We start from the raw sequence: 101448 nt of genomic DNA on the forward strand, positions 1-101448 counted from the left end.
GTTTAAGAGACCATCAAACGAGCAGATTCCACATCGAAGCGATAATTAACACACTACACATGCTGAATACACAGACTAAATGATTGCTGTGCATTAACAAAGCGCTGTATTAACGTGTTACATCAAAGCAACGCCAATTGCCTGTTTATTTGTCCAGGCATCTAATGTAGGCAGCCTATACACTTCTTGTGCTACATAAAGACATATTTTGTCAATATAAGCACTAACTTGGAAGTGCCAAATTAAATAGACAATCTTAAAACTGTGTTTCAAGCACCACTTACAAAGAGCTCCAAGCGTCCAAGGGTAATACATTATTTACTGGGCAATAGTAGTCTGTTTCTGAGAATGCTCCCACACTACCAAACAAAAGCAAACAATAAGACGAGCTAACACAATTCCAGAAGAAGGTTTCCCGACGGGAAAACACGGAAACGACGATTTCCTGAGCTATCTTAAAAATAACCAACAGATGAGCTGTTAAGTATCTTGGTAAAGAAGTAAACGTGCAATTTCTAGGATATGTTCTTTTCTTGAATTCTCTACCAGAACAAACACCGTTAGTTAATTTTAACAACTTTTACCATTAGGCCTACATTTATATTAATCGTATTGCACGTGCATAACTAGGCTAATAAACAATTTGATGGAAACATATTAAACCATTTCTAATAAAGACATTTGTTTATAACTATGTAGGCTATAACTTGTTTTGTTTTATAACTTGAAATAGTTTTCCTGACATTTAAATATTTAAACTAATTTTCATTATCAATTTAAACATCTCAACCTAAACGTTCCCAAAGAGTCTTGACACTCCGTAAATTAAAAACAAACAACGCTTCACACCTTAAAGATAAACTCTGAGCAACTTCTCAGCTCTTTGAAATCACAGGGTCATATCGATGTTTATTCAGTTGCACGCGAATAATCTCACGGTCCGTGGGTCCCTCGGAGCCTATAGCGTGATCAAACAAAGTAGCTTCCCTGACGAGAACACACACACCTGCTGCTGGCCTCCTTACACACACATGCAACAGTCAAGTATGTGCATTTCTCCAGTTTTTGTCAAACTTTACGCATCGCTTCTGAGCAGATCATAATAGCTGTTATAACTTCTGTTTTGTGGTTAACACTGTTCACTATGTATAACAATAAAGGAATTGTGGAGTTCAGCGCGCGCAGGGCCGAGCAGGATATACGAGCACAGTTTCGGCGTTACATCAGTACTTCATCAGCGCTGCATTGTTAAAGCTGACAGTGACTAATACACGCGAGACTGTATCATGCGGGCTCGTCAAAAAACCACACGTCTGTGACAGAAGAGTTTGCCAACATTCCCATTAGTCTTACACAGGCCACCTGAGAACCGTAGGCAGCGACCAGAAGTAACCTCGAGGTCTATAAGAGGAATCAGAAATAAACTGAAATGCAGATTGACGTTGGTTCTCACTTCTGTCTTTAACTCGTACGAAGGAAAGTTCACAACATTACACGATAAACGTCTGGAAAAGGTGATTTTAAAAATAAATTCCTTAAGATTTAAAATTCTGCTACAATAAAGGGTTATTAAATAACATTGTGCTAAAACTAGTGTTGTGGGATGTGTCTCCAATGTGTTTAGTTTAGGACAGCTCAGTGTGTGTGTGTGAAGGAGAGTGAGTGAGTGCGCGTGTCCGAGGCGCGCCCCTCCCCCGTCTGATCCCCGCGAAGCAGCGGATGAGAGTGTGTGAGAGTGACACGGTGACCAGTACAGGTAGTTAGCGAGTCCATGTGCAGTGTATTTCAGTGCAGCTAGAAAAATAAAGCACCTAAACTCTTCGGCAAGACAGCCTCTTTGTTTTTATATGCTACCATCACACTAAACAGCGTGAAGTTTAGGGAGTTAACCCCGGGAGGAGAACTTCCGGCCCTGGAGAAGACGGATCTCCCCTGTGTCTCCCAACCACGGTTAGGAAACAGAAACAGGAAAGGTTAACACTGGCGACCACGAAGGGACATTCACGTTGTTAAACTGGTGAGCAATGAAAATAAAAGGACAATATAAAGTAAAGCCGAGTGACTGTAATACAACTGTAATAGTGGCGTGGCTAAACTAATATAACATGGCGGCCGCTCGTTATCCCTTTGATGTTTACGGACGAGAAACTAACTACTCAAACCCGTTCATGTCGCTAACCAATGTTGAGGACAACAGTCAAGGTACTGTGAAAGCTTATGAACGCAAGGCTGAGAGAAAACACGAACATTATAACCCATTCCTGTGTGATGAAAGTTGCACTAACACACTTGCAAATGGAGAAGATCTGTTCGCGCCGTTCGACAGCCCCGCCCATTTTTCGCCCACAAATCCCTTTTGCAGAGGCAACAGTCAAAGCCACGGCTCCGTGGGAAGGCCAGACATGCACATTTTCACATATCCCGCTCCAGACATGCCATTTAAGGGGCACTATGAAGTTACAAATCCCTTTGCCAATGCTCACATGGGAAGTTTTGTACAAAGCACACCAGCTATATCCAAACCTGAAGCCGTTACGCTTCCTATGCCCTATTCTTTTATTAATCCCGACATGACTGTGAAACATGGACATTTCCCACTGCGCCAGCCCTGTCCCTCATCTCCAACACATAAGAGCCGCTCTGCGTCCCGTCAGCCTCCTCTGTCGGACAGTGATGAGGACTATAACCCCAAAGAGAGAGTCCCCACTCTCCGTCCCGGCCAGTACGACGGCAGCACACCGTGGAGAGAGTTTCTGCACAGGTTTGAGAGCTGCGCAGAGGCAAATCACTGGTCAGTCAAAACAATGGCCATTCAGCTGAAATTCTGCCTCACCGGAGCTGCAGGCGCCATCGTCCACAGAAACCCTCGTTCGTCTAAATGGGACTACCGCCGCCTGCTGGAGGAACTCGAAATTGCTTATGGCCCTTCTTCAGATCATGCAGCGGCTGTAGCAGTAGAGCTGAGGCAAAGAGTGCGTAAATCTGGTGAGGCGCTTCATGTGTTCAGAGATGACATTTATGGAAAAGTAGCTATAGCTTATGGTGATTGGTCAGAGGCTGAGCAAGACGCTATAGCTGTTGAAGTTTTCACAAACGGCCTGGGTGATGCAGAGCTAGTTCAAAGACTATTAGAAAAACGTCCAGCTACATTAGCCAAAGCTTACGAGATAGCTCACCGTCATGACACTACCAAGAGAGCTGCTTCCTATGTCACCAGCATCATGCAGCCAGGGGCCCGCAACCTCACTGAACGCAGGCCCCGGGCTGCTGTTGTCAGAGAAAGAGACAAAAATGAGACTGTGACTACCACTACCTCTGCAGTTAGCCCATCACTCAATCACTTTGTCCCACGCACATCTGCAAAAACACTAAAGCAGCACAAGAACTTTAAAAAGGGTGACATTCGCTGCTATAACTGTAATGGTTGGGGTCACAAACAGAGCCAGTGCTCGTCCCCTCAAAGAAATACAAAGACTTTCTTTTCAAGCGCCGCCAAAGAAAGCCCGCTGACCACTGTGTTCCACCTTAAAAGCCAGCATCGTGAAATGAACATTCACATGCGCATATCTGAGCTGGAGGTATGTGCAGTCCTGGACAGTGGAGCGCGGAGGAGCGTGCTGCCCCTTCACCAATACAACGCCATTCACCAAGACGTGAGACCACCGCTTCAGTCATCCACCGTAGAGACTTTGCTCGGGGTGGGACCAGGAGACGTGCCAGTGCTCGGTGAGGCCAAGATACCGGTCAGTATCAACAACCGTCAAGTTGAAGTGGACTTCCTTGTAGCGGATATAGAGGGCAATGAGGTGCTGCTTGGCCATCCTTTCCTCACCCAAGCTGAGGCCCGCCTTGATTTCGGTAAGCACCGCATAATTCTGTTTGGGGAAGAAGTGCCCTACTTTCACCCAGAAACTGTTCCAAAGTCACACGCTGTAAGAGTGGCCAGAACTGTTGTGGTTGAAGCGGGACAAGAGTACCTTGTCAAGGGCAACGTGCACTTTTGCAGAGAAGCTCAGGGAGACATGATGCTGAGCCCCACAAAAGGCTTCGTTGAAAAGCACAAAGTACTCATTGCCAGAGCCCTAGTCAATGCACAGCCCACCAACATCGTTCCATTACGCCTCTTTAACCCTGGCAACAAGGCTGTGACTATTAAAGAAGGTGCCATTGCAGGCCTCCTCCAGCCAGCTGAAGCTCTGCCCTCGTCCAGTGTCCCCACAGCGGCAGACTTTCTAGCCAGCCCCCCTGCAGTCCCAGAGCACCTCCGGGAGCTCTATTCCCAGAGTTCCACTGACTTTAATGACAATGAAAAACTTGAACTATCTAACCTGTTGTGTGCCTATGAAAGTGTTTTTTCTAGGGGACCTGGTGATCTGGGCCGGACCAGTCTTGTGCAGCATGACATCATAACCCGGCCGGGACCTCCAGTGAAGCAGCCTCCTCGTCGCATGGCTGGGGAAAAGCAGCGAAGTGCAGAACGGCAGATCAGTGAGGGCCTCCAGAGCGGCATCGCCACACGCAGCCACAGCAGTTGGGCCTCACCGATCGTTATGGTGCGTAAAAAGGATGGGACTTATCGCCTTTGTATAGACTACAGGGCACTTAACAACCACACCATCACCGATGCGTACCCGCTACCCCGCATCCAAGACACGCTGGATACTCTCGCCACCGCCAAATGGTTCAGTACTTTGGATCTTGCTGCAGGTTATTGGCAAGTTGAGCTAACACCAAGGGCCCGCCGTGCAGCCGCCTTTTGCACCCGCAATGGGCTATTTGAATGGAACGTTATGCCGTTCGGCTTATGTAATGCGCCGGCGACGTTCCAACGCCTTATGGACCGTGTCCTTGCCGGCATGCAGTGGGAGACCTGCCTCGTCTATCTGGACGACATCATCGTGCTGGCCAAGGATGTGCCTGAGATGTTGCAGCGACTGAGCCAAGTGTTCCAGAGACTCAAACAGGCAAATCTCAAACTGAAACCAGCCAAATGCTGCCTGTTCCGCCGTCAAGTTGTCTATCTAGGTCATATTGTGTCCGAGCACGGTGTGGCCACTGACCCCAATAAAGTCAACAAAGTCCAAGCTTGGCCCACTCCCACATCAGTCCAAGAGGTCAGACGTTTCATTGGCCTCGCCTCCTACTATCGCAGGTTTGTGAAAGACTTTGCCTCCATTGCCGAACCGTTACATAACCTGACAAAGAAGAATGCACACTTCCAGTGGCACGCTGAACACCAAGCCGCCTTCGACACGCTCAAGCACCACCTCATCACAGCCCCTGTCTTAGGCTATCCACTGGACCATGGTGAAATGATCCTGGACACCGATGCCAGCGACTCAGGTATCGGCGCTGTTCTGTCGCAAATGCAGGGTGGCACAGAACGGGTGTTGGCGTACGGTAGCCGTAAACTAGCCAAAGCTGAACAGAACTATTGCACTACGAGACGGGAGCTGCTAGCCATTGTCGATTTCACATCCCATTTTCGGCAATACCTACTTGGAAGGCCTTTCAAGGTACGAACCGACCACAGCAGCTTGCGCTGGCTCACGCGAATGAAAGAGCCGGAAGGTCAGTTAGCCCGGTGGCTTGAGAAGCTAGCGGAGTACGAGTTCGAGATCATCCATCGCCCAGGTCGCTTGCACACAAATGCTGACAGTCTCTCCCGCAGGCCCTGCCGCCAGTCCTGTCCTTGTAATCTGCAGGACCCTTTCTCGCAGCGGAGAACCACAAGTCACCAAGCAATTCAGTGTGATTTGGACTCTGACACCAGCTCCCTATTGCTGAGTCCGGTGGGGGTAAGCGCTGTCAATGTTACCAACACAGACACTTTAAAACAAACAGAGATTATTTATGTGACAAACACAAACGAGACCAGACTGTTTCTTGGCTGGACTATGGAGGAGTTGCGCCAGGCTCAAGCTGCTGATACAGACATTGCACCAATCAGAGCTTGGTTAGAGGTCAGCAGTGAGCGGCCCCCGTGGGTCACAGTCTCCCCATGCAGCCCAGCTACCAAAACGTACTGGAGTCAATGGAGAAGACTGTACTTCAGAGATGGAGTACTGGTACGCCGCTTTTACTGTTTAGACGACACACAGTTCTATCCTCAAATTGTTCTTCCTCGCAAAATGCAACCCGATGTGATGCGCCAAATGCATGAAGGGCCAGTAGGTGGACATTTTGGTATTGAAAGGACTGTGGCCAGACTTCAAACCAGATACTACTGGTACCACATGAGAGAAGATGTGGCCCTCTGGTGCCGGACTTGTACAAACTGCGCATGCAGAGCCAGACCCCACAAGACTCCACAAGCACCCATGGGAACTGTCAGAGTTGGAGCCCCCATGGAGCGCATTGCACTGGACATTATGGGCCCACTCAATGAGACAGAACGTAAAAACAGTTATATACTCGTAATACAGGAGTATTTCACAAAATGGACTGAAGCGTTCCCAATCCCTGACGAAAAGGCTGTGACAGTGGCAAACGTGGTAGCAACTGAATGGGTATGTCGCTTTGGAATGCCTCACTGTCTGCACAGCGACCAAGGGCGCAACTTTGAATCAGAGGTATTCCAAGAAATGTGCCGTTTGTTTGGCATCGACAAAACCCACACTACACCATTCAGACCGCAGTCCGACGGCCAAGTTGAACGTTTTAACGCCACCCTCCAAAAGATCCTGGCCTCCACTGCAGAACACTGTCACTGGGATTGGGACCTGATGATCCCATATGCAGTGATGGCCTACAGAGCAACCAAGCACAGCGCTACTGGTTTCACCCCCAACTTCATGATGTTCGGCCGTGAAATAAGCGAGCCAGTGGACCTTGTGGCTGGTTTGCCTCCGGACTCAGATCATGCACCTTCCGCCCCTGAGTATGTGCAACAAATGCGTGAGCGGTTGGAACTAGCTCACAACATCACCCGAGAAGCTCTCGGTGAGTCAGTCACGCGTGCAAAAAGACAATACGACAAAAACGCTTGCCACACACAGTACAAAGTCGGCGACGCGGTGTGGTATCTCATCAAAGGAACACGTCATGTCAAAAACAAAGTCAAAAAGTTCCTCCCCTCCTACGAAGGACCTTACTTTGTTATGGGACATTTAGACGATCTAGTCTACCGGATCCAAAAGGGCCCCAGAACTAAGGTCAAAGTCGTCCACCATGATCAACTCAAATGCTACCGCAGCCGTGAGCCTCTGGACAATGCCTGGGTCCTGGACCAATCCCAGAACTGGACGCCTTCTGAGATCCTGCCACCAGCTGTGGATGGGCACCCAGCGGACCGGGAGGATCTCGGCCTGGACAGCCTCTACTCTACTGCCTCGAGTGATGGTTCCAGCGACTCCCGGCCGTCCACTCCACCTGCTGCTAATTCTCACATGATCGGGTCTCTTCCATCCACTCCTTCCCATGTGATACTTGATCATGGTGGGGGTGCGGTGGAAGAGCCTCACCACCAGTCTCTGCGCGAACCTCGACCCCAACGTCAGCGCCGAGGACCGTCCCGGTATGGGGACTGGGTCACTGAGTGAGTCACCTATGACAGTTCATATTTGCACTAGAGACTTTACAGTTCACGTTTTTGGACTCTAGTCTAGTTTGTTCTATATTATTTTTTTTCTACAAAAAGCACTTTTGTTTTCACGTTCAAAAAAAAAAAAAAAAAAAAAAAAAAAAAAAAAAGGAGAAGAGTTTTTCAATGCTTTTACATGCTTGCACTTTATTGCATCCAATGTATGTTTTGATTATTACTGTATTAGTCAGACAGTATTACCTCTGGTCACCGAAGAATAGGATTTAAAAGGTGATGTACTCTTATGTTTTATTAGAGACTATTGCATTTCCGTTGATGTTTCACTCTTGTGTTCACTGTTGAATGAGCTTTAGAACTTTTAGCACTGCTTAGGCACTTGTTAAATTAGTATAACCTACCCATTTAGATTTACATACTATTTGGGACACAGCTATCTCTTCACATTTTAGGCCTACAGATATAGAGAGTGTGTGCTAAGTACATTTAGATGGAATGGAATTAGTGTTAATTGCCAGTCCATGGTGGGGGTAGTGTTGTGGGATGTGTCTCCAATGTGTTTAGTTTAGGACAGCTCAGTGTGTGTGTGTGAAGGAGAGTGAGTGAGTGCGCGTGTCCGAGGCGCGCCCCTCCCCCGTCTGATCCCCGCGAAGCAGCGGATGAGAGTGTGTGAGAGTGACACGGTGACCAGTACAGGTAGTTAGCGAGTCCATGTGCAGTGTATTTCAGTGCAGCTAGAAAAATAAAGCACCTAAACTCTTCGGCAAGACAGCCTCTTTGTTTTTATATGCTACCATCACACTAAACAGCGTGAAGTTTAGGGAGTTAACCCCGGGAGGAGAACTTCCGGCCCTGGAGAAGACGGATCTCCCCTGTGTCTCCCAACCACGGTTAGGAAACAGAAACAGGAAAGGTTAACACTAGCATAAACTAAATTTCAACTTTTTTTTTTTAATTGTTGGGATGTAACTGTGGTTTAAAAAAGATCATGACACTACAAAGTGTTCATTAGAAAGATATATACATGCAGATATTTCTATAAACACGTTTTCAGTTATCATTTGCTTACTGTATAAAAGCATTGTAACATACAATTAAAACTGTTCATTAGTAACTTTAAAATTTAAAATAAAAAATAATTTATACTTGTCCTTGAAGAGTTCACACAACCTGAACGTTTTTCATCTTAATTAAAGGCAGTTATAATGGTAACCAGTTTACCTTTTTCTTGAAATGAGCCCACTATTCCTTTTAATGAGTACTGTTTCTTGGGATTATGGTGCTGCAAATGATTTATAGGACAATTATAATATTAATTTAATGTTTAATTGGAATCTTCACAATCTGCATGACTTTGAATTTTATAGTAACTAAATCTACAAAATGGCAGTAGTTTTCTTTTTTTCTTTTTCCACAGTTTAGATTTTACTGTAATTGTCCATTCAATAAAATGTCTGGTGTGTTGCACAATATATGCATAGTTAAAATAATGGGTAAAAATTAAACAAGAGTGCAGCAAATTCCCAGAAAAGAACATTAAGGGTCTAAAACTATTTTGTGGTTTGCAGAGAGCACAAGAGACATGATTCAGCCAATGTTGTGTTCATGGGATTTATTGGTCAACACACTAAATGTCCCAGTTCACAAGGAAAAGGGTAATTTACCACAATACAAGAACACCCTCAAGCAAACACACTCATACACACACACACACACACACACACACACACACATACAAACTCGCTCGCATACACACCCTAACTAGTCTTACCTGTGATTCCCGATTTCCTTAAGGTACCAACAGAGCACTAGACATTACAAGACTTTGTAACACTGTAACCTTTTTTTCACTGAAATGTTTGTATTGTGAATGCTAAAGTTCTGGTCACACATATGTTCTACGTTTCAAAATGAGCGATTTGAGTAAAGTGTATCAAAAAGGACAAATATGATCTAGGTTACAATGCTATAAACGCAGCTAATATCAGGTGATTATGGGATTATGTATTAAGCAGCATTTAAGGAACTATATGCTTTGAGGTGTTCAGTCTGCAGTCTAAAAAATACAAAATACTCACACTCCCACACATACGTTCACTAATAAGCATAAAACAAAAAGTCTGCCAATTTACATTTTGTTTTTAAAAACATTTTTGTGTATGCTGATGCTTTGAATGAAAGTACAGTAGTTAAACTGGGGTTGTACCATTCAAGCTCCCAAACCACTGACATATATTGACCAACCAACCACGCACACTCATATACACAAATATTTACACTTATTCATTCTTATTTGCTTGCCATTGAAAAGGGAAAAAAAAATCTAAAGGTGCATCCAACATAATAATGTCAAATATCAATACAACACACTGAAAAAAAAAAAAAAAAGAATCAAAGATGGCAAGCTGATCTGTAAGTCTGTGGTGGTGCTGCAAGTCCGGTTATGAAGCGTGAGGATTCCAATTTTTTTTTTCCTTTCCTGGGTTTATGAATACCAATTTATGTGGGCAGAGCGCACAGGGCAGACCTCTCTTTGAGACTCCGATTCACTTCAACATGAAGCACTCATCAGAAGAGAAGAGAAGAGAAGAGAAGAGAAGAGAAGAGAAGAGAAGAGAAGAGAAGAGAAGAGAAGAGAAGAGAAGAGAAGAGAAGAGAAGTCATTCTGTAGCTTTGAGAGTGAAGGAGAGGCGAGGTCGGGACTTGCCCTTCCCCAATATCATCCTCTGTTCCTCTTTCTGTTGTTTCTGCCTCTCCTGCTGTAACTTCATGCGTTCCTCGTGGATCTTTCTTTGTTCTTCTACTATACGTAGCTGATCCTCAGCCTGAAACAAACACATGAGCAAAAGTGACTTTTTCAATCAGCCAAGGCATAAATAGGTTCATTTTAGGTCATTTGATACACTAATACATGAAAATGTACCTTAATTAACAAGCATTAATGAAAAAACAATGTTCATTGTATTTGATCCAACCATATAGATTAAAAAAATGGGGGCAAGGTTGGCACTGCCAAGCATCCATTTTGAAACATTTCAGAGAGGACAGGTACCACTATGCAAGTGCAAGTGCAAAAAAAATAAAATAAAATAAACCCTCCAGTGTTCACAATGACTTAAAGCAAAAACATTTTCTGTCCATTTTGAGGGAGAGCTACTTTACGGACACACAAAAGCCTATAATTGTAATGACTTTGAAATGAATAAGCACAAAAAGCACGAAGTATCACCACAAATGTTTTATCAAAAATGAGAAATAAAAACTTCTTCAAGAGCTTTTAATTATCAGTGGACATAATCTTCAATATGAATCCACTGGCTTGTAAACTCATTTCAGCGTTCCCACCAATTTTGATCAATGAATCCATTCCATGACCATTCCAGATTAGAGCTAAAATTGGATAAGGATTCATAGAAACTGCACTCACAAAGATCTATTTAAAACAAATTGAATATTTAAGAGAATATTATTATTCCCTAAAGAAATTTCCAAGTATTATTTGATTTTCAGGCCTGCATATCAACATTTCCTGATATTTCCGGGTAGAGGTGTATATATACACCGGTATTGGCGGTAATCCTGATATAAAAAAATTATATCATGAATACCACACTAAATAACATTGAAAATATTTCAACACCTGTCAAACCATCTGTTTGACACTTCAATATAGTAGGTGGCGGTATTGCATATTAACGTTATTCATAAAACTGAAGGAAAAAATCTATATATTTTTCAAAATTTCTATAGAAATTGCAATATTTTATATTTACATAAATAGCCTAATGAAAATACTTTTTGTGTGGACAACCAATTCTGAGAGAGCATATAGAATTATACTAATTAACTATTACATTTAAATATTTTTGTTTCATGTACATATTTTTCTTTTATGTTTAGGAGTACATTCATTTTTGTTTTGTTGTGTTTGGCTTTTGTTTCTCATCTTCTAAAACGAGACATATGTTTTGTTGTCAAAATAAAGCAAATAAATACGTACCAGTTTAGCTTGAGCATCAGCAATCTTTCGGTTGTTTTCTTCCAAAATTCTCTCCAGCTCTGCTCGTTTGGATTTTTCTTCCTCCTAAAGGGGTGACACGGTGACATGTTAGGGCGGGCAGACAAATCCACTGAAATAGGTCCCCATAAACCCAGTTGCACACTCAAACACGTCTACACTCGCACAAACAGGTACCAGCCAGCGACACTCGCACAATCTTTCATGTACTTACACACGCTCTCCACATTTCACATTCCGAACTGCAGCATCAAATGTCTGAAGCTAACCTCTATGTATGCAACAATAAGCAAAAAAAACCCACCCACGAATGTATTCAGGCACACCTTTAATCCCCGCCACGTTTAAATATATATATATATATATACACATCCAAACATCCATTTATGCATTCATTAGGATCCATACAGAACAGGTATGTAAAAGATAACACATCGACAACTAACGAAGAATCTCATTCGTTTGCAGATGAAAAAATAAAATAAAAAAAATCAATCAGTTCGTTCTCTCTCTATTTTTTTATTTATTTATCAGCATCCATAAGCAAGAAGTTTCAAAAGAAAATGAGAGAGACAAAGAAAGATTAACTTAAATAAAGGAGAGAGTGAATAGTAGTGGCTCACCAATGCTCGTATACCTACGCCTTTCTCCTTTGACTGTGTACTGTACCTACACAACTGCTGATTAAAGGGGTGAGTATTTACTGCCTGGTCCCGTGTGTCCCGTCCTGGACAGCGCAGCACCTCCCCTTTAAAAATTTCTGAGCTACTAGCACGAGCTAGTGCTCTTACACAGCAACACCACATGCAGTATATAGCACAGTCCAAGAAATGAATTATGGTAATCATACAACATTACCGTGTGGGGACGTCAGGCTATTAACGTTAAAGGATGTTAAAGACTGCAAAAACACAAAGGTGGGATCATTCGTTAGATGTGTTTGTTTGAAAACAAAAACAGTGATGTGTTTGCGTCTAAGCTCAATGGCACAGTAACGTTGAGTGTGGATGTAGAAGTGTGTGTGTCTGTGTGTGTGTACCCGCACGCCAGCACTCCTGAGGAAAAGAAAATTGTGAGGACACAGAAGTACATTTAAAACACTGCACTTTTAATGACGTCAAAACGGAAGAGTCAAAGGAAAAATGAAGATAGAAATCAAAAAAAAAAAAAAATCAGCAATTAATAAATTTAAAACACAGACGACAGAAATGGATGAGCAATAAAGAGAGGGGTGAGCGTTTTGTGATTGATGGTGCAAATGAAGACCAAATCATGTGCAAACGCTAAATGTAGAACAATACAGATTCATTTAATGGTTCAGTACCAGGGCTACAAATGATGGGGACAAATCTAAAACGTACAGAAGGAGGGCACATATCTAACCCTATTAGTGCTGAGCCGCTGAATTTTGTGTGTGCTTGTGGAATGGAATTAGTTTCTTTTTCATAACTCGTTGCATCTTTACAATTAGAGCACAGTAACCCTCCTTTATGGTATGGGTGGAATTACAAGCTATGGATTTAGCAAATTAACTAGTTTAAGTGTGGTCTAGTGGCCGCAAAAGGTCTTGTGTGTTTGTAACATCCAAAAACCACATTACGGTAGTAAAGTGTAGTATGGTAAGCTATCAAAGTGTATTATGGTGGAAAAAACAAAAAAGGCCAGTTTAGAATGCCGAGTGACCTTTTTAAGAAAAGCGTTTTATTGAAGACAAACAGTTTCATACATTGGGGACAGTAAAATGATAAAAGACATGGAGTAAAGAGAGTAAAATAAAAGGGGAGAGAAAACATGGGAAACATTATATTGGTCCCTTACAGCCGTGGCAAAACGTTCACTTGAAACCCCTGAGAGTGCACTAGAGGTGTGTGAGATTCAATAAAATCACATTAAAGCATTACAGAAAAAGCACAGAGCTTGTCTATCAACAGAGTAAACGAGACCTTAAATGTCCTTAAATATTAGTGTTCCCTAGCAACTTGACTGAACTTCTCTAAGCATCACATCACACCTTGAAAATGTTGCATTCTGTAATTTATTTCATTCCCCACCCAATCAATGGAGCTTACATCCATCAGCTACCCTGCATCTCCTGCTCTGTCTCGGGGGAAAACGAGTGTCAGGTTGTGCCACGGCTGAGGGTGTGCGGTTTGCGGTTGCTCTCCGCTGTGTTCCGAACGACCGAGCGTTACCTCTCTGGTTTTCTGGGCGTTCAGTTCCGCCTGCCTCTGCCTCTCTAGCTCCTGCAAAAGCTGTGCCTCCATGATGCGTTTGGCCTCCTCCACCCTCCGCAAGACCTCATGCTCGATCTCGTCACGTCGCTTCTCAAGCTCCTCCTCCACCCGCCTCGCCACAAGCTCCTCCACACGCCTCGCCGTCTCCTCCTCAATCAGACGCTCCTCGATCTCCTGCTGACGGCTGTGGAGGAAACAAGAAAGAGAGGATCAAACATGGCAGACCCTTAAATTATACTCAATGATACATGTAGAGCGAAGAACAACTCATACAAGAAGAGGTCCAAGTTGGGCCAGAAGTCCCTTGTCCTGACAACATTTGACTGGCCCCCATTTAATTTTTTTTAATGCAAAATGGACAAGTTCAAAAATATAATATTTATATTTAAAATAATACATAAAAATAAAATATTTTTAAATTAATATTTACTTTAAAATGTAATATATTTATTTAATTATTTTTGCAGAAAAGGGTTAATGTGAAAAACTTTAAATTTTGCAATTGTATTTAGCTTTTTGGAATATAAATACATATATATGTATATATAAATAAAAATATATACACATACATATATATATATATTATTTATATAAATATTAGGGCTGTCAAACGATTAATCGCATCCAAAATAAAAGTTTGTTTTTACATAATTTATGTCTGTGTACGGAGTATAATTATTTTCTATATATAAATACACACACATGCATGTATATATTTAAGAAATATTTGCATGTATATACTGTGTATATATATATTTATATTATATATAATGTATATTATATATAAATATTTTATATATAAATAACACATTTTCTTAAATATATATATGCATGTGTGTGTATTTATATATAGAAAATAATTATACTCCGTACACAGACATAAATTATGTAAACACAAACTTTTATTTTGGATGTGATTAATCGTTTGACAGCCCTAATATATATATATATATATATATATATATATATATATATATATATAAATACAAATATTTTCACACATATCTAACATACATTTTTATTTTAACAATTGATTTCTTTTCAAAGAAAATGAGCAATTATACAATTATAATTATACAATGAAACTCCAAGATAGTCATAAAAACGAACATTTTTAACATGCAAAATTATAGACAGCAAAACAAACTGATTAATTTTCAACCAAATCTTACTGATGCTACCAAGCCTATAAATCATTAATGTAATTTCACTAAAACGTAATTTATGTTAGCCGCTTTGATAACCTTTACCTAGCAGACAAATTAAAAAAGATAAGCACATTTCACAACCAAATGTCAAAGAAATGCATTTCACAAAATGCATTGCTGAGCCCAGAAGAGGCAGATGATATTGTCCTGTCATCTATAATTCTGAAATTAAACATGATGTGCACGCTGACATCATAAACCCATAAAGGAAAGTATGCCCCTCAAAGGGAAGGCCAAGATTACAAAAGCATGTTTTACCTTTATTTACACTTTAAGCATGACTAAACCATTAGAGGAGAGCAAGCTGTCACACCTGGCCTTAAGAAGAAACACAAAAACACAGACACAATACTGAACCAAGTGACCATTACATTGCCCAAAGCCAAAACAAAAATTAAACAACAGCAGCCATCTTTTGATTTGATTTCAGTGTCATGAAACTCGATCCAGGGCCTCTCTTTGAGTTTAAAACACCCTGAATGTGGTTACAGTGCACTCTGGGTGAAGATCAGGCCTGGGGCTGCAGCACTTCTCTTCCTGTTCTTTCACTACATTCCCCCTTCCTTCCACAAACCTCTTAACATTATACTGGTGGTCTCCAATCACAAAAGAGAGATGTCAACAATCTGTGATAGTTACAAAAGCATATCAGCTTACACAGGCAGCAGATTTCAGTGATGAGATGACCTGATGTGTGACAGCTGCCTATGAGAGTCCATGGAGTGATGAAAGTTCAGTGAATACAGATAGGTAACATGAAACGTCACCTTTTTTGCACACTAGATCAGTATATTAGGTTCTTATAAATATTAAACAACAAAGAGTTGCTACTTGAAACATGAAACAACTGAACTGAAGTGATAGTGCTGCCCAACCAAGTGACACTTCATACATGTTTAAGTGAGTAAGGCCACGTCTGGTACATAGACAGTAACTTACACACACACACACACACACGTATATATATTTATATATGCAATAATAGTCATCTTACATCTTCCTCTGCCTTTCTATCTCTGCTCTCCTCTCGTCCTCTTCTCTCCTCTGTTTCTCATCGTTGCTTCTCTTGCTTAATGTCCGGCCGAACATGTCGGTTCGGTCGGGTGGTGAGCCACCCCTGTCCCTCCTGCTGCCGGATCTCGAGCGGGACCGTCTGCTCCTCTTCAACTCCTTCGATCTGCTCCTTTTCTTGTTGGATTTGGACTTGGACTTGGAGCGGCTCCGTCTGCGGCTGTGTTTAGAGTGTTTGGACCGGGACGAGCTGCGGCTCCGGGAGCGACCCATATTCTGCACGAATAAATCCGACTGACACTACTAAATAGGGTCTTATGAATGCAGTAACATCTACAACGACCTCGTGTAATATTATATTACGGTTACCTGTATAATTGTTTATTATAAGCTCGTTTAATAAGGATGTTCGTTGCTTTCTGCTCCAGTGAATCTGCGGAATCAAACAATATGGCGACCGCCTCAGTCTTCCTTTTCCCAGAATGCATCAGTTAGTTCGGGTCTTTTCGGATATCTCCGGGCTGATACCGAATGAGGAGGAACACACGACGAGCCTGGGGTGTCTACCGTCTGCGGAAGCACAAAGCTAATCTGAGGTATCTTCAAAACGCTGTCAGTGACTGCAAAGTAGTTTCAAACACTGCATACTGCAATGCAGCAGTATTTTAGTATTACACAATACATCCTACAATACAGTTGAGGTTGTCTACATATCTTAGTAAATCAAAAGGTAATACAGGTTGTGTGCTATGAATACAGGAAAAAATGGTAACCGTCCACAGTATTATACTGTCCACATTCTGTAACAGAAATTGCGGAGCCCCGCACATTAATATGCAATAATATTCGTTCCCCCCTTTTACAGTCTATGGTTCCCTCACTAAATCGTGCGGACGTTTTACGAATTTGTTACCTCGATTTATAAATCGTGCACACGATATAGCAAATCAAGGGAACAAAATTGTAAATCGTACGCACGATTTAGCCTAGTATTTTTTCCTATTTGTTTTCATGTGCTGCAGGCCCAGGGATAGTTTTGTAGGCCAAAACCCGGAAATGGGTTAGCACTTCCGTTTTCACCTTCCCAAAAATTATTACACTATGCATTATGTTCTCAACCGTGTAGAATGAACAAGTTATTTTGTAATTCCGATAGCCTCCGTTGAGTGCATGAAGTGTCCAACACTTGATTTTGTCGTTTAATTTAGTGCATCGTCTTGGTAATTAAAGTTCACTTTTTCGTATTTGGAATTTTCAGTGTGAGCTCTTTTTAAAGTATACAATAAAACTGAATATCAATAAAACTGAAATATACAATAAAACATAGAATATCATATCATATATGTATGAAAATTCTATCACATCTAGGGAGTTTTTAAATGGATTTTGGTGTAAATGCCTGAAATATGGTCTGTGGTTAACACAAGCGCAAAGTATCTTCACATTTTATTCTATGACATAAAATAAATCAGTAAACCCCATGTCATTTATTTAAAGCTTTTACTTTTTTTTTTTTTAAAAAAGGTGGTTGCCAACAAGTGGCCAATGGGACTATAGAGGCGAACATCATCAAGCCGAACAGGTAAGCTTATCTACTCACTATTCTGGGTTTACTTCCTCATTGTGTTGATAATTGTGTCTTTTCAAACTATTCTAACTAACTAGACTACGTTAGCTTTATACTTTTGGTGATTGTATAACTTCAAAATTCATAAACGTTGGATTGTGTTTTTGCAGATGAAACCAGGGTGATGCTAACTTCTGGGTTGGCCCACAAAAATATGTAATCAGCAGTTCTCTATAGCAGAGATTTTCAACCATCCTCCTGGATTCCCATAATCCTGCAAATTCACAAATCCTTTCCCGTGGCCTCTTGGGATAGGAAAGTGTCCATCGAATGCACAGGAGTAGGAAGTCATCCAGGTACTTTTCACCTACTCTCACATACTGATTTTAGCCTGCTATATATAGTAAGGAAGTAGGCACATTCAAACACATTGTGGGTCTCCAGGAACAGGGTTGAAGACCTCTGCTCTATAGTATGAATATTATTTATATAAGCCGTTGAGTGTAACAGTGGGTAGTATATTTTATCCACCTTATTTTTAACGTAAGAGCAGGCGCAGGCATTTGTAAATTGAATGTGGCTTCCGGTGTCATCCACCCCTTCTAGGCGTATACAAAACAGCTCATTATGCTGCTTGGTCATGTAAACTAGTATTTTTGCCACATTATTTTAATGTATTGTCATAATTAGAAACACACAGGTTTGTAGCACTTTTTTTTTACGTTTACTGCACTTTGTTATTCTTTTAGTTGTTTTGAATAAATCAGAAATCTTGCATATTCACAAAAAATAACTTCCTTCCATGTTAGAATATAAGATGGATGCTGTTTATTTTTAAAAAGTAGTGAAATTGTAGGCATTATTCCACACTAAACAGTAGTGTGCAATCATATGACCTCATCACATTGTGCATTTAATTCAGTGAGGGACATTTCAGTTACCATCCTGGAAATAAAAATGGCATTTTAATTACATTTTACTGAAAATTGTCTTTTGACATAAGGCAATCAAATAACTAAAGAAAAAGATCACGGTAGATATTACGAACTACACAGTTCATCCATCACAGTGGAGATGATAGGCTAAGTCAAGCAAATTACTATAGTATACTGCACAATTTGGAAAATGTAGGAAGAGTAGTATGGTAGTATGCTATTCTGAACATAGCCACTTTCCAGATGTTAAGAGTTTGAAATGGCAGGTTAGCAAGCTATTCTCTAATGGGCAGGTCAGAACGAAATCTACAGACCTTTTTGCATTGTCTGCTCTGATTTTTGGGGAGGCTGTGTGGCTATAAACATTGTAAAATGTGTCAAATGGAGCTGAGAGTTCCACGCTTTTATTGGTAGCTGAAATCATAAATTTCATAAATTAGCCAGAATAAAAAAGACAAGCATGCAAGTGGTGCAATGTGTGGAACTTTGTGAATGACAAGAATGCAGAGCTTTTTGTAGAGTTAATTGGGAGCAGATTCTGTTTGGGCCTTCTAATGGGTGATTTGATGGGTGATCTGTGCACATGAGAACAACAGCTTAGTTGCAACAACAACCTGGTTAGGTCTACCATACGTTCCAGAAAAGAATAATAATTTTCTTGGCTTGTTGTTTTTGACTAAGTCTTTCTTGTTCCACTCTACTTGTCCTTTTTTGTTGTTTTCCTCGAGAGATAAGCTTATCCTAGCTCTATATGAAGACCAATTCATAACTTTATTTTTGTCAGGCCCATTTGCTGACAGAATGGTCATTCTAAGTTTAGGTTCAATCCCATTCGAACTCCAGGGGAGCATTGTGACAGGCAGTTGCTTATTCTGAAAAACTACAGGCTAAAAATATTTAGCCAGGGCTATTTTAAAACACACATGAGCAAAGCCATGGTGACTCTGTTAGGAAATCCAGTCAAGATAAGAGCGAGAGAAATGACTTTCTCTCATATTTTGGCATGCCAAGAAATTAAATTGGGTTTGAAATTTTGAATCATTCAAATTTTGTGCATTAAAATTAAGAAAGAAATAATACAGGGGGAAAAAAGTAATGTTTTATTTTCTCAATAATGCTAGTTTATTTATAGCTCTAACGTAACGTACCAGTTTAGTGTTTTGATTAATCTTGATTTTTCGAAATGTTGCGCTTGTGTGCTTTTCTTGGGCAAGCCGGAGTGCAGACCAAAAGTCAGGATTTGTGCTAAATAATAATAAAAAAATTGCTTTCTATCTCACCAAACCCTCCTCTCTGAACACTAGGAAAATACGGCACAAGTCGCATGAGATCATTCTTTGATGCATCTGCATCTTTTTTTAAAAGCTGGTCACTATTCACTGCCATTATATTCTAAAATGGCATTATATTATATTCTCCTTTTGTAGTCTGACAAAGATAGAAGGTCATACTCCATTAGAAAAACACCAGGGTGAGTAAATAATGACTGCATTTTTATTTTTGGACTATCCCTTTAAGTAGTACTGTGCTGGACAGATATCTACAGCAAAATAAACAATATAGCAAAATCTCTATAAATTGATTTTTTTTTATTATCACCATGATCTTTACCGCCCAGCCCTTCTTCTTTTGTGTTCCAAAACACGAAGAAAGGCATACAGGCTTGTGTGAACTGTCCTTTATATATTTAGGCACTTGATTTTATGGCTGAAGCTCGGTTTCCAGGTCATGGGTCACACATACGGTGCCCTCCACTAATACTGGCACCCGTTGTAAATATGAGCAAAGGAGGCTGTGGAAATAAATCTGCATTGTTTGATCTTTCATTAAAAAAATTCACAAAATTCGAACCTTTCATTGAAGTAAAGATCCAACCACTGCAAGATCCAACCACAGCCCATTATAAGATTTCTAGCAGAGGCCGTCAGGTTTTGATTTTTTAACTGTTAGTATTTGCTAGAATCCATGATACCATGTATCTGAACAAGATGTCCAGGACCTCCAGCAAAAAAATACGCCCACAACATTAAAGATCCAGCAGTATATATAGGTGGTGTTTTTTATGCCTGTTAGCACCAAACCCATCTAGTATGTTTGCTGCCAAAAAGCTCTTTTTTTTGTTTCATATGACCATAGAATCCGGTCCCTTTGGAAGTTCCAGTTGTGTCTGACAACTGAATATGCTGGAGTTTGTTTTTGGATGAGCGAGGAGGATTTTTCTTGAACCCCCCCAAACAACTTGTGATGAACATTTTCAAAAGACTCAACTAATCTCTGCAATTCTCGAGCTGTGATCATTCGAGAGTCTTTGGTCACTCAAACTTTCCTCTTCACCGTGCATTAAGACGATATACAGTAGACAAATGTCCTCTTCCAGGCAGATTTGTAACATCTTCAGTTGATTGGAATTTCTTAATTATTGCCCTGATGGTGGAAATGGGGATTTTCAATGCGTTAGATATTTTCTTGCAGCCACTTTCTACTCAACACTCTTTTGCTGCACATCAGAACTATATTTTTTGGTTTTACTCGTTGTGATGAATGATTAAGGGAATTTGGCCTTTGTGTTTCCTCATATTTATACTCCTGTGGAACAGGAAGTCATGGCCGGACAATTTCATGCTCCTAGTCACCCTGGTGTTAAAAAACGTAAATATGAATGAGAATAATATACTTTAATAATATACTAATTTCTAGAGGTGCCAATAATTGTGGCCAACATGCATTGGAGAAAAACATTTATTTTATAATAGTTTCTACCCACGTCCAATTGTTTTACTTCAATGAAAGGCTAGAATTCTTTTAATGAGAGATTTAAACTGCAGATTTATTTTCACAGCCTCCTTTGTTTATATACCATGGGTGTTAATATTAGAGGAGGGCACTGTAGCTTTGTGCCTTTAACATATTGCCAATTACCATCAGTAAGATGAGGCAATAGTATCCGCTATATTGGACAAACCTTCACACTCAGTGTTACCAACATAACCTCAACACACTCTTCTTGTATTGAGCTAGTCCCTTTGTTCCTTCATCATTCAGTGAGGTGTGTTGTAGTTGAAGAAAATTTGTTCAGTAAGAACGAGAGAAAGTTTTCATGAGTTAGTTCGGTGTTCATGGTCATCACTGTGTGACAGAATAAGGCACAAAGTTGCTTAGATGAATAATCCAGGAAAAGTGGGAGAATGCTGTCAGTTTAGGCTGAATTTGAGATGCAACTGCAGATTTTGGGAAGTTTGCTGTTGAAGTGAAGTTTTTGGCTTGTAGTTCAGAAAAGCTAATAGAAAGATAGAGCATTTTCACTTCCTGAAAAGCAACGTAGTAATAGCGGTAGATGTTAGGGATTTGCTTTTACTTGAGGAAGAAGCCAACTTTTTGGTGTTAAATTCATGAACACAAGCAAACTGATGACTGTTGTTTGCCAGAGGAAGTCAATCAGTATTATATGTGTCAGACATGATCAATAAGCATCAAACTAAATGACTTACTTCCCAGCTGCTACACTAAGAATCACTGCATTTCCTTCCAGTGGAATAACGTCACACAAAAGACAGACGTCACTGCTACCTTAGGCCAGACCACTCTTTCAATCAAGCCATTTTACAATTCTCAAACATATTAACCTCATCTTTAAATGATTAGTTGAGCAGGATAATACCACTGCTTTTTCCCGCTCTCCCAACATGAATGGCCTTCATGCTACTCGAGTTAATGAAAAGTCGCTGCGCTCTTTCTTCCCCCTTTTTTATTCGTTTGATCAAAGATGGCCTCTCCTCTCTGGCTAACCTCTCCTCTCAGTTGGCCGTAGCCTCTGTCTCTTGAGGGTGAGGGCACTTAACAAACACAGGATCCCACCGCTGGGGCACATTGTCATGTTGATGTCCCAAGGGCCCCTACACAAAGGGCCATTGAGGAGAGGAAAGGAGAGAAAGAGCTGAGACAGAGAGAGAGAGGGAGAACAAGGCTCTCAGGAGGAATTTCTTTAACCCGTCATGCAGCGTGTGTGTGTGTGTGTGTTGAGCGGGGGAGGGTCATATACCGGCTATAGCTCCAGTGTTGTTGGTCACTGGACTGATCTTGGTCACCGACTTCTTAAAGTCTCCTGGGGTTGGTTCCGCAAAGAGTCACCTTACTGTGTGTCTGTGTGTGTGGTTTCATGGAAATTCAAGAAGCTTTTCAGGCTGACATGCTTCAGTTGTTTGTTAACTCTAGATATATCATTCCTTTAGGCACCACTAAAACTGTATACCTGACCTACATTGGATAACAATTTACATCACTTTTTTTTTTATTTCTCATACTTAGTGATTTGAACAAACTTCTCACCCTAAGAATTAAAATTTGTCACATATACACATCGTGCTGTTATGTTTGCCTGTTTTAGGACCTGCCCCAAATGGTGTGTTCTGATCTGATTTATGCTTGAGGTCTCACACAAGTTGTTGAATGTGGAATCTGACCTTATTGTGTCCCATTTTACATTTTAGGTTGAAGGGTGGCTACGGGTCGAGCTAGATATCAATTTACTGATTTAATTCTAATTTGAAAGCTCTTTTTTGAGAGTCAATTCTGATTTTGATTTGCTTCGATTAGGTGCTGATTCATTTGAGCAAATTTCAGTTGCAATGTATTTTATGTTGCTTGTATATAAAAGTATATACTGTATACAAAGCATACTGTGTACGAATGTACATGTATATATATTTATTTATTTATTTATTTATTTATTTATTTATTTATTTATTTATTTATTTATTTATTGTTCTTTTGAACTTATGTATTCATAAAAGAATCCTGAAAAAAAGAATAATTTTCCACAAAAAATATTGAGCAGCAATACTGTTTTCAACATAATAATAATAATTGTTTTTGAGATCCAAATTAGCATAGTATAATGATTTCTGAAGGATCATGTGACACTGAAGACTTGAGTAATGGCTGCTGAAAATTCAGCTTTGTATCACAGGAATGAATTACATTTTTAAAATATATTAAAATACAAAACTGTTATTTTAAATTTTAATAATATTTCACAATATTACTGTTTTTTACTGTATTTTATATCAAATAAATGCAGCCTTAGTGAGCATAAGAATCTTAACTTAACTTAAATTAACTAATCTTTTGAATGGAATTGTACACATTATTTTCTAAATGTATTTTATTAACGGTTTTCAGTACAGAGACAGAGATTTGCAGGTGGGATCTTTGGCCAGTATAAGCAACCATTCCAACACCCCTAGGGGCCGTTCACACAGAACGCGTTTTTTCATTCCAACGCGCTATTTTCCATTGTTTTTCAATGTAAACACGTGCTAGACGGATGTGTATGACTGTTGCGCTCGCGTCTTGTGTCTATTGTAGCGTCTCGTGCATGACACTGCGTTCTAAAACTCAGCGCTCAAGTTAAAATCAGTTCAACTTTTAAAAAACGCATCTCAAGACCTTGCCTTTTTCCCCATTCCACTGCCCGCGTCTCACGTTTTTGCTTTTTGTGGACGAGCTCTTAGACCCACATAGAAACACACCAAAGCCACTCAGAATATCTTAGCAACCACATAATAACCACCCACAACATCATAGAGTTGTGGCAATGGGTTTTGCATGTACAAGAGCTACAAACTTTCATAAAAAATTTAAGAATCTAGTTAAAGTGCTTCCCCAATTACTAGCAGCAGCAAACAAGACAATCCCCACATCCTCTATTGTTCGGCCAAACAGAGTGCCCAGTCAACCCCTCAGTGGTTTAGCCAATGTTGTTATGTTTCAAACAAACAGATTGCAATTCTGTTTGGTGCAGCTAGTGACACACTTCCCTTCATAAGTGTTCAAAGTTTAAATATGGATCCAATCCATTAAATCCATTAGACGTGGACCCAAAGCCTCTGTCATTGTAGAACGAAGAGAGTTAGAGAGCTCTCTGTCAAAGAGCATTGAGCTCTAAGACCCTCTTTCATAATAAACGGCTATATGGGATGGAAGGCTGTGACAGGCCAAGCAAAGAGGTGAAAGGTCATTTCTGCAGTATTCGATTGACCTTAAAGGTGGACACAGATGAAATGTACAGGTCTGTCTCATTCACTCTGTTCCTTCTCTTGTTTCTTCTCTTGTTTCTCTTGGTAAGAGGGAAGAATAGGTTAGATTCCTCTGTTTATTAAAAAAAAACAAGTTATTTAACCCTTCTCTCTTTCCTTTTCCCTTTTTTTAATTGTTTAATCTCAACGAAAAGATCCTTGAGAAAAGAAAACGGCAGGCAGTGAGACTTTGGCAACACAGGAAAAAGAGCCTGAGAAAGTCCCTGCAGGAAAAGAGCCACATCCATCACGGCTCCAGACCTCCTCTCCTCATCTCACTCTCTGTCCCATTCTCTCTTTACCTGATCTAGAAACAATGGCCATTTCCTGCTACTGAGTCTTGAGACTGGAAGCTGGAATGACAGAATGAATAATCATGAGAGAGAGAGCGAGCGTGAGAGACTGTTCTGCAAGGAAAGAAACAAGAGGCTCTAAAGCTGACGTCACCTTTGTGTATGTGTGAGCTCACACACATGTGCTTCCATGCATTACTTACATATGTTTTGATGGTCAGAATAATTTATTAACAGAACTGTACAAACATCCTCACGACAGACCACACAATGAAAAGCATGGATAATTTATAGTGTTCTGGATATATCCTGAACTTTCCACGGCCATGAAAGGCTTTTGAAATTGTGTTTTACACTCCTGGAAAAGATTTTTTGTTTCAAGTTGTTTAAACAAATCAATTGATCTGATTCACAAATTTGTTTTAATGATTTTGTTGTGTGCCAGTTGGATTTAAAGTGATTTCTAAAAGTCCTTGTCCATTTATCACAAATGTACAGACCACATAAAGTAAAATTTGCAATCTTTTTATTTGAAATCTTTAGGAATCAAGTAGTGCGAGAAGTAAGTGTGGGAAGTGTGCACAAAAAAACTTGCATGGTTTGCACTTACATGCATGGGAAAACTTTTGCGTTGCCATGGGTAAAAGTAGACATAAACCAGATAACGGTAACAAATGACCACAGAAGTTTGTCTTGCATTTGCAAACATTTTCATGTGAGCATATGGAAGTGTCACTGTTTTTTCCCCTCACTTTAGGGGCTCCTATACAAATGACTGGAAAGATCATATATGTTCATTAGTCGCAGCATTTCAAACGGAAATAGTCTTACTTACTCTTCGTTAGTTGTGTTCCACAAGAAAACTATTTGAATGTATGTACTTCTACAAATATTAGATAATACATACTGTAAAGTAGATAGCCATCGCCAAAAGAGTTTGTAAAGGACTCTGGACACTGGAAAACTGGGTGTGGACAATGAATACTGTGATGCAATATCAAACTCTTTTTAAATGCCTGTTAGCCTCATTCTCTGCATCCTTAAAGACCCCCTTAGGACCCTGCCACACTCTTTGTACAACAAACACACACGCACAATGAAAGTTCCTCATGTTTGACTGATGCCCTGCATCACAGTTAGATGTGATTGATACATTATATCCATCACCTCGGCTGTCCGGCGCACAGTTTGCCATTGCCTTCTCAGTCTCCTCTCCCTTTTTCATGCGGCGTGTGCGTGTGACTGTCACTAAACCACCCTTTTGTTTCTCACCTCGTCCGTCTCACTGACGCTCAATGAATCAGGGTTTTAAAGTGGGCTGGGGTTTGCATTTGCACATGCATGCCCGCTCATGTCAAACACTCATATGAATATCGTTATGATCTGAGAAGCAGTTTGAAGCTGTGTATCTGTAGGTGTATGTGTGCTGTTGTCTTGAGGTAATAGTGTCACAAACATTTTATTGTCCATTTTTTTCTTCTCCAAAGCATGAAGGTTTTGCTCAGGGAGGATCATACTATAGTTCTGATAAGAAAATGGTGAAAGATTTAGGTTTATTGTATCACTTGAAACTAAATTGTAAATTTGTAAATTGATTTGAACCATTCTCTCAATGAAAATAAGGTACCAATAGGCTATATGTGCATATTTGATCTTCTCTGGGATAATAATATGCTATAATTATATGTGTGTGTTAGGGGTTGCACAGACTAGTCGACTTGACGACTTTAATGCTCTGCCATTGACGCTTTAAGCTTGACGACTACTAGTTGATCATGGCCTATAAATGGTGCAACTGGATAAGAAATCATTGAAGTCCACTTTTACACTCTGTTTCCAACAGTCAAAATGACGAATAAATGCATACCCAGAGAGCGTTCAAAAAGATATGTTTGATTATACCATCTGGATGCTCAAAACGGATTGGGTGAATGCACGTTTTAAACAACTTATTTTACACGTAAGTTAATCGCCTTTCTAAACGAATGCGCTGCTGCATTGTAACGCACACACATGCAGACAGTAGCTCGCACAATACATGCAGATCGCGTGCACACAAAACATTCAGTAGCTCAGAAATTTATTGTCAACATTGTTCTGTGATTTATCAATAAAATAGCTTAAACACTGAGAAGTTCTAGAATACATTTCTTAGTAACTAAAACCCACAGCTTCACTATCAGTAGAGAGATGCTGTCCGGTAGAATTAATTCACACGCAATCGTGTGTGTGTTTAAATGCCTATACCATATTTTGGGGAAGCTAAATCTGACAAACTCTCCCAAATCCTCCTTTTGGGGATGTCCTCATTTGTAAAAATGGTATAAAAATAAATGAATAACTTAATTGTAAAAATGAGGAAAGTAGCTAGCTAGCTTTATATAAAATCCAATAGAAGTCTATGGAATGTCCCCATTTAGCAAAGTAAATGTGTGTGGTTGTGTGTTTGTGTTTCAGTAGACAATAAGGGCTGAAGTACATGGCGAAAATAATTAATTAAACAAGAATTTATCCTATCATTATTTTGAACATAAATGAATCTTTCTAATGTTTTACATGATTAAAAAAAAAAAAAAAAAAACTAATTGTCAAAACTTAACTCTGCTGTATGTGTCTATGTATGCAAGCTCAACTGGTCCCTGAGTGAGCCGCTCATGCCGTGGTCTAGTTATTGACCGCTGGGGTCAGGTGTGATTGACAGCTCTATTAAGGCTGAGAGTCAATGTGACACTTACATTCTAAATGGAGGAGTGAGAAGTTTCACCTTCTATCACCTCACAGTGACACGGAGCTGCTTAGCGCTGACACTCTCCGCCACACTCTTTTGATCACTTTAAAGGATGCCCTTTAACCCACCGCTCTGACACCAACTCTGTATTATACACGCTCACAAACAGCAGAGCAGCCATAAGTAATACATCTATAAAAAGATTCATTAAAGATATTTAATACAGCAATCATTCTGAAGAGTGCAATAGTGGACACATTTCTATCCTGTAAGACCACATGAACTGAAGAGCTGACAGATTCGAAAAGCTGAAAAGCAAAAAAAAAGGGTGTAAAACTGTGAGCTGAGTGTCTCTTTCAAGTGTACGATTTAACAGCGACCAAGTGAATTATTTTCACAGATTTTGATCATACATCATAGCTTAAAGAACATACAGGTCAAAGGACAGTGCCAACATGATGGATGTAGTATGTCTGGGAATGTATTTGTCCTACTATAATGCATTACGGAGCCCTGCACATGACACACAGGGGGACAACAAGATATATTGAACTCAAATTAAGGACTTGTTCCTAAAACTTACCTCGTTTTAGTTAAATTGGCTACAATTTAACTAAATTCAAACAAGGGAATAAATTAGTACTATATAACCATGATTTAACTAAATAAAGTGAAGCAATGAATTGCTGGGCTCCGTACTGCAGACCTTAAGAACATACTTCAACGGTCAAGAAGTACTTTTTTCTTTGTACATACTCTGAAAACTTGATTTTGATATGCTTATTAGCCAAGTGCAGCAGGTCAAAATAGAAAGCAACAGAGGCATTTGGTGAAGACAGCTTGTGTTTAGGGATTCGAGTTTGGTGTATAAGAAGTGAGATACTTTGGCTGATATTTTTGAGTAGTTTGAGTGTGTGAGCACCTCTGACCTTCCAGACCTTCAGTATGTAGGTGGCAATTCATGGGGTGAGACAGCTGCTGCCGGTGTGTGTGTGTGTGTGGGTGTGTGTGTGTGTGTGTTTATTTCTTTCTTGCGAACCTACATATACAACTCTAGCATTCCAGCCCTACCACAGATACACACACATGCATGGACAAACACATCAATCTAAACTAGAAGTGGGTGGTAATAGTGACTTGATGTTGACCCGAATGTGACCCTCAGTCACTCTCTCCTCCCTAAACTGGGCTCATTTGCGTAGGATGCTCCCACCCCTCGTTCCCATGTATCTGCAGCAGATAACAGTTTTATCTCTTCCAGTGCTACGCACACATACTACATCTACACCTGTTCAACCTAATGTGCCATGCTAAAATGAGACCCATCTGACAACAACAACAATAGAGATTAGACAAATTCAAACACAAATTATAGATGAGTTTTTGTGTGTGTTGAATTTATCAGGATCCCCTGTTGCCCTCAGTAACTTAACACCCTCAAACCCTGCATTTTCTTAAAAAAATAATTAATGATAATTATGATTATCATCAATAGATGACATTCCTGTGTTGTGTGTAGCTCAGTCAGTTGCTCACGTTCCCCATCTGCCTGTCACACACTCTCACACACTCTCATCACAGGTGATCTCTGCCATCTGTTGCCACCAGTCAAAGTTGATAAGATATGCAAAGTACAGAAATGGCAACACACTGACACTCATTCACACACATATATTCAACATGAGGGCCTTGAGGACAGACTGAAAGGGTAGTGTGCGATTAAGTTGTACAATATCTATATTGTGGCATGTTAGTTGATTAAAATAAGACTAAATAATATAGCCTACTTGATTGCTGTTTCCTATAAGAAAATGTTCTGTTTTCTGTTGGCTGAGCCCAAAAAAATAAATAATCTAACATAGCATTTTGCAGTATAAAGCCAGCTATAACCAGGGACACCTTAAGATAACTAAAGGACCCTGGGCTACAGCATTACAGTAGGCCCTCTACCCCAGATAAAAAAAAAAAAAAAAAAAGCTTTCCTGTTGAAATTTATCGTCGATAACATTTAACATTTACAACACTATGTATGCTGCGTAAAAATATAAGACAAATATAGGTGAATATTCAAATTCACTCTTTGCCAGTAGGTGGCGCATGTGGAACAGCAGACTTATAGCGGTTACGCAAACAAAGCATAAATGCTTTTATAAACACTACTTATAGGCATTATATGGAGGTAATATGAAAAGAAAATGCCATCAAAACCTTACTGGACGAAATGCGCGTTTACTGGTACCGCTTCATGATACAAACACCATAAATTATACAAAATGTTTGTTATCTATCAGCAGTATATCAAAACAATAACTTGGCATAAATGTGGGCAATTTGGTGATTGCAAACTGCTCTATAGACGCAAGCACGTAGAATGCACAACAGCACTGCGTCTTTATTTTGAAACATGCAGTGCTAATTAAATCATAGCCTTTTAAAGTTTAATTATTAAAACATCCAGAAATTAAAATTGGACCCAAGACTTTAAAGCGGCACCAATGGAACACAGTGACTCAACCCGCACTCTTGCACTGAATGACGTAACAGAAAACTATAGTTGTCCAGTCCGGGTCCCGTTCACACAGCGGGGCTTTACCGAAAATGTTATTGGCCATTTTAAATTAGAAAATTTATGGGCATGAGTTCATTTATAGAATGCTGTTGTCACTGCTGCAAACTCCCATATATGCAAAGAATTATTAAAAAATATATATAATTTTCGTGCAGACAGTAAGCCTCTTCCCAGTGTAGGCCCCTGGGCTTCAGCCCATGGAAGCCCGTGCTTTAAAGGAGAACTCCGTTCAATTTTAACATTGAGCTAATTTTTTTGTAAATTTGGAAGTAGGGCTGTTGCGGTGACGGATTTTTTCCACCGGTTAATCGGCGTGTAAAAAAACCGGTAATCCCGGTGTCACCGGGGTTGCGTGTCGGGGATTTCGGGTGGCCGAAAATGCGGACGTGCACACGTCTCAATTTATTTTCACTTTAATTAGCGGCAATTCAGTAGCATTTGTTTGAATTAATCATGGGTTAATTTATTTTATTCTTAATAAAAATACACAAAACAATAAGACACTCGCTTGTATTACACACATCTTTATTGCAAAATGAATAATAACTTAACACACCATGTAAAAACTAAACAAAGGCACTTATGAAACACCTTTAAAGTGCATTTATTAACAAAACGAACCACTGCACACATCGTGCAAGTATCAAACAAGAAATTATATTAAAAAAATCACTATTCGTTAAATAAACTGCCTGCCTTTTTCAGCAAAAAAAAAAAAACAACAACACCGCACAACCATCGAATATGAAACGAACGAACATCAAAAACTTCGTTAAATAAGGTAGCCTACCCGAATAATCACTGGACACTTAAGTGCAAAAAAAAAACTAATATAAAAATTATACTCACGTTTGCATTTCTCTTTGAAACCAGATCTTCCGCCATCCTTTGCCAGTTAGCTCGCCTCACTCTCCTCAAATGATAAATGAAATCGGACACCTGCTGCTTTACTGCGGCGCTCGTTCCGCTTACGCTAAATTACGAAGGCACGTAGTCACTAACTGAATTAAGTGCTTTATTACTATAGGCTAAAACTTCAACACGATGGGGACGGTGCCGGTGGTCAAGTGCTATGACCGGTAGGTGGGTTAAACACCGTGTATCACCGGTAACACCGACTATCGCAACAAGCCTAATTTGGAGTGCTGTCAATACAGAGAACAACGACAAAAATCGGTGTTGCCTACCGATAATGCCTAGTAATCGTTTGTCGAGTTCACGCGCATGATCATAGGTACTAAACCAATGCGCGTGAACTCGACAATCGATTACTATGGACTTTGACCGAAAACAGGATGTAAATACAGGTATGAGCGCTGGCTAAATAAATATAATTTTTATTCATATCTTTCACATCTACTGCAGTCAGATTGACCCGCGTTCACTCCGAAGGAATCACTCACATGACCTGTGCACTTGTAATGACACATCAAGGATGTTAAGAGGCTAAAAGCAGGTTTAAAACTTGCCCCATTGAAGTCAACAGGGTGCAAATTTTAAAAAGAGGATAACTCGGTGTAGGCAACACCGATTTTTGTCAATGTTCTCTGTACTGACAGCACTCCAAATGTACAAAAAAATGAGCTCAATGTTAAAATTGACCGGAATTCTCCTTTAATGCACCCCTGGCTATAACAGGCTAAATAGATGTAAGAAATAAATATGCAATAACAAATAATTCCAATAAAGAGATTATTTCTGCAATTTGGTATGCAAATATCACATTGACTTCATTACCAGTTACATTTTGAACATTAAGGGGTCGTTCAAACATAACGTGTTTTTGAATTGCACCCCTAAGACTAAACATTACATTCAGGCAGTTCAAGTTGAATTAATTGCAGAAAATGTTGACAAAGATTATTAAAAATGTAATGTTTGAGGAACCTCACAAGCACTGTAGTAAATTGTTTGTTGTTTGAGATCTTTATTTCGGAAACAGACTGTCAAATTTTTAATCAATTTGATTTGTGTTAGAAGATTTGCGACTGTTAAGCTGCAGTCTTGCTGAACTTTACTGACCTGAGGAAACTGTCCAGTGTAAAATGGATGTGTCAGTACTATTTAATGAGTTCTTGTTAAGCACTGAACCAGTTGTGCGTGTTTACGTTGTGGCAGCAATTCCGGGCTTTCTGCTCGAACGTCACAAGGAAAGCCCCTGCACAAAGGTGGCTTTTATTTTCATTATTAAACATTTTTAAATACTGAGACACAATTGCATAACAGACTTTATTTTTATTTTTTGCAGGAATATTTTTGTATACCTTCCCCATTTTATGCATCGTTCCAAGTAAGCACATGTGCTACGATGTCTGTTAAAGGGTGCATCATTTAGAAAAGTGTTATTATAAACATCTGATGAACATCTTAAAAAGGTTGTTTTTGTTTCATTACATACCCCAAAAAGTTCTGTTACTTTTTTCAGATGAAAACATAAAAACAGAATAGACGCCTAGGTGACTTATGCATGTAAAATTGTATGCTTCTACTTAAAACTTCATAAGATAGATCTACCTAACACATTCAAAGGTTCCTCCAGCAATCAATCCAAAGAACTTGTATGACTGCTACACACACACACACACACACACACACACACACACACACACACACACACACACACACACACACACACACACACACACACACACACACACACACACACACACACACACACACACACACACACACACACACACACACTCATCTATTGTTTCATTTTTGCTATTGTTTACAGCTGCTTTGTGTCTCATGGTGGGAATCTCTTGTACATAGAATAGAGAGTTGGGAAAAATTACTGGAAGGAAAAGAGTCTTCTGTCATTTTGTGTGACCATCATACGGTCCATGTGCTTATTTAATTACTGGATGCAAGCCAGAAAGACAAATGGAGAATCACAGTTTGAGAGAAAGACAGAGGTGTGATGTGATGTGATGATAATAGCATGCACAACAAACAAGAGACAGAAACAAGCGAACACACAATTACATCGCCTGAGACGGCAACACTCTCTCTCACACACAAACACACGCAGAACAATAGTCACAGATTTAGAATGCTGTGGGAAAAAGAATACAAACGTACTGTCCATCCAGCACACACACGTCACACGGTATATCCTCCCCACCCATTACATCACCCACCATCACTCCAGAGTCACTGTCCTGTCTTAAAAAGATATGCCAAAGCTATGGGCTGCAAGTGCAGTCTCCAAAACTTTGGATAATCACAAAGACACATATCACACTGTATCACAGTCAGCTCTAACAGAAATTCACATTTTGCATATATTTTATAGCAGCATTTGTTTGCTGCATGGCCTAGGTCTCACATCAGTTCATTTATGCAGATTTCTATATTTCTAAATTATGATATTAGGAGTTGGTCAAATTTTGATGTGCTGTGCATTGTTTTGAAAGTGTTATGATAGTGAAAACTGGACAGAATCCCCAAATGTGTTTTTGTCAGCCTGTGTTGGGAGGGTCAAGCAGTGTTATATGTGATTCAGGAAGGTCGGTGTGTGCTAAAATAGCCCGTCCTTTGTGGTTTAAAGGAAGTTATACAAAAGGAGGGACCTGAGAACTGACAGTGAAGTCAGAACAGACAATGACACCCACGTAATATTGACCAAAACCTGCAAATCTGCATGGAAATGCATGACATGACAACACTTGTACTTTTTGTGTAGAGCAACAATCTTCATCTGTGTGTCCAAGTATATATAACACAATGTGTAATTGAATGCATAATATGATTTCAGTTGAATTAAGAAGCTATTAAATGAAATGTAAAATATGGAAAGAATTGTTAGTTTGTTTGACAGAAAAAAGTGTCTGTAAGATTATAAGTGTGTGTTAGTGTCGGTAAGATTTTCTTTAACGTTTTTGGAAAAAGTGTCATGCTGACCATGGCTGCATTTATTTGATCTAAAATACAATAAAACAGTAACATTGTGAAATAATAAAAAAAGTACTTTGTTCATGTAATGGCCAAGCTGGATGTTTGTGCTACAGCTGCAGCACAAGTGTCACACACAAAAGTCACTGAGAACACCCATTTATCAATATATGATGGTGAAAGATCCTTTGGTAATTCATTTATGATTCAGTATTAGACATTTAACAAAAGTAAAGTCATTTACATGCATTATACGGTGAAATTGTTTTTCAGTTGAAGCTTGACTAGCAAAATCCATCCATAAATAACAAAATAACATTCCAGCCTGGCTTGACACTTCCATGTTGAACTAGTTTTATTAACCAGTATGAGTCAGCACACAAATATAGTAACAGATTCAAATATGAACATGGTTCTCAAAACGCTGCCCTCTTCCACTTTCCTTCATTGCAAGGCTTCTGTCATTCACACCCCCACTGTGATGTCACCATCTGTAGCCCTAGACCTGTCTGCCACCAGTGTGTGTGTGAGTGAATGCACCATCTGTCCTCTACGGTCTTCCCCTTTATGCTGTTATATATGCTGCTTGTGAGTATATCACTAGCACACCTCACACACATGCATCTCACACCATTAACACTCTCCATTTCATTCATGTACTCAAGGCATGAAACCCTTGAGACAGTATTACATTTCTCTAATCATGTACATATGAGCCATTAGTCGAGCGCTCATGTTCCTATTGATTCCTTTGAGCATATGTCCATGCAACGTTTCATTCCGTCTTTACAAAGTGTCAGTTTGAGTTCACTGTGTGTATAACCATGATTTATGTGCGTCTTGCTATATTGAAAGCCACTTTCAAAACAAGCATCTTTCTGTTGGTCAGTACACAAATTCATGTGACCAACTTGAACATGAGTGAAATTATTTAACATTACAAATTATTTAAGGGAATTTAGGCATTTTAGAATTATAATGTACAGTATGAAAATGGATAGGCCTATTCATTTTGAGATTTGCTAAATATTACATTTTATAGTGTTATTAAATTATTAATGCTTTTAAAGATTAACTTTAAGTCAGTGTTAGATGATGAGAAACATAATCTAAGTAGAAAAGTAGTAGAAATAAGCATGCACAATTAAATATCCAGTATCGACTGACGCGATAAATCTTTAAAAGAAAAACCTATAATATTTACCGATAGCCGAGATGATGCTGATGGTTTGTTTTTATTAGTATGTATTTGTTATCATGTCATTAGTTTAGCAACATGTGAATCATTTTTATGAGGTTTCATTTCCGTTATGCTGCTTTAGAAGGCACTTGTCTATGAATAGGCAATAGACAATGAGGTGGATATATTCATTAAGGTAGGAGGACTTAAAAGTTCACAACACAGAGACACACGGCTGTGACCTTTTGATTAGTTTCCCACACTCTACTGTACATCAATCACCTCTGCAAGTCTTAAGTGTGAAAACAGACACTGTAATAATTGAAAAGTGAAATCTGAAAGACAGCTCAACAACAAATGGCTGATCAAGGAGATGCCTGTTGATGGTTGATCAAGAAATGTGTATTTGTATCTTACAGGGTGCCGGACACTGTTTTCTGTTTCTGCATGCGTTAAAGTTAAACTCCTGTATAATAGCCAATACGATAATAACCCTTAACAGTGTGTCTGAGGATGCCACATCAAACATCAATACGCCCACAGCAGGCAATCTTGGCATTAAAATGTTAAAATGTGTGTTCTGTGAACTTAAGTGTCAACCCTGCTTTGGGTTAAGGGACCTAAATTAGCAGTGACACCTGTTGTCGGTTTTTTAAACTGCAGCAGGTCTAAACTGGTCTGGAGAGTTTTTCACCTAGAAATCGCTAGTAAATTCTTACAAAAGAGAGCACATTGAAACATTGAAGTAGAAAGACTGAAATAGTATTTTCTTGTAAAACATACACCAATAATCTGTTTTATTTACAACTTTTTTTTTATTTTTATATTGTACGCTGGAGCTGTGCCATAGCAAATCTCAAATATAACAGTTCATTTCAGAGGATTATTGGGGCGGTCAATCTTAGTCATTAGAGTTTGTATTGAGCGGATTCGCCATGTCCGTTTCTAAATCAAATGGTAATATCCCGTTCCTTTTCCAAAAGCTTAATGAACTCTAAGAACACTGTCAGTGAACAGAAAGCATTACCCTTGAGAACGCAAGAGAGGATGTATATTAGTGTGGGTGTGTTTCTAACTTTGCCTTTTACGTTTATTCATTTAGCAGATGCTTTATTAAGACATTTTTTTTATGGTGTGCTTTGAGGACACATCTGCTAAAAAAAAGTCAGCTATATCTGAAGGAACAGTTTTGGGAACATCATAAAAATTGAAAATGGTATACTAAATAATGTCTTTTATTTAGTGTTCTCATAAATATGGCAAAAAAAAAAATCTATAGAAGTCACTGGTATGTCCCTATATAGAGAGTTAAGTAAGCGTGTGTGACTGTGTGGGAAGTGAGCCGTGAGTTTTTCCGTGGTGTTTTCTCAGCTCCAGTCATTACCACTGCGGAAATGCTAATGGCTGTTTGAATAAGAGCAGGTTCGAGGGGGCACTGGGGGCTCAAGGCTTTGTTTGACTTGCTGATCCTGTCTGGCCGGCGGCTCTCAGACGCTGTTGTTTTTAAATTACGTAGGGGATATTGCTGGCCAGGCAAAGATATACAAGTGGAAGCCCAATGCTTTTAAAAACCACGGGAAAAATGCTGAACGTTACAAATTATAAACCCTTGTCTTCAGCTCGCCTCTCGCCACAAATGATTTATGTTTGAAATAATATTGCTACAAATCACTTCTGCGAGGCCTCCGATGGGCCAGCCTGTTTTTGGATTTAGGAGTAATGATGGATTAGACAACGTCTCGGGTCCTGTTACACTATAGAAACCTTGCATGCGGAGACACTACACTTTTTAAACGTATAAAACCTGTAAACACATGATATCACTGTTGTTTATCAGGCGTTTTAATGCTTTAACATTCCTTTAAAAATTTATTAAAATCATGTATGAGAGCATGCTACTGATTATGAGGTGTATTAAATGGCATTGTGAATGTGTGCCAATGCTTTAAGGGGATAATTACAAAATTAAATAAAAGTAAATAATGACATGAATAAAATTAAATTTAAAATTGAATAAAGTTATAAATTAAATTTAAATTAAATAATAAAAAAAAATTAAATATAATTAAAATTAAATTAAATTAAAAACACAATTAAGCCCTATAGTGACTTTTATTTTATAGACACAAAAGTTGAAATATGCACCAAAATATCTTTGTTTTTGGTGTGTTTCACAGAAGAAAGTCATACAAATTTGGAATGATGTGAGGGTGAATAAATTAGAGAATTTTTACTTTTGAGTGAACTATCCCTTTAAATATACTTATATAGCTTTGCAATGTATTATACACACAGACTTAAAAAGTGCTACCAAAATGAAATTTGCCCTCCTGCTTTCTCACGGATTATTATGACCATAAACTTTAATATCTTCTTAAAGGGCGCAGAGTATTTCATTAGAGTGGAATGTCCAGCTACTCAACGGAAGAGCGCTCTCACTAACATGATAAAGGATGTGTTTTGGACAAACCGACTCAGCCGAGCAGAACCACGTACATACCTAATTATCTCTCGCCGCACCATTACATCCAGGAATCTAAACAAAAGAGGTGAAATATGCATCATCAGATGGCATTAGAAGGACAATAGCATATTTATGGGCTCTGCCAGAAAACGCACAAGCAGCTTATATAGCCTATATTTGAACATAAATAGTTACTTATCAGATGGATTGAATTTTCATACAAATTAGACATAGTTGAGTTGATTAAACCTAAATTATGCAAAGCAGTATCTACTGAAGACCATAATTACACTTACCATATAAACAGATGAAGAGTAGTATTTGGTAATGTTAAGTTAAAATACAATGCAATTTTTTAAATAACTGAGACTATTAGACTAACAAACTGAGAACTTAAGAAAGGTTGATAAGATCCAATATTCCTCCCTCTCTGTATAACTCTCTCATTCATCTTTGGCTGAACAGTGAAAAACATTTTATTACCATCTAAAAGTCACAAAACTGCTGTAACACAGCACTGCAAATAGCTTTTACAGGAACGTAAAATGTGTTTGTGTGTGTTTTCACCTTACAACCCACACACACAGTGCCCAAACTAGTGCAAATGGACACTCACTATTTTACTGCGGAGATTTATTGCCCTTCTTATTTCTCTTTCTCTGGTTGGGTTGGGAAACATCTGGAGGTTACAATGGCTTCCACAAACTCCACCAAATCCTTAACCCACAAACACACATGCACTAATTACAGCGAGTGACATTGCCAGTGCTGTTGTCAGTTCTTTTTAATGGGGCAGTTGTGGATGTCACAATTTATAACATCATCAAAATGGAACCAGCATATCCTGCCCAGCCCAAGACACCATGCAGGGATTCAAAGTTATATGATTTTAATTTTTCTACAGACATTACTGTAATAGAGAGTTGTGATTCTAGTTTAATACAATGGTTTCATTTGTTTTATTTGGTCAAAATCCTGAAACTTTGTTCATTTCCAGTTTTGGCATTTATTTGGCATACTTTTAAGATGTAGCCTAAGGTTTCTCACCAAAGGTTACAGCTTTGCATTTTGTTTAATAAGGATTTATCATTATCAAGAACAGTAATTAGAGTTTTTTTTTTTTTTTTAATCTGATACATCAGGGGAAGTTCACTAAGCTTGATTTGCATTTAATTGCCTGCACTGTCTGCATTGTTTTAGCGCCTGCTTCACTAACTGGATTATGCACATTAGGTAATGCTAACACGCTCACAAAATCTGTTTTGGTGCAAAGGTGTTGTTTAGTGATAGGAACACTGAAATACTATATGCACAAAAGTGGCACAAATGTTAAGTGCCTTATTTGTCAGTTTGTTGCAGCATAACTCCAGAGAATTGAAAGTTGAGATCTACACTCTCACAAATGTGTATTTCTGTTCCTCTCCTCCGTTTCTCCTCCAGTCACGTTGACTCTATAAGTGAGATGGATGGTTATGATTATTCACAGAGAACACAGGAAGAACAGATCTCTCCATTGGTGTGCCGACTGCCAGTGGCTATCCTAAACAGATCTGAAATTGAGAACTGTGGTTTCATTCTGTTCAGACATTGGCCTGGGAGAAAAAGTGAAAAAAAAAAAACAGAGAGAAAAGCGAGATCAAGGTTTGATTGCTGAGTGGTAACATCCACAGGTTAAGCTCTGCCCTCTAACATAACAGACCAAACCTAATCATGGCGAGATCATCTGTTTTTCAAAGCACAACAGCACCGTTACAGATTTCAATCAGCACTTGGGGAAACCAGCAACACAAAACAGCCTTTTTGATTAAGACTGATTCATCAGATTGAGGAAATATGAGGGTTCTGTTAAGAATGAGATTCTAAGCAGAAAATCCTGTTTCATACTAATTTGGAGAGCAGTTCCAAAAGTTGTATCACCACTTCCATCTCTCTCTCTCACTCTCTCTCTAACTCTGAACTGAGCTGCCTCGCTGTCTTCTATCTACTTGAAACTACCTTCTAAGGTTCTAAGCATCCTAACTGAAATAGAACCTCAAAAACAGGCCTATATTTAATCAAAATTATGTACGTTTTTTGAGGTAAATTTGAGGAATTCTTCAAAATGTAGTTAATCATGGTAAAATATGTTAAAATGCTCTGTGAGTGCTCTTAAAGGGATGGTTCGGAGTAATTTCAACCTAGGGTCCTTTGCACAATGACCTCGAGCCAAACACCCCCCCCCCAGAAGCTTTTTTCCCTTGGTCAAACGTGTGCGTGTGTTTGAACAGGCACAAAGAGAGAGAAGATGAGGAAGACATAACTTTGGTTCTAAAATTTAGGGAGCTGCCTACAAGATATAAAACAAGATATTAAAGACATCACAGATGTTCTCCCAACACAAAAGCTGTTCAAAAAGGTTGACAATAACATTAAACTGCCTTTTAAGATAACTTTTACCAAGGCAGCATCATATCCTTCATTCAAGGAAAAGGTAATCCCACTGCAACAAGTTAAGTAAAATAATTTATTGCATCCCTATTTAATTTAAAAGATATATATATATATACAGATATATATATATAAAGATATATACACCCAAAGTCTTGTGTGCTTGATTATTAAATATTTTGGATAATCAGATTATGCTTACATATTTATATTTACACTTTTTTTTTCCAACCATGCAATACATTATTTTACTTAACTTGTTGCAGTGGGATTACCTTTTCCTTGAAGGAAGGATATGATGCTGCCTTGGTGAAAGTTATCTCTTAAAAGGCAGTTAAATGTTATTGTCAACCTTTTTGAACAGCTTTTGTGTTGGGAGAACATCTGTGATGTCTTTAATATCTTGTTTTATATCTTGTAGGCAGCTCCCTAAATTTTAGAACCAAAGTTATGTCTTCCTCATCTTCTCTCTCTTTGTGCCTGTTCAAACACACGCACACACTACTGAACATCCACGTTAACCTTTGACCTCTGAGGTCATCTGATAGAGTTCAGTTTGATCCTCTAATTGTGACACTTGGCATACTCTCTCATGCCTGATCACACTCTTTCTGTCTGAGTCTCTTCCTTTCTCACAAACAAGCACAAACACACACGCTGAGCTCACTGACCTTTTCTGACATACAGTTCCCTATGGGTTCAGTTTATCCTCTAATCTTCGGTTTAGAAAAATCGGATGTGTAATATGGTATAACAGGTCATAGTTAATGGACTGTGTGGATAACATGAACGACCCCAAAGGGCTTCTCAGTTTGCAAAACTACCAGGGTCTTGCAAATTAATGCCAATGCGGTGATGTTGACGTGACATTAATCTTACCCAATGACCTGAAATAACGTTCATGAAGATCGCTATGCAAACGTCCGGTCCTGCTGTCTACCGCGCTACACACACACAAAAAGACACGTGGTGTCCAGATTACCCTCAGACAAACACACAATGTTTGATAGGCACAAACAAACGCTTTATGTTCACGGCATTCACTCGTTCTGTGCTTTATCTTCCTTGTTTTTCTTGCCAGATCATGTTTATTTGCCCGGGTGTGAGGTGAAAGCATGTCTGGTTCTCACTGTGCTGTTGTGCTTTCTTCAGGTCAGCCACATTTTGCTGCTGAGAGCTTGAGCTGATGTCCACTCCGCCATGCCGCTCACTATTGTTCTAGTGGGAAAAAGTTCACAGATTTCATAATCTACCGGAATCATCCACTCTGAAACGGGTTACATGAGAACAGGCTGCTGTTTTGGTGCTCACAGTTTAAGGTTTGGAGGTATTTGTTGGGTAAATGTTTTCTTTGGCCCAGCTATAAAACATGTCAAAAGACTGTCTGGATGTTTTACTTTATATCGATAGACATCCTCAGCCTTGAGGTGTTAACAATGTCTTGTTGTGTGTGTAGGGAGATTGGCTTCTATTAAAGCTTGTTGTGTTAACCGTTGTACGTGGCTGTTTAACACTACGCCGTTAAGACATTAATGCATCTAAACAACAACAGATTTAGCCACAAGGGAATCCTGGAAGACATTATCCGCATGTGCTCCAAATCCTAGTGAACTTCCTTGCTGTTTGCTGCCTATATAGGCAGCGTTATAACCTTCATGGAGTTATAACCTACTTGTTTCAGAACATTCAGAGAACATTCAAAAGTATTGTTCCCATAAATGTTTGCAAAATGATCAAATGGAATGTTCCCTTTACATTCACATAACCACCAAAAAAGTTTTTTAAATATTACAATAAATATTTGTCTCGCTAAATCTTATTTTATTGAATTTATACACTCACCTAAAGGATTATTAGGAACACCATACTAATACTGTGTTTGACCCCCTTTCGCCTTCAGAACTGCCTTAATTTTACGTGGCATTGATTCAACAAGGTGCTGAAAGCATTCTTTAGAAATGTTGGCCCATATTGATAGGATAGCATCTTGTAGTAGATGGAGATTTGTGGGATGCACATCTGGAAGTAGCCATCAGAGGATGGGTACATGGTGGTCATAAAGGGATGGACATGGTCAGAAACAATGCTCAGGTAGGCCGTGGCATTTAAACGATGCCCAATTGGCACTAAGGGGCCTACAGTGTGCCAAGAAAACATCCCCCACACCATTACACCACCACCACCAGCCTGCACAGTGGTAACAAGGCATGATGGATCCATGTTCTCATTCTGTTTACACCAATTTCTGACTCTACCATCTGAATGTCTCAACAGAAATCGAGACTCATCAGACCAGGCAACATTTTTCCAGTCTTCAACTGTCCAATTTTGGTGAGCTCGTGCAAATTGTAGCCTCTTTTTCCTATTTGTAGTGGAGATGAGTGGTACCCGGTGGGGTCTTCTGCTGTTGTAGCCCATCCGCCTCAAGGTTGTGCGTGTTGTGGCTTCACAAATGCTTTGCTGCATACCGCGGTTGTAACGAGTGGTTATTTCAGTCAAAGTTGCTCTTCTATCAGCTTGAATCAGTCGACCCATTCTCCTCTGACCTCTTGCATCAACGAGGCATTTTTGCCCACAGGACTGCCGCATACTGGATGTTTTTCCCTTTTCACACCATTCTTTGTAAACCCTAGAAATGGTTGTGCGTGAAAATCCCAGTAACTAAGCAGATTGTGAAATACTCAGACCGGCCCGTCTGGCACCAACAACCATGCCACGCTCAATTGCTTAAATCACCTTTCTTTCCCATTCTGACATTCAGTTTGGAGTTCAGGAGATTGTCTTGACCAGGACCACACCCCTAAATGCATTGAAGCAACTGCCATGTGATTGGTTGATTAGATAATTGCATTAATGAGAAATTGAACAGGTGTTCCTAATAATCCTTTAGGTGAGTGTATATTTTTAATAAGCTTGCTGCATTCTGTAATTGCCTTAAACACAACATAATCAGCTGTTGTTAGTTTTTTTTTAAAGCTGCATGAACGCCTGAAAGTTTTGTTATAGTTTATTTTTTGATTGACAGAAGAATAACCAGTCCTTATCAAACTGCAAGCATAACATGATCAAAAATGCTTCTGACTGCCTCCAGATGTGGAGGAATCTCAGTATACTGGACCTTGTTTACATCTGCATTTAGTATTGTCTCATTTTGAATGGATTGCCTGAATCAGTGGTGTAAACAGGACTTAAGAGTCCTGCTTTGTCTTAGAGGTTTGTTCTAATGTGTGTGGTCCTGGTAAACCCTACGTTATGGGGACAAAATGTCCCCACAAGGATGGCAAAATCTGAAATCCTTGTTGGGAAATTTTGTTCCCCATGAGGAAAAGATATAAGGGAATACAATATACAGTTTGTACAATATAAAAAACATTACTTCTATGGAGAGTCCCCGCAAAGATAGTAAACTAGACACACTATTGTGTGTGTGTGTGTGTGTGTGTGTGTGTGTGTGTGTGTGTGTGTGTGGACACAGAAAAGCCAACTCACGCATTGCTGCCAGGTGACACACATCTGTGTGTTTACGACATCTCCTCAGGAGGTCACAGAGATTAATGAACCTGAAATAACTCCTGTTAGCAGGTGAGAGAGAGGGAAAGGGTTTCCAGGTGTGAAATGGAGGAGGAAAAGAATAGAAGGACAGACGGAGAGATAGAGGAGAGTGCTTGTCATTGATTAAATGAATTAGTATAGAGCTGACTGAGCTTACACTCCACTCCTTGTTTTATGCTGTGTGTGGGAGTTTAACTTCTCTCCTAAAAAAGTTAGCTAAGTATGACAAAAACATAATTTTAAAATAAATTTGAGTGAATATATGCACTATTGTTTAATAGTTTGGGGTTGGTAAGATTGAATGCTCACTTAAGCTGAATTTTATTTGATCAAAAATACAGTAAAACAGTTACACTGTGAAATATCATTACAACTTAAAATATAAGTTTACATTTTATATTTTAAAGTGTAATTTATTCCTGATGGCAAAGCTGAATTTCCAGCATCATTACTCCAGTCTTCAGTGTCACATGATCTTTCAGAAATCATTCTAATATGCTGATTTGGTTCTCAAGAAACATTTATTATTATCATCAATATTGAAAACAGTTGTGCTAAATATTTTTGTGGAATTTTCCATCTATTTTTCCTTTTTTTTAAATGGTTTTATGGCAGTTGTAAAGTAATAATATCAATGTATTAATTCATAATATTATTACTGTTGATTTCTCACCATGTTTTTTTTTTTTTTTTTTTGGTGTTTTTAAAATTTTATTTTTAAACTTTACAATTTCCCTAGATTTAGTGTATTACTATTGCCCCATCACAATAATGGTCTTCTATATTTAATATCACTAACCTTGAACCATTCTTTACCGCTAAAAATATTCTTAAAGCTGAAGTGTGTAATTTCTGTGCCACCATACTCTATTTACACTCTCTTGGGAAATCAGCCTACCAGTTGCCTTCTTACAGTTGTCTCTACACATTAAGCAGGGATAGGAGAAATTCTTTTAACATCCAAAAACTTGCTCACTTCAGCTTTAAATCTTCAGTCATTCATCACAAACAGGTTTTTAGAAGAGTTGGCCAATCAAAATGGAGTTTCCACATGCATTTCTAGCATTACAGTGCACAAGAAAATTGCACTTAAAAATCCTCTCCTCTCGGTTCACTTTTAATTCTTTCTTCACCCTCTCTCCATCTCTAAATCCCATGACCTGGAGCAGAGTGCAGGGATGAAACAGACTCAAAACACTGACTGGCTCTCTGTGTCAATTAAATACTTGTGCGCTGAAAGAAAGAGAGGTCGAAAAACAGAATTGATTGACACTTTAGAGTTAATCCCCATATCAACGACTCCTGGAGAGATGGGATACACTTAGAGCACAGGGGATCACCGACGGGAAAGAGAGAGAGTGAAATGAGGGAAGGAAAGGAGAGAAAATGGGGGAAGGGATCAGAATACATTATGGACACATACACAGGCTTAGACTCATCCATCCATCTTTATTCCCTCCTTTTCTCTGTCCAGGCTTCAGGGGGGATGTACGCTGCTGTCCGTGCCTGAGGTGAAGGCCCCTCGCTGGGCAGAGGATGCAGCAGCAGTGGGCTTGGAGGTCTGGTGGTGTTGCTGCTGGTGTCCTGCTGAACAAAAGGTCTATGAGTGAAACACACAACAGCATTTTAATGAGCCACAGTCTGTTAATATTTTAACACTCAGTTAGGACTCTTCCAGACAGCGGGGCAGCAGGGAATGGAAAGGAAGGTGCTTGGAGAGATGGATAAGTGCAATAAAATGAGCTCTGAACTGCATGAGATGAGTTTTTGAGGTTTAATCACAATAGATGTCCTAAAGGGTTCAGTCTCTGAGACTAACTGATGTGTGTGTAGTGTCTCATTTGTTTCTAAATATTGCTGGTTTCATTGCGGAATCCTCAGAAATAGAAATTGAACACATCTACAAAATTAAATTCATCTAAAGTTTGCATGTGGAGGAGAGAAAATGAACTGGAATTAGAATCAGGCTAGGCTAGAATTACAAGTAGAAATAGTCAGAAAGAAAGAAGAGAAGGAAGAAGAAAGGTAAAATACTTGTTTGTCTCTAAAGGGATTAGTAGAGGAAATCACTTACCCATCAGCCCCTGCGTGGTAGAGTGAACATCCACCGGTGTGGAACGCTGCTCTTGAGACACACCCACCAAAGAGGATCATGGGATACTAAATCCACAACAATGATGAATCAAGCAGAGTCAAATTTGAATGAATATATATATATATATATATATATATATATATATATATATATATATATATATATATATATATATATATATATAATTTTTTTTTTTTTTTTCTGGACTGGAAAAGGCTGTTTCTAAATTTTATATGTTACCAGTTAAGTTTTTCTTTCTTTCTTTCTTTCTTTCTTTCTTTCTTTCTTTCTTTCTTTCTTTCTTTCTTTCTTTCTTTCTTTCTTTCTTTCTTTCTTTCTTTCTTTCTTTGCAATATAATTTAATATAAATTAACAAAATAAATTACTATTAACATTATTATTATTATTGGCTTTTTTAAAATCTTATATAGGACAGTGGAGGCAGAAAATTAAGGGAAAAGGTCGGGATATCGACTTTTTTCCTCACAAGCCTGTAAACTTTCCACCAGTGCTGCAATTGGGCTACTTTTACACTGTTGCAGCGGGTTGTTGTTTAAGTCTGCGAGTTGAAACGACCCACCCCCCGGTACGAGATTGGGTTAGTTTTGGCCTCAGTTGGGCTAGTTTTGATTAGCAATTGGGTTGGTTTTGTTATGCAGACCTGGCAAACCTGCTTTCCACAGCACAGACTCATCCTTCATTTTAAATATATTTGATAAAATTATATTAAAATAAAAAAAAGATCATGAGCAACAAGTTGTTGCATTAATGGCTCTTCGCTGCTCCAGACTTTCTCTTGATTGACAACACACCAGCATTAGTATTGAAGCTCTTTCAGAAGTGAAATATTTATCTTGGTCTTGTCTGTAATCCATCCCTCTGGTTTTTGTTGTCTTCAGGTTAAAGTTGAGATGCCTCTTTTGTCCTCACATGTCACAACACTGTTAACCAGCAGCTGCTGCAGAAAGGCCTCATGGGAATGCCTTCCCTATACCTGTGCTAAAAGCTTTTCCTTCAGGTGTGTGTGTGTGTGTGTTAACCTTTGACAGCACTGGGGTTCAGATGCGTTAACACTGACTCTCTCACTGTGTTTGAAAATAGTTAAAGCGAAGGAGAAGAAAGGAAAGAAAGGAAAAAAGAGGAAAAACAGAGAGGAAATCAAGGGGACAGACCCTTGGGCAGACGCTTTTTTCCCTCCGTTCAAAGGAGCCGCCGGATCAGCCGGAGACTTCAAGTGAAACCTGATAATGTTAGTGGTCAGAGAAACATTTACAGGTGGCATACACATTACTCTCTGTTGCTTGATTCCCCCCAACCCAACCCCCCGAACCCCCCGCCCTTTCTCCTTCTCCGAGACAGAAAATCTCAAACACCTTTTCTTTCCCTCGGGAAGACTTTGTTCTGAAGTGCTCTGGGATCATTGTTGTGGCTCTCCTTCAAGCGTGTTTCATTTTTAAACAGTTTCCTCTCTGTGATGCTCTCAGATATGCTCCTCTCTCTGAGAAGGCCGATAAACAGACAAACTATTTAACCGGCGAAAGACAAGGGATTTTTAGTGTGATCGCAAGTCAAAGCCATATGTTCTCCTCTCTCTTTCTCTCCCCCTCGCTAATGAGTGTATTTCTCAGCTCCTCTGCGGATTAGGCATGCAAAGAAAGAGTGAAGGAAAGAAAAGATCCAATTGAGAGACGGCGAGGTCCGCCGAGCTCAATGGGAGAGAAAAGCGGGTGAGAAAAAGGGGGCGAGAGGTAGAATGGCATGATCTGCAGGGGGCAGACCCTCACTCCAGGACCTTCCTCTCTTTCTGTCATCTCTTTTTCCCCCTGTCCTCCTCCGTTCTGCCTTTGGGATTCAAATGCCGTCTCATTAGTTTTTATTGGATTGAAATGTTTCGCGAGGTCCGCGTTCACGAAGGGTTTGGTGGTGGGATTCGAGAGGCTAAGAGTGCACCAAATAAGTTGTATCCTTTTGCCTTTCTTTCGCTCGGCTTTTCACAAGCTCATTCCCATCCCTCCTTCTGCGCCCGCTAATTGTGCTGTCGTCTTCACGCTTCAATTTGCGGTGAAACCGCTTAGAAGTTAAAATAAAGGAGCCGTTTTCTCTCTCTACACACTTCAGTCCTCTGTTTGTGCTTTTTTGAGTGCAAATTGATGTGTTTGACTCTCATGAGAGACGAAAGGAATGGAGACTCGTTTTAAATATTTATTCATGTCCAGCTTATAAAGCTTACAAAATGCAGTGCTATATAGAATTATATATGCATGTCAATTATTTTACTCGCCAAAAACGGAACAGCAAGTGCCAATAATTTCACTTCACCAAAATTTGAAATGGAGACAAATATTACATCCATGAAGTTTTAATTATTTTTAGCCAGTTGATATTCATGCCCCCCCTTTTTTTAAACGAAATAATGTCCTTCTCTTAATGTTCTTTGCTTACAGGGTCAGTCTCCTGCTATTGTGTTGTTTCCTGTGCTGGCTCCTGTTATCAATGGAGATCTGCCTCTGTAGCTTTCTACAGCCTGGGACAAAAACACAAAGAGCCACTACACACACACACCTACACACACACACACCTACACACAAGCACACTTTCCTAGGCTTACCCCAGTTCAAAGTAAATTAGGCATATGTGTCTGAGACTTCTTACTGTTCTCAAATCTGATTTTCTTATGGGTGTTTCAGCTATTGCCCTTGGACTTTTAGGAAATAAACTCACTATTAGTGAGTATATTAGTGACTATATACAAATCACTATTTAATAAATAACAGTGTGACAAAGTTAAAAATACAGGCATCTCAAGAGTATGATGTATTGTGTTTACTAACATTATGGATATGATGGAAATGACTGTGATGGAAATTTGTTTTCGATTATTTAAAGGTTGTGATTCATACTTTCTTGATGGATTTTCATATTTTAGGATAAGGGTAAAATGATATAAGGTGCATATATAATAGAATAATAGCAAATGTTGAAGTTGGGTTTCCATGGGGACTTTCCACAGACATAATGATTTTATACTGTACAAACTGTATATTCTATCCCCTAAACCTATCCATCATAGAAAACTTTCTGCATTTTTACATTAAAAAACAAACAAACAAACAAAAAACACCATTAGCATGATTTATTAGCATTTTTTTTTCATGGGGACCAAAAATGTCCCCAAAAGAGCAAAGGTCTCTGGTATTGCCATCATTGTAAGGATATTTTGTCCCCATAATGTAGGGAATACATGACACACACACACACACACACACACACACACACACACACACACACACACACACACACACACACACACAGACAGTCATTTAAAAACAAATGCTAACAAAAGTGCCTTGAGTTGAAGAAACCCCCATATGATGAAATACTAATATAGAACGTATTGTACATACTATATTGATCTCTGTAATGCCTTTCCATTATAAATGTCCATATGTGAGCTCAGTGTGGGCACGGGTAAGACATGGACAAAGGCCTTTTTCTTACAAAGATAACAAACACACACACGAATACACACAAAGATAACACCCCTCCCCTGCCAAACTGCCCCTCGACCTCCCCTCTCGCCCCCAAATCTACTCTCATTGTCACTAATCCCATCCCAAGATGTTATCAGCTGTGTGTGTGTGTGCCTTATCTTCTGCATTGGTTATCTTAGAATAGGTCAAAACAGCAGAGTGCTGCTACCGGTAACTTTCACCTCAGGTTAAACTCAAGCGTGCTTGCAAGCGGACAGACACACACATTGAATCACCCCAGCAAAGTGTTCTGATTCTTTCCGAAAATTGCGCCTGATCTCTGCGGCATTCATCAGACCACCATTATGACGTTACATCGCACTCGTTCTCTGGGATTAAACCCTGAGAACTGATTACTTTTTTTTTGTTCTGTCGTCCACTCACCCTTGTTTTCTTTTCTTTCTTTCTCTGGCTAATAAGGATGACATGACCTAATCTAGGATCAGCGCTCTTACTGCACAGTTTTCTTGACCCCCTCTCTTCTTTTAGTCTTTCGCCTCATTTTCTTTCCTTCCCCCAACATCCTCTTAATCAGCTCACTTTCCCTTGTTCTTCTACTCACCCATCCACTTTTCTATATAGTTTGTCTCTTTCAATTCCCTCACTATTCAAACAATATAATTGGTCATATGCTAGGCTAACATGTGAATTAGCTAATTGGCCTTTGCTGTTCTGTCTCATGTTCGTCCATCCGTTCTTTTATCGTTCTTTGTTACGTCTCAGTCACCCTGTGTGAGAAACTGAGCGCTTGCTGAAAGCACGCTAACTCTGTTTTGTTTCTCTGTAATGAATTAGTGTATGTCTAGGAGCGACGGTATATCCTGACTCTTGTTATTCAACTCTCATTTTGTTATTTTTCTCCTGTGTAGCGTGTGATTGAAAGCGCTAGCTTTCCTCCCTCTCATGTGAACGAGGGATGACAGAGAACTACATGAACCTTGCTGGCGGGAGGAAGGAAAATTAGACAAATACGGTGGACAAATACACAGAGCAGGTGTTGAACGAAAACAGTCATTAATATAATGCCACGTGTTTGATTTGGCTTATGAATATGAGGTATACTCAACTTGAAAGAATACACTGCCACAGCATCTAACATCTGTATCAAATAGTAGCCATATCGTTCAAATCATACTCAAATATTAGTTAGTCAATGTGTATGTGAGTTTAAACAATTTAAAACAATGAAACAAATGTGATGACGTTGCTTTGGATCATTTGTCGGAACTTCCAGCTATAAGAGAAAATATAGAAACAATTGCCTCCTTTTTTTTCTTCTCGTTTTGTGTCTTTGGCGCTCTTCTTGACATTGTAACACATATTTATGTGAATTCTGAATATGTCAAACATTCATTGTTTATGTCTACATTTGTTTCAAAGTGTAAACTTTACACACCCAGAAACAATTCCTGCAGATCTTTTAACAAAAGAGAGATTTTTTTAATCTTCAGCTTGCATGTTCTGATAGAGCGATATCAGATCAACTGCACATGCAACAGATGGACTGTATTGTGCTTGTTGTAAATATTTGCAGGGTCGTATGAGTATGAGAGAATGTGCATTTTAATAGTGAAATCAGATTAGGCATAGATCACAACACACACACACACACACACACACACACACACACACACACACACACACACACACACACACACACACACACACACACACACACACACATTTTTCCTGAGGGCTGATGTAAGAGCAGGTGGAGTGATATACTTCACTTTGTTGTCATGAAACACAACCCTTCCCCCAGGCCACACAGATAAAGAACCGCACACACAAGTATTGCTTTAAGATCACCAGATATATTTGTGCTATAAAACAATTATTGGTAGCACAATCATTTAGTCATGACCAAATTTTATTTAATGTAACTAGTAGTTGGTGAGCTTTTAATCGGCCTTTGTTTTCTATTTTATTTTAAAATGTGTGTGAATAAACTTGTGACAATGAAGCTGAAACAGTAATAGTCAGAAATCATTGTAATATACTGATTTGGTGCTCACAACACTTCTTAATTCGGCTTAGTATTTTTCTGGAAACTGATCAACTTTTTTCTTTCCTCAATAGAAAGTTCAAAAGAACAGCATTTATTTATAATTGTAATTATATAAAAATCTTTACTAAACAACACTTGCTCATCCTAAACTAAATCTCATTGTGTGATTTCATATCTTACAATTTGAGACTATATTTCTCATAGTCTTTATTTCCCAGTTATTTAGAATTGCCTATATTCTTCAGAATTGAAAATGGTGCACAATGACATTTTAAATCAAAGCTTCACTGTTTAAAACAAATGTAAAACTTAAGTTCAGTTGCTGCCTTGCATTTTTTAAGCATAGCCTAATCAAATTGGTAATTGGTAAGTAATTTAAGCTTAAATTATTTTAAACTGACTTTTAAAACATTGAATCTTGTATATCTTAAAAAATGAAGTTGAACCTTGATATGTTGATGAGTAATGGAAAAACATGTTGCCGTGACTCATTGAGCTGCTCGAAGATGTTCAATAGGCCAATGATTCAATATGATGTTTAATTGATTCATTTCTACATTCTCTAACTAGAGGATTATTTCTGGCATACACTCACCCATAATGGATGAGATTGCAGAAGGAGAGAGACACACCGAATTTCACACATACAGGCAGTGCATGAAGTAATGCATTTTTAGCAGGGTATTAATTGACTGAAGCAGCCCTAAACTACATTAGTTAGTGTAATGTTGGTTTAGTAAAATGTCTGTTGATGTTACTGGAATATGTGACTCCAGGTGGTGCTGTACAGTCATTTCAGATTATATATATAAGTAAGTCTCTGGAAAAGTTTTAGGGCAGGTGAATGTGTCATACAGAGTTTATGCTTAAGTTTAGCAAACATTCAGTCAGCTTTGACGTGTGGGTTGTCAAATAATGTAATAGAATAGCATAATGTGGTTTCAATTGAGATATTTAGATTCACTAAACCGTGTGTCTACGGTTCCCTTAGGGTTGGCTGATGGGTCTAAATGAACTGTGGGCCGTGTGGATGTTCTTTTATGTTGACCGGTTTGTCTCATTCCGTTCATTCCTGTGATTAGCAATGCTAGCCAGGAGCCGTGTAGCTACAATGCGTTTCTCACGCGCAGACAAGCGGCCTATTGCTCTGTCCCTCTATTTCTTCTCTCCTTTTCTTTGACGCCCTCCTTCGCTTGGCAGGAGGGTCAGAAAAAAGGAGATTCACACTTTCATTCTCCCGTTCTTTTCCTTTCCTCCCCCTCGTTCCTGAACATTCCTGCCGGTGGGACAACATTCCATGGCTTTGTTTAGGGTCAGGACGGGCTCAGAGATGTTTAATGATGGGGTTAGCCAACATTTCTCCTTTCTTTTATGAGAGACTGGGAGAGGGAATCTGAAATGTGCAATCATGTGTTGTTGTTACTTAAGGACACAGTTTCTGAACGGGATTAGATTACACACACACACACACTAGCACATATCAGCAGGCTTTAACTGAGGTATCGGTGAAAAAGGCAAATATAGTCTCACATACACACACCCCAACACACACTCTATTGCCGGAGGGATGCAGGTGTGAAAAGCAATAAAGCACTGTAAGAAACCGGGAGGTCTGGGCATTTGGGGGAATACTCCGGGTTCAGAACATTGATAGTACTTTGTCGTAGTTATCACCTTATTTGGGCTAAATATGCAACTTTTAGACCTAAACTAAATCCACCAGAAACACATAAATGTATAAGACATTTCCAATTAACACCAGTAAAGTCAACAAATCTGATGACTCTCACATGAAACATGCAAGGATAGAGAACAAAAGCTTCACATTTCAGCTTTTAAACTCTCCAAAATGCTTTTAACTTGTATTGAAACCAGGAATATTCCTTTTATTCAATAATAAGAAATTTATATTGATAAAAGATTGATCTTTTCCTCACACTGAGCTAACATATACAGTGCTATGCATAAGTTTAGACACCCATGCTAAAGTTGACTAAAAAGAGGAATAAGAAAATCATCTTTTGGAAATTGAACTTAATGCCTTAATTGAAAAAATTAGGAAAAATCCAACCTTTAAGGACACCAATTTTCTTTGTGAATGAATAATGTATCGTAAATAAATAAATGTTCTTCCTTAAAATACAGGGTGCATAAGTCTGGACACCCCTATGTTAAATTCCCATAGAGCCAGGCAGATTTTTATTTTTAAAGGCCAGTTACTTCATGGATCCAGGATACTATGCATCCTGATAAAGTTCCCTTGGCCTTTGGAATTAAAATAGCCCCACATCATCACATAACCTTCACCATACCTAGAGATTGGCATGGTTTTATTTCAGTTAGCCTAAAAGCTAGTTTGATTTGCATTGAGAGATGATCTTATGGAAAGTACTCCATGCCAATCTCTAGGTATAGTGAAGGGTATGTGATGATGTGGGGCTATTTTAATTCCAAAGAACATTTATTTATTTACGATACATTATTCATTCACAAAGAAAATTGGTGTCCTTAAAGGTTGGATTTTTCCTAATTTTTTTAATTAAGGCATTAAGTTCAATTTCCAAAAGATGATTTTTTATTCCTCTTTTTAGTCAACTTTAGCACGGGTGTCTAAACTTATGCATAGCACTGTATTCTCTGAAAATATTTTGCACAAATCATATGGACTAATGTAATGCTTTTTGTTTTGCCATTTTTGGACCTCCATCTGTCCCTATTCACTTTCAGTAACAGTCAGTACAATTTTTTTATAAGAAATAAATCAATACTTTTTTAAGTTGATCAAAAGGGGATCAAAAGTAAATGCGTTTTACAATCATGTTACAAAAATATATATATATTTAAGAAAAAATGCTGTTCTTTTAATATTTCTATTCAATAAATATCAACATTTCCACAAAAATATTAAGCAGCACAACTATTTGCAATGTTTCTAATTTCAATGATAATAATATGAAATGTTTCTTGAGCAGCAAATCAGCATATTAGAATGATTTCTGAAGGATCATGTGACTCTGGAGACTGGAGTAATGATGCTGAAAATTCAGCTTTGCCATCACAGGAATAAACTACATAAAAAAATAGTTATATATAGTTATATAATAATTATATATATATATATATATATATATATAATATATATATATATATATATAATTATTTTCATTTTATATTGTAATAATGTTTCTCTATATTATTTTTCTTACTGATCAAATAAATACAGTCCTGAGCATGGGAGGCTTCTCTCAAAAACATTAAACAATCTTACCGACCGCAAACTTTTGAATTGTGGTGGTGAACATTCGACTGAACATCATCTTAGGTGTTCCATCAACTTCAAAGAATATTCCTTTTGGGCTGAAGTGTGCTTTTAAATAGCAATTATTAGTACACATCACACACAGTTATTATACAAAAAGAAGAACAGCCAACAACATCATTATGTCATGCCTGGATCTGCTCGGTTTCCTGTTTTGTGCATTACAGCATTAGTTGGTTCTCATGGCTGACCTTCTTGAGTAAGGCTCAAACACACGCACACCTAAAATCAGACTTGGCTTGACCTTAAAGTGAAAAGAGTCATTCTCTTCAGGTGTTTAGATGCACAATAATAGATTACACACTTAAATACACACCTCTCATAGCTTTGCCATTTGTGATAAGGCAAAGAATGTCCTTTAATCTGCTAAAAGTCCATTGAGTGAGTGAGAAAATGCCTGTGTGTTTTTTCTCTCTGCAGTAATTCAAAAGCACGTGGAGTTTCACACAATATCTAACTTCCTGTCGCTGTGGCATTAATGCAGGAGCCCAACGGTGCAACAGCAGGACCCACAATAACAATCAGGCATGCGAGAGACAGCTCTTCTCAGTTCACATACCACCTGTGTGCGTGTGTGTGTGTGTGTGTGACCCTAAAAGCTCTCCACTGAGTCATTATAGGTGCAAAAGATTTCTGTGTTTGCTCACTGTAACACATGATAGTGTATCAGCAACCAATGCTTGAAATTCTCCCAGGTCGTTCATTGCAGATCTACAGCATTGTTTCCTTCGCTTGCATAAAATGGTCAGATAATGATAACGAATGGAGGTGTGCTGAGACGAGAATGTGAGAAAGTAGATCAATGGACGGTTGCGACCCTCAAATATTGATGAGACGAGACTCAAAGAGAAATATTTAACATCATCAATAATCAGTAAGCGCATAGTTAATGTTATCTGTATGAATGTTTTTTTGCTGACCTGATTTTGTCCACTGGACCTGAACTTTGAAGAAAAAATATAGATGGTCTGTGCCTTTTAAAGTATTGATTTTTAAGATCAAAGCTTTTAAATGTTAAAGACTAAAAAAAAAAAAATTAAAGCTTATATCAGATATTTAGGAGCATTTTTTATTTTATTATTAATCTATTTGATGTGTAAATTGTGATTCATGATAAACTGATCTGTAATATATTTGCCATCACATAACTCTCATGTGATCTTAGTAACTCCTACATTATTTTAAAGCCCTAACACACTCTGTCCCGCCTGTACTTTACTCTATTTTTTACACACACACACACACACACACACACACACACACACGCACACAGAGTAAGCTACAAGAAAAATGGCCATAAACTTTAAATCTTTACTTTCACTACTGAGACCTCTTGTACTGGCCCTAAATTATTGTATAAGGCCGACTTAATAACTCAACTCTACAGGGAAGATTTTTAGTGGTGTACTTTGCTGGTCAGCATGAACTTTTCTCCAGTTCCACATTTGCTCATTGTGCAGATTTTAGTGAGACACAAATCTACTGGACGACTGACCACTGCCCCAGGTGGTTTATGGGATGCAGGTGGGATAATCAGGTTTAACGCCTCAAACACACTCACACACCTGGTCATGTGCTGCCCTACCCTGGCACAAAGAAACCCTTTTTTGTTAAAGCTGTAGTTATCAATAGACCCAGCGAGAGCAGTTGTCACAAATAGTTTTGAAACTATTCTTTTCAACCACACACAGTATCATTATTTCTGTTGCAAATTCAAATTATCACAGAAGTACTGGTATAAAAATTTATAGTTCGGATATAAACACTGATATCTACGATAGCAATCAAAATAAGAGTTAATCACCTTAATCACCGTTAATCAGTAACTTGAAAGACACTTCAAATAAAGATTATATCAATTACATTGTTACAACAGTAGGTGATGACAAGTTACTCTTATAAAATGCATTTGTCATTTAATCATTAATTCAAGAGATTCGTTCAAAAAACACTGATTCATCCAGTAATGCAACAAGTCATTGAATCATTCATTCAAACCAAATTTTCATAATAATTAAAACTCATTCAAATTAATAAAATATTATAAAATAGACTGCAGCAATTAACATTTTGTCAGTACCTCTAGTAAGTTACGTTTTTTTTAGTTGTCTGTTCAGAATTGTGATCTCTATTTTAAAACAAAATTGGTTATTCTCAATCTATCCAATCGTGCAGCTATATGTGTATGAATCTAAATCTAATACAACTATATAGATATATTTAGTGTACTTTTTTTTTTTTTGTAGTAAAAATTGCAAATACCATAAAAATGAATAGAAAATAAAACGCTAACACATTTAAGAGTCTTTGGTCCTATTTTGTACATTTTTACAAAATGGCAGAAATTGTAATAGCTAGAGTATATTTTATATAAGCAGAATATGTCACTAAAACACACCTGTCGCTACACGGACCGCATTCTGCACTCAAGGCAGTCCTGAGGTCAGAGATGTGGCCTGGCAGGTGTTGTATATGCTCTGAAGCATGGCATGATGGCACTTATATGCAGGCACCTCAAGAACTGAGTAGCGGGGTAATTTTCTCAATCCCACAACCCCATCTTCACTTTATTGTTTGCTGTCACCTCTCATACTGTCACTATCAATTCAAAATGGCATAGTAAAATGTATATATGATGGGTCATTGGACAACTACAGTTTCCCAGCCTTTCTTTTCCATGCAATGTTTCCTGGATGTGTGAGGAAAGTGGGGTTGTTTCCGGGCCACTCAGAGGGGTGTCTGCATGAAACTCTTCCATCTTTGCTTTTCCCATGTCCCTTTACTCACATACCAGTTCTATTCTCTTGTCTGTTACATGAAAAACTGCATCACATTATTTGACAGGACATAAAGGTAATGTTTGTTTTAGGTTGATTTTCTTAATCATTTATTTTTTGTTTCTTTATTAAAGTTAGTAAAGTTAGTTAATTATATTAATTATAAAGCTTGGAATAGCAATCAATAATAGAAGTGGTCTAAATATATACCCTTTACTCAATTTGGAAGCGGTCGCATCGTCATCATAGTGCGGGTGATTTGTTGTTGTTGCATCAGTGGCCAATGAGCTGCGGTTCAACATTCAAATACCAGTAGTGTTGCTGTTAGCAGTCTGGAGCGCACTTTCAGAAACCCTCCCTCTTCCCCAGCTCCACCTGTATAGATCTGTTATTGGAGGTTATTTCATGTATGTTATATGCTCATGTCTTAGATGCTCACAGCAAAATGTCTGTGAATGTATTGGCAGTGGCAAGTCTCTGTGTTTTTTGCTCTTAAGCAGCAGCAGCGTAGCAGATCTATTCCGCCAAGACCAAATACATTCACATTGTCATATCTTTACCATGCCAATATCTCAGAGAGTTGTCATGACAGATCAAAATGTGGCTGCTGTTTGTTTGCTGGCAACCTGTGCAATCAGAGCAATCAGAGCTCTCTAAGTTGTTTACATTGATTATCATTGTGCTTGGGACATTAAAGGGTTAGTTCACCCAAAAATGAAAATTCCCAAAAATAAATTTCACGTAGTAAAACAGCGCAGCGCATCTGTGTTGTACGTCACACGTAGGCTCACTATTGGCCGACGCTGGTCATGTGTGTGATGCGTGTGACGTATAACACAGACGCGCTGCGCTAAAACACTACGTGAAAAGACTCGAGGCCCAGAGAGAAGGAAATGAATAGTGGAATAAAGTCATTATTTTTTATTTATTTTTTTGCGCACAAAAAGTATTCTCGTCGCTTTATAAACTTAAGATTGAGCCACTGTAGTCACTTGGACTATATTAACGATGTCTTTAATGCATTTTCTGGGCCAGCAATTTATAATGTCTTAGAAGCCTATGGAGGAGTGAGCCAGCTCTCAGATTTCATCAAAAATATCTTAATTTGTGTTCCGAAGATGAACGAAGGTCTTACGGGGTTGGAACAACATGAGGGTGAGTAATTACTGACAGAATTTTCATTTTTGGGTGAATTAACCCTTTAAGTAATTTAACGCCCTTTGCAAACTCTGCTTTGGCTGTGCTGTTCTTGTGTTTTGGAGGAGGCATGGCTTTGGAGTTGCTCCGAAGGCTAGCTAGCTTGCTATTCTAGCCTCTCTGAAATTGCCTACCCTAACTTTAATGATAAAATGCTCACCCTGTTGGAAACTGTAACAAGGAGTTTACATATCTTTATCTTGAAATCACGTTGACCTTGTGCCTCATTCATGAAACACGAGCAGAATGTATTTGTGTGTAAACTGTTTGTGTAAAACCATTCTTATGTAAAATATTACATTCAGTTAATTTACAGAGAGTCCCACTCTGTCTAAATGGCTCTCGGTTTGAAGAAAAATATTTTTCAGTTAGTTTGTGTGAGGCCTAACTTTTACCCGATTGACCTTAATAAATTAGACAGACATATTCCCTGGCTTGGCTTTTTGACAAATAATAGATAACAGTGTATACAATTTAATAGAAAAAACACAATAAAACCCTTACAAAAAGTAATGAGGGGGCACCATGGTACAGTGATAGTATTAGATTGTGTTTTTTTCCAATCAGTGTTATTTTTTTATTTATGTATTTTTGTTATTTTGTCTGTTGTCTTTGTTTTTTGCTGAATAAATGTAGTCTAAAAGTGCTTTCCATTGGACCGTCAGTGGACTGCGAAGTGGACTTCACAGGGTTTCGCCATCTTAAGTGAGATTCCAATCCAAAGGAGCGAACATTTTCAGTTCGAAGAGTATTGTGAACAGCATAGGGAATAAGGGAACACCGATACATCACTTCACGATAGTGGAGAGGACAAATCACCCAACTGTCATTGCGCACCGCGTCACCAGTCAGAACTAACTATGGAGCTGTTGAAAGAGTTTTTAAAAAAAACAAAAAACTTTGAGTGTTTACAATGCGGCTGCACGTGGCAAGGAAAGCGCATGAGATGAGTTCGCTGTAGTTCAATTATTAAGTCCCTGGATTAAGAATACATACGCACATAGGTTACCAAATCAGAATTTATTTTTACAGTACAGCTTCAAATCTGTTAATAGTCAATTAATAGCGGTATTATATACAAGTAATAAACATAAGTTTTGATTATATTTATTAGATAGGCCTACATAATGTGTTTTGTATATGTATTTTATATGTATTTTAAATTTGATAGTAAAGTAAATTACAATATTTATTTGTTATATCATGACATAAATATATCAAAATATCATAAACTTCGTTGCCTAATTTTTTTTGCATTTTATGTACTTTATTTTTAGTCCATTAACTCTGATTGATTGCATAATTTTAGTCAAGTAAAATACTTTTTTAAACAATTTAGAATTTCTTTAGCAAAAAATTATTAATATTTCTTTACTTAATTTAATCTATCAACATAAATACGTAATATGTGAAAATGCTTTTTTTAAACCTGAAGAGCGACAACATTAACACTGTTTCACTTTTTTCATTGCATATGCAGGCAAATATGCAGTCCACACTTAGCTCCATGTTTTTGGTCATATGATAGCCGAATAAAGCCCTTTTAAGTAGATAATAATATCTTTTTACCTCCTGTCCTGTCTGTCAGACAATGATTAGAGAACGGCTTTGTTTGCTCGCTCATAATGAAAGAAAAAAAAAAGGAGTCCTAAGAACATGAGGTCAGAGGCCAAAGCTGTCGGGGGGTCAGAGGCAGAAGTTTGCTTCTGTGACAAGATGAGCTGTATTGAGGAGATTTGACCTTCTGTGACCTTGCTGTCACACTGGACGTCTACTAGAGTGGGCACTGCGGCTTCAATGGACTCCAACCTGAGCACATATATTTGTGTTTTTGTATCACACTTTCTCCTTTCATGTTAAAGCGAAGAGAGAGACTCAACAGAGTGACTCAGAGTAATAGTGAACCTGACAAGGCAGGATATTAACAAGTACACATTTACGATCTCAGACTTGCACATATAAAATTCACACACACACACACACACACACACACACACACACACACACACACACACACACACACACACACACACACACACACACACACACACACACACACACACACCAATATAAATCCATTTTGCCCATCTGTCTGTTTGTGGAAAGGTAGAGAGAGTAGTCGTGTGTTCTGGCCTTTGCTGCCCTCTAGTGGATAACCAGTATCACACTGTCAGTCTGACGATGGTTTCACACCTTGAATATTTGAAACATTTTACTTTGTAATCTGGCCTATAGTTTTACACATTTACTTTTGATCAAATTGAATGCATTTCTCTGTCACTGCATAGAGATTTTTGAAGCAGAACATTATTCTCAATATATTCATGCATATTTATGTTACGTTGCTAATGGGCGGCATTAAATATGTGAGTTTTGTGAACAAGAGTTTCTCACGCCATACCTCATAGTTATGTCTGTACTCACTGAGGGCTCCATTTCCTGCTATTGAAATAACAGTTCTCTTCATTTCTGCTGCCTTATAAGCCCTTAAACACACACACACCACTGATGATTCAACATAACCTCACGCAAATCTGTCCATAGCCTAGTAGCCTAGATTTAATGCTTTGGCATGATTTATAAAGACAATATTGAAGACCACTTCAAATGCCCTCACAACTCAGTTTGGACATTTTCAAACTCATTTAAAAGAACTTCTATGTGAATATATTAAAAAATGTAATTTATTCCTGCAAAGCTGAATTTACAGCGGTCATCCAGTCTGCAGTATCACACGATCTTTCAGAAATCATTCTAATACGCTGATATGATGCTCAAGAAAGATTTATTATTATTATTAGCGATGCTAAAAACAGTTGTGCAGCTCAATATTTTTAGGATTCTTTGATGAATAGAAAGTTCAAAAGAACAGCGTTTCCAAAAGTTTCCAAATTGCTGTCACATTTGGTTAATCCATCCTTGTTTAATAGAAGTATTAAGATATTCTACAACTATATAAGTAAGATACAACTTGGCTCATATTAAAAGGAACAGTTTTCGGTTTAGGATTTGGGTAAGCGTTTGAGCTTTATGAATATATGTTTAGGAGATTTTACGGTCTTGTACAAATTATTATTACTTGAGCCCTTTATTTTCCATCCCATCCCTCTGTTTCTCTACCCCTTCTTCCACTCAATCTCTCTCTCTCTTTCTCTTTGTCTGATCAAAGAGCCCCAGTTCTGTCAATGTGAGGTGCTGTTTGGGATTAACACACCTCCGGTTCAGGGTTTAATCTAGACACAGACATGGGAACCGAGCGCACTGGCCATATGTCCCGGCGGAGACACGGAAAGAGGTCGGACCACACCACCGGGCCTCGGCCTTAGACCTAAACACCTCTCAAGATATTCATGATGAAAGGTGTTCTCTGAAACCGCGCTCTTTTTATTTGCTCACAGCTTTGTCTCAAAAGTTGCTTGTTTATCGACGGGCTTAAAGATTCTGTCCACCTGTCGTTGTTAAAGAGAAAGAAAAAAGGCTCTTCTCTTTCTCTGTCTTTTACCCGTCCACTCTCTCTAAGATGAAGTGACAGAGCAAACATACATCACACAGCAGTGGAGTTTGAGTGTGACCGGGCCGGCTATTCACCCTGTGTGTTTCATAAACACTGGATTAACCCCACTCACACACAGCACCTCACTCACAGGGTGACGCCCCTGCGGCCGTAATACAATCTGACATTGTTTGTGAACTCCAGCACATTCCTGTCTCTAATTCTCTAAAAACTGTCCCGCACCTCCTGCACACTGAAACATTAGCTCATGTCCACGCTTTCATTCTTTAAAGAGCCAATATGATTAATACACGTCTTAATAACGATTTAGATAGATTTAGATAAATGGGCCAAAAAAAATGAAATCCAGATTCAAAATAAGTGAAATAGGGCAAGCATCACCAAACTTATTATTAATCTGTTATCTCTAAATTGCATGTCTTCTATTTTAGCTCTCATCCAGTTCTTTGCCAATAAAATAACCAGAGTATCATTGAGACCCCCCTCCCCCCCTAAAGCAGGGTCTATCAGCCTTTTTTTTTCCATATGCTTATGTTCAATACTACTTTACTGCACTATGTTTACTCTACATTACTCTACCTCACATGCTTAGGCTGTTTACTGCAATCCTGCATGAGCAAATTTTAGGAAGCCTCTCTATATCACGTCATCATGTCATGATTAATCGAATTTCCTTGATAATTTAAGATAAAATTACAATTTTATAACCAGCTATCATGTAAATTTTCTTCCCCAGTCCAATCAGAGACATTATCTGGTCTGGTCTTAACAGTGTGCCCTTCTTAATTTATTATAGATTGATTTTTAATAAAAATATTAATAGTAAAACCAGAAAATTTTAAAAAGACTTAGGCCTATATATAAAAGGCTATGGTTTAAAAGGTGAGATTTTCATTCTGTGAGAGTGTCATCTAGTGGCTGAATTAAGGTTCTGCATGTGAATGTTGTGGACTGTGGATTTGTCCAGCTCTAGTAAACCTTACTATTATATCTTGCTTTAATCCATTTATTAGTTGTATGGGTGCAGAAATATATTAATATGTTGACATATGTATATAGAGAAATGATGACATATTGTTAAAAAGGTTGAAGTCGGTTATATTATAATGTATTTTATATTACATTATAAAATGTTTTGTTGCTTTCTCTTTAAATGTATGGTCTCCATCTAGTGGCCTAATTGTGCTCTGCATTCAGTGAACATTTAAACTCCTCATGTCGTTATTGTAGTTTGATTGTAAATCTAATGAAATAATTACAGCTTTAAAAAATATACAAAATATTGCCATTAATAAATAATGGATTAAATAATGTATTATCACCATTACGTTTGATTTAGGTGCTTAAATTGTACTACACTGCATCTCTAGAGAAAAAGAGAAGACCATTGCTGACCATTTGACATTAATGCAACAAACATCTCTGGAAATATCTAGAATTCTTCTTCTAATAACATTTATAATTATTTATTATTATTATTATTATTATTATTATTATTATTATTATTTTTAGGAGACCCAAATCTGCAAGGTATTCTGGTCTGATGTGGGTCCCCCTTTTATTATTTTTAAATTTCATTTAATTTTTTAATTATTATTATTATTTTATTTTACTGTAAAATCACAAAGACTGAGAAGGGGAGATGGGCTTCAAACCACATGCTATTATACCGTTTCCTGTTTTTGAACTGAGCCAAATAGGGTTATGGTGCACCAAAAGATATATTTAAATGTACACCCTCAGACAGTTGAAACGGAAAGTCATCTGGTTAGACTTAATAAAAGAGAAAGTAAAAAAGAAAAGATACAAAGAAAGTCATTATATAAAATTATTATTATATATATATATATATATATATATTAGGGATGCCACAATTCTCAATATAATATTGAACCGTTCGGTACGACATCCACGGTTCAATACGCGCTTGTGAATTGCGTTTTTTTCGGTTTTACGTTTAAATAATTTATGTGAGTTTTATTTCTCTCCGAATTGACTGTTTGTGTGTGCCTGTAAGTCTACAAGCTGATAAGGAAATTCCCCGCGAGTAAATATTCAATTTGCTCTAAATTTAGGGGGCGCTTAAACATCATTCCACACTTTAACATGGCGAGCGGCGGTGAAGTGAGGCTACAGTACGAGGAAGCGCCGGCGTCTTTCAAATCCGTGGTGTGGGGACATTTCGGTTTTGCCGTTGAGTATAGTGCCGAGGAAGAAAAAAACGGTAAACAATAAAAATAACTGTGTGCAAGCATTGTTTTACACGTGTAGCCTACTCAAACGGAAACACTTCCGACATGACTGCACATCTGCGGCGCCATCAATATCACTGTCTGAAGGCACAAATATGTTTATTTGAAATGGTCAATTTAAAGGGGTCGCACACCGGACGCGCAGCGCCACGTCTTTTAAATTCGAACACGAACGCTACACACACCGTCGGCGCCTTTCGGCTCAGGACCGTGTTCAAAATCCTGCCGCGCCACAGAATGCCATCTATATAGTTTTACATTAAATGTACATTTATTTGTCTCAAATCGTCGTTTATGTATATACTGACTTCACCCTGTGCTGCAATATACATTCAGTTTTACATTCATTCACAGAAATCAGCTGCTTGAATGAAAATTGCTGATGTTATCGGATTTTCAGGTGATATTGTCAATTCATTCAGTTAACGGATGCTCTGAGATAAAGAGATGTCAGTGTTAATTGTATATTATACAATACAATAAGAAGTGGACTTTGCTTAGCTTTTAAGTAAAATAAAGGAGTATTGCAATAAATCGTTTTTATTTTTTTTTCTTAACCTCTTACTGTTCCTATTGCCTAAGCACAGAATAACAAAAAAACACTATTATGTGTCAAGCCATCAGAACCGAACCGAACCGAAAACCGTGGTTAAAAAACCGAGGTATGTATTGAACCGTGGGCTAACTGTATTGTTGCATCCCTAATATATATATATATATATATATATATATAAATTAATTAGATTTTTTTATTAATTTTAAAATTATCTGTGCAGATATCACAGTAATACAAATGCAAAAACAAAACAAAAATATGATGTAAATTACATAGATCACTACCTTCAACATTAAGACCAGAAAATCAAAGTGATTTGACCCCAAAAACCAGGCCTAATTTATCCAATCTTCTCCAAAATAAGAGCCAGTCTGATCATCATATTTATCTCTATGGAGCTGAAATGGTGCTGATCTGCTTTCATCTGTCCTTGTGAGCTCTAACAGCGGCCATCTTGTCTGAAACTGTTGTCACAGGCCTCAGGAAGTGAAGAGTGTGTGATAGCAGAAGCCCCATGTATGCACTAATGCTTGCACATCTTGAGAGACGTAGAGTTTGACTGTCCCATGTGACTTGTACACTTCCTTCAAACGACACTTTCTCTCTGTCTCTGCTGAAACAGGTTTTGAGCAGTATTTTTCGGAACCCGACAGAGAACCAGGTACGAGTGTCCACTTTATACTTTTTTAGGACGGCAGTACTGGGGAATGACAGAATATTTAAGAAAATGAACAGAGATGATGCGACTAAAGAAATGTTTTCTGGTTGACAGCTGGTTACTGAAGATTCACTGATGGTTGCTTACATTCTAAGCTAGATGCAAACCTGTTTTTTAGTTAGATCTTGATCCTGATTTTATATCTCTATCCTGATTTTATATCTCTATCCTGATTTTATATCTCTAACCTGCATATCAAATAAATGATGCTTAAAGAAAAGTAGGTACGCAGAGGGACAGATATATGTTATTTTACATGCATATCTAGAGCTAATTATTTTGATTATACATTTAAAAGTGTATAATATAATAGGATTATTTGCCTTAATATATGACAATTTGTCAGGTCAGAAGTTAAAGAAGTTGTGTTTTTTTAACTGAAATGCTGTGATGCCTTGATTAAATGTGAACTAAATATTTGCATGCAAAGTTCCCAAAACTTATGCCAAAATGTCAGAACTGATAAGATGCTTTTTTTTTTAAATACTAAGAATATTTTCTTCCAGTTGTAACTTTTATTGGCAATTCAATCCCCTTAAACAGAGGATATTGCAGACTGTTGCCCACTCTTGTAAGAAAGGCGAATTGTCATGCACGACTGAAAGTGGCACTGTTTCCGCTGTGCTTTTTTTTTTTTTTTTTTTTTGAAGATTTATTTATTTCCTGTCATGCTACAGTGTGTTATCATAGCGGCAACAGATTTCATGGTTTACCAGCTACAGAAACATTTTAAATAAATATACACATAGAAACAGTCTTGAAGACAAAATGGGATTTTTGCATAAGTCTATAAACTGCCACTGATCTTGATATCTGTACGCTGCGACCATGGCTTGTTTACAAATTATAGTCCAAGTGATTTCACAAAAATTTAAATAGTGGCTGACAGAATTATCGCCTGTCTAAAACCTGTTAAGAACTGACAGAAATGGCTGTTAGTGTGAAGGGCACTATAGAATTTTGCAAGTGCTGGTTGTTTATTTTTGACGTTAACCATTCAAAGACAAATTATTAAAATATAAAAATGTTTGTATTGTTTTAGAGTCTATATATGTGCATCTACTGTAGCTTAAAATGTAGTAGTTGAGAAGCTTAGATTCTGGGAAAAAAAAGGCTTGACAGATCATTTCCTCCACTCTCTGTCCGATGGTGCAATTACTCTGTCGAAACATTCACAAGAAACATATATAAAAAGTTGCTAACAGACAGCAAAATAAATAATGACACAATAGTGAAATATGCAGAAGAACACGTCCAAATGTAGTGTCTATATGCACTTAAACATTTTGCGTTGTATAAACATTTTATAAAAGCTCATACTTCAGGAAGTGAATTCAGTCCATAACTTGAAAAGACCTGTAACATTTTAAGATATATTGATGCAATGGAATTCTAGTTTGATGTCTGCCATTTTCATTGTAAGCAAAATAAATTTGAAACATTATTTTACTGAGGCATGTGCTACTAAAAAAGCCAACTAATGGTAGGTAAGAAGGGAAGTTGTGACCGGGCCTACACTCTTACAAAAAATGTTCAATGGGGTTCTATACTGTATATAACCCATTGTTTTATGACAAAAAGTTTTTTTAAGAGAAATGTCTTAAATGGTTAAGATATTTACCCCTGGTTTCACAGACAAGGCTTAAGCTAGTCTCAGACTGAAATGCATTTCTTAAAATGTCAGTGCCATTGTTTTGTCTTGAGATGCACAACTGTAATGTTTTTTTTAAGGCATGTTTATAAAAAACTACTTAAATATCCTAATTTGAACTAAGGCCTAATCCTGGCTTAATCTAAGCCCTGTATGTGAAACCGGGTCTTACGTTTTTATTTATTAACATTTTTCTACTTTAAGCGTGTTTACGAGCTGTTTAACTTATAAAACTTAATTAAAATTAAAAATGAATTCAAACCAAATTAATTCATTAAAACTAAATCTATAAAATGATCCCATGATTGGAACCCCTAAAAGGTTCTATATGAAGCGCCTGACAGAACCTTTAAGGTTCTATATAGAACCTTTTCTTCTAAAGGCCCGCTCACACCAAGAACGATAACAACAAAGATAACTATAACAATAACTATATAAGTGTCCACAGCAGTGGATGACATTGTTTGGTTTATTCTAAGGCTATGTCTACATTAATCCGGATACATTTGAAAACAGCATTTTCGTTTCAAAACATTCCCTGTCCACTAAATAGCAGGCACAACAATCCCGGTACAGACATGGATATTGTTGGTACAATATCACACGACGAAAATGCAAACTTTATTATTGTCTCCATGTAAACTACAAAAACGCTTTGTAATTTTTGAAAATTTGTGAAAGTGGTGACGTCATGCTCATACATATTACGTGTTCAGTCTATAGGTGCATACTTTTTCTTTACAATGTGGCATTGCCAACTTTTCTTGCATGCATGATGCAGCATTTTAATCATTTTCGCACATCAACTTTGTTGTCTGTACATGAAAAACTCAAAGGAAAAAAGTACCATTAAATGCTTAAGCTCTTTCAAAGCTCTTTCATACTTAAGATTAATGTTTTTATTGTTCATCAGCTGGAAAGTTCATTCTGAAAGGGATTCTAACTATATTGTTCACTGCCATTATCGTTATACCATGGTATTTGATTTTGCTGAAGCCATCAGCCCGCATTATTTCATCTTATTTTTGAAAATAATCATGTTTAATAGTGGAATTCCTGGTGAAAAACTACATTATGCATGATGCTGTATAGAAAATTACACCAATCAGAGAGTCAAAAAAAGCAGCACGGTCCAAAACAGCTCTTTAGCTCCATTCACTGTAATCGGATGATGTAATCGAGTCGATCTCCCTATGCTTTCAAAATAATGTTTGTTATATATATGCATATATTGATACATTGTTTTTATAATCAACATTTGTAAATGAGTAGTTTTATATTTCTCCATCCTTTTTAATTTGATGTTGTTCGCAATGCTTTCTTTCCCTCACTAAATCCATTAAGTACACAATCTTTCTACCTTTTGTCTTTTTGTCCGATTTTCAAAAATGGCTTGGTTCATATAACTCTTTAATGAAGACTATTTTAAAATCCCTATGGGAAAATGAATGAAAAATTCTTCTGGAACCAGTGCCGCTGAAAAAAACCGCTCTCTACTGTTATACCATGGTCTGTCTGAATACTCAATTCTGATTGGCTGGAAGGTATGCAATAAAACTGTTTAAAGGGTTAGTTCACCCAAAAATGAAAATTCTGTCAGTAATTACTCACCCTCATGTTGTTCCAACCGCGTAAGACCTTCGTTCATCTTCGGAACATAAATTAAGATATTTTTGATTAAATCTGAGAGCTGGATCACTCCTCGATAGGCTGCTAGGTGACCGAAACTTGCTGGCCCAGAAAAGTTATTAAAGAGATCGTTAATATAGTCCAAGTGACTACAGTGGCTTAATCTTAAGTTTATCAAGCGACGAGAATACTTTTTGTGCGCAAAAACAAACAAAAATAACGACTTTATTCCACTATTCATTTCCTTCTCTCTGGGCCTCTAGTTGGTTCACGTAGTGTTTTTGCGTACCGCGTCTGTGTTACACGTCACCACGTAGGCTCACTATTGGCCGACGCCGGTCATGTGTGTGATGCGTGTTGACGTGCAACACAGACGCGCAGCGCAAAAACACTACGAGGCCCAGAGAGAAGGAAATGAATAGTGGAATAAAGTCGTTATTTTTGTTTGTTTTTGCGCACAAAAAGTATTCTCGTCGCTTGACATACTTAAGATTAAGCCACTGTAGTCACTTGGACTATATTAACGATCTCTTTAATAACTTTTCTGGGCCAGCAAGTTTCGGTCACCTAGAAGCCTATGGAGAAGTGATCCAGGTCTCAGATTTAATCAAAAATATCTTAATTTATGTTCCGAAGATGAACGAAGGTCTTACGCGGTTGGAACAACATGAGGGTGAGTAATTACTGACAGAATTTTCATTTTTGGGTGAACTAACCCTTTAATGCACAGGTAGTTCCAAGTCAATTTAATCACCATTCTAACAAGCCTTTAATGCACTGCTTTCATTAGCCGTGTTTCCACTGTCGGGCCAGTGCGAGCCAGGGCTTTAAACGGACCGTGCTGGGCTAATAGCCTCGGACCTGTTTTTTTAACAGAAAGGTTTTTTACATTTTTAACAGAAAGGTTGAACTGTGTTTTCAGAGCAAGGATATTTTTCATAAAATGTCACTTTTTCATGCAATTTATAATTTGAAGTTTCTGTTGGCCAAAACTATCCTTTGATTATTTTTGTGTCTGACTGATTGATGTATTGTTCATATTTTCAGCCAATCAAAAATTGTAAATGACAGATTTTGTGTTATTGCTATTTTTTCTTCAGTGTCAGCGATGCAAAAGCAGCCAGCACTGGTGCTTCCTGGAGCTGTTCAGATGAGGATCAAGAGCTCTCAGAACAGTTCTGGAGAGAGACTTAGCCAGACAAAGTCTATGGTCTTACCAGAGCCTGACACACTACAGAAACCTGTGAGCATGAGCGCAATCACACATTAACTGTCTATCTACAATATGTTGCATGAGTGTGTGAAACTACATGCACCGTACATGCACAGCTTCCTGTTGCGTTGGCTGTTTTTAGAAACACAGACGCAGAACAGCAGAGGGCAGGCCAGCACTGCTGCACAGGGCCGGCTGCTATTACTGCTGGGAAAATTGTGCCATTTTCATCAAACTAAAGCTAACACAAAACTTAAAAACAGCAGCTTAATAATCTGCTTTCTTGTTACCATAATAATAATTTTGTGTGGTAGTATGTACATTTTTATGATAAAAAAAACAAACAACTTTCACTAAATTGTAATTTTAATCAGAATTATGATGTAAAATTAAATATCGATGGAATTAAATTCAATATTAGATGTTTTGTAGAAATATGTAACATGCATGTAAAATAAAATTTAGTGCAGTGACTGTAAAAGCCAAACCTTTTGCTGTAGGAGAAATCAAATGACCTGGTAGGAAATAATCTGTAGTTTTATAGAACATTTAAGAAAGATCCATGTGTATTACTCCAAAAAAATAAATAAAATAATAATAATAAAGAAAAATAAGTAAATTATTATTTTAAAGTAAATTACAAAACATTTCTGGTCATATCATGGTCCATAATTTCATTCAGGCAACACATGCTCTTTGTTTAGATCAACCGTCACCGGAGGAACCAGTCTCAGCATAACATTGATGGTTCTGTTGGGCCGCAGGTATGATCTATCGTACCTCCTCCACTACCACCATCGTATAAAATTGTTTTTTGTTTTTTTGATATGGGAGCCAGAAGAGCCTGCAGTAAATGATTTACACTCACAAAAGCTAATAATATAATGATTATTTTGAAGAATGGAAATCTGAGCTGTATAAACAGAGTTTAGTGAGAGTTTCATTACATAAGAAATGGGAAGCATGGTTCCAAAACCTTTCTTTTTTTTTTTCACCAGCAAATTAACCAATAAAATTAATTAAAATGCAGCAGCCAACCAGTGTTTTTAGGCTACTGTAGGTTTTTTTTTTTATTCTGGAAGACTAAATTTTTTTTGTGTGTTTCTGTTCTGTTACAGATTGTTTTAAAAGGAGAATATTTGAACAAAGCCAAAATCGCTGAAGGAGGAAAGAAATTACGGTCTGTCTGTCTGTCTCAATCTATCTATCTATCTATCTATCTATCTATCTATCTATCTATCTATCTATCTATCTATCTATCTATCTATCTATCTATCTATCTATCTATCTATCTATCTATCTATCTATCTATCTATCTATCTAATCTAGTTTGGTCACACTTTATTTTGGGGAACACATATTCACTCTTAACTACGAGTTTTACCTCAATAAACTCCTATTTTACTGCTTATTACTAGCTAGTAAGGTAGTTTTTGTTGTGGTTAAGTTTAGGTATTGGGTAGGATTAGGGGATGTAGAATATGGTCATGCAGAATAAGGCATTAATATGTGCTTTATAAATAATAAAAACAGCCAATATGCTAGTAATATGCAAGCTAATAAACAACTAGTTTGGTGACATATATTCACTATTAACTAAAGTTTTACCATGAGTAATAATCTCAATTATTTTCACAGAAAAAACTGGACTTCAACCTGGGTTGTTCTTTGCTCCAATCAACTATTATTCTATAAAGAGAGCAAACAAGAAGCTGTTGCAAATTTGGTAAGATCACGGCACATATTTGCATACACCCACTGCACCTGTATTTAGGGGGAAAATCAATGAGCAAATGTTTGTCAACTGATAAATGTTACCTTTATAATAAAATAAATACTTGAATAATATGTAAAATCAGAAAAATAAAACAAAAGGATTTAATGAGTAGCTACAGTTGGGAGTTAAGCAGCATAACTGTTAGCAACTGGGTGGGGAAACATAATGATTTCCATATTTGTCTCAATTCTTAACTTTGCTTTGATGCCGACTATTTAAAACACTGCTGAAAAAAGAAATACTTATCATGCACAGGACTTTACAGCCATATTATTATTCTGCTGATTTGAGCCGCATGTTGCAGTGATAGAGAAAATGAGGTAGAGAAGAATAGAGGTTTACTACCTTCACATGCTTGTAAATGGCCATCGATGGGGTCAACTCATATTAGTTTCAACATCACTCATGGTCAAGTGGCCATAAAGCCCCCGAGCTCTCTGCCATTTCTTAGGGCGATACACACAGAGGTTATCAGGATGAAGTTAAGTATTTTTGCCACCTCATTAAAACCGTAGGACTGTATGAAATGCCTCTTTACATAGCTTAAAAGCCTGACATGGAGCTTTTTTTTAATTTTTTTATTATTTTAATACAAAGCAAAATATAAATGTGAAAATCTCCTGACAAATGTCATCTATTATTATAAAATGTTTGATTTAATAGGCGATCTGCCCTGTATCAAAACATTGTGTTTTTAAATTGTTTATTATTTCACAAAGTCACGTAAGACATGAGAAACGTGGTGTTTCTATTAGTATCTTGGCAAACATGTTAATGTAATTGTACTTTCTCCACAGAAACCAGGTGGTAAAGCAGATGGTGTGGATCTGTGTGGGGCTATTATCGAGTGGACAACAGAGAAATCCAGTCGAAAGAACGTGATTCAGGTAGGACAGTCGAACACATTCAGCCAAAGTTCATTCTTTCATCCATTTTATCATCTGTTAGAACAGGAAAAACGGCAACACTTTACAATAAGGTTTCATTAGTTAACATTAGTTAACTTATTAGTTAACTTGAACTGATAATGCACTTGTTAATTTCAACATTCACTAATACATTATTAATATCAAATATTGTTTTTGTTAACATTAGTTAATGCACTGTGAAGTAACACGAACAAACAATGTTTGTTATTTTTTTATAGTAATATTTTTTATTAACTAACGTTTACAAAATGAACAAATACAGGAACAAATGTATTGCTCAAGGTTATCTAACATACATTAACTAATGTTAACAAATAAGACCTTATTGTAAAGTGTTACTGGCAAAACTATTCAAAAACTAATAAATGCACTGTAATCTCAATAGCTATTTAATACAGATGCATATTATCTAGTAAATCTTAATAGTGAAGATTTGTCAGAAGTGCCATCGGTCTTGATCTTGTGTCACAAGGTCTCACTTCTAATAACATCTTGGGCTTCCTGCTTCATCTTTAATAATCTATCCTTCCTTTTTCAGCTCAAACTTTGTAAGATCACAGCTTAACCAAACTCCTCAATACATTTATGAAGTCTCAAAGGATTGAAACATCTACAAAGAAACCTAATTGCTCAGTGAGCTTAGCGTCCACTTTCACCAGGCTTGATATTGTCTCTCGAAGCTGGTGTCATACCTCTTAAAACCCCTCAAGAAAAAATATACACAGTCTTTTATCTGCATACCAGTGATTGGATGGATCTTTCAGGATGCAAAGTTCTTTAACATCCAAAAGCATTTCCTGACATTTCTGTCCAGTCATTGTTGTCACGAAGACTTTTTATTAGGACTTATCTAAAGCGAGATAATCTTTCGGCTGGTGTTTTAGGGTGCGCCAAATGCTTATCAATAGATTGATAGCAGAGTTAGCTCTCATAATGAGGCAAAACGAGGATAAAAAGCCGATTTCTGATCTCATTGCGCACTTATAATATCTTATCACCACCACTGTACTTGCTGTCCAGTATTTTGCCCAGAAATCTTTTTTTTATTTTCTGCAGGAGAGATTAAAAAGGCATTAAGCAGTAATCTTAAATAATCCCAAACTCTCACACAGAAAAAAGTGCTTGTAATGATGGTACAAGCCATTTCGTAGTCTGCCACCGCTGTCAATCAACCTCAACCGGGATTAGAAATTAGTGTGCAGGCTCGTTAATTCAGCAGCGTGGAGAGTTAGATTTGCAATCTGTGAGGCATTCAGCCGAGGTCTCGAAGATCTGTGAGGCTTAGGGCAAGACAAAACACTTGTGTCAGATTGAGGGATAGTTGTGATTAAGGAAGTTCACGTTCTTTCATTGGAGGTTTTGATCAGTGTCTTAAGCATCTGGAGTTGACTTTCATTCCTTTTTGTGCTTCTGTCACTGCTGATATTAACCTTAAACGCTGGTGCAGATCCTAATATCTCTACTAATACCAGGATTACAGCATTTATCAGTTGAAACTTAGCAGCCTTGAACCTCAATCACAGCGCTGGAGGTGCTTTATTTAGCATGTTTGCAAATTAACATATTTAAAATGGCCATACATTTGGAGATTGTGCACCAAGGGATTGTGCAAAAGTTTGGAGTTGGTAAGATGTTTTTTAAAGAAAGATCTTATGCTCACCAAGGCTTTATTTATTTGATCAATCATGCAATAAAAACAGTAATATTGTCAAATATGATTACAATTTAAAATAGCTGTTTTCTATGTTAATATATTTTAAAGTGATGGCAAAGCTGAATTTTCAGCATCATTACTCCAGTCTTCAGTGTCACATGATCCTTCAGAAATCATTCTAATATGCTGTTTTGGTGCACCAGAAACATTTCTTTTTATTATTATTAATGTTGAGAACAGTTGTGCTGTTTAATATTTTTGTGGGAATCGTGATACTTTTTTTTAAGGATTCTCTGATGATTAGAAAGTTCAGCATCTGTTTGATGCAAAGACATTTTTTCTCAAATTTATTTATTTAAAAAAATCACCAAACTTTTGACTGGTAGTGTCAAGAAATCTTTCATATTACTGTGATTTATGTCAACAAGTGAGTAAAAAGAACTAAGAATCTACTTCACTAGAAATTCTCATCACGGTGTTGTTCAGCAGTTTGACATACACAGCCTTTCTGGTTAATTTAAAAGGGTTATGAACCAAGGGAGACATATGCATTTATCACTTTCAAAGCTCCCACAAAACTCATAAGCACAGATGAAACTCTGTCTAGTGCTTCTGAGAACGTTTCTTTTAGAGAAAACAACTGATTTTAGCCTGTGTGGATTTATGCACATTTATGCAAATCACATCAAATTCAATACAGAATGAAAAGTTTCTAATTTGACCATTTGTATAGTCAGATTAACAGATTTCAAACCAAACCCCAAGCTTTACTGAATGGACAGTTAAAACATTGTTCAAAATATCTTCTTTTGTTTTACGCAGCAGAAAGAAAGTCATACAGGTTTGGAACCAGCATTATTATTGTAAAAAAAAAAAAAAGAAGAAGAATTATATGACGACAGAATTAAAAATGTTTGGTAAATTAACCCTTTACGTCTTACCTGTGAGAAAAAAAGACAAGATCAAAATATTTTCATTGTACTAAACAACCCACGGAAAAGTATTATCTTCCAAAACATTCATCCTGAACACCAAAGTCCTTTCTCGCACAGCCTATCAGTTTTCAGTGCAGCAGGAAACAAAAAACCGCCAGACAATGGAAATCCAATTCTCATCGCATCCGTGTTTGCGTCACCTGCGTGAAAAAGACTATCAAATCCAGCAATCCTGTTACACAAAAGCGACTGCACTAAGACCTTACAACTGCCTCATATTATTGACAATAGTTGCCTGACATGAGTGTTTGAGAATCAAGAGGAAACATCTGAGGCTGATTGAAATATCATATGCTGGCATGTGGCGTCAAGCTGGAGAGACAGCAGAGCTAAATCTCAAACATTGCACACTCCTTTCACCTGACACACACACACTTTGAACATGAATTAAAGGGGGAATCCTTTGCTGAGGTCAGTCAGACAGGGCGAACATAAATGAATAAATAAATCAATCCTCAAAAAGTGGGCAGAGTATAAGCAGCAATTATGAACCAATTTGTACTGTTTGGAACAAGGCCAGTGGAGGTTACTGCAATGTTTATAGGCACTGTGATAAATAGCATGTGGTTGATGTCCATACACCATCTCCTCAACTGTCCGTGGAAGTGAAGATCTTTGGCCAGGCACTGTCAGATCTCGTGTCTCATGCACTCGGCACCTTTCGGGCATGTTTACTGCAGATTTTGACAGACTGACAGGCTTACAGTGAGTAGCAGAGATCTGACTCTTCAAATGGTTTGCCTAGAAGGACTGCTAAGTATCGTGCTTTTGAAAGGACACTTTACAGAATTGAGCTAATGAAGTGATGTTTTGTGTAATTACAGAATGTTGTTTAGATTGTCACTCACTGCGGTACATGTAAACAGGCTTAACCTGACTGTCACGGCAGTGCTGGACTTACTATCAAAATACATTTGATCCAAATGACATCAAATTGCAGGCTAAAGGCGTAGCGTATTTAGCCATTTGTGAGCAATGTTAGGACAATGCAAGATCTGTTTTTAAAAAGTACTACATTTCTCTTTCAAAACATTTTTTTTATCTCTTCATTTAAACCACTTTTCACTCTCCTACTAGTTTTTCTTATTATTATTATTTATTCCATGACAGTGTAATTTCCACCATATCTCAAATGATGTTTAGTGTATTAGACTTCCAAAGACATTTTAAACTCTATAAAATAAAATGGCTGACTCTTTACTAAGGGTTATTTCATTACTAGGATTGTATATATCCTAAATACATGTAATTCAATAATATTGTCACCCTTTTTGCACAAAATTACAGTTAAATCGGAAATGACACAAAACATTTTGTGGTAATTTCAGTACAGAAAGTTTAATTGAAGCTTAGCTATTAGAAATAGTTTAGATTATCTTGGATTTTAAAATGTAATAAATGTATAATATTCTATGAGACAAGGGTAAAAGGGTAAAAAGACATTTGAAAAGTAGTAAAAATTATTTATGCTACAAAGTTGCCAATACACACTTATTGTCACCTTTAAGTTGAAATCCGTTTGAATAAAAATCCACTCTTGTGATATACAGTACAAGAGTCCAGTAGAAAATAGACATTGTGTAGTTTCAAGCACGTAGATATGAAATATATTACTGCACCTCTAAGCTTGCGACCACGCAATCTTTTTCTTAAGACCACTTTGCAAGAGAGTTGAAGTAAAGGTTTTTGCCTGCCCTCAAAGCTGCTTAAATTGTATTGAGCGTTAATTTCAGTGTTCAAACAATATACTTTATATTCTGTAATAATCATGGGATGAACGGAAGGATTTGAGATTCAGACAGCAGATTACAAAGGAGATTAGAGCAGCAAAATGACTCTCTCTTAGCAAGAACATACGATTTACAACGCCTCAGTACAAATAGTTATTGTCCAAAAAAAACAAAGAATTCACTTTTCTTTTTTTCTTTTTTTTTCAATTTAAGAGGGTTTTGAACCCTAATTCAAACCAACCTACAAAAACCACTGCTAGAGAAAACACATTGTATAACAGTACTTTTGACACAAAAGACCTTGTGACATCTTCCCCTGGTCGCTTTTATGGATCATTATTATGTTATTTCTCACTTTGAATTTCAATTCAGCTGTTCAGTTGTGGAAGCTTTTGTATTAGCAAATTACAACTCACAATTTTAATCAAATCGACTGATGGTTCAATCCTTTACGAGAATAGCTCGCTCATTTAAAATTGCAATCTGGTGAATGTCGGGTACAGAAACAGTATTGCCACTCGTGAAACACTTTACGAAGATTTTGTTTCTGTGGTTGTTATTAATATTTTTAATGCGGCCTAAACCATTGAATTAAACATTGTGCGTGAGAAAGCATCAGGGGAATGCAGTGCATCCTCCTCCATTCCCTCTGATTTTGCTTTTGTTTTCTCTGGGAAGCCAGTAGCTCTCTAAGCCAGACCCATCTCAGGAGTTGTGGAAAATTGGAGATAATTAACCCTACTATCTAATGCGCTTCAAAGTTGAGTTGTGTCTTTATGTAGCTTTCAAATTAATGTTTAATTTAACAGCAAAACACAAATGTTAAGTCACAAATGGCATTCTGGTCTTTGTACTGCTCTGCATAATTAAACATTAATGAAGAGTCAAAGTGAGAGCCCAGATATTCAAATTCCTCCTCATTAAACAGTGTGATTAAAAGCATAGGGCTTTTATATGTTGTACTCTTTCTTATTTCCACTCACACAACACAAAACTTTCCACTAGTCCCAGTTTTCCAATCAGCTACTCTACCACTTTTCCTGACCAATAATATTCTTTCACAACATTTTAAAATATATATATATATATATATATTGTTATTTTTTTTTTTGTGGTGGTTGTTATTTTTAATAAGAAATTGATAAGAAATTGTCTAACAACCTATCCAGGGCTATTTTCACTGGCAGTAACAAAACACTGAGGATTTCAAATGAATTCGCCAATGTTAAATACAGAATTGTAATGTCATGTTATGTAATATTACACTGTAACGTTCCTATTAAGTCACTTTCACTTATATTTAATGCACACAATAACAAGTTTAAGTTGAAAGTTTAATGTCACATACACAGTGATGCAAAGACAGTGAAATGTCATTTTTTGTAAAAAGTAAGAAGAAAATATATGTAGCTACATTATTTAAATACAAAATAAATGAGAGTTAACAGTGAGGAGAAGAAAGAGTATGATTTTAGAAAAATATATACAGCGTTAAGCCCAGCACAGCAATAAAATCATAAATATTGCAGTATGAATTGTACAGGATTTGTTGTGTAAGCTGCCCATAACAGTATTAAATGTCCATAGAAATATGTGTGCATACTAAAAATATTGGCATTATATCTATGGGCCCTTCTTTTTCATGGGCAGCACCACATGCAGAGATGAAACATGGCATAAATTATGAGAGCTTGATTCCAGGGAGGTATTGGTGAATATAGCAATGGATAGTTGGAAAGATGATTATCGTTTTTTAGAAATGGGACAGAACTCATGACTCATCAGCTAACCCTCTCAGATAATCTTCATGAAATCAAAGACCAATGTGACGTTTGGTTTTGAAACAGCTTGATTTACAGGATGAGCTATTTTGAAAGACGTAAAAAATGTGTTTCAGTTTAACTTAATCGAGCTTTGGTGTTGAATTTATTAAAGCTGGTTTGGCTTTGAAATACTATTTGAATTATTTGATACATTGCGTGCTGGGTTGTGAAACATTATCTCTGTGCTGTCTTCTGAATCAAAGTGGAACGGCAATACGTCAATGGCTCATTTAATTTTGAATGTCCGAAAAGAATGTTGTGTCACATGTATAAAATATCTGTCGAATCTGCATAAAAGGGGATCAGTGATACTGCACGAGCTTCATGCGTTGTTTTAGCAAAACCAGAAAGAGATGTGAAACTCCCATCTGAAAGTTTCTTATGACCTGCAGCACAAATATCCTTCATTAAAGTGGGTCTGTTTCACCCGTTCAAACCGCCAATGAGGATTCCAACAAGTCCACCCCACTCCAAACTATTACTGTCATGTCCGCAGGCACCCGGCGAAGGAAAGAAGGGGCTTCAGAACAAACATGCTCTCTCGGATGTTCCACTCTGAAGAATAGAGGGATCGCAAACACACTCTGACAAGAATTGTGCCCCTAACCATTCCCTCTGTATTCACTCCATCCCCAAAGAGACTGCGTGATTCCCCCTGCCACCCTCTCTCAAAGTCAGAAAAGTCTGTTTTAAACAGGGAAAACTTTGGACGTCTATGTGTAGTGACTGTATGGGGGGGAGGGGGGTCGTGGTGTGTTCTCTGATCCGGCCTGGTATTTTTAGAGACTGACCACTCTAAAATGATTTTAGGTTTTTAGAAATATGCAGTGTCAGCTCTCTTTAAAATAACAAGTATCTCTTCTGTGCAACGGTATTTGACAATTCTGACCTTAGCGTTGGTGTTTGCTTGCATTCTTCTGGGAATGCCACTTATTCTATGCGACTGTGCCATGTGATGTTACGCCAGTCTGGAGAAATATGTCTAATGTTTAGTCAGGTATCACACTAATAATTTGTCATCTGAAATTTCTTATTTCTCGTCTAACTTCTTCCCATAATGTTTATTATTGATTTGCAATGGTATTTAAATAAATAAATAAAATATGTATTAATATATTGTATATTTATATTATACATTAACATTCAAAAGATTGGAGTTGGTAAGTCTCTTGTGCTCACCAAATCCGCATTTCTCTCATAAGTCTCTTATGCTCACCAAGGTTAAAACTCTTTTTCAGCATCATTACTCCAGTCTTCATTGTCACATGATCCTTCAGAAATCAGTCTAAAATGCTAATTTGTTGCTCAACAAACATTTCTTATTATTTCAATTTTTGTTTTGTTTTTGATGAATAGAAAGTTCAAAAGAACAGAATTTATTTGAAATATAAATCTTTTGTATCATTATAAATGTCTTTACTGTCACTTCTGTGTAATTTAATGTGTCCTTTCTGAATAAAAATATTAATTTCTTTTAAAAAAATAAAAAATAAAATTCTGCCCCCAACTTTTGAAATACTTTTTTCCTTCTGATCAATGTAAAATCAATATTTCTTTGGTTATAGTTATACAGAAGAAAGATAAGAAAATGCAAGCAATAAAATATCATACTATTTTAGATTTTAACTTAAAACCAAATATGCAAAATCGGCAATAGGGTGGAGAAGGTAGACACAATTACAAAAATAATATAAATTTTAAGATTTTGATGTAGTACAGTTTGATTTCTCCATTAATACACAGGTCTGTTATGGCAGGGAGTGTTCACACAAAGTTTGCCAGCTGTATTTGTTTGAATGCCACTCTTTTAACTTAATTTCAACCCTCTTTTACCAACAGATAACCACCCTAACTGGTCAGGAGTTTTTGCTGCAGGCAGATCACTTTCCAACCATCTGTAAATGGCATGATGCCCTCCAGAAAGCAGTGGACAGTCTGGTATGTTATTTCTTAAAAGACAAAATAGCTTTTTGCACATTTGTACTTTAACATGGACTGATCTGGGAGGTGAATCTTTACCTATACTTTATATGAAGGACTATATTTTTTTAAAAAAAAGGTTAAATACACTAATGATAAGCATCTAACATTAGGATAAATTAGCAAATGTTGATTTTATTTCTGGATCTATCCGATGAATCTTTTATATGATGTTGTGGTTTAGTCGAGTGGACCTGGAGGCAAGAGCTGTGGTAGAGTGGCCCTAAACAGATCCAACAGTACAGAATGCTTGCCCAGACCAACCTGTGAAGCCACCAAACCTAAACCAAAAGAGACCAAGTCTGAACACAGACGCTCCATCAGTGAGTAACACGTGTGTGTGTGAGTGTGTGAGAGAGTGAGAGAGGTGATAACTGGCAATCAGCACATAGAGTTCAGAACCAGTAAGTGTGTCGAGGTTGCAGCCTTGCTTCACCACTGTTTAATATCCACATTAATGAGTTAGCAGTACAGATGACAGTCTGTTCACAGACTTTATTTCTCCAAAAGAAATTTAGGTCATATTTCACCCCAAAATCCAAAGAAATGTAATTTTTTTTTGTATAAAAAATAAAACGGACCCGATTTTAGGATCAGGAATTTTTTGCATTGTAGCATTATTTTTTAACATTTATTTTCATGACAATTAAGCAGTTCTCAATACTGTAATATATATATATATATAAAAGATTATTTATGTTTTTTCACTTATGTTAAGTATTTAGATACAGTTAAAAATTACATCACTAAAACTAGAATCTAAAGGAGAATACACATTTTCAGTAAAAACCCCACAACAACAACAACTCAAAAGCAAAATGAATAAAATGTGCATAAAGTGGTCATATGATGCAATTTCTTGTTTTCCTTTTTCTTTAGTGTGTAATGTAGCTGTTAGTGCAATTATAAGATCTGCAGAGTTACAAAGCTCAAAGTGTCAAACCTAAAAATATATTCGTTGTAAAAGTTAAGGCTCAGCCACGCCTTCCTAAAACGCTTCATCTACACTGACATCTACAAATCTACGTCAGTGTGTGGAGGCAGTGTTTCATAACACCGCCCAAATGTATACGCAAAGAAAGAAGGCGTAACTTTTATTCTCGCTGTACTATTGTTGTCGCCGGCAATTTCGGCATTTTTCGGAGGATTGTATCCTGAACCTGGGAGAGTACAAGGCTGGCTGTGCACAAAGGCTGTTTCTAAAAAGTGGGGCAATTCCATCTTTGCAAGTACAGTCTGGTGTTTCTAATTTACAGACACAGCCTGTAAGTGTTTTCATATTTTAATAATTTGAATATTCAAACGCGAGTTTTGCAGACATGGTTTTATACACAGTGTTTTCACCCCCAAGTTGCGCGGCGTGACGTGTAAAAAGACATAATAATATAACTCATAATAATCAGTAATTATGTCCCCAATGAAAATAAAACCTTACCAATCTGATACGACCTGGTCCAGTCGCGCTGGCAAAGTTGATCGATCAGCTTAGTCATCTGCATTTTCCGGTTCAGATTCAGGCTCGAATTGATAAAGTAGTACAGACATTATCACCTGTCATTATTGCTTTGGGACCTAATGTTTCAAATATGGTAAGGGGCGTGACATTTCTGTCACACGTTTAAGGTTTTTGAGCCAATCACAATCGCACTGGATCGCTGGCCAATCAGAGCACACTGCACTTTCGATGAGCTTTGTAAAAATCGACGCGTTTCAGAAAGGCGGGCAGAAAGACAGAAACAATAATGTACAGTATGTGTAAATATATTACTTTTTTTAACCTAAAACCGCGTAAACACTGCATTAAACCAAATACACAAAAATAATGTTATTTTTAGAACCATCATATGACCCCTTTAATTGTCATTAATCAATACTTTGTCATGCTACCATATAAAAATCATAATGGTCCTTAAAAAAAGGCTTCATTATTTTTAAGCAAAATATAATTTCCTATTTTCCTTTTGGTTTGGGGGTGAAATGTGACCTGGACATGATTTTGCACGATTCATTCTTATGATTATTTTTTTCATCACTTCTTCCTCTGTGCGACTGTGGTCACATTCTGAACAGGAAGCACAGCAGCACCTTGACCACATGCAGTTAGGTTACTGTAACAAGACCATCCGCGTCTGGAGTAACATGACATCTATAATAAAATGCAGACACGTTACCACATCTCATCTCATCATTTACCATATGAGACAGAGACCAACAGAAGCTGAATTTCAGACAATATATACGATTGTTTGGAACTCCACTGGGATGTTGAGTAAGATGGATTCAGTCTGCTCTCTGTCAATCATTATTATAAATTACAAGCTATTTGACACTCTCCAAGCGTTTCTGTCATTGGTAATTGCAGCATTTTCTGCCCTGAATGAGTATCAAAGAGAATTAATTTACTACTATACCGAATACTGGGCAGTCGCTCCGAACGCTCACTTGTCACATACTAATCACTGGACTTGTCAAGATGGTGTAATATTGACACTAACTTTGGCCGGAATCAATAAATAAATGCTGTGAAATGAGATATGCACGTACACTGGAGAATATTTCAACAGAAGTAGCTTTTCTGGTGTGCTTTTGAACAATGTGGAGAAAGGAGACAGTCTTATTTGCATGAGGAGGACTTGCACAAAGACAGCCTCAAAAGAATGTGGCGAGTGTTCAGTGACAGCATTGTTCCTGTGTCTCCTCTGATCCCCCGCACAGTGTTCAAGCTGAATTACAGCGCCTCAGACAGCGCGGACAAGAATGGAGTTAAGAACAGACTGAAGAAGTTCATCTCCAGACGGCCCTCCATGAAAACGCTACAGGAAAAAGGCCTTATTAAAGGTGAAAGATCTGACATGTGCGCTCCATGCATTAATGTGATGCTCATTGCCAACTATCAGTTTTGAAAAATCCAACATTTTTTACTTATTCACTTAACAACTTGCCCAGTTGTAGCCCAGTTAATAGTCATAATTACATGCTACACAATTGCAGGTTACATATTACGTGATGTCATACGAATGTGCAATCTTAGGACATTCGTTTATTTTGGCTCCCATATGGTTTCCATATTAAACACAACTGTGACCCAGTTAGAAAAAAAAAGGTAGCAAGACAGTCTTTTTCATTTACTCATTATTCCAGTTCAACAAGCAATCCCTGATGCGAATTCTTAAAGACTGTAACTAATTTATTTTATTCATGGCATACACCAAACATAACATTAAAGGATATTTTAAGCATACTTGGAACTCTCGGATAAAGGTAATGATATCTTTAATTTCTTCTGGTGTCAAATAGACCCTTTAATGTAGTATCTGTGGGGGTAAATGGTAGATCAAAGAGGACAATATTAAGGGAATGAATAAAACTACTGTGGGATTAACAGAGTAGCGCAGGTGGCTCCTAACACAGCTATCGCTGGCAGAGCTCCAAGGCGAGCTCGCCCGCTAAACAACCATCTGAAATTAGGACCGTTCCATATTGTACCGATGCTTTTTAATAGTAATTTATGTAGAAATGCCCCTCCTGCCAGATATTTCTCTAGGAAAGTTCTGAATGCGCATTTGTATGCAAAGGTGGCTTGCTTGCAGTCATTTATGCATTTAGCACATCGCCACTTCCCCCCCCCCATTCCTCGCGGGTGCCGAAATGAGAGCAGGACATCTTTGATGTTCCAGAAGCCTCTGGGACAGCTCGCCCGGTCCTATATGAACTCAAAAAGCCAAATGATGAGGACATTTACACCTCTACGCTTACAACTGTAGTTTTGCTCATTATGGAGCGTTCTGATCTTTGAAATATGACTGCCCCAAAACATTTCACTTTGCATTTCATCTGTGAAATTCCTGGGTCACACTTTACATTATATTGCTCGTATATTGCACCTCGTAATCTGTAATTAGTTTCGAAGCAGCTTGTAATTACTCATTGCTATTATCTGCAGCTGTCAATAATTTATTTTTTTAAACATCTAATTAATTACATGATATGCTGATTAATTAAGCACAGATACTTTTTAGATATTTGTTGAAAAAGCTCCCAAATGAAGATAATTTAAGACATTGTGGTGGCAGATGAGTAAATAATTGAAAAGACAATACAAAGAAGTCAATATATTTGACATTTATTTTCTATATGATTAACATAAACTAAATGAAAAAAAAAAAAAAAAAGATTCATAGTCGTGCACCATGAGTGAGCGACACTATTGTAAGATTCTGAGTTAAATTTAATGCATTATTTTTCATAATTAATTGTACCAAATTAACACATTAAATTGACAGTTCTATTAATAATTAATAATAATAATGCTGTTGTTGTTTTTCATAATAAATAGATTGAATCTATAGATCTACCGTTACTATCATAATTAAAAATAGCATTAATTATAATTATTATTATACATTTTACTTTATTAATAATGTTAAGATTTATTATTGTATTGGTATTATTAATAATAATTACATTAATGATCTTATTAATTATTATTGTTCGTTCATTGGCAGGGGGGAATAGGCCTGGTTTCTCCCAAGTTTTTTTTTTTTTCTTCATTTCTGTCACCTGATGGAGTTTTGGTTCCACCTCTGTCTTGCTTAGTTGGGGACACTTAATATTTAACAATATTATTGATCTGCCTGCATTGACACCATTGTATGAGAACTGAACTGAGATTGACGATGACATCACTGTTTTTTCCAGAGCGGCTGTATAGATAAATTAACTACTAACTTTTAATACAACAGAAATGAACCATCACTGAACTTACTTAAGCTGGACTAAAACACTGTTTTCTTCTAGATCTGCTGTACAGCCGAAAAAAATGTTTGTTGCATTATGTTCCCGTTATCTCTGTAAAGCTGCTTTAAGACAATCTGTATTGTAAAAATCACCATATAAATAAAGGTGACTTGACTTGACTTATTGATAACAGTGATGATAGTTTTATATTAATAAATGAACACCTGTGACATGGGCACTGTAATACAAAGTGTTAGCAAATCCTACTTTAGCATTATACATTTGTAAATATTCTCACTGACACGTTTTTCCTTAGACCGAGTGTTTGGATGTCACATGTTGACCCTGTGCGAGAGAGAAGGGACCACTGTGCCCAGATTTGTCAAGTTGTGTGTGGATGAAGTAGAAAAACGAGGTATGGCTCAAAAAATGATCTTTTTAAAAAAACAAATGGATGTTGTTTTTATCACATGCCTGGCTGACTAACAGACAGATGTCTTTACCCCGTCCTCACAGGCCTGGAGGCTGATGGGATATACAGGGTGAGTGGCAATTTGGCCGTTATCCAGAAACTACGCTTCCTAGTTGACCAAGGTGAGTTTAATTCTGTAATTATCTATTGTCAGTGCTTGGTTTAAGGCCAACAGTTGCATCAGTGTTCATCTAAATGATATATTATTGTTTTAGTTCTAAAGGCTTAGCTGAAAGGTATGAATTAGTTAGTTTGTAATAGGCACCACAAATTGTTTGATAAGGATTTTCAGTGTGGTTTGATATGCAGTGAAATGCAGGCAGGACAATGTGGTCGACTCTCAGGGGGCGTATTAACATTGACATAATGATTAGCATTTTTTAATTTCCTCATCAAACGACTGTTGTTTTAATTCTCTCTGTTGGCTTCTCTGACTCTGTCTCTCTGTTTCCCCAGAGGAGGAGCTTGACTTGGGCGACAGCCAATGGGAGGACATCCATGTCATCACCGGAGCGCTAAAGATGTTTTTCCGTGAACTGCCAGAGCCCCTGTTTCCCTTCCGCTTTTTTGACTTGTTTGTGGAAGCCATTAGTAAGTAGTGAAATCGATATGAGCAAATCAGTGTAATTGCTAAAAATATTTTGGTATAAGAACCTTAAAATGTATTACAAGGAATGATTAATTACCTTTCCCAGAGATGTTAGACTTCAGAATACTCAAAATGTGCTCAAGTATTCTACGGCAACATCAAGTTATTTCTTATTCATGGTTTACAGCTTAGGTCCTCCTAACTGTAATTTAAGCCACGGATGGATAGAGCGCTCGCCACTCTTGGGTTGAGTTGTGTTATTTGGGATTGACCCTCTTAGGCGCATTCTTGCAGATCTGTCAGCCAAAAGGGGTCGCTCTTTGACAGGGAGGTGCTGAGATCATTCAAACTCCCTGTTTGGGGAATGGGGGAATTTCTCAGGCCAGAGGGCAAAGTCAGGGCCTGTGGTCCAGACAGAAACTGTCACCAGATCGGCCTTAGTGTCACGTGTAACCTCCCTCCAGCAACACAGAGCAAACTCTGGGCCTCATCTTGAGCGTCCAGCTGACGCCAGTGTGTTTCTCTTGGGCAATCTACCTTCTGGAAGGCACGTACCTTCTGAAATATATGTATGTACCTTTGTGCTTGAAACAACATTTGTCCTACACTTTTGTTTTACGACTTGTTCGATTTCTGACGCCCTGTTAGTTTTAAAACAAACACTTTCAGATTAGTGGCCGTGTGAACTACAGAGTGGCGATAAACTATGTACTAAGCCGTATATGGGCATGTAAATAGAGAGTAAGTAAAGAGCAAATAGGGAGTGCAGAACATTGTAGGAACAATTGCAGCTTTATGGTCCTAAACACTGTGAACAGGAATGATGGAAGATCAGTTTAGAGCACACTCAACCCCCCTTTCTAATATATATTTATAAAAACAGCTATATATTTTCATGTATAAAGACTTGCGCTACCATTTAAAAGTTTGGGGGCAGTAATTAAAAAAAAAAAAAAAAAAAAAAAAAACTTTTATTCAGCAAAGAGACATTAATTTGATCAAAAGTGACAGATGTTTATAAGATCTCTATTTCAAATAAATTGAAGAATCCTGAGAAAAAGTATCAAATTTTCCACAATCATATTAAGCTGCGCAACTATTTTCAACACTGATAATAATCAGGAATGTTTCTTGAGCAGCAAATCAGCATTTTAGAATTATTTCTGAAGGATCATGTGACTCTGAGGACTGGAGTAATGATGCTGTAAATTCAGCTTTGCCATCACTAGAATAAATTACATTTTAAAATATATTAAAATAAGAAAAAAACATTATTTTAATATTACTGCTCTTACTAAATTTTTTATTAAATAAATGCAGCCTTGGTGAGCATCTATCTTCACAATATTTTTTCAGAAATAATTTTCTTAAACTTTTAGAAAATGGTTTAGTATACACAGCGAATATAAAGCATAATATTTGGAAGGTCACCCATTTAGATCTCACCTCCAAATTTTATGTAATATTTTTATTTTTTTTGCATTGTCAGCATGACCAATCGGAATCCCAGAAATCATGATTGTTTTCACACAGGTTTCCAGAATTCCCCCTCAATGTTTTGTTAGTGCTACAGAGTCACTATGTCTACGCTGTTTAGGGAAATCGAACTATAAACGGCATACTTGTTTTATTTTAGCATTGTAGTTTGATTTTCACAAGTTTGTTTAAATCAATGAATATTTTATATTCTCAGAACCTTGATCTAAGGACCAAAAGGCTAGTGCGCTCACTGTAATAAGTGCAGGGCTATCATTATTAGCACTGCATCTTATAATATCCCCACTGGAAGGAGATATGCGTGAGACAGAATGGGAACAGGCCTGGGGTGATGTTGTAATTTGCTAATAAATATTTACTCGCGTGGCATGTAGGCCAGAGCACCGCAAACTGTTTGTATCCAATTAATCAGTAGATGAGCCTGATCACTTACAGATAGTGTTTAGACAACTAATTATTACTGTAAAAGGCCCCTAATAGCAGGAGGTATAATTAGTTCAACCTGCAACATGTCTCACCAAAACAGAGTATGCGGTAAGACCATTTACTATACTAGTCGTGCTGTATACTGTGAATAGGTTAACCTAATTTAAATAACTTTTTTGACTTGAATAGGATATGTTAATTTATATATTACAATAACTTGACAAAACGTGACCTTCCATTCCTTGTACTGTATGACAAGTGAACCAGAAGTAACATTGACGTATTGTGATCTCTTTCTTGACTCATTATTTGATGAGGCTTCCAATATCTTTTTGCAGAAAATAATAAACAAGAAGTTACAGTTAAATAAATGCAAAAAAATATATATATATATATATTTTTTGCATTCATATATATATAAATATAAATTATGTGCCTTTTATGTGAGACAAGTCTACTGCTGTAGAACAGGACTGTTTACACTCTACACTTGGGAAATGTAACTTGCTGGCACAAAGTCTTGATTCTAGTATGTAGGTTACTAAGCTCCTCCCCTGTCTGTAATATTGGAATGGTTTAATGAAGCTTGCAGCTCGTCTTACATTTCATTTACTGAAACTGTCCAACAGCCTGTTTCACTGATCTCACCAGATCACTGACAAGCAATTTCAGTGAATCCTGCTGATATTTGAGTGGCTCAGGTCTTCTGCATTGGTCCATCACTGTCAGAAGAGGACAGCTTCTCTAAACATGGCTGCCCTTTATTTGGGTGGTATTAACTAAAGGTCTCTGGAATGGTACTTTGGACAAGGATCCATTCAATTAGGACAGCTGCCCAATCACAGACTGCTTCTGGAAGTCTTTGTGGAACTCAAACTCATTTAGGCTTATTGGACGTTTGGGCAAATTATTCATATGTAATCTTCAGGCTTAACACCCAACATTTAAACGGCCCCTTCTCTCACGATTTGTGAGAAGCTCTGAGCACATTTCATCTTCTCACTTGCAATGTATGTTTATGCACAATATGTGCTCACTCCCGCAAATCAACATTTGGGCTTCCCAGGGTCCTCAGGTGAACAGTTGGCCTAATTTTCCATTCTTTCAGTCAGTGCCTGTTGTGGATGTGGCAGCCACCAGCTCTTGGCTCACGATGGACTAAATCTATTATTCATATTGCCTGGTATCTTAGCGACATTGTCCTGCCACCTGTCCAATAGACAAGCTCGCCTTGTTATACAAAGTGAAGACATACTTGTTGACAAATGGTGGCTTTGTTCTCCGGGCCCACACACACAATCCAACGTTTGTGTAGTAATCTGGAAAGTTCGTTCAGAGGGACTGTATCGTTATATCACATTTGAAGATGACCAATTGCATATTTTAAAAAACTAGATCGTAACATTTTCCAGTTTGACTTTTAACATTATTTTATATGAAACTTGTCACAATGGTAGTGTGAAATGTGCTGAAATAATACCAATCAGAGCTGCGTCAGACAGTACATCTGTCATAACATAATTGTTTGCCTATTCTGATGTTATGCTCTTTCAGCTGACAGTTCAAACTTCAGCCTGTGAATCACAAGTCTTTACATTCTATGCAGCTTTCCTCATTTGTGCAAAGTGGCCTCATTGCCATGCAAAGCTAGCATGCAGAAATATTTTCAAACGCATAAATCTCTTCCCAGTCTCTATATTTCATCAAGAAGTTTTTCATGTTTAATAAATTACAGCGCCGATCCTCTAAGACTTTGTTATTCATAAAGCAAAGTATTCAATTGGGATACATTTAAAATCTTAATCATAACCTGCAGGACTATTTGCAGTGTGCTAATATTTGCCTTGACGGGGCTTAAAGAAGCCCGCAGACAAAGCTCGCAGATGGGCTTATCCTGGGAAGCAAAGCTGTACTGCAGTAAAGATGGTCTCATTGTTTGTAATTGGATTATATTCACAGATTTTTGTAACCAAAAGTACATCTATTCTTTACTGTACATCAGCTCTTTTCTCAAAACAATGATGCTCTCAGTTTGATTTATAGAGTTTACACTGCAATGACACATTTGTGCAGCCATGGGTACATACATTTTTTTTTCATCTGAAGTATAATATCAAAAAGTGGCATCCTGTTTTGTCATTTAACAACAGAAAAACACATTTGCCAGCAATTACCAATGATACCTATAATTAAAAAATAATAATTTTGAAAATAGTACACCAGATTTATCTCTAAATGGCAGTTTCATCAGCATTTTGTTCTTTTTTTTCTGTACGGCAATAATGCAAAATTGTATGCACAAAAAATACTAAATGTGCACTTTTTTAAAATTTATTATAATATATATAACTATTTTTTAATCCATGCACCTTTTGTGTTTTTCATATAATTTTGTATTATTAAAATACATACTAAATTGTAATTGTATTTATTATATATGATATGATATTATATTATTATATTAGAGTTTTTAAACATACATTTGTGTGCCTGTACTTTCACATTAGGTTTATAAAAATAAAATGAAAATGCATGCATAATGGATTTGATCTAAGAATGCCCACTGCATGCCTTCATCAAAACATTGCCTTCCTTTTAAGAGTAATCCCCTTTGATCAGAACACTGTAAGTGTAATGCTTACCATGGTGAATTCATGCTGATTTAGGGTGTAGGCATTTTGAACGTGTTTTATATTAATGACACTGTCCCACCATCTGTCCAAAATACAGGACAAGGGACCATCTCCAATATGCTAGCCACCAAAGGCAAAGTAATTAATGACAGCAATAATGCCAGCAATAATGACTAGATTAAATATTTTACAGGCCGACTGCCATGCAGTGTCAAAGCCAAAAGAAAGCTAACGGCCTCCACTGAGCTAATGCTTGAAGAGAAAGTCATAAAAAAAAGATATTGCTTAAATAAAGTAATGACTGAATGTTGATGAAAACTGTAGTGAGGATTTCTAGTTCATAACACACATTGTTTCACTAATTATGTGGCCTTGACATTAAAAATACTGTGTTAAAACATTATTATTTCGATCATAATCATCATTTGCATGATTTTGAGGCCTACCGTTGTAACTTACTCCATAAAAAAAGTACAAAACCGTGTCCCTCTGCTAGTGGTACCTAGAGGAGCGGGTCAGAGATTCACTCTCTGTCCTAGAACATGGTCTCTGTCTGTGCTCAATTGACAGACCTGGCATCTGACAGGGGCATCTGCTCGCCGAGCCTGTGCCAGCGCGGTGTATACACGGAGACATCTGCTCCATTAGTGCCCAGGGGGCATCCTGGGCAGTACAGTAGACTGGGGGCATAACTAATGCCAGCTCCCTTCCATAGCACATCCCATGAATAGCATGGTGTAGCTGTTAGCCATCCTCAGTAGGAATAACCAGTGATGTTTTCTTAGAGGGAGATAGATTTTGCTCTGTTCAAAATGTGTAGACATACATAATTGATTTACAGCATTGCAGTTTTCTATTATTATGATATTTAATCAATAGAGTTACACTAGGTACAGTATCATTTGATGGCGCATTTTTAACCTTAATGGGTATCTATAATAAATTGCATGCTTTAAAACATCTTTGGTCAGCATTAGAACTTTCTCTCCCATATGAAAAGTATAATGTGAATGTCAATAGTATATTGTAGATGCCTGTATGCATGTTTAAATTGATGGTGTGAGGCATTTTTTGTGAAAACGTAATTTGAAAGAGAATTTGTAAGCATTCTATATGAATGTCTTAAGTATGAGAAGATTAATTAATCAAAATGTGTCACAGAATACAATTGTTTGGTGTACTTGATGTACCATATATGCAGAGGATTCAAAAATATTACTTTTAAAACAAATAATAAGGACACATTCATTTGATCAGATGTAAGGGATTTTAGATTGTTACAAAATATTTATATTTCAAATAAATGCTGTTTTTTTTTTACTTTCTATTCATCAAAGAATAATGAAAATAAATCAGTTTTCACAAAAATATTAGGCAGCACAACTGTTTTGCAATGTTGATAATAGTAAGTAATGTTTCTTGAGCCCCAAATCAGCATATTAGATTGATTTCTGGAGGATCATGTTACACTGAAGACTGGCGTAATGACTTAATTGCCATCACAGGAATAAATATATTAAAATAGAAAACCGTTATTTAAATGGTATTCTTTTTTTTACTGTGTTTTTATTAAATACATGCAGCCTTTGTAATTATAAGAGACATTAAAAATCTTACCGACCTCAAATTTTTTAATGGTAGTGTATATATGTAAGGAACTTGTGACTTATAATCTTGGAGGTCCGTTAATACTCTTTTAAACAAATCCGTTCCGGTGAAATTTGACCTGAGGGAGTTTGGAGTGCACACAGGTGGCCCCGTAAAAGCTCCATTTCAACATCTGCTCAGGTTCCATAATGATATTGATCAAAAGCATCGATTCAATTATTAAAATACCCTCTAATCCTCCAGATTCTTGTCAACAATAAATTACCCTTTTACTTATTTTACCATACAATCTTCTTCACATCAACAGTGTTTGAAATAATACAATCAGCTACATTACTATATCCATCATAATGGATTTAGAGAACTTCAAAGTGTCAAAGGTCAGGTACTGACTCTGATGTAGAACAGTCAGTGCACAGGTTGGTGTCTCTCAGGAGTTTGCCATGAGGTCATCAGCCATCTGACATGTAAAGAGCAGCGGGGTCACGAGGTCACCGGTTACAGCTTGTGTTACAGCATAACAGCTTTTAATGGACGTGGACTATTGCGGACCATTAGCACCATTCGCATGTGCTTTCATGTAGGAAACTTGAAAACCTGCCTGCAAAATTATGGCATTATAGGGGTGTATATGCTTTGATTTTACAGATGGACAGGACTATTTTTGCTAGAACATCTTTAATTTCTTCCATCCATGAGATACTGATTGCATAGAATCAAAATAGTTTTGCTGAGGAGTGTAATAGTGTCAGATAACCGTGCAATTATACGAAATATATTTGCATAGCTTCATAATTACATAAGGTTATAACTGCATAACACAGTTTTATTAAATGCTGATTGCTCCTTTTTGGCAGCTTAAAAAGGGATTAAGTTGTACATAAGTTAGAAAGAAAATTAAAACAGACATAATGAACAATTAAACATACCAAAAGTAAGAAGAAATAATCAGATAAATGGAGTAATCTGTTCGATTACGGTACATATTGGCTGTCTGGTAAGTCAGCATTTTGGAATGGGACACATTCTGCATGTGGCCTTCTCGAGCATGTCTATATAATTAATAGAGAGAGGGATAATGGTCCAGTATTAGGGAAAATTTTGATGTTAGATGAGCTATGTTAATGAAAAAGTGATGGAAAAGACATTAACTTCTCGCTGAACCTAGAGGTTCAAATGAAGGAGCAATACTCAAATCAAAACATTTCATCATCTCTTCCTTGCCAACAGAAATTAAGGAGCCCACACAGAAGGTTCAAGCCATGAAGAAACTGATCCATCAACTCCCCAAACCCAACCACAACACCATGAAACTGCTCTTCCACCACCTGAGGAGGTATGTCTCCACCCATAACACCAAATAGTAGATCCTACAGGACTTTTTAGGGGCCTCTGAATCATTTTAGGTGGGTAGACTGGATACCATCTACGTTGATAGTTTTCTTGTTGAAAGTCACGAGTAAGAAATTTTACACAATAAATTGACCATTTGTGTTCAATTGTGAGATCTTTGTATTTTCCCCTCAGTGTCTGTTTTAACTATCTGAGCTTGATTGATAGCTTCAGAAAGTTTGTGCAAACTTTTCACAAACTTCTGTGGTGTGAAACCTTGCACTCCTTTCACTAATAATAGTCAAGCTCAATGAAAAAGACTTAGTTTGAAAGCATGTTTCTTTGCACGTCTCAACATATGAGCTCTCATTAGGCAGTTCCTTTTTCATTTTTGCAAGTCTACATTGTTGAAATTGCAAAGGACTGACATTTACATGACTATCTAGCTATCTAATGACCTAGCTAGGCTTTCTTCATGAAGGAAATAGTGACAGATTTTTCTATATTAAGGAAATAATGATTTTATTTTCATTTTGGGGTGAATAATCCCATTGATGACTATCTACCAAGTTACCAATCACAGGTTGTGTCTGCTCTGCTCCACTAACTGACCAAAACCAGGCTAGACTATAAAGGGAACTTCCCATTTTTACCATTTTTAGTTTTTTTCAGTGAGACCAACAATAATGCCCAATCTGAAAACCTTCTACTAAAGGCCTCAGTAAACAGGATGCAACATGAACAGAGGACTTAATATGAACCATAATGTGTGTGTGTGTGTGTGTGTGTGTGTGTGTGTGTGTGTCAACGCTCAAGTCCTTGTCCATGATAGCGCTACTGGCACAGCCAGAAGGCCATATGGCTAGTCTCCATCTCCCAGGAGGGGTGTTCTATCCCACTTTACCCTTCTGCACATTTACCACCCTGCACAGGAGGGCCACAGGACTCATCTCAGATTGATGAGCGCCCCCCTCCTCCCTTCCCCCAATGGAACATGCCCTTTGGCACTAGTGCTAAAGTCTGTTGGGTTGCCCATGCCAGGTCTCCCAATCAGAAAACACTAATGTGTGACTGAGAGAGAGACACTCAATGAACGACAGTCGATTTCTAGACAGGAACATGATATTCAGAGAGTCTGAAAATGTGCTGAACAAAACTAGGTCTGCATTCCATGAGATTGCTTGATGATATATTTTTTTTTTTTTTTCTTTTTTCTGGTTAACATGCTACAACTCAAACCTGCTGCCTCCTGTTCTACAGTATTGGTCATGAGTTTTACAAATGCATTTGCTACAGCTAATGAAAAAAAAAAAAATTTTTTTTAAACATTATTCTCAATTTTTAACGTTTAATATGGATTATTATTATTATTATTATTTTTATATCATTATTGTAAATGTGTTTTGAGCTTTTTTGTGTTATTTACCCCCACAACTCTATCAAGGTTGTCATTATATTATATTATATTATATTATATTATATTATATTATATTATATTATATTATATTATATTATATTATATTATATTATTCTGCTAATTGTTTACCATTTAATATTGATATTATTATTATTATTAGTAGTAGTAGTAGTAGTTGTACTTTTATTACTATATATTTACTGCAGATTTGTATTGAGCTTGCATTTTTTTGCAATTTGTTTTTGCTTTTTTGTTGTTGCAATTTGTAGTTTCTTCTGTCTTTACAGATGATATATGTACACATATATTTCACTGTGAATGTAAATCTACACAAGCTGCCCCTCTAACCCCAACAAAGTACTGTACCCCCATAGTTGGGAATCACTGTTGGTTTTGCAGCGTTTCCAAATCTGTAGTCAAATCTACACACAGGCACGAGGGTAAAGCATTACCATAAATTCACTGAATGGCGGCATTAGAAAATTCATTCAGCTTTTATTCTGCTTACTAAAAAGCTGTTACAGTGGAACTTGTGGTAACACTGAAAATCCCTGTAGTGCCACCAAGTCTGTTCCTTCTCCACAGCGACGTTCTCGCTGCTCCTTTCTCTCACTATTAGAGCAATAAAGTGCTTCGAATCCAAAGCACAGTGCTTTGCTTTGTGGGTACCACACCCTGACCAAGTGATGTGGTTCTGTTTATTTTATATTCTCACTTAAGTCATACTTGTTTCTGTCTACTGCTTTCCCTCTCTAAATATCAGGATGACTTTCCCATGAATAAAGGCAAGGAATGTGCGGTCACAGTGAATTAGGTTAAAGTGTGTGTTGTATCTGTTTTCTAAGACAAATGTAGTCATTTTGAAGTCTGGAGTAAGATGAAGAAAGAACAATGAGGTTATAGGTGCCATGCAGCTTATGGTACAATGCATAAAATGCATACATAATTAGCTTGTTTCGTCAAGCAACTTTGGCAGCTGTTACTCGATACCTGCCCAAATGTCACTTTTCGCCTATACACTTCCTGTCCTCTAAAACAGGTATAGTTAACTGAAGCGTGTCTCTGAACTCCTACTGTCATGCCTTTGTAGGTTATATTTTGCGCTGACTTGGCTCATCTAAAAAGTGGTGAAAGTCAAAAGCTCTTTGTTGTGGGCGCTCTCTATGCCCGCATGGAACCAATGTTCTTTTTTTTTCTTTTGGTCCGTGGAGCCTGGATTCAATAACCAGTTGTGAGCTCGCATTGTGATGATGTGGTCAAGGCAACCAGATTTTCTCAACAGTACACTTGCTCAGTAGTGCTATTTATGCCATTTTTTGTGGGAGGTTTTGTCACCACCGCTCATATTTCCCGTTTACCACAAGTGATTTAAAAGGCCACAGGTTTTGTTTTTTGTTAGTAATTCAAGGTTCCGTTTGCCTTTGTGCTGGGAAAGAAACCTGGAGAAACCTCTGATCAGGAAAGCCAAGAAAAAAAAAAAAAAATTCTTCTCATCTATGTTTGGTGTTTCTTAAATTAGATTGAAGAGAAGTGCTGCTGTGCAAATTTTGATATCCACAACAACAGTATATGCACAGCAATGTATTACCTTGTATGGGGCAGACAGGAAATAATAATAATAAAACAATAAAAAGAAAATCTGAATATTGTAAGTGGAAAATCAAAGTCACGCTCAAGCCCCCCTGATAATAGCGAGCCTTTCTTTTATTAGTTCAGTCAATGCCGTCGTCTTATAACACGAAAATGACACAGTTTAAAGCTTGGAGCGATTCTGTAACCCCCACCCCACCTCAATTTATTATTCGTCCCATGATTCTTCAGGAGCCAGTTAGGCTGACCCAATTAGCACTGGCCTCCTAGGCGGGGAATGACGGCATTGTGCGCTATCCTCCATTTCCTGTCATGCCCCGCTTGCAAACGAGATGCTAATTAATAACCATTGGCATCTTGAGCCGTACACGTCGGCTTATGTACGGGATATCAATGATTTGTCAGATTCAACCAAGCGTAACGCAGTCACCTCCGGTCAAGCTGCCCACAGCCTGGCCCTTACCCAGACACCAGAGCAAAGCAACTTCACTGGGCTCCAAGTCAGCTGATGGTTTAATGAGCGCATTTTGCCATAAATACCCAGATACTGAGGACCAGATTGCATCCTTCCCTTTTCCAAATCAACAAATTTCTTTACTGAAAGTGTTCATTTAGATGAGGTGTAAAAAGATGCATTCTCTTACATATCTGGGGATAAGTAGGTGATAGACATTATTTTAACACAATATTTTGTTTTAAAAATGATAATGGGGTATATATTATAATCACACACACACACACACACACACACACACACACACACACACACACACACACACACATACTGGTTTCCATGTTTTATGGGGACATTCCATAGACATAATGATTTTAATACTGTATATTCTTTCCCCTAACCCTAAACCTATCCCTAAATACAACACTCACAGAAAACTTTCAGTATTTTTACATTTCCCCCCCAAAAAAATCATTCTGTATGATTTATAAGCTGTTTTCTTCATGGGGACAAAATAATGTCCACATACGGTCAAAAATTACTGGTATTACTATCCGTGTGGGGACATGAGTTCCCCATAACACAGGGAATACCAGGTACACACACACACACACACACACACACACAGACAGACAGAGAAACAGATATATAAATATAAATATATATATATATTTTTTTTAATGCATGTTATATATTTATTTATATTCATACATGTTTTTGCTTACATGCATGCTGCTTAGGTCATTTTGGTTATAGACATTGTGTTAATACAAACTTATTTTAATAATAATAATAATTTATATACATTTATAGACATATATACAATGTTATCATATATTATTTTAGAGCAAAAAAAAGAAAAACTATATGTGTGTATATATATATATATATATATATATATATATATATATATATACACACACACACGTTTACAATTATTTTTTATATGCATGTTATATTTTTAGTTTAAAACGTTTTGAAATTCAAATGAAAAATATGTACGCTTATGTGTTTTTTTTTATTTTAATTTATTTTATTTTTTTGCATTTTATATAATTTAGATATATCATATTTAAATATGCCACTCAAGACAAGTCATTTCCTTTACATGACTCTCTTTGATGACAGTGTGTTTACAGGCTAAAGAACAGATTTTTTTATTTTTTTGCCTGCTAGAAAGCGTCTTAGTATTGCACTTCCCAATATGTGATACTACTGTAATTGAAAATGATAATGACTGTAATTAAGCTTCTATCATGATTTTAATCGATCTGGCATTACTGATAGAGGGGATGAATGTGAAGGTGGGGGGTGGGGGGTGGGGGGTGGGGGGTGTGGGGGTCATGTATATAGTGGTGTCACAGTGGCATAATTACCAAAAAAACACTAAAAGGTTCAACAAAAAGCTTCATATTTAATGTTTTGAAAAATCACTTCGGGAAATGAAGTCTCTCTCCTTAAGATCATTAGCAGACCATTAGCAATGGCAGCCGAGATCCTTACATCATAGTGCGCTAATTAGGTTAAAATGCTCATGGCAGGACAAGCGTCTAGCTGTGATGTACAGGGGAAACGAAATGGCCGAGGTTAATTATACACATTAATGGGGAATTATTGAGAGCGCTTGGCCTGCCTCTTAAGTTGTGTTTCTCAGCTGAAATGGCTTCCTAAAGTCCTAATAACACACGCGGAGGGACGTCACATGTAGCACCATCATTACCTCTTTACAGCTGAACGTGCCTAGCTGAGGAAGCCTGTGCGTGAGTATTTTGACAACAACACGGGGATTATAGATTGTTGAATTGCATTGCATAATTGTAGACCATTATTTTGATAGATGTGACCATAAATGTAGATGGCACAGGACGTCAGTTACACTACGGTACAATATATGTGAGTGCAGCAAACCCAACACACTCCTAATCAGTACCTTTCAGGACTGGGCCGCTGTAAAACCATGCAAAGTTTACTTCAAAATGTTAAGCCTGCTTCCCACCTCTTAGTCAGGATCCCGTTGACAACTTGGAAGGCAGCCCTCCACCACAATCCCTCCCTCCCTCCCACCCGTTCCAGGCCTCAACCCATAACAGAGCCAGAGGGCTCCAATCTGGCTCCTTCTAAGAGTCCTCCAATACCCCAGTATTGATTGTCTCTTCACCACAGCCAAACCTCAGCTCAGAGACATTCTGCTAAAAGAGCGCTTAGATGCCTCCAAAGACCAGGCACAAGTCCTCAAAAACACCCTGCCGATGGTCCGTCACCAATGTTCTAAGTAGGTTTTTATGACAGGAAACGTGCACACTTTAAGCTTGGAGGAAATGGTTGTACTTGTACGCCATTGTCAGTTCTTCCATTAAGGATCTTCACGAGAAACTAAATTCACTGATATTGTATTACATCGATGATCCTGTGTTTTTCTGTTTTACAGACTCTTGACGAAGTCAAAGAAAAACTTAATGTCAACCCAGGGCATCAGCATTGTGTTTGGACCGACTCTCATGTGGCCCGAGTTTGAATCAGGAAACATGGAAGTCAATATGGTGTACCAGAACCAAATAGTGGAGTCCATTCTCATTGAATGTGTGGAGATCTTTGGACCAGGGGGCATGTAAAGTGATCCCAGAGTATTCTGGAAAGAGACTGCCAAAAAACAAAAACATGTTGGCTGGCTGGATGTTACGCCCATGTAAAATAATTTCTTGCTCCTTTCTTGCTGCCATTTGAAAACATTTTTTTTAACAGTCACATTTATAATTTTAATATATAAATTTATATTTTTATTTTTGTATAATGCAAATTTCACATTGTATCATACCTGAAACCATCATTGACAAAGTTGAAAAGCTGTATATTTGTAACGATAATGGTAGGGAAATAAAGCAGTTTTTGTAAATGGGTTTTGTATACTGATATTTCGCATTGCATCATTTTAATTTTGGATGTAGGCAATTTTTGCCAGTTTTTTGTTAAACTTTTATTTGGCACAAACCTAAACCAGGGGCCTCATTTATAAATCGTGCGTACGCTAAATTCCACAGCAATGTTCATATTTATAAGAACAGACTTTGATGTGAAAAAATGCTTAGCACCATGTCAGGTTCTAAGCAGACTTGCACTTTCCTTGTGGCAGAGAGTCGGAGGACTGCAGGTATTTGGAAATCGCACGACATTCTCATGTAAAGCATTTGGACGTTGACTGGCGCTCTTTTATATGTTAATGACATTAATTAAGTTGTGTTTACGAGATGGAGATCTGAAAACATTCAGCTGCGCAATTTCAAGATCATTCGTGATTTAAAAATTTCACATCTGGAAGAGAGGCGTACGCACGTTTTATTTGTGCGTACGTTCGTTTTCTGACTCACAGGTACGCACATTGGAGGATTGATCGCACGATCAAACGTAGGATGGTTTCTACGCAATATTTCATAAATGAGGCCCCAGATCTTGTGGTTATTTTCTAGCAGCGCAAACTTGCTGTTGCAACAGGTATTTGCTTTATTATATTGCGACGTTGTGCTTTATTAATGGTAGACATGTACATGTATTTGGTTGTTTTTATTTTAAGTCAAATTATTTTTCATTAAAACAGTAAAAAATATATATGCCTTTCAAGAATATTTCATGTTGTATTACAAAGTCTGAGTTT

The 101448-nt window shown here is 37.6% G+C and overlaps 2 protein-coding genes across 6 annotated transcripts; one reads left to right on the top strand and one right to left on the bottom strand.

The window, feature by feature from the left end:
- Nucleotides 1–9126: 9126 nt before the first annotated feature.
- arglu1a (arginine and glutamate rich 1a) lies at nt 9127–16500 on the bottom strand. The gene is made up of 5 exons (XM_079880396.1): nt 16381–16500; nt 15995–16287; nt 13751–13976; nt 11541–11624; nt 9127–10365 (listed from the first exon to the last, which is right to left on the bottom strand). The coding sequence occupies exons 2-5, from the start codon at nt 16282–16284 to the stop codon at nt 10201–10203; spliced, it is 765 nt and encodes a 254-aa protein (XP_079736522.1). The 5' UTR covers nt 16285–16287; nt 16381–16500; the 3' UTR covers nt 9127–10200.
- Nucleotides 16501–17823: 1323 nt separating this feature from the next.
- arhgap15 (Rho GTPase activating protein 15) lies at nt 17824–100522 on the top strand. Of its 5 annotated transcripts, none has more exons than XM_079880388.1 (14): nt 17824–17934; nt 70044–70186; nt 70861–70920; nt 71275–71336; nt 71795–71882; nt 72731–72820; nt 80904–81002; nt 81229–81367; nt 83760–83882; nt 86098–86196; nt 86298–86375; nt 86710–86844; nt 94237–94342; nt 100228–100521. In XM_079880388.1, the coding sequence occupies exons 2-14, from the start codon at nt 70052–70054 to the stop codon at nt 100409–100411; spliced, it is 1398 nt and encodes a 465-aa protein (XP_079736514.1). In that variant the 5' UTR covers nt 17824–17934; nt 70044–70051; the 3' UTR covers nt 100412–100521. The 5 variants fall into 5 exon arrangements, with proteins under 5 accessions (XP_079736514.1, XP_079736512.1, XP_079736511.1 ...); XM_079880386.1 differs by lacking the exon at nt 17824–17934 and adding an exon at nt 45252–45295; XM_079880385.1 differs by lacking the exon at nt 17824–17934 and adding an exon at nt 46976–47041.
- Nucleotides 100523–101448: the final 926 nt, after the last annotated feature.

The sequence above is a fragment of the Squalius cephalus genome (genome assembly GCF_949319135.1).
Source record: "Squalius cephalus genome assembly, chromosome: 9".
In the NCBI taxonomy this organism is placed as follows: Eukaryota; Metazoa; Chordata; class Actinopteri; order Cypriniformes; family Leuciscidae; genus Squalius; species Squalius cephalus.

Bases quoted from the DNA above. Each gene is read 5' to 3' on its own strand.
- arglu1a (XM_079880396.1), bottom strand. From the start codon at position 16,284: ATGGGTCGCTCCCGGAGCCGCAGCTCGTCCCGGTCCAAACACTCTAAA. The intron at 13,977-15,994 runs GTAAGATGACTA...TTTCCTCCACAG, and splicing joins ATAGAAAGGCAGAGGAAGAT to CCGTCAGCAGGAGATCGAGG. The intron at 11,625-13,750 runs GTAACGCTCGGT...TCACCCCTTTAG, and splicing joins ACGCCCAGAAAACCAGAGAG to GAGGAAGAAAAATCCAAACG.
- arhgap15 (XM_079880388.1), top strand. From the start codon at position 70,052: ATGCAAAAGCAGCCAGCACTGGTGCTTCCTGGAGCTGTTCAGATGAGG. The intron at 72,821-80,903 runs GTAGGACAGTCG...TTTTACCAACAG, and splicing joins GTCGAAAGAACGTGATTCAG to ATAACCACCCTAACTGGTCA. The intron at 94,343-100,227 runs GTATGTCTCCAC...TCTGTTTTACAG, and splicing joins CTCTTCCACCACCTGAGGAG to ACTCTTGACGAAGTCAAAGA.